Source organism: Nicotiana tabacum, unplaced genomic scaffold, assembly GCF_000715075.1.
Source record: "Nicotiana tabacum cultivar K326 unplaced genomic scaffold, ASM71507v2 Un00171, whole genome shotgun sequence".
Taxonomy (NCBI): Eukaryota; Viridiplantae; Streptophyta; class Magnoliopsida; order Solanales; family Solanaceae; genus Nicotiana; species Nicotiana tabacum.
Genome location: NW_027438409.1, coordinates 1 through 121,949, shown reverse-complemented (window position 1 = coordinate 121,949; position 121,949 = coordinate 1). Strand labels below are relative to the sequence as shown.

Here is a 121,949-nt window from a genome sequence, read left to right as displayed (position 1 = left end):
GCAGCAACAGAGGGACAAGAGGCCAATGTTGTTACAGATTATGTTCTTAAGGTAATAAAAATTATGTCCAATAATTTTCTCTTCATTTTCCATAATGAAAAGGTAGAAGAAATTTGATAACAAAGTGATTTGTGTATTCCATCTGTAGCTGTTGGGGCTGGATATTTGCGCAGATACAATGGTGGGAGATGAAATGATAAGGGGTATTTCAGGAGGACAAAAGAAGCGTGTGACAACAGGTGAAATGCTCGTTGGACCGTCAAAGGCACTTTTCATGGATGAAATCTCAACTGGATTGGACAGTTCTACCACTTACTCCATTGTGAACTCTCTAAGACAATCTGTGCAAATCTTGAATGGAACTGCTGTGATATCTCTCCTGCAGCCAGCACCCGAGACCTACAACTTGTTTGATGAGATTATTCTGTTATCAGATGGGCAAATTGTTTATCAGGGTCCGCGAGAGGACGTCCTTGGCTTCTTCGAGTCCATGGGTTTCAAATGCCCAGATAGAAAAGGCGTGGCCGACTTCTTGCAAGAAGTATGTCTTACAATGGCCTACGACTAATAAGGTTGAGAAGCCTAGATCCAGTTTCCCTTCTGATGGTGCAAATTTGAACTCTTTGCAGGTGACATCAAAGATGGATCAGCAACAATATTGGGTGAGGAGGGATGAGACTTACAGGTATATCACATCAAAAGAATTTGCTGAGACATATCAATCATTCCATGTTGGGAGGAAACTTGCGAATGAGCTTGCAGCTTCATATGACAAGAGCAAAAGCCATCCTGCTGCTTTGACAACTCAAAAGTATGGTATAGGGAAGAAAGAACTCTTAAGGATCTGCACTGAAAGAGAATTCTTGCTAATGAAGAGGAACTCATTTGTTTACATCTTCAAGTTCACTCAGGTGGCAATTTTGTCTTATAAATTTGTGTTTTCCGGTCTCTATCTCATCATATTTACTTGCAAGTGCTAATGCCTCTTTGTTTTGATATGTTTTCAGCTTTCAATTATGGCGCTCGTGACAATGACCCTCTTTTTCCGAACTGAGATGTCTCGTGATAGTATGGATGATGGAGGAATATATGCTGGTGCCCTCTTTTTTGCGGTTGTTATGAATATGTTTAATGGAATGTCTGAGATAGCCATGACAATTTATAAACTTCCTGTCTTCTACAAGCAAAGGGACCTTCTCTTTTTCCCTTCATGGGCTTATGCAATTCCCTCATGGATGCTCAAAATCCCTATAACATTTGTTGAAGTTGGTCTATGGGTGTTCCTCACTTACTATGTCATTGGATTTGATCCGAATCCTGTAAGGTAAGGGAAGAAAAAGATGATGTAGGATAAAGATCAGGTTCCTTTTTCTCGTGATTACTAGACAATAGTATATTTTTGTAGATTGTTCAAACATTTCTTGCTACTCATATTAGGAAACCAGATGGCATCAGGATTGTTCCGCTTCATTGGGGCAGTTGGACGGACCATGGGAATAGCTAATACATTTGGAACATTTGCTCTCCTTTTACAATTTGCATTGGGTGGATTCGTTCTTTCGCAAGGTATATTTGGTGATTTTTATGTCTGTAGAAGCTTTTGACTTGCCTAAACCAACTAGTGTTAATAGTCTATGGCTAATGTTGTAGATAATGTTAAAAAATGGTGGATATGGGGTTACTGGTCTTCGCCATTGATGTATTCTACGAATTCAATTTTTGTGAATGAATTTGATGGGAAAGAGTGGAAACAAATTGCACCAAACGGAATTGAGCCACTTGGAGTTGCAGTTGTAAGATCTCGAGGGTTCTTTCCATATGCATACTGGTACTGGATAGGTATTGGTGCACTTATTGGATTCGCAATCCTCTTTAACATCTCCTACAGTCTTGCACTTGCTTATGTCAACCGTGAGTATCTCTCGAGTTTCTACATTTAATTTTCCCTAAGGCACAAAGAATGAATTTTTAGTATGATTTTCTACAGCAATTGGCAAGCTGCAAGCTATGATACCAAAAGACAGTGAAGATGCCAAAACAACTAGCAATGAGAAAGAACAGTACAATAGTGAGAGTCAGAGTAAGAAAAAGGGAACGGTTCTTCCATTTGAACCGCATTCCATCACCTTTGATGAAGTTATATACTCTGTTGACATGCCTCAGGTAACTAGCCAGGAATTTTTATTGATCAGTAACTACTGATGCTAATTCTGCATTTCAACAATATATTACTGAACTTTCCAATGATACTTGCAGGAAATGAGAGATCAGGGCGCCACTGAAGATAGATTGGTACTTCTGAAGGGTGTCAATGGAGCTTTCCGGCCCGGTGTTTTGACAGCTTTGATGGGAGTTAGTGGGGCTGGAAAAACAACATTAATGGATGTATTGGCTGGAAGAAAAACAGGAGGATATATTGAGGGTGGTATTAAGATCTCTGGCTATCCTAAGAAGCACGAAACATTCGCACGTATATCTGGATACTGTGAGCAGAATGATATCCATTCACCTTATGTTACAGTTCATGAGTCATTAGTATTCTCAGCTTGGCTGCGTTTACCTCATGATGTTGATGAAAAGACTAGAAAGGTTTGCAACTTTTGAAAATTTCCTTCCATAACATGAATCTCTCGCCCAAAAATCCGTTAAACACAACAAAGAAGGTAGAAATCATATCACATTTCCTATTTATTATCCTTCTGCAGATGTTTGTCGAGGAAGTTATGGAACTTTTGGAGCTTACAGTATTAAGATCAGCATTAGTTGGTTTGCCAGGAGTTAACGGTCTCTCAACTGAGCAACGCAAAAGGTTGACCATTGCAGTGGAACTAGTGGCGAACCCCTCTATCATTTTCATGGATGAACCAACTTCAGGTCTGGATGCAAGGGCTGCTGCGATTGTGATGAGAACTGTTAGGAACACTGTTGACACAGGACGAACCGTTGTTTGTACCATCCATCAACCTAGTATTGACATTTTTGAATCATTTGATGAGGTGAATTTAATACCTTTTTGAACTCTATCAATCTAATAATGTGTTCTTCTTTCTCGTTTGACATTGCATACTAATATAAACACCACTCTTTGCAGCTATTTCTAATGAAACGAGGAGGACAAGAGATATATGTTGGTCCATTGGGTCACCGTTCTTGCCATTTGATCAAATACTTTGAGGTAAATTGTCTATGTGATCAAGAGCTTTCCCTTTTTCGATTAAATACTAAACTAATATTTCTTACATTCAGTTAATGTCTGGGGTAAGTAAAATACAAGATGGTTACAATCCAGCCACTTGGATGTTAGAAGTCACAACCTCGGCTCAGGAAATGATGTTGGGAGTGGATTTTGCTGATTTGTACAAGAGATCAGATCTTTACAGGAGGAATAAAGTGTTGATTAGTGAACTCAACGCTCCTCGTCCAGGTACGAAAGACCTGCATTTTGACAGCCAATACGCACAGCCATTTTGGACCCAATGTATGGCTTGCCTTTCGAAGCAACACTGGTCATACTGGCGTAATCCTGCTTATACTGCAATCAGATTTCTCTTTACAATCTTCGTGGCCTTGGCCATAGGGACAATGTTCTGGGATCTTGGTACTAAAGTGTAAGTCAAAACCTATGAGACGAAACAAGTACTCATATAATCTGGAAATTACTAAATTCTTAATGCTAAAAGCTTCTTTTTTTTTTTTGTTACAGGGGTAGCAACCAAGATCTATTTAACGCTATGGGATCAATGTATGCTGTTGTTCTCTTTCTTGGTTTTCAAAATACAGCATCAGTGCTGCCCGTTGTAGCCGTTGAGCGTACAGTATTTTATAGAGAAAGAGCTGCTGGAATGTATTCTGCCTTCCCCTATGCCTTTGGACAAGTGAGTAGAGAATTTAACTTCTTATAAGCCAATTTCTAGTAAAATAGTCTAAATTACACATAATTTTATTTAATTATCTTGCAGGTTTTCATTGAAATGCCGTATGTCTTTGTGCAAGCTGTTGTCTATGGCGCCATTGTCTATGCTATGATTGGATTTGAATGGACAGTAACCAAGTTCTTTTGGTATTTGTTCATCACGTATTTCACTTTCTTGTACTTCACCTTTTATGGTATGATGAGCGTTGCTGTTACTCCAAATCAAAATATTGCGCAAATTGTCATTGTCTTCTTCATTGCCATGTGAAACGACCTGTAAGTTCTTAAAACACTTTCATTTTTATTACATGAACATCAATTTAGAGCTTGAAAATGACATGTTTTCTTCGTTGAAAAACAGCGTATGCCCATATGGTGGAGATGGTACTATTGGGCTTGTCCTGTTGCCTGGACTTTGTATGGTTTGGTTGCATCACAATTTGGAGACCTCCAAAACAAAATAACTGATGATGAAACAGTGGAACAATTCTTGAGACGTTACTTCGGGTTCAAGCATGATTTTCTTGGAGTAGTTGGAGTTGTGATTGTTGCATATCCTGTACTTTTTGCCTTCATATTTGCTTGGGCTATTAAAGTATTCAATTTCCAAAGAAAATAGAAGATGTTATACCTGCTAAAGATCTATATGAAGAAAACCGAGGAAGAGATTGACTATAAAACTACTGTATACATGTTACCGTTTGGACTAGCATTTCGATGTTTACGTCAAATTAAATAATTTAAGCTTAGCAGTTAAAAAATAAAGTAAATATATATATCTGTTAGGATTTTGCCCTGAATATTTAATATATTAGGACCCTATTTCTTGAAGGAAGGAAAAAGACTCCTAAAAGGAATAAATCTCTTTCATGACTTTTGTCCTTTTTTTGAAGGAGAAGTTTTGTACTTCTATAAAATTAGATCGATTAATCAAACCATATTAAACTATTATGATTAATTTAGTATATTTTTTTATAAAATACATAAACAAACACTTAAAATTGGTCTCGGTTGTTACTTAAATACTTCAACTTATCAAATGATCATCTAGACACTCTTGGACATCAGACACTGACATGGCAAAGTGTGGGAAGAGAGTGGTAATATGATCAGGAATAAGAATAAAAGAGAATAGAAGGGGAAGTAGACGAATCAGTCACAAGTTGTTGGCCTGGCCGTCCCGGGGGAAGGAACGGAGAAAGGGAAACTAGAAGGAGGAGGTTAGTGTCGGGAATGATCATTTGGTAAGTTGAACTGTTAAAGTGACCGTTGAGGCCAAATTTAAGCGTTTGTTAAAAACTCTTGTTGCTGTATCTTTATTGAAATAAAAACTCTTTTTTTAACTTATGTTTGGGCCACTTTTAATTAATGTCAGTTTTAAGTCATGCAAACTTGTAACACATCACATTAGCTCCAATGCTAGTTTTAACTCATGTTTTTTTTTAACACCCGAGCTCTTATTTAACCCATGTTTAATCTTAATGCGTGGGCTCCTTTTAACCCATTCTTGGGCTTCTATTAACCAATGCCAAAAATTTTCAACCTATACCTATTTTTAATCATGACAAGCAACAATGGTGAAGGTTATGTGAAGAAGACGAATAAGTTTTTTGATACGAATAAATTTTGGTTCCGCCGCTGCCCCGGTCGTCAATGTAAAAATGCATGTTTTACATATGATAAAGGCACGCTGATATTCTTCTTTAATTGCTTGTGTAGTTTCTACTTTTAGATTGAATGAACTGCCCTATCTATGAGGGTTTACAAGTGGATAGGAGAAAAGACTAGGGAGATATGCTATGTCAACAAGAGGTGAACCCACTAATTATAGACTCTTTAATTTATAGTCTGTTTGGACTGTTGCATATCATTAAAAGATGTAGTGTAGACTAAAAAAAACTTTTATAGATTGAATCAGGGTAGAGCTAGGGGTTTAGAAAAAAATATTGTATATACAAGATTAAAAAAATTATTTATCATATATATATATATTATTTATATACTAAAAGTGGGAACACTTTTAAGTAAAAAGTTAAATTACTAATTTACCCATATAAATTAAGTGACAATTTTAACCTTAGAAGCAAATACTATTCCAACAATATGATAAAGGCACGCTGATATTCTTCTTTGCTTGTGTAGCTTATACTTTTAGATTCAATGAACTCCCCCATCTATGAGGGTCTATAACTGGATAGGAGAAAAGACTAGGAATATAATGCTATGCAAACAAGAAGTAAACCCACTATTTAGAGACTAGGTATATCTTTAAAAGATGGAGTGTAGACTAAAAAAAACTTTTAGACTGAATCAGGGGTAGAGTTAGGGATTTAGAAATTTACATTGTGTATACAAGGTTAAAAAAATCGGATATATATATATATATATATATATATATATATATGTATGTATGTATGTATATGTTGAATTCCTTTTGACTTCTTCACAAATTTACTTTTTCTTATCCCTAATGAAAATTTTGTCTCCAAGATAAATATATAGGAGTAACCCAATTCATTTAGTTCCAAATGTCAAATCTTAAGCATATGAACTCTAAAAGAGAAATTTGACAGTTTTCTATTGTTGATAGACTACAATATAACCAGAATGACCAATAATACTGATTACTGGTCCATATCTGACCATGTATGACGTTCTTAACATTTTTATAACTAGTGGCTGATGATTTTAATGCAGTACTTTTTAATGTATCTATTCAACAATACCTAATTAGAGAAAGCATTTTTGCAAAATGAAATTTTCCTAAAACCAAAATAACTACTATTAAATAGCCCGGCTTCTTAATTTAGCTTCTTTTGCTGCTATATAATAACTCCTTTAGCTTCAAACTTTAATAACACTCTAACTTAGGCTTAGACAGTGGACACAAGAAGAAACTCAAGAAGTTTTCCTAAGAAATTCAATTAAGCATCAGTATATAAGAAGAAGAAAAAGAGCTAGAATTTCTTGCATTTTGATTAAGTGGTTATTGGTTCAAAATGGAGCCAGCAAATATAAGTGATTTGAGAGGGAGTAGTTTGAGAGGGAGCTTAAAGTTAAGTGTGAATAGTACTAACTCTATATGGAGGAACAATGGTGTGGAGATTTTTAGTCGTTCGTCGAGAGATGAAGATGATGAAGAGGCTCTTAAATGGGCAGCTCTTGAAAAACTTCCAACATTTAATCGTTTAAGAAAAGGTCTCTTATTTGGATCTCAAGGTGCTGCTGCTGAAGTTGATATACATGATCTTGGTTTTCAAGAAAGAAAGAACTTGCTTGAAAGGCTTGTGAAAATCGCCAATGAGGATAATGAGAAATTCTTGTTGAAACTCAGGCAAAGAATTGACAGGTAAGTGAATGCATCTTTTTGTCCTCTCTGTATGTGTGGTTTTTCCTTCTTTGGGCTATATTATATTGTTGGACAAAAAAGATCTATATAGATGATACCAAGTAATCGAGATTAAATTTCAGTAATATTAGTATATTTACTTTAGGTTCAACGTTTGTTAGGAGTCTTCGAGCCATGTTAGAGATTTATATGTTATTAGCGAGTCTAGAGATCTTGTAGTGTTAGAGGAAAAAGGTAGTTCAATGCACTAACTTCCGCTATGCGCAGTATCTAGGGAATGGTCGGACCACATTGAGCCTTATTTATGCATTCTTACCTTGCATTTCTCCAAGAGGTTGTTTTCACGGCTTGAACCCGTGACCTCCTGGTCACACAGCGCATATATTACCGTTGCGCCAAGGCTCTCTTCAACTTGAAAAAAACTAGTTTTTATAATTTTTAACTGAGGCGTGCTTAAATGGAGCGCCATGGACAATGATGATTCACATAGTCGGGGTCCGACTTGCTTAGAATAGAGACGCAATAGTTGTTATAGTGTGGTTTATCTATGAGTAGCTGTTCTTTTCCCCTTGCTTAGAATAGAGACGGCGTACAATAGACCCGTGTGGTCCGGCCCTTCCCCGGACCCCGCGCATAGCGGGAGCTTAGTGCACCGGGCTGCGCTTTTAGTTGTTCTTTTCCCCCTTAATTTAAGTGGTTTGACTTTGCTTCTTTTTTTTTTTCTTTTTACAGAGTTGGGATAGATTTGCCATCAATAGAAGTAAGATATGAGCATCTAAATATTGAGGCAGATGCATATATAGGAAGCAGAGCTTTGCCTACATTTACCAACTTCATGACTAATTTTCTTGAGGTAAAAATCTAAAAGAAATTCTTAATTTCAAATCTCACATTCTCTTTTACCAAAAGGGTGTTTGAAACTAACATTTTTTTCTTCTTTTGGGGTTCATAGACAATGTTGACCTCTTTCCATATCCTACCAAATCAAAAAAGGAAACTCACTATTCTTAATGATGTGAGTGGTATCATTAAGCCTTGCAGAATGACTTTGCTTTTAGGACCTCCAGGTTCTGGTAAAACTACTCTTTTATTAGCTTTGGCTGGAAAGCTTGACCCTGCCCTTAAGGTAAGATCATTAGTTCTACATATTAATCAGATTAAGTTATATGTACTGAGAATATAAAGATTAGTTACCATTTTTTGTGTAAATCAGGTTGCTGGGAAAGTGACCTACAATGGACATGAAATGAATGAATTTGTGCCACAAAGAACTGCTGCTTATATTAGCCAGCATGATTTACACATTGGAGAAATGACTGTGCGAGAAACGTTGGAATTCTCTGCCAGATGCCAGGGAGTTGGCTCTCGTTATGGTTAGCATTTTGTGTTGAGATTTAACTAACATAGATATATCAACTGATGTTTCTTGGAACAATTTTGCAGATATGTTGGTTGAACTGTCAAGAAGAGAGAAAGCAGCTAAAATTAAGCCAGATCCTGATATTGACATCTTCATGAAGGTAAAAGACTATTACTATATAATGTTTAGATGTTGTTGGACTAAAACTCCCAATGATACTTTTAACATTGTGTGATATTGTTAGCTTTGGACCAAGCTTGCACGATTTTCCCCAAAAGATCTCATACCATCAAGAGATCCTTATACCTTATATGTAGGCTCTCAATCTTTACAGCTACCGATGCGGGACTTTGTTTGTTCACCCAACAATCTCCCTTTAGAACGTGGCCCACTAACATGATACACAGGTCTCCCCCTTAAACCAAGTTCCACGTGGCCTATTACCACGATCCACGCGTCAATTTTCAAGATTCATTGTATGCCACCCAAATCATCAAAGTACCTATGACAACGAAGCCCGCAACTAGCTTTTTCTTGTATGCGCATCTCCAAGCTCGTAAGGGTAATCAAATCGAGCCCCCCAACATCACTCTATCATCACCATACTTGTCTTGTTGAACCTTAGCTCTGCTACCAATTGTTGGGCTAAAACGACCCAATGATACTCTTAACGTGGTGTGATATTATCCCATTTGGGCCAAGCCCGCACGGTTTTCCCCAAAAGGTCTCAGACCATTAAGAGATACTTACCCCTTATATGTAGGCTCCCAATCTTTTCAGCTACTAATCTCGCCACCTACCTTTACAGACAATCTCGCCACCTACCTTTACAGACCGGATACAAAATTACAAAGGAGAAACTGTTTGAAACAAATTGAAGAATAGTATAAACGGTAAAGGTTTTAGAAAAAAAAGAAAAAAGAAAACAAGTCTACTAATTCCTAAAAAGAGCACATAATACCTTTCCGAGGAAAGTAAAAGGAAAAGACAATACCAAAAATTAGCTGGTATCCGTAGCAATTTGTTAGTAATTGAACCAAGTTGAAAACTTGCTTTCCTGAAGGCAAATGCTTATAACCACAATTATTTTGTGACAACGTAGGCAGCAGCAACAGAGGGACAAGAGGCCAATGTTGTTACAGATTATGTTCTTAAGGTAATAAAAATTATGTCCAATAATTTTCTCTTCATTTTCCATAATGAAAAGGTAGAAGAAATTTGATAACAAAGTGATTTGTGTATTCCATCTGTAGCTGTTGGGGCTGGATATTTGCGCAGATACAATGGTGGGAGATGAAATGATAAGGGGTATTTCAGGAGGACAAAAGAAGCGTGTGACAACAGGTGAAATGCTCGTTGGACCGTCAAAGGCACTTTTCATGGATGAAATCTCAACTGGATTGGACAGTTCTACCACTTACTCCATTGTGAACTCTCTAAGACAATCTGTGCAAATCTTGAATGGAACTGCTGTGATATCTCTCCTGCAGCCAGCACCCGAGACCTACAACTTGTTTGATGAGATTATTCTGTTATCAGATGGGCAAATTGTTTATCAGGGTCCGCGAGAGGACGTCCTTGGCTTCTTCGAGTCCATGGGTTTCAAATGCCCAGATAGAAAAGGCGTGGCCGACTTCTTGCAAGAAGTATGTCTTACAATGGCCTACGACTAATAAGGTTGAGAAGCCTAGATCCAGTTTCCCTTCTGATGGTGCAAATTTGAACTCTTTGCAGGTGACATCAAAGATGGATCAGCAACAATATTGGGTGAGGAGGGATGAGACTTACAGGTATATCACATCAAAAGAATTTGCTGAGACATATCAATCATTCCATGTTGGGAGGAAACTTGCGAATGAGCTTGCAGCTTCATATGACAAGAGCAAAAGCCATCCTGCTGCTTTGACAACTCAAAAGTATGGTATAGGGAAGAAAGAACTCTTAAGGATCTGCACTGAAAGAGAATTCTTGCTAATGAAGAGGAACTCATTTGTTTACATCTTCAAGTTCACTCAGGTGGCAATTTTGTCTTATAAATTTGTGTTTTCCGGTCTCTATCTCATCATATTTACTTGCAAGTGCTAATGCCTCTTTGTTTTGATATGTTTTCAGCTTTCAATTATGGCGCTCGTGACAATGACCCTCTTTTTCCGAACTGAGATGTCTCGTGATAGTATGGATGATGGAGGAATATATGCTGGTGCCCTCTTTTTTGCGGTTGTTATGAATATGTTTAATGGAATGTCTGAGATAGCCATGACAATTTATAAACTTCCTGTCTTCTACAAGCAAAGGGACCTTCTCTTTTTCCCTTCATGGGCTTATGCAATTCCCTCATGGATGCTCAAAATCCCTATAACATTTGTTGAAGTTGGTCTATGGGTGTTCCTCACTTACTATGTCATTGGATTTGATCCGAATCCTGTAAGGTAAGGGAAGAAAAAGATGATGTAGGATAAAGATCAGGTTCCTTTTTCTCGTGATTACTAGACAATAGTATATTTTTGTAGATTGTTCAAACATTTCTTGCTACTCATATTAGGAAACCAGATGGCATCAGGATTGTTCCGCTTCATTGGGGCAGTTGGACGGACCATGGGAATAGCTAATACATTTGGAACATTTGCTCTCCTTTTACAATTTGCATTGGGTGGATTCGTTCTTTCGCAAGGTATATTTGGTGATTTTTATGTCTGTAGAAGCTTTTGACTTGCCTAAACCAACTAGTGTTAATAGTCTATGGCTAATGTTGTAGATAATGTTAAAAAATGGTGGATATGGGGTTACTGGTCTTCGCCATTGATGTATTCTACGAATTCAATTTTTGTGAATGAATTTGATGGGAAAGAGTGGAAACAAATTGCACCAAACGGAATTGAGCCACTTGGAGTTGCAGTTGTAAGATCTCGAGGGTTCTTTCCATATGCATACTGGTACTGGATAGGTATTGGTGCACTTATTGGATTCGCAATCCTCTTTAACATCTCCTACAGTCTTGCACTTGCTTATGTCAACCGTGAGTATCTCTCGAGTTTCTACATTTAATTTTCCCTAAGGCACAAAGAATGAATTTTTAGTATGATTTTCTACAGCAATTGGCAAGCTGCAAGCTATGATACCAAAAGACAGTGAAGATGCCAAAACAACTAGCAATGAGAAAGAACAGTACAATAGTGAGAGTCAGAGTAAGAAAAAGGGAACGGTTCTTCCATTTGAACCGCATTCCATCACCTTTGATGAAGTTATATACTCTGTTGACATGCCTCAGGTAACTAGCCAGGAATTTTTATTGATCAGTAACTACTGATGCTAATTCTGCATTTCAACAATATATTACTGAACTTTCCAATGATACTTGCAGGAAATGAGAGATCAGGGCGCCACTGAAGATAGATTGGTACTTCTGAAGGGTGTCAATGGAGCTTTCCGGCCCGGTGTTTTGACAGCTTTGATGGGAGTTAGTGGGGCTGGAAAAACAACATTAATGGATGTATTGGCTGGAAGAAAAACAGGAGGATATATTGAGGGTGGTATTAAGATCTCTGGCTATCCTAAGAAGCACGAAACATTCGCACGTATATCTGGATACTGTGAGCAGAATGATATCCATTCACCTTATGTTACAGTTCATGAGTCATTAGTATTCTCAGCTTGGCTGCGTTTACCTCATGATGTTGATGAAAAGACTAGAAAGGTTTGCAACTTTTGAAAATTTCCTTCCATAACATGAATCTCTCGCCCAAAAATCCGTTAAACACAACAAAGAAGGTAGAAATCATATCACATTTCCTATTTATTATCCTTCTGCAGATGTTTGTCGAGGAAGTTATGGAACTTTTGGAGCTTACAGTATTAAGATCAGCATTAGTTGGTTTGCCAGGAGTTAACGGTCTCTCAACTGAGCAACGCAAAAGGTTGACCATTGCAGTGGAACTAGTGGCGAACCCCTCTATCATTTTCATGGATGAACCAACTTCAGGTCTGGATGCAAGGGCTGCTGCGATTGTGATGAGAACTGTTAGGAACACTGTTGACACAGGACGAACCGTTGTTTGTACCATCCATCAACCTAGTATTGACATTTTTGAATCATTTGATGAGGTGAATTTAATACCTTTTTGAACTCTATCAATCTAATAATGTGTTCTTCTTTCTCGTTTGACATTGCATACTAATATAAACACCACTCTTTGCAGCTATTTCTAATGAAACGAGGAGGACAAGAGATATATGTTGGTCCATTGGGTCACCGTTCTTGCCATTTGATCAAATACTTTGAGGTAAATTGTCTATGTGATCAAGAGCTTTCCCTTTTTCGATTAAATACTAAACTAATATTTCTTACATTCAGTTAATGTCTGGGGTAAGTAAAATACAAGATGGTTACAATCCAGCCACTTGGATGTTAGAAGTCACAACCTCGGCTCAGGAAATGATGTTGGGAGTGGATTTTGCTGATTTGTACAAGAGATCAGATCTTTACAGGAGGAATAAAGTGTTGATTAGTGAACTCAACGCTCCTCGTCCAGGTACGAAAGACCTGCATTTTGACAGCCAATACGCACAGCCATTTTGGACCCAATGTATGGCTTGCCTTTCGAAGCAACACTGGTCATACTGGCGTAATCCTGCTTATACTGCAATCAGATTTCTCTTTACAATCTTCGTGGCCTTGGCCATAGGGACAATGTTCTGGGATCTTGGTACTAAAGTGTAAGTCAAAACCTATGAGACGAAACAAGTACTCATATAATCTGGAAATTACTAAATTCTTAATGCTAAAAGCTTCTTTTTTTTTTTTGTTACAGGGGTAGCAACCAAGATCTATTTAACGCTATGGGATCAATGTATGCTGTTGTTCTCTTTCTTGGTTTTCAAAATACAGCATCAGTGCTGCCCGTTGTAGCCGTTGAGCGTACAGTATTTTATAGAGAAAGAGCTGCTGGAATGTATTCTGCCTTCCCCTATGCCTTTGGACAAGTGAGTAGAGAATTTAACTTCTTATAAGCCAATTTCTAGTAAAATAGTCTAAATTACACATAATTTTATTTAATTATCTTGCAGGTTTTCATTGAAATGCCGTATGTCTTTGTGCAAGCTGTTGTCTATGGCGCCATTGTCTATGCTATGATTGGATTTGAATGGACAGTAACCAAGTTCTTTTGGTATTTGTTCATCACGTATTTCACTTTCTTGTACTTCACCTTTTATGGTATGATGAGCGTTGCTGTTACTCCAAATCAAAATATTGCGCAAATTGTCATTGTCTTCTTCATTGCCATGTGAAACGACCTGTAAGTTCTTAAAACACTTTCATTTTTATTACATGAACATCAATTTAGAGCTTGAAAATGACATGTTTTCTTCGTTGAAAAACAGCGTATGCCCATATGGTGGAGATGGTACTATTGGGCTTGTCCTGTTGCCTGGACTTTGTATGGTTTGGTTGCATCACAATTTGGAGACCTCCAAAACAAAATAACTGATGATGAAACAGTGGAACAATTCTTGAGACGTTACTTCGGGTTCAAGCATGATTTTCTTGGAGTAGTTGGAGTTGTGATTGTTGCATATCCTGTACTTTTTGCCTTCATATTTGCTTGGGCTATTAAAGTATTCAATTTCCAAAGAAAATAGAAGATGTTATACCTGCTAAAGATCTATATGAAGAAAACCGAGGAAGAGATTGACTATAAAACTACTGTATACATGTTACCGTTTGGACTAGCATTTCGATGTTTACGTCAAATTAAATAATTTAAGCTTAGCAGTTAAAAAATAAAGTAAATATATATATCTGTTAGGATTTTGCCCTGAATATTTAATATATTAGGACCCTATTTCTTGAAGGAAGGAAAAAGACTCCTAAAAGGAATAAATCTCTTTCATGACTTTTGTCCTTTTTTTGAAGGAGAAGTTTTGTACTTCTATAAAATTAGATCGATTAATCAAACCATATTAAACTATTATGATTAATTTAGTATATTTTTTTATAAAATACATAAACAAACACTTAAAATTGGTCTCGGTTGTTACTTAAATACTTCAACTTATCAAATGATCATCTAGACACTCTTGGACATCAGACACTGACATGGCAAAGTGTGGGAAGAGAGTGGTAATATGATCAGGAATAAGAATAAAAGAGAATAGAAGGGGAAGTAGACGAATCAGTCACAAGTTGTTGGCCTGGCCGTCCCGGGGGAAGGAACGGAGAAAGGGAAACTAGAAGGAGGAGGTTAGTGTCGGGAATGATCATTTGGTAAGTTGAACTGTTAAAGTGACCGTTGAGGCCAAATTTAAGCGTTTGTTAAAAACTCTTGTTGCTGTATCTTTATTGAAATAAAAACTCTTTTTTTAACTTATGTTTGGGCCACTTTTAATTAATGTCAGTTTTAAGTCATGCAAACTTGTAACACATCACATTAGCTCCAATGCTAGTTTTAACTCATGTTTTTTTTTAACACCCGAGCTCTTATTTAACCCATGTTTAATCTTAATGCGTGGGCTCCTTTTAACCCATTCTTGGGCTTCTATTAACCAATGCCAAAAATTTTCAACCTATACCTATTTTTAATCATGACAAGCAACAATGGTGAAGGTTATGTGAAGAAGACGAATAAGTTTTTTGATACGAATAAATTTTGGTTCCGCCGCTGCCCCGGTCGTCAATGTAAAAATGCATGTTTTACATATGATAAAGGCACGCTGATATTCTTCTTTAATTGCTTGTGTAGTTTCTACTTTTAGATTGAATGAACTGCCCTATCTATGAGGGTTTACAAGTGGATAGGAGAAAAGACTAGGGAGATATGCTATGTCAACAAGAGGTGAACCCACTAATTATAGACTCTTTAATTTATAGTCTGTTTGGACTGTTGCATATCATTAAAAGATGTAGTGTAGACTAAAAAAAACTTTTATAGATTGAATCAGGGTAGAGCTAGGGGTTTAGAAAAAAATATTGTATATACAAGATTAAAAAAATTATTTATCATATATATATATATTATTTATATACTAAAAGTGGGAACACTTTTAAGTAAAAAGTTAAATTACTAATTTACCCATATAAATTAAGTGACAATTTTAACCTTAGAAGCAAATACTATTCCAACAATATGATAAAGGCACGCTGATATTCTTCTTTGCTTGTGTAGCTTATACTTTTAGATTCAATGAACTCCCCCATCTATGAGGGTCTATAACTGGATAGGAGAAAAGACTAGGAATATAATGCTATGCAAACAAGAAGTAAACCCACTATTTAGAGACTAGGTATATCTTTAAAAGATGGAGTGTAGACTAAAAAAAACTTTTAGACTGAATCAGGGGTAGAGTTAGGGATTTAGAAATTTACATTGTGTATACAAGGTTAAAAAAATCGGGATATATATATATATATATATATATATATATATGTATGTATGTATGTATATGTTGAATTCCTTTTGACTTCTTCACAAATTTACTTTTTCTTATCCCTAATGAAAATTTTGTCTCCAAGATAAATATATAGGAGTAACCCAATTCATTTAGTTCCAAATGTCAAATCTTAAGCATATGAACTCTAAAAGAGAAATTTGACAGTTTTCTATTGTTGATAGACTACAATATAACCAGAATGACCAATAATACTGATTACTGGTCCATATCTGACCATGTATGACGTTCTTAACATTTTTATAACTAGTGGCTGATGATTTTAATGCAGTACTTTTTAATGTATCTATTCAACAATACCTAATTAGAGAAAGCATTTTTGCAAAATGAAATTTTCCTAAAACCAAAATAACTACTATTAAATAGCCCGGCTTCTTAATTTAGCTTCTTTTGCTGCTATATAATAACTCCTTTAGCTTCAAACTTTAATAACACTCTAACTTAGGCTTAGACAGTGGACACAAGAAGAAACTCAAGAAGTTTTCCTAAGAAATTCAATTAAGCATCAGTATATAAGAAGAAGAAAAAGAGCTAGAATTTCTTGCATTTTGATTAAGTGGTTATTGGTTCAAAATGGAGCCAGCAAATATAAGTGATTTGAGAGGGAGTAGTTTGAGAGGGAGCTTAAAGTTAAGTGTGAATAGTACTAACTCTATATGGAGGAACAATGGTGTGGAGATTTTTAGTCGTTCGTCGAGAGATGAAGATGATGAAGAGGCTCTTAAATGGGCAGCTCTTGAAAAACTTCCAACATTTAATCGTTTAAGAAAAGGTCTCTTATTTGGATCTCAAGGTGCTGCTGCTGAAGTTGATATACATGATCTTGGTTTTCAAGAAAGAAAGAACTTGCTTGAAAGGCTTGTGAAAATCGCCAATGAGGATAATGAGAAATTCTTGTTGAAACTCAGGCAAAGAATTGACAGGTAAGTGAATGCATCTTTTTGTCCTCTCTGTATGTGTGGTTTTTCCTTCTTTGGGCTATATTATATTGTTGGACAAAAAAGATCTATATAGATGATACCAAGTAATCGAGATTAAATTTCAGTAATATTAGTATATTTACTTTAGGTTCAACGTTTGTTAGGAGTCTTCGAGCCATGTTAGAGATTTATATGTTATTAGCGAGTCTAGAGATCTTGTAGTGTTAGAGGAAAAAGGTAGTTCAATGCACTAACTTCCGCTATGCGCAGTATCTAGGGAATGGTCGGACCACATTGAGCCTTATTTATGCATTCTTACCTTGCATTTCTCCAAGAGGTTGTTTTCACGGCTTGAACCCGTGACCTCCTGGTCACACAGCGCATATATTACCGTTGCGCCAAGGCTCTCTTCAACTTGAAAAAAACTAGTTTTTATAATTTTTAACTGAGGCGTGCTTAAATGGAGCGCCATGGACAATGATGATTCACATAGTCGGGGTCCGACTTGCTTAGAATAGAGACGCAATAGTTGTTATAGTGTGGTTTATCTATGAGTAGCTGTTCTTTTCCCCTTGCTTAGAATAGAGACGGCGTACAATAGACCCGTGTGGTCCGGCCCTTCCCCGGACCCCGCGCATAGCGGGAGCTTAGTGCACCGGGCTGCGCTTTTAGTTGTTCTTTTCCCCCTTAATTTAAGTGGTTTGACTTTGCTTCTTTTTTTTTTTCTTTTTACAGAGTTGGGATAGATTTGCCATCAATAGAAGTAAGATATGAGCATCTAAATATTGAGGCAGATGCATATATAGGAAGCAGAGCTTTGCCTACATTTACCAACTTCATGACTAATTTTCTTGAGGTAAAAATCTAAAAGAAATTCTTAATTTCAAATCTCACATTCTCTTTTACCAAAAGGGTGTTTGAAACTAACATTTTTTTCTTCTTTTGGGGTTCATAGACAATGTTGACCTCTTTCCATATCCTACCAAATCAAAAAAGGAAACTCACTATTCTTAATGATGTGAGTGGTATCATTAAGCCTTGCAGAATGACTTTGCTTTTAGGACCTCCAGGTTCTGGTAAAACTACTCTTTTATTAGCTTTGGCTGGAAAGCTTGACCCTGCCCTTAAGGTAAGATCATTAGTTCTACATATTAATCAGATTAAGTTATATGTACTGAGAATATAAAGATTAGTTACCATTTTTTGTGTAAATCAGGTTGCTGGGAAAGTGACCTACAATGGACATGAAATGAATGAATTTGTGCCACAAAGAACTGCTGCTTATATTAGCCAGCATGATTTACACATTGGAGAAATGACTGTGCGAGAAACGTTGGAATTCTCTGCCAGATGCCAGGGAGTTGGCTCTCGTTATGGTTAGCATTTTGTGTTGAGATTTAACTAACATAGATATATCAACTGATGTTTCTTGGAACAATTTTGCAGATATGTTGGTTGAACTGTCAAGAAGAGAGAAAGCAGCTAAAATTAAGCCAGATCCTGATATTGACATCTTCATGAAGGTAAAAGACTATTACTATATAATGTTTAGATGTTGTTGGACTAAAACTCCCAATGATACTTTTAACATTGTGTGATATTGTTAGCTTTGGACCAAGCTTGCACGATTTTCCCCAAAAGATCTCATACCATCAAGAGATCCTTATACCTTATATGTAGGCTCTCAATCTTTACAGCTACCGATGCGGGACTTTGTTTGTTCACCCAACAATCTCCCTTTAGAACGTGGCCCACTAACATGATACACAGGTCTCCCCCTTAAACCAAGTTCCACGTGGCCTATTACCACGATCCACGCGTCAATTTTCAAGATTCATTGTATGCCACCCAAATCATCAAAGTACCTATGACAACGAAGCCCGCAACTAGCTTTTTCTTGTATGCGCATCTCCAAGCTCGTAAGGGTAATCAAATCGAGCCCCCCAACATCACTCTATCATCACCATACTTGTCTTGTTGAACCTTAGCTCTGCTACCAATTGTTGGGCTAAAACGACCCAATGATACTCTTAACGTGGTGTGATATTATCCCATTTGGGCCAAGCCCGCACGGTTTTCCCCAAAAGGTCTCAGACCATTAAGAGATACTTACCCCTTATATGTAGGCTCCCAATCTTTTCAGCTACTAATCTCGCCACCTACCTTTACAGACAATCTCGCCACCTACCTTTACAGACCGGATACAAAATTACAAAGGAGAAACTGTTTGAAACAAATTGAAGAATAGTATAAACGGTAAAGGTTTTAGAAAAAAAAGAAAAAAGAAAACAAGTCTACTAATTCCTAAAAAGAGCACATAATACCTTTCCGAGGAAAGTAAAAGGAAAAGACAATACCAAAAATTAGCTGGTATCCGTAGCAATTTGTTAGTAATTGAACCAAGTTGAAAACTTGCTTTCCTGAAGGCAAATGCTTATAACCACAATTATTTTGTGACAACGTAGGCAGCAGCAACAGAGGGACAAGAGGCCAATGTTGTTACAGATTATGTTCTTAAGGTAATAAAAATTATGTCCAATAATTTTCTCTTCATTTTCCATAATGAAAAGGTAGAAGAAATTTGATAACAAAGTGATTTGTGTATTCCATCTGTAGCTGTTGGGGCTGGATATTTGCGCAGATACAATGGTGGGAGATGAAATGATAAGGGGTATTTCAGGAGGACAAAAGAAGCGTGTGACAACAGGTGAAATGCTCGTTGGACCGTCAAAGGCACTTTTCATGGATGAAATCTCAACTGGATTGGACAGTTCTACCACTTACTCCATTGTGAACTCTCTAAGACAATCTGTGCAAATCTTGAATGGAACTGCTGTGATATCTCTCCTGCAGCCAGCACCCGAGACCTACAACTTGTTTGATGAGATTATTCTGTTATCAGATGGGCAAATTGTTTATCAGGGTCCGCGAGAGGACGTCCTTGGCTTCTTCGAGTCCATGGGTTTCAAATGCCCAGATAGAAAAGGCGTGGCCGACTTCTTGCAAGAAGTATGTCTTACAATGGCCTACGACTAATAAGGTTGAGAAGCCTAGATCCAGTTTCCCTTCTGATGGTGCAAATTTGAACTCTTTGCAGGTGACATCAAAGATGGATCAGCAACAATATTGGGTGAGGAGGGATGAGACTTACAGGTATATCACATCAAAAGAATTTGCTGAGACATATCAATCATTCCATGTTGGGAGGAAACTTGCGAATGAGCTTGCAGCTTCATATGACAAGAGCAAAAGCCATCCTGCTGCTTTGACAACTCAAAAGTATGGTATAGGGAAGAAAGAACTCTTAAGGATCTGCACTGAAAGAGAATTCTTGCTAATGAAGAGGAACTCATTTGTTTACATCTTCAAGTTCACTCAGGTGGCAATTTTGTCTTATAAATTTGTGTTTTCCGGTCTCTATCTCATCATATTTACTTGCAAGTGCTAATGCCTCTTTGTTTTGATATGTTTTCAGCTTTCAATTATGGCGCTCGTGACAATGACCCTCTTTTTCCGAACTGAGATGTCTCGTGATAGTATGGATGATGGAGGAATATATGCTGGTGCCCTCTTTTTTGCGGTTGTTATGAATATGTTTAATGGAATGTCTGAGATAGCCATGACAATTTATAAACTTCCTGTCTTCTACAAGCAAAGGGACCTTCTCTTTTTCCCTTCATGGGCTTATGCAATTCCCTCATGGATGCTCAAAATCCCTATAACATTTGTTGAAGTTGGTCTATGGGTGTTCCTCACTTACTATGTCATTGGATTTGATCCGAATCCTGTAAGGTAAGGGAAGAAAAAGATGATGTAGGATAAAGATCAGGTTCCTTTTTCTCGTGATTACTAGACAATAGTATATTTTTGTAGATTGTTCAAACATTTCTTGCTACTCATATTAGGAAACCAGATGGCATCAGGATTGTTCCGCTTCATTGGGGCAGTTGGACGGACCATGGGAATAGCTAATACATTTGGAACATTTGCTCTCCTTTTACAATTTGCATTGGGTGGATTCGTTCTTTCGCAAGGTATATTTGGTGATTTTTATGTCTGTAGAAGCTTTTGACTTGCCTAAACCAACTAGTGTTAATAGTCTATGGCTAATGTTGTAGATAATGTTAAAAAATGGTGGATATGGGGTTACTGGTCTTCGCCATTGATGTATTCTACGAATTCAATTTTTGTGAATGAATTTGATGGGAAAGAGTGGAAACAAATTGCACCAAACGGAATTGAGCCACTTGGAGTTGCAGTTGTAAGATCTCGAGGGTTCTTTCCATATGCATACTGGTACTGGATAGGTATTGGTGCACTTATTGGATTCGCAATCCTCTTTAACATCTCCTACAGTCTTGCACTTGCTTATGTCAACCGTGAGTATCTCTCGAGTTTCTACATTTAATTTTCCCTAAGGCACAAAGAATGAATTTTTAGTATGATTTTCTACAGCAATTGGCAAGCTGCAAGCTATGATACCAAAAGACAGTGAAGATGCCAAAACAACTAGCAATGAGAAAGAACAGTACAATAGTGAGAGTCAGAGTAAGAAAAAGGGAACGGTTCTTCCATTTGAACCGCATTCCATCACCTTTGATGAAGTTATATACTCTGTTGACATGCCTCAGGTAACTAGCCAGGAATTTTTATTGATCAGTAACTACTGATGCTAATTCTGCATTTCAACAATATATTACTGAACTTTCCAATGATACTTGCAGGAAATGAGAGATCAGGGCGCCACTGAAGATAGATTGGTACTTCTGAAGGGTGTCAATGGAGCTTTCCGGCCCGGTGTTTTGACAGCTTTGATGGGAGTTAGTGGGGCTGGAAAAACAACATTAATGGATGTATTGGCTGGAAGAAAAACAGGAGGATATATTGAGGGTGGTATTAAGATCTCTGGCTATCCTAAGAAGCACGAAACATTCGCACGTATATCTGGATACTGTGAGCAGAATGATATCCATTCACCTTATGTTACAGTTCATGAGTCATTAGTATTCTCAGCTTGGCTGCGTTTACCTCATGATGTTGATGAAAAGACTAGAAAGGTTTGCAACTTTTGAAAATTTCCTTCCATAACATGAATCTCTCGCCCAAAAATCCGTTAAACACAACAAAGAAGGTAGAAATCATATCACATTTCCTATTTATTATCCTTCTGCAGATGTTTGTCGAGGAAGTTATGGAACTTTTGGAGCTTACAGTATTAAGATCAGCATTAGTTGGTTTGCCAGGAGTTAACGGTCTCTCAACTGAGCAACGCAAAAGGTTGACCATTGCAGTGGAACTAGTGGCGAACCCCTCTATCATTTTCATGGATGAACCAACTTCAGGTCTGGATGCAAGGGCTGCTGCGATTGTGATGAGAACTGTTAGGAACACTGTTGACACAGGACGAACCGTTGTTTGTACCATCCATCAACCTAGTATTGACATTTTTGAATCATTTGATGAGGTGAATTTAATACCTTTTTGAACTCTATCAATCTAATAATGTGTTCTTCTTTCTCGTTTGACATTGCATACTAATATAAACACCACTCTTTGCAGCTATTTCTAATGAAACGAGGAGGACAAGAGATATATGTTGGTCCATTGGGTCACCGTTCTTGCCATTTGATCAAATACTTTGAGGTAAATTGTCTATGTGATCAAGAGCTTTCCCTTTTTCGATTAAATACTAAACTAATATTTCTTACATTCAGTTAATGTCTGGGGTAAGTAAAATACAAGATGGTTACAATCCAGCCACTTGGATGTTAGAAGTCACAACCTCGGCTCAGGAAATGATGTTGGGAGTGGATTTTGCTGATTTGTACAAGAGATCAGATCTTTACAGGAGGAATAAAGTGTTGATTAGTGAACTCAACGCTCCTCGTCCAGGTACGAAAGACCTGCATTTTGACAGCCAATACGCACAGCCATTTTGGACCCAATGTATGGCTTGCCTTTCGAAGCAACACTGGTCATACTGGCGTAATCCTGCTTATACTGCAATCAGATTTCTCTTTACAATCTTCGTGGCCTTGGCCATAGGGACAATGTTCTGGGATCTTGGTACTAAAGTGTAAGTCAAAACCTATGAGACGAAACAAGTACTCATATAATCTGGAAATTACTAAATTCTTAATGCTAAAAGCTTCTTTTTTTTTTTTGTTACAGGGGTAGCAACCAAGATCTATTTAACGCTATGGGATCAATGTATGCTGTTGTTCTCTTTCTTGGTTTTCAAAATACAGCATCAGTGCTGCCCGTTGTAGCCGTTGAGCGTACAGTATTTTATAGAGAAAGAGCTGCTGGAATGTATTCTGCCTTCCCCTATGCCTTTGGACAAGTGAGTAGAGAATTTAACTTCTTATAAGCCAATTTCTAGTAAAATAGTCTAAATTACACATAATTTTATTTAATTATCTTGCAGGTTTTCATTGAAATGCCGTATGTCTTTGTGCAAGCTGTTGTCTATGGCGCCATTGTCTATGCTATGATTGGATTTGAATGGACAGTAACCAAGTTCTTTTGGTATTTGTTCATCACGTATTTCACTTTCTTGTACTTCACCTTTTATGGTATGATGAGCGTTGCTGTTACTCCAAATCAAAATATTGCGCAAATTGTCATTGTCTTCTTCATTGCCATGTGAAACGACCTGTAAGTTCTTAAAACACTTTCATTTTTATTACATGAACATCAATTTAGAGCTTGAAAATGACATGTTTTCTTCGTTGAAAAACAGCGTATGCCCATATGGTGGAGATGGTACTATTGGGCTTGTCCTGTTGCCTGGACTTTGTATGGTTTGGTTGCATCACAATTTGGAGACCTCCAAAACAAAATAACTGATGATGAAACAGTGGAACAATTCTTGAGACGTTACTTCGGGTTCAAGCATGATTTTCTTGGAGTAGTTGGAGTTGTGATTGTTGCATATCCTGTACTTTTTGCCTTCATATTTGCTTGGGCTATTAAAGTATTCAATTTCCAAAGAAAATAGAAGATGTTATACCTGCTAAAGATCTATATGAAGAAAACCGAGGAAGAGATTGACTATAAAACTACTGTATACATGTTACCGTTTGGACTAGCATTTCGATGTTTACGTCAAATTAAATAATTTAAGCTTAGCAGTTAAAAAATAAAGTAAATATATATATCTGTTAGGATTTTGCCCTGAATATTTAATATATTAGGACCCTATTTCTTGAAGGAAGGAAAAAGACTCCTAAAAGGAATAAATCTCTTTCATGACTTTTGTCCTTTTTTTGAAGGAGAAGTTTTGTACTTCTATAAAATTAGATCGATTAATCAAACCATATTAAACTATTATGATTAATTTAGTATATTTTTTTATAAAATACATAAACAAACACTTAAAATTGGTCTCGGTTGTTACTTAAATACTTCAACTTATCAAATGATCATCTAGACACTCTTGGACATCAGACACTGACATGGCAAAGTGTGGGAAGAGAGTGGTAATATGATCAGGAATAAGAATAAAAGAGAATAGAAGGGGAAGTAGACGAATCAGTCACAAGTTGTTGGCCTGGCCGTCCCGGGGGAAGGAACGGAGAAAGGGAAACTAGAAGGAGGAGGTTAGTGTCGGGAATGATCATTTGGTAAGTTGAACTGTTAAAGTGACCGTTGAGGCCAAATTTAAGCGTTTGTTAAAAACTCTTGTTGCTGTATCTTTATTGAAATAAAAACTCTTTTTTTAACTTATGTTTGGGCCACTTTTAATTAATGTCAGTTTTAAGTCATGCAAACTTGTAACACATCACATTAGCTCCAATGCTAGTTTTAACTCATGTTTTTTTTTAACACCCGAGCTCTTATTTAACCCATGTTTAATCTTAATGCGTGGGCTCCTTTTAACCCATTCTTGGGCTTCTATTAACCAATGCCAAAAATTTTCAACCTATACCTATTTTTAATCATGACAAGCAACAATGGTGAAGGTTATGTGAAGAAGACGAATAAGTTTTTTGATACGAATAAATTTTGGTTCCGCCGCTGCCCCGGTCGTCAATGTAAAAATGCATGTTTTACATATGATAAAGGCACGCTGATATTCTTCTTTAATTGCTTGTGTAGTTTCTACTTTTAGATTGAATGAACTGCCCTATCTATGAGGGTTTACAAGTGGATAGGAGAAAAGACTAGGGAGATATGCTATGTCAACAAGAGGTGAACCCACTAATTATAGACTCTTTAATTTATAGTCTGTTTGGACTGTTGCATATCATTAAAAGATGTAGTGTAGACTAAAAAAAACTTTTATAGATTGAATCAGGGTAGAGCTAGGGGTTTAGAAAAAAATATTGTATATACAAGATTAAAAAAATTATTTATCATATATATATATATTATTTATATACTAAAAGTGGGAACACTTTTAAGTAAAAAGTTAAATTACTAATTTACCCATATAAATTAAGTGACAATTTTAACCTTAGAAGCAAATACTATTCCAACAATATGATAAAGGCACGCTGATATTCTTCTTTGCTTGTGTAGCTTATACTTTTAGATTCAATGAACTCCCCCATCTATGAGGGTCTATAACTGGATAGGAGAAAAGACTAGGAATATAATGCTATGCAAACAAGAAGTAAACCCACTATTTAGAGACTAGGTATATCTTTAAAAGATGGAGTGTAGACTAAAAAAAACTTTTAGACTGAATCAGGGGTAGAGTTAGGGATTTAGAAATTTACATTGTGTATACAAGGTTAAAAAAATCGGATATATATATATATATATATATATATATATATATATATATATATATATATATATATATGTATGTATGTATGTATATGTTGAATTCCTTTTGACTTCTTCACAAATTTACTTTTTCTTATCCCTAATGAAAATTTTGTCTCCAAGATAAATATATAGGAGTAACCCAATTCATTTAGTTCCAAATGTCAAATCTTAAGCATATGAACTCTAAAAGAGAAATTTGACAGTTTTCTATTGTTGATAGACTACAATATAACCAGAATGACCAATAATACTGATTACTGGTCCATATCTGACCATGTATGACGTTCTTAACATTTTTATAACTAGTGGCTGATGATTTTAATGCAGTACTTTTTAATGTATCTATTCAACAATACCTAATTAGAGAAAGCATTTTTGCAAAATGAAATTTTCCTAAAACCAAAATAACTACTATTAAATAGCCCGGCTTCTTAATTTAGCTTCTTTTGCTGCTATATAATAACTCCTTTAGCTTCAAACTTTAATAACACTCTAACTTAGGCTTAGACAGTGGACACAAGAAGAAACTCAAGAAGTTTTCCTAAGAAATTCAATTAAGCATCAGTATATAAGAAGAAGAAAAAGAGCTAGAATTTCTTGCATTTTGATTAAGTGGTTATTGGTTCAAAATGGAGCCAGCAAATATAAGTGATTTGAGAGGGAGTAGTTTGAGAGGGAGCTTAAAGTTAAGTGTGAATAGTACTAACTCTATATGGAGGAACAATGGTGTGGAGATTTTTAGTCGTTCGTCGAGAGATGAAGATGATGAAGAGGCTCTTAAATGGGCAGCTCTTGAAAAACTTCCAACATTTAATCGTTTAAGAAAAGGTCTCTTATTTGGATCTCAAGGTGCTGCTGCTGAAGTTGATATACATGATCTTGGTTTTCAAGAAAGAAAGAACTTGCTTGAAAGGCTTGTGAAAATCGCCAATGAGGATAATGAGAAATTCTTGTTGAAACTCAGGCAAAGAATTGACAGGTAAGTGAATGCATCTTTTTGTCCTCTCTGTATGTGTGGTTTTTCCTTCTTTGGGCTATATTATATTGTTGGACAAAAAAGATCTATATAGATGATACCAAGTAATCGAGATTAAATTTCAGTAATATTAGTATATTTACTTTAGGTTCAACGTTTGTTAGGAGTCTTCGAGCCATGTTAGAGATTTATATGTTATTAGCGAGTCTAGAGATCTTGTAGTGTTAGAGGAAAAAGGTAGTTCAATGCACTAACTTCCGCTATGCGCAGTATCTAGGGAATGGTCGGACCACATTGAGCCTTATTTATGCATTCTTACCTTGCATTTCTCCAAGAGGTTGTTTTCACGGCTTGAACCCGTGACCTCCTGGTCACACAGCGCATATATTACCGTTGCGCCAAGGCTCTCTTCAACTTGAAAAAAACTAGTTTTTATAATTTTTAACTGAGGCGTGCTTAAATGGAGCGCCATGGACAATGATGATTCACATAGTCGGGGTCCGACTTGCTTAGAATAGAGACGCAATAGTTGTTATAGTGTGGTTTATCTATGAGTAGCTGTTCTTTTCCCCTTGCTTAGAATAGAGACGGCGTACAATAGACCCGTGTGGTCCGGCCCTTCCCCGGACCCCGCGCATAGCGGGAGCTTAGTGCACCGGGCTGCGCTTTTAGTTGTTCTTTTCCCCCTTAATTTAAGTGGTTTGACTTTGCTTCTTTTTTTTTTTCTTTTTACAGAGTTGGGATAGATTTGCCATCAATAGAAGTAAGATATGAGCATCTAAATATTGAGGCAGATGCATATATAGGAAGCAGAGCTTTGCCTACATTTACCAACTTCATGACTAATTTTCTTGAGGTAAAAATCTAAAAGAAATTCTTAATTTCAAATCTCACCTTCTCTTTTACCAAAAGGGTGTTTGAAACTAACATTTTTTTCTTCTTTTGGGGTTCATAGACAATGTTGACCTCTTTCCATATCCTACCAAATCAAAAAAGGAAACTCACTATTCTTAATGATGTGAGTGGTATCATTAAGCCTTGCAGAATGACTTTGCTTTTAGGACCTCCAGGTTCTGGTAAAACTACTCTTTTATTAGCTTTGGCTGGAAAGCTTGACCCTGCCCTTAAGGTAAGATCATTAGTTCTACATATTAATCAGATTAAGTTATATGTACTGAGAATATAAAGATTAGTTACCATTTTTTGTGTAAATCAGGTTGCTGGGAAAGTGACCTACAATGGACATGAAATGAATGAATTTGTGCCACAAAGAACTGCTGCTTATATTAGCCAGCATGATTTACACATTGGAGAAATGACTGTGCGAGAAACGTTGGAATTCTCTGCCAGATGCCAGGGAGTTGGCTCTCGTTATGGTTAGCATTTTGTGTTGAGATTTAACTAACATAGATATATCAACTGATGTTTCTTGGAACAATTTTGCAGATATGTTGGTTGAACTGTCAAGAAGAGAGAAAGCAGCTAAAATTAAGCCAGATCCTGATATTGACATCTTCATGAAGGTAAAAGACTATTACTATATAATGTTTAGATGTTGTTGGACTAAAACTCCCAATGATACTTTTAACATTGTGTGATATTGTTAGCTTTGGACCAAGCTTGCACGATTTTCCCCAAAAGATCTCATACCATCAAGAGATCCTTATACCTTATATGTAGGCTCTCAATCTTTACAGCTACCGATGCGGGACTTTGTTTGTTCACCCAACAATCTCCCTTTAGAACGTGGCCCACTAACATGATACACAGGTCTCCCCCTTAAACCAAGTTCCACGTGGCCTATTACCACGATCCACGCGTCAATTTTCAAGATTCATTGTATGCCACCCAAATCATCAAAGTACCTATGACAACGAAGCCCGCAACTAGCTTTTTCTTGTATGCGCATCTCCAAGCTCGTAAGGGTAATCAAATCGAGCCCCCCAACATCACTCTATCATCACCATACTTGTCTTGTTGAACCTTAGCTCTGCTACCAATTGTTGGGCTAAAACGACCCAATGATACTCTTAACGTGGTGTGATATTATCCCATTTGGGCCAAGCCCGCACGGTTTTCCCCAAAAGGTCTCAGACCATTAAGAGATACTTACCCCTTATATGTAGGCTCCCAATCTTTTCAGCTACTAATCTCGCCACCTACCTTTACAGACAATCTCGCCACCTACCTTTACAGACCGGATACAAAATTACAAAGGAGAAACTGTTTGAAACAAATTGAAGAATAGTATAAACGGTAAAGGTTTTAGAAAAAAAAGAAAAAAGAAAACAAGTCTACTAATTCCTAAAAAGAGCACATAATACCTTTCCGAGGAAAGTAAAAGGAAAAGACAATACCAAAAATTAGCTGGTATCCGTAGCAATTTGTTAGTAATTGAACCAAGTTGAAAACTTGCTTTCCTGAAGGCAAATGCTTATAACCACAATTATTTTGTGACAACGTAGGCAGCAGCAACAGAGGGACAAGAGGCCAATGTTGTTACAGATTATGTTCTTAAGGTAATAAAAATTATGTCCAATAATTTTCTCTTCATTTTCCATAATGAAAAGGTAGAAGAAATTTGATAACAAAGTGATTTGTGTATTCCATCTGTAGCTGTTGGGGCTGGATATTTGCGCAGATACAATGGTGGGAGATGAAATGATAAGGGGTATTTCAGGAGGACAAAAGAAGCGTGTGACAACAGGTGAAATGCTCGTTGGACCGTCAAAGGCACTTTTCATGGATGAAATCTCAACTGGATTGGACAGTTCTACCACTTACTCCATTGTGAACTCTCTAAGACAATCTGTGCAAATCTTGAATGGAACTGCTGTGATATCTCTCCTGCAGCCAGCACCCGAGACCTACAACTTGTTTGATGAGATTATTCTGTTATCAGATGGGCAAATTGTTTATCAGGGTCCGCGAGAGGACGTCCTTGGCTTCTTCGAGTCCATGGGTTTCAAATGCCCAGATAGAAAAGGCGTGGCCGACTTCTTGCAAGAAGTATGTCTTACAATGGCCTACGACTAATAAGGTTGAGAAGCCTAGATCCAGTTTCCCTTCTGATGGTGCAAATTTGAACTCTTTGCAGGTGACATCAAAGATGGATCAGCAACAATATTGGGTGAGGAGGGATGAGACTTACAGGTATATCACATCAAAAGAATTTGCTGAGACATATCAATCATTCCATGTTGGGAGGAAACTTGCGAATGAGCTTGCAGCTTCATATGACAAGAGCAAAAGCCATCCTGCTGCTTTGACAACTCAAAAGTATGGTATAGGGAAGAAAGAACTCTTAAGGATCTGCACTGAAAGAGAATTCTTGCTAATGAAGAGGAACTCATTTGTTTACATCTTCAAGTTCACTCAGGTGGCAATTTTGTCTTATAAATTTGTGTTTTCCGGTCTCTATCTCATCATATTTACTTGCAAGTGCTAATGCCTCTTTGTTTTGATATGTTTTCAGCTTTCAATTATGGCGCTCGTGACAATGACCCTCTTTTTCCGAACTGAGATGTCTCGTGATAGTATGGATGATGGAGGAATATATGCTGGTGCCCTCTTTTTTGCGGTTGTTATGAATATGTTTAATGGAATGTCTGAGATAGCCATGACAATTTATAAACTTCCTGTCTTCTACAAGCAAAGGGACCTTCTCTTTTTCCCTTCATGGGCTTATGCAATTCCCTCATGGATGCTCAAAATCCCTATAACATTTGTTGAAGTTGGTCTATGGGTGTTCCTCACTTACTATGTCATTGGATTTGATCCGAATCCTGTAAGGTATGGGAAGAAAAAGATGATGTAGAATAAAGATCAAGTTACCTTCAATAGTTCCCTTTTTCCCGTGATTACTAAACAGGAGTCTTTTTTTTTCAGATTTCTCAAACAATTCTTGCTACTCATATTAGTAAACCTGATGGCATCAGGATTGTTCCGCTTCATTGGGGCAGTTGGAAGGACCATGGGAGTTGCTAATACATTTGGAACATTTGCTCTCCTTTTACAATTTGCATTGGGTGGATTCGTTCTTTCACGAGGTATATTTGGTGATTTTATATCTGTAGAAGCTTTTGACTTGCTTAAACCGACTAGTGTTAATAGTCTATGGCTAATATTGTAGGTGATGTGAAGAAATGGTGGATATGGGGTTACTGGTCTTCACCATTGATGTATTCTATTAATTCAATTTTTGTGAATGAATTTGATGGGAAAAAGTGGAAACATATTGCACCAAATGGAACTGAGCCACTTGGAGTTGCAGTTGTAAGATCTCGAGGGTTCTTCCCGGATGCATACTGGTACTGGATAGGTATTGGTGCACTTGTTGGATTCACAATCCTCTTTAACATCTGCTTCAGTCTTGCACTTGCTTATCTCAACCGTGAGTATCTCTCGAGTTTCTACATTTAGTTTTCCCTAAGGCGAAAAGATTGAATGCTAGTGTGAATATCAACAGCATTTGGCAAGCCGCAAGCTATGATACCAAAAGACAGTGAAGATGCCAAAACAACTAGCAATGAGAAAGAACAGTCCAATAGTGAGGGTCAGAGTAAGAAAAAGGGAATGGTTCTTCCATTTGAACCGCATTCCATCACCTTTGATGAAGTTATATACTCTGTTGACATGCCTCAGGTAACTAACCAGGAATTGTTACTTATCAGTAACTACTGATGCTAATCCTGCATTTCAATAATATGTTACTAAGCTTTCCCATGATACAGGAAATGAAAGATCAGGGCGCCACTGAAGATAGATTGGTACTTCTGAAGGGAGTAAGCGGAGCTTTCAGGCCTGGTGTTTTGACAGCTTTGATGGGAGTTAGTGGGGCTGGAAAAACAACATTGATGGATGTATTGGCAGGAAGGAAAACAGGAGGATATATTGAGGGTGGTATTAAGATCTCTGGCTATCCTAAGAAGCAAGAAACATTCGCACGTATATCTGGATACTGTGAGCAGAATGATATCCATTCACCTTATGTTACAGTTCATGAGTCATTAGTATTCTCAGCTTGGCTGCGTTTACCTCATGATGTTGATGAAAAGACTAGAAAGGTTCACAACTTTTGAAAATTTCCTTCCATAACATGAATCTCTCGCCCAAAAATCCGTTAAACACAACAAAGAAGGTAGAAATCATATGACATTTCCTATTTACTATCCTTGTGCAGATGTTTGTTGACGAAATTATGGAACTTGTGGAGCTTACACCATTAAGATCAGCCTTAGTTGGTTTGCCAGGAGTCAACGGTCTCTCAACTGAGCAACGCAAAAGGTTGACCATTGCAGTGGAATTAGTAGCAAACCCCTCTATCATTTTCATGGATGAACCAACTTCAGGTCTGGATGCAAGGGCTGCTGCGATTGTGATGAGAACTGTTAGGAACACTGTTGACACAGGGAGAACCGTTGTTTGTACCATTCATCAGCCTAGTATCGACATTTTTGAAGCCTTTGATGAGGTGAATTTAATACCTTTTTGAACCCAATCAAGCTAATAAATGTCTTCTTCTTTCTCTTTTGACATTGCATACTAATATAAACACCACTCTTTGCAGCTATTTCTAATGAAACGAGGAGGACAAGAGATATATGTTGGTCCATTAGGTCACCGTTCCTGTCATTTGATCAAATACTTTGAGGTAAGTTGTCTAAGTGATACAGAGCTTTTCTTTTTTTGATTAAATACTAAACTAATTTTTCTTGCATTCAGTCAATGTCTGGGATAAGTAAAATACAAGATGGCTACAATCCAGCAACTTGGATGTTAGAAGTCACAACCTCGGCTCAAGAAATGATTTTGGGGGTTGATTTTACTGATTTATACAAGAGATCAGATCTTTACAGGAGGAATAAAGTGTTGATTAGTGAACTCAGCGTGCCTCGCCCTGGTACAAAAGACCTGTATTTCGATAGTCAATATTCACAGCCATTTCGGACCCAATGTATGGCTTGCCTTTGGAAGCAACACTGGTCATACTGGCGTAATCCTGCTTATACTGCAGTCAGATTTCTCTTTACAGTCCTCGTCGCCTTGGCCACAGGGACAATGTTCTGGGATCTTGGTACTAAAGTGTAAGTCAAAACATATGAGACGAAACAAGTACTCATATAATCTGGAAAATACTTTTAGTTCTTAATGCTAAAAGCTTAATTTTTTTTCACAGGGGTAAGACCCAAGATGTATTTAACTCTATGGGATCAATGTATGCTGCTGTTTTCTTTATTGGTTTTCAAAATACAGCATCAGTTCTGCCTGTTGTAGCCGTTGAGCGTACAGTATTTTACAGAGAAAGAGCTGCTGGAATGTATTCTGCCTTCCCCTATGCCTTTGGACAAGTGAGCAGAGAATTTAACTTCTTATAAGCCAATTTCTAGTAAAATAGTCAAAAATACACATAATATTTTTTAATTATCTTGCAGGTTTGCATTGAAATGCCGTATGTCTTTGTGCAAGCTGTTTTCTATGGCGTCATTGTCTATGCTATGATTGGATTTGAATGGACAGTAACCAAGTTCTTTTGGTACTTGTTCATCACGTATTTCACTCTCTTATACTTCACCTTTTATGGTTTGATGAGCGTTGCTGTTACTCCAAATCAACATATTGCACAAATTGTCGCTATCTTCTTCTTTGCCATGTGGAATCTTTTCTCAGGATTCATTGTTCCGCGACCTGTAAGTTGTTAAAACACTTCCATTGTTGTTACATGAAAATCAATTTAGAGCTCGAAAATGACATGTTTTCTTCATTGAAAAACAGCATATGGCCATATGGTGGAGATGGTACTATTGGGCTTGTCCTGTTGCCTGGACTTTGTATGGTTTGGTTGCATCACAATTTGGAGACCTCCAAAACAAAATAACTGATGATGAAACAGTGGAACAATTCTTGAGACGTTACTTCGGGTACAAGCATGATTTTCTTGGAGTAGTTGCAGTTGTGACTGTTGCATATGCTGTTGTTTTTGGCTTCACATTTGCTTTGGCTATTAAAGTATTCAACTTCCAGAAAAAATAGAAGATTTTATACCTGCTGAAGATCTATATGAGGAAATTGAAGAAGAGATCGATTATAAAACTCGTGTATACAGGTTACCACTTGAAGAAGTATACATATATATGTTCTGTTAGTATTGGATCTAGTTACTATCTTTCAGATACTTGGCCAATATATTTATTTAGCCATATACTGATTGATTCACTTTCTTTCTATTTCAAGACATCAGTTGTAGTAACAATTGTGAAGCACATTTGAGTAAAGAGAATTCTTCCTCAGATGATAAAGAAAAGGAATACAATACAACCTTTTTCTTACTATTATTATGCAAAGTAGAAGCATATTCTCATGTTTGTCCTAGAAAAATTAAAGAAACAAAAGTTGAGTATTTTAAGATTTTGCCCCCTAGAAAGTGAACCACCACCACCACCACACAAAAATATTCTTGAAGTTGCAGACAGAATTTAAAAGACATATTTTGGTAAAACAAATGAAATTCTACTCACTAAAACAAGAACTCACTCTCTTAGCAGCATTTGTGAGTTGATGAAAAGATATTCTAATAAGCTAGAAAGTGAAATTCTACTCTTAGTTATTCGAAAATCCCACTAATTAACAGAATCTTGTCTAACTCAAAAAAAATCAGAAATAAAAGGAAGCAAATATTTCTTGAAATTTAACCATCAGCTCCTTCGATCAGTATTTTCTGCATTTATAATTTTATAAGTATCAATTTTGCAACATGGTTGTTGGTGGTGCAATGGGAGACGCCGAGCAGGCTTTTCGTTTTCATCTTTATCTCATGTTTTTTTATGTGTGTGGAAGAGTTTAAGTTGTACGCACGGATGGTGTAAGAAATACTTACACCATCTAGCTAGCCCGGTGTTGTCATTGCACCACTAATAGCCATGAGTTTTTTTTTATTTATTTCATGTTCAAGAGAAGCTATGCATCAAGATGACGATGAGAATGTTATATAGAGAGTATATAGGGGTGTCAAACGGGCCGGTCGAGTCGGATATGAGCGGGTCAAAAACGGGTAATTTAAAAAACGGATAAATTATCCGACCCGACGGATAAAAAAGGTATTTGAGACGGATAAAAAAAGTGTTATCCGGCGGATAATATAAATATCCATATTATCCATGACTTCTTGAATATGATCACTTTTGGAAGAATTCCTAGTCTCCCAAACTTGAGGAACCCCCAATTTGAGGCTTTACAAATGTAAAAGTTAAACATATTAGTTATTCATTGGTTATCCATTTGGTTAACCATTTTCTAAATGGATAATATGGTTTTTATCCATATCCGACCCGTTTTTAAAAAGTTCATTATCCAACCCATTTTTTAATGGATAATATCGGTAAAAAACTATTTTTTTTTAACCATTTTGCCACCGGTAGGTAGTATATATTTACTGTAAGTTTCTGTTTCCTTTTACAGACTCTTAAATTTCAAATAGAATTCAAGTAGTTGGAGAAAAAGTTTTAGAAGGGGACAAATTACAATTTTGAAGGTTTTATTTAATTCCCTAATACAATTGTACAAGGTAAAGTAAAAAAATTCAATATTCTGTGGGGTATGAGGGGGGAGGTTTCGGGCACCTTAAACTTTTTGGATCTCTACTGTATAAGGTTTTATAATCAATCTTTTCTTCAACATTTCTCAACTTGATATTCAGCAGGTATAACATCTTCTATCTTCTCTGGAAATTGAATACCTTAATAGCCAAAGCAAATATGAAGGCAAAAACAACAGCATATGCAACAGTCACAACTGCAACTACTCCAAGAAAATCATGCTTGAACCCGAAGTAACGTCTCAAGAATTGTTTCACTGTTACATCATCATTAATTTTGTTTTGGAGGTTGTTAGTACCAAAACTGAGTCGCAGGAAATAGTTGCAAATCTCTAAGGAACCAAATGAAAAGAATAGCTCCTGAACAATCTCTATGATGTTTCTGGACAATCCTCCTATCCTTGATAGCTTCTGGCTCCAACAGTATATGGCCATTAGAGGATAAGGAAACGGGAAGATAAGGAAAAACTGGTCTATTCTCCACCTTTTTCTTCAACTGAGACACATGAAATGTGTTATGAATCTTAGCATTAGGTGGTAACTCCAACTGATATGCAACCTGGCCAATCTTCTTTACTACACGAAATGGTCCAAAATACTTAGGACTAAGCTTCGAGTAGTCACTCCCCTTCTAAAACTTTTTCTCCAACTACTTGAATTCTATTTGAAATTTAAGAGTCTGTAAAAGGAAACACAGAAGTTACAGTAAATATATACTACCTAGAGGTGGCAAAATGGTTTGAAAAAAAATATAGTTTTCCACCGATATTATCCATTAAAAAATGGGTTGGATAATGAACTTTTTAAAAACGGGTCGAATATGGATAAGAACCATATTATCCATTTAGAAAATGGTTAACCAAATGGATAACCAATGAATAACTAATATGTTTAACTTTTACATTTGTAAAGCCTCAAATTGGGGGTTCCTCAAGTTTGGGAGCCTAACAGAACATATATGTATACTTCTTCAAGTGGTAACCTGTATACACGAGTTTTATAATCGATCTCTTCTTCAATTTCCTCGTATAGATCTTCAGCAGGTATAAAATCTTCTATCTTTTCTGGAAGTTGAATACTTTAATAGCCAAAGCAAATGTGAAGCCAAAAACAACAGCATATGCAACAGTCACAACTGCAACTACTCCAAGAAAATCATGCTTGTACCCGAAGTAACGTCTAAAGAATTGTTCCACTGTTTCATCATCAGTTATTTTGTTTTGGAGGTCTCCAAATTGTGATGCAACCAAACCATACAAAGTCCAGGCAACAGGACAAGCCCAATAGTACCATCTCCACCATATGGCCATATGCTGTTTTTCAATGAAGAAAACATGTCATTTTCGAGCTCTAAATTGATTTTCATGTAACAACAATGGAAGTGTTTTAACAACTTACAGGTCGCGGAACAATGAATCCTGAGAAAAGATTCCACATGGCAAAGAAGAAGACAGCGACAATTTGCGCAATATGTTGATTTGGAGTAACTGCAACGCTCATCAAACCATAAAAGGTGAAGTATAAGAGAGTGAAATACGTGATGAACAAGTACCAAAAGTACTTGGTTACTGTCCATTCAAATCCAATCATAGCATAGACAATGACGCCATAGAAAACAGTTTGCACAAAGACATACGGCATTTCAATGCAAACCTGCAAGATAATTAAAAAATATTATGTGTATTTTAGACTATTTTACTAGAAATTGGCTTATAAGACGTTAAATTCTCTGCTCCCTTGTCCAAAGGCATATGGGAAGGAAGAATACATTCCAGCAGCTCTTTCTCTGTAAAATACTGTACGCTCAACGGCTACAACGGGCAGAACTGATGCTGTATTTTGAAAACCAATAAAGAAAACAGCAGCATACATTGATCCCATAGCGTTAAATACATCTTGGGTTTTACCCCTGTGAAAAAAAATTAAGCTTTTAGCATTAAGAACTAAAAGTATTTTCCAGATTATATGAGTACTTGTTTCGTCTCATATGTTTTGACTTACACTTTAGTACCAAGATCCCAGAACATTGTCCCTGTGGCCAAGGCGACGAGGACTGTAAAGAGAAATCTGACTGCAGTATAAGCAGGATTACGCCAGTATGACCAGTGTTGCTTCCAAAGGCAAGCCATACATTGGGTCCGAAATGGCTGTGAATATTGACTATCGAAATACAGGTCTTTTGTACCAGGGCGAGGCACGCTGAGTTCACTAATCAACACTTTATTCCTCCTGTAAAGATCTGATCTCTTGTATAAATCAGTAAAATCAACCCCCAAAATCATTTCTTGAGCCGAGGTTGTGACTTCTAACATCCAAGTTGCTGGATTGTAGCCATCTTGTATTTTACTTATCCCAGACATTGACTGAATGCAAGAAAAATTAGTTTAGTATTTAATCAAAAAAAGAAAAGCTCTGTATCACTTAGACAACTTACCTCAAAGTATTTGATCAAATGACAGGAACGGTGACCTAATGGACCAACATATATCTCTTGTCCTCCTCGTTTCATTAGAAATAGCTGCAAAGAGTGGTGTTTATATTAGTATGCAATGTCAAAAGAGAAAGAAGAAGACATTTATTAGCTTGATTGGGTTCAAAAAGGTATTAGATTCACCTCATCAAAGGCTTCAAAAATGTCGATACTAGGCTGATGAATGGTACAAACAACGGTTCTCCCTGTGTCAACAGTGTTCCTAACAGTTCTCATCACAATCGCAGCAGCCCTTGTTGCATCCAGTCCTGAAGTTGGTTCATCCATGAAAATGATAGAGGGGTTTGCTACTAATTCCACTGCAATGGTCAACCTTTTGCGTTGCTCAGTTGAGAGACCGTTGACTCCTGGCAAACCAACTAAGGCTGATCTTAATGGTGTAAGCTCCACAAGTTCCATAATTTCGTCAACAAACATCTGCACAAGTATAATAAATAGGAAATGTCATATGATTTCTACCTTCTTTGTTGTGTTTAACGGATTTTTGGGCGAGAGATTCATGTTATGGAAGGAAATTTTCAAAAGTTGCAAACCTTTCTAGTCTTTTCATCAACATCATGAGGTAAACGCAGCCAAGCTGAGAATACTAATGACTCATGAACTGTAACATAAGGTGAATGGATATCATTCTGCTCACAGTATCCAGATATACGTGCGAATGTTTCGTGCTTCTTAGGATAGCCAGAGATCTTAATACCACCCTCAATATATCCTCCTGTTTTTCTTCCAGCCAATACATCCATTAATGTTGTTTTTCCAGCCCCACTAACTCCCATCAAAGCTGTCAAAACACCGGGCCGGAAAGCTCCATTGACACCCTTCAGAAGTACCAATCTATCTTCAGTGGCGCCCTGATCTCTCATTTCCTGCAAGTATCATTGGAAAGTTCAGTAATATATTGTTGAAATGCAGAATTAGCATCAGTAGTTACTGATCAATAAAAATTCCTGGCTAGTTACCTGAGGCATGTCAACAGAGTATATAACTTCATCAAAGGTGATGGAATGCGGTTCAAATGGAAGAACCATTCCCTTTTTCTTACTCTGACTCTCACTATTGTACTGTTCTTTCTCATTGCTAGTTGTTTTGGCATCTTCACTGTCTTTTGGTATCATAGCTTGCAGCTTGCCAATTGCTGTAGAAAATCATACTAAAAATTCATTCTTTGTGCCTTAGGGAAAATTAAATGTAGAAACTCGAGAGATACTCACGGTTGACATAAGCAAGTGCAAGACTGTAGGAGATGTTAAAGAGGATTGCGAATCCAATAAGTGCACCAATACCTATCCAGTACCAGTATGCATATGGAAAGAACCCTCGAGATCTTACAACTGCAACTCCAAGTGGCTCAATTCCGTTTGGTGCAATTTGTTTCCACTCTTTCCCATCAAATTCATTCACAAAAATTGAATTCGTAGAATACATCAATGGCGAAGACCAGTAACCCCATACCCACCATTTATTAACATTATCTACAACATTAGCCATAGACTATTAACACTAGTTGGTTTAGGCAAGTCAAAAGCTTCTACAGACATAAAAATCACCAAATATACCTTGCGAAAGAACGAATCCACCCAATGCAAATTGTAAAAGGAGAGCAAATGTTCCAAATGTATTAGCTATTCCCATGGTCCGTCCAACTGCCCCAATGAAGCGGAACAATCCTGATGCCATCTGGTTTACTAATATGAGTAGCAAGAAATGTTTGAACAATCTACAAAAATATACTATTGTTTAGTAATCACGAGAAAAAGGAACCTGATCTTTATCCTACATCATCTTTTTCTTCCCTTACCTTACAGGATTCGGATCAAATCCAATGACATAGTAAGTGAGGAACACCCATAGACCAACTTCAACAAATGTTATAGGGATTTTGAGTATCCATGAGGGAATTGCATAAGCCCATGAAGGGAAAAAGAGAAGGTCCCTTTGCTTGTAGAAGACAGGAAGTTTATAAATTGTCATGGCGATCTTAGACATTCCATTAAACATAATCATAACAACCGCAAAAAAGAGGGCACCAGCATATATTCCTCCATCATCCATATTGTCACGAGGCATCTCAGTTCGGAAAAAGAGGGTCATTGTCACGAGCGCCACAATTGAAAGCTGAAAACATATCAAAACAAAGAGGCATTAGTACATGCAAGCAAATATAATGAGATAGAGATTTGAAAACACAGTAGATTTAATAGACTAAATTGCCACCTGAGTGAACTTGAAGATGTAAACGAATGAGTTCCTCTTCATTAGCAGGAGTTCTCTTTCAGTGCAGATCTTTAAGAGTTCTTTCTTCCCTATACCATACTTTTGAGTTGTCAAAGCAGCAGGATGGCTTTTGCTCTTGTCATATGAAGCTGCAAGCTCATTCCCAAGTTTCCTCCCAACATGGTATGATTGATATGCCTCAGCAAATTCTTTTGATGTGATATACCTGTAAGTCTCATCCCTCCTCACCCAATATTGCTGCTGATCCTTCTTTGATGTCACCTGCAAAGAGCTTAAATTTGCACCATCAGAAGGGAAAATGGATCAACCTTATTAGTCGTAGGCCATTGTAAGACATACTTCTTGCAAGAAGTCGGCCACGCCTTTTCTATCTGGGCATTTGAAACCCATGGACTCAAAGAAGCCAAGGACGTCCTCTCGAGGGCCCTGATAGACAATTTGCCCATCTGATAACAGAATAATGTCATCAAACAAGTCGTAGGTCTCGGGTGCTAGCTGCAAGAGAGATATAATAGCAGTTCCGTTCATGATTTGCACAAATTGCCTTAGAGAGTTAACAATGGAGTAAGTGGTGGAACTGTCCAATCCAGTTGAAATTTCATCCATGAAAAGTGCCTTTGACGGTCCAACAAGCATTTCACCTGTTGTCACACGCTTCTTTTGTCCTCCTGAAATACCCCTTATCATTTCATCTCCCACCAAAGTATCGGCACAAATATCCAACCCCAACAACTGCAGATGGAATATACAAATCACTTAGTTATCAAATTTCTTCTGTCTTTTTATTGTCAAAAATTTAGAGAAAATTATTGGACATAATTTTGTTACCTTAAGAACATAATCTGTAACAACATTGGCTTCTTGTCCATCTGTTGCTGCTGCCTATGTTGTCACAAAACAATTAAGGTTATAAGCATTGGCGTCGGTATTGCTGTTTCCTTAAATGCTAGTCTTTTACCTTCATAAAGATATCAATATCAGGATCTGGCTTGATTTTAGCTGCTTTCTCTCTTCTTGACAGTTCAGCCAACATATCTGCAAATTTTTTCCAAGAAACACAAAATGCTTTTTTATTGCAGAAGAGATTGGAAAAAGAAAAATCAAAATTTTAAAAATCAAATGCTAACCATAACGAGAGCCAACTCCCTGGCATCTGAGAATTTCAACGTTTCTCGCACAGTCATTTCTCCAATGTGTAAATCATGCTGGCTAATATAAGCAGCAGTTCTTTGTGGCACAAATTTATTCATTTCATGTCCATTATAGGTCACTTTCCCAGTAACCTGATTTCCACAACCAAAAAATATTCAGAAAATTAGAATTTGTTGTTTTATTACACACGTTTGGTTGTGAGTTTAAGTTCTATGCACTATAAGTCTATTGTAATAGAATTAATTGGTAGCCTAGTAAAATTAGTAACTGATCTTTACACTATCAGTATATATATAACGTAAATCCGTTTGATACATAAAGCTAATGGTCTTACCTTAGATTTTTACCTCAAGAAAATTTTCATGAAGTTGGTAAATGTAGGCAAACCTCTGCTTCCTATATATGCATCTGCCTCAATATTTAGATGCTCATATCTTACTTCTATTGATGGCAAATCTATCCCAACTCTGTAAAAAAAGAAGAAAAAAAGCAATGTCAAACCACTTAAATTAAGGGGGAAAAACAACTTGTCATGGATAATCAACAGTATAAATACTAGAGTTAATACTCTAGTGTAGTGCCACATGACACGTTTTTTAGATAATTAGGAGCGTGTACTAAACGCGCCTCTAAGAATGCAACGAGAGGGTTCTAATATGAAGGACAATATAAAGAAAGGGGTTTTTGGGGACGCCGATTAGTTTAAGTAGGAAACTGACAAAAACGTGATAGTTTATGAGGGTTTTAGGGTATTAACTCTAAATACGACTACGTCTCAATTCTAAGCAAGTCGGATCAACTATATGAATCATCATTGTCCATGCCGCTCCATTTAAGCCAGTCTAAGTTAAATGTTATAAAAACTAATTTCTCTAGCACTACAAGTTCTCTAGATTTCTAATAGCATATAAATCTATAACAAGTCGTGAAGACTCCTAACATGCATTGAACCTAAAGTAAACATCCAATTATTAATATGTATCGCCTACACAGATCTTTTTTTGTCTGTGGAAGACAACATATAGAGAGAGACAAAAAGATGCATTCACTTACCTGTCAATTCTGTGTCTGAGTTTCAACAAGAACTTCTCATTATCCTCATCGGCGATTTTCACAAGCCTTTCAAGCAAGTTCTTTCTTTCTTGAAAACCAAGATCATGTATATCAACTTCAGCAGCAGCACCTTGAGATCCAAACAAGAGACCTTTTCTTAAACGATTAAATGTTGGAAGTTTTTCAAGAGCTGCCCATTTAAGAGCCTCTTCATCATCTTCATCTCTCGACGAACGACTAAAAATCTCCACACCATTGTTCCTCCATATAGAGTTAGTACTATTCACACTTAACTTTAAGCTCCCTCTAAGTTAGAGTGTTACTACAGTTTAAAAACTAAGGGGCTATTATATAGTAGCAAGCATAGAAGAAGACGGCTATGAACTAGCATGGTTTTAAAAAAATTCTTCTTGTAAGAGACTATGCAAGCAGCGTAAAGTCAGAAATTTCATTAAGGGAGTTCAAACTTTAAAGAAATAACTATAAAAAAATCGATAAACATATACCAATTACAATAACAATAACAATAACATGCTCAGTGTGATCTCAGGTGGGGTGTATGCACACCTTATCCCTACCTTGTGTAAGGTATGCCCTCGGCTCAAAAAAAGTATTTTCAAATAGGGTTTGAAAAATATAGAGTAAAAAAACTATGATGAAAATACTATTAAAAAAATGTAATCGCAACAAAAATAGTAAAGATAACAAAATAAGAAAATAACAATAGTGATAAAATTGAAGAATAAGATAATAATAGAATAATAATACCGATACTAGTAAGGAGAAGAGGGAGATGTGCTCTAAACTAGAACCATGTTCTCCTACAAAGAAGAGAGAAGTTGCTCGGCTACCTGCTAACCTTCTATCATAATTAGGGCTCAAATTTGGCCCAAGCCCAAATGACCCGCCCAACCCACCCACGGTTGGACTGATTATTGATCCGCTCATTTATTGAACTCAATCCATCTTGACTCAAGATATCTCAACCCATTTAAAATTGGGTTGATTTTTAGCCCAAATTGATCAATGAGTAACTTTGCCAAAATATCTTAGAAATAACTTTTTTTTTGTTTGATATATTATATATGACCATAACAAAGGGAAAAAAAATATTTAGTAATTATACAATTCATAAGAAAATAACACATATTAAGTAAAGCTTAAAATGAGTTGGACGCGTTAGGCTATGACCCAAATTTTAGCCCATCTTGACCCAGCCCATCTTAGCTCAATTAACTTTTGGGAGGGCGGGTCAAATTGACCCGCCCAATTATTGCCTCAACCCATTTTGATCCGCCTAAAATCGGTCCAACCCACCTATTTGCCACCCCTAATTCATAATCTTCGACCTTCATGCTCTCATATTTAGGGCTATATCCTATAGTGATTAATTAGGTAACATATAGCTTAATTTTAAATCGGACCAAGTAAAATTTGTTATTTTTTGCTGATTTGTCGATATTTCTTCTCGATAAGGTTGGTTTTGATGGATGCCAAACTTGTTTTTGATACTTTTGGCAAATATTTCTTAATTGAAACTTCAACAAAGTTGTAAGGTATTTTAGTTAGAAGAACAATCACACAACACAAAATCAGAACCCCGCCAAAAAAAGCGGTTGATCGACAGATTATCTAACCTTCAAAAGAAACACAATTTTTAAAGTAAAATAATGCTACAAATCAGTAAAAGAAAAACAAACAAACGTAATATTAACCAAAAAATTAGGAGATATAACACTTAAATGGAGAAAACTTAAACTTCATCTTCTTTAATCATTTTTGCTAGAAAACACAAAGATAGGCGCAAGAAAAAGTTGGGGAAAATGATAATGAAGAAAATTAGGCCTCAATTTTAAGGCCAACATTCTCTCTAGTCTTTTCTCTTATCCACTTATAGATTTTTGTAAATATGCAATGTCATTTCTCCACCTCCTTAATATATTGTATATCTACTAACTCATCGACTTTGTTCTCGATGAAGTTCTTGTATTTTCTACTGACATATAAATTTTTATTTCCCAAGCTCGTCGTTTTCTTAGTAAATCTATGTTCAATTTTCATGAATTTGTTGATGTTATGGAATTCAACCACCTCTTTGAAAATTACAATTTCAAATTGTGCGACTCTCATTTACAAAGGTATAGTAAACTCGGGTAAACTATGAGTAGAGACGGATTTAGGATTTGAAGGTGGCGGGTGCCACAATTTTCTTCAATGTACACCTTAAAAATATCTTCAATGTGTATATATACACCAAAAGTAAATGCAAAATTAGACAAACTACAAGATCCCAAAAATTAAAATAAAAAATCTTATGTTTTTCTAAGCAATACTTGTGAAATATTCATCATAATTTAATAGTAAAGACAGTTAAATTGTATTTAACAATCATAGAATAACACAAAATTTTATGTTATAATAAAAAATAAATTATAAAAATTAAATTTGATCTCAATCCAAAATTTCTATCAAGACCCAAGTTTTTTGATTTTGAAAAAATAAAATAAAAGATTTGAATTAAGAGAAATTGTTATTTTGCGGTATTTTAAATATAGGAGGCTCTTTTTTGAGTGCCTTTGCTAAATATCATAGATAAAATAATAGAATAGAGGAAAAATATATAAAAAATAATAAACGACAAATAGGAAATTGGGAGTTAGCCAAAAAGGAAAATGACTGGGACAAAGGAAATAAAAAGCACAACAAAAAAGGAAAGTCAGACAAGGTTCAAGATAAATTCGAACTTGAATTTTGCACACGAGAAACACTTTCACAAAGGTCTACCAGCCATGACATTTTTGTCTAGTTTGCGATTGGGGGGTGGCAAGATCAAATATTTAACCTAGTTTAAGAAAATTTCTACATAAATATATGATAATTTTACCAATCTAGTGGGTGTCGTACCATCCCCACCCTACAGGGTGGATCCGCTCCTGAGTATGAGACCTGAAAGGCATATAACACGCACAATCCTATCCTATCCGAGTCCAAGTTTAATTTATCCTCTCTCTGCTCCTCTCGGCTACATGTACTATTTGAACCCTTTGCCCGCTTAGAAGTGGATTTGAGCCACTGATATGGGGATTTTCAATCATTTGCTCTAACCATTAATTGAGCTCCTGAACCACTTTCCTAAAAGTCTGTGCAAGGCGACGTCACCCCTATTTCGCTATCTAGAGAGATGTTGACTAATGACATAAAAAAATGCATGATGGGAAATGTATATATGTAGAACCAACATGCAATACTAGCGTCCGAGAAATTATACAATACTCATTAAGTAGATCAGTTGACGTTGTAAATTACTAGGTAACCATACAACACTCGGCCCAAGCAAGGTCCAAAAGCCCCATGCCTGCCTTGGTCGAATCAACCCAACAGACCATTTCCGACAAATCTTTCTGAATTGGCGGCCAATGCGGGATGAATTTGTTGTTATGATTTAAACTTATGGAAAAATTGTAGTTGAAGTTGTGTGTTTTCCTAATATTTCTCTTCTTTGAAGGACATGGAAAGATATATCACTCTTATATAGTGACATATTCGGTATCCCTATCACTATAATAGATCAATCACTACAATAAATTTGGCCTAAGACCACACTAATTTTAGACAACATTGGGAAAGTGTTGCCAATAGTGTCTATGGGAACGCTTTAAAAGTGTAGCCTTTATTTTGAGCTTTTGGCCACGGAAGTTTAAGTTACGTTTCTAAAGTGTACTTTCTAAACGTAAAGGCAACGTGTTTTAAGGGTTGCCAAATCATAAAATATTTGGCAACACTTATTCACCTATATACAACGTTTTTCACAAAAATAACACTTTACAAGTGTGCTCTAAAATAAAGAAAAAGATTTCATCAAAAATTTCCTTCCATTATTTCTTTGAGTAAAATTGTTCCCTATTTTGAAAGGGCAAAAGAAAGAACCATCGAAGTCTCCACCCTCTCTATAGACCCGTCAAAATCTCCATCTCCACCACTAAGCCGCTTGGTTCCACCGGTACCAAATCCAGCATCCCTGAAATTTTCTTCTCCATTGACCCAACATATGCGTCTAAGAAAGAGAAAATTTCAGCATTCAAAAGGTATAAATTATTTTATTTCTTTACATGTTCCTCTATAGCGTAAATCCCTTTGATTCTTCTAGGTTTTTGCCAAAATTCCTCTTTATTAGGCTCTGTGGCTTCGATTGTTCTTTGTATTAGGGTTTTCAAGTGGTAAATCAACTAATTATTCCATGAGTGGGATTTATTTTTAATTCACATTCCCCTAATTGAAGCCCAATTCACATCACCTAGAAGATTGAAGTATGTTACCCTTCCCTGTAATTTTAAGCTTCTTCAAGAAGCAAAAGGGAACCATCAAAATTCAGTTAATTTATAGTCCATTCACTCACTATCTCTTTTGTTCTAATTTCTTGCATTTTCTTCTTGGGTTGTATTGTTAAAGGTCACTTGGTTTAGAAAGGTTAGTGGGTTCCACTTATTTTGCATTTTTTTCTCAATTGGGTTTCTTAAAGTTTCTATCTTTTGACGTTCTTGATCCAAATTTGCATCCATGATAATTTGCTTCGCTTTTTGCTGCATTGTTTATACAGAAAGTGAGTTTCTTTCTCTTGTTATGTATTTTTCTCAATTGGGTTTCTTAATATTACTCGCAGTTTGTATCAATTGATCATTTGTTTCACTTATGGCTGCGTTGTTTATGCAATCTTCATTTTTTCCATTAGTTACAGAAAGTGGGTTATACCATTTTTCTCAATTGGGTTTCTTAAAGTTTGTACCTTTTTGAGATTTTGATCCAAATTTGCATCAATTGATTATTTGTTCGTTATCAAGGGAAAAATAGGTGAGATTTCGAGAAAATAAATTGGGCATAACCTTGTTTGATCAACTATTCTTCATTCTCTCTAGGAGGAGCAGGGACGGTGCAACAACACAATTGTTTGATAAAGTTGTAACTTATGTTATGTGTCTATTTAGGTTTTCTTCTTCAGAAAGTATCAAATTTTAAGCTAGTAGTTGTGTTCTGAGATTGTTCGACTAGTTATCTGCTAATTGAGTGCCTTTAATTCACTGAGCCAGGTAAATAAGATGCTCTTATATGAGCATTGAAAGGTTGTCATTGACATTTTGCAGTAAATTTAAACATATCTGATAAACAAATCTAACAAAGGAGTCTTGGACAAAAAACATGAATAATACCTAAAGATAGTACAAAATACTAATTTGGAGATGTCTATTTTTGAAATTGTCAATTGGTAATGAAGAGGAGTTATTAGCCCATGTTTTCCTCTACTTCCTTGATTTTTGTCTTCCATGGCGTCTCATCACGGTCTAATTACCGAAATGCAGTGCACTTATATTTCATCTTCTTGTGGACTAGCAAACATTGAGCAAGCATACAGATATTGAGCAGGTATTTCGGATTTCTGAAAAGCATATATGCATTTTTTGCATTTTTGCACTGTGTTTCAGCATTTCAGCACATCGTTTCTGTATTTCTGCAGTTTCGGCATTACTGCACTCCGTTTCTGCATTTTTTGCTCTTTGCACGGCGCTTTCTGCATTTTCTGCTCTTTGCACGGCGCTTTCTGTATTTTTTTCACAACATTTCGGCATTTTTTGAATTTTTGCAGTGTTTCAGCATTTCTGCACAGTGTTTCTGCGATTCTGCAGTGTTTCTGCATTTTCTGCATTTATCAAAGCGTTTCAGCATTTTTGTACAGTGTTTCTGCATTTCTGAAATTTTTGCACATTATTTTTGGGTTTCTGCACAGTTTCTGAAATTTCTGCATTTTTGGACAGTATTTTTGCATTTATGCAGAGTTTCTGCATTTTCTGCATTTCTGCACAGCGTTTCGGTAATTTTTGCATTTCTGCGCAGTATTTTTGCATTTTTGCACAGTTTTTCTGCATTTCTACACAATGTTTCAGAAATTTCTGCATATCTGGACAGTGTTTTTTGCGTTTCTGCGGAGTTTTTTATGTATTTTCTGCATTTTTGCACAGCGTTTCGGCAGTGTTTGCATTTCTGCAGTGTTTTTGCATTTCTGCACAGTTTTACTGTATTTTCTACATTTCTCCACAGCGTTTCGGCAATATCAGCGATTCTGCACAGTGTTTCTACATTTCCTACGCAGCATTTCGGTATTTCTGCATAGTATTTCTGCATTCTCTGAACAGTGTATTTTCTGCACATTTTTTCTGGGTTTCTGTACTGCATTTCAGAAATTTCTGCATTTCTGGACAGTGTTTTTTGCGTTTCTGCACAGTTTTTCTGCATTTTCTGTATTTCTGCACAATATTTCGGCAATTTCTGCGCGTGGCATTGGTAATATTTATTCGACACTTTGTTAAAAATATGACTTTCATTTCTTTACATCGGATGAAGCATTTAGTGCAGTGTTTGGAAAGGAGCAGCATGGTCAGCCTGGTCGAATACGATGGTATGGTAGATCAGTGACAGCAAGTACTCTGAAAAAAGATGAGGAAATCAGCAAGCTCCAATAAAAGCATAACAATGAAGTCTCTACTTTGAAAGAAGAAATGCAAGAAATGAGAGAAGAAATGCAAGAATTGAGGCAATTGCGTCATTGCTTTAATCTATTGGTGCAAAACAATCCTGGACTCAATGTTCAAGATATACCAGCATTTGTCGGATCTAACCAACCTTCTCCAGTTGATGCAAATAGCGCACAAGCTGTATATCACGACCCAAAATTCTCACCTTCGGACCGTGATGGCGCCTAACATTTCACTTGCTAGGCAAGCCAACGTTAGAATAATATTAACCAATTTTTAAATAATCTTTAAATTATTAATAATCAAAGAAACAAATGCGGAAACAAAGTTTGAAATATAGTGAAATAACCCATAAAAATAACGGTGTCTAAATACCATCCCAGAATTGGTGTCACAAGTGCACGAGCTTCTAGAATAAATATAAATAAAGGCCTGAATAAAATAAAGCTGTCTGGAAATAAACACACAGCTAAAGTAAAATAGACGGGGACTTCAGAACTGCGGACGCCATGCAGTTATACCTCAAGTCTCCTCTGGTAGCTGAAATCTGAACAAGTTTATGGTACGCTGCTGGGACCAACTCTGAAATCTGCACAAGAAGTGCAGAGTGTAGTATCAGTACAACCGACCCCATGTACTGGTAAGTGCTGAGCCTAACCTCAACGAAATAGTGACGAGGCTAAGGCGGTTCACTTACATTAGTCTGTACGCAAAATTAATAACAACAACAAATAATAGAAATAAATCAGGTAATTCATTTATAATAATTGAAGCCAACTCAGCAGTCATAATCCATTATTATTTCAACCAATTCTGTTGCAGCGTGCAACCCACTCTCACAATATATATTCACATTTAATTCTATTGCAGCGTGCAACCAGCTCTCCCAATATATTCTTTTTAATCAAGTTTGTCATATATATTTATTTCAATCAAGTATATATGTAGACTTTTAAATAAGTATGTTGTGGCGTGCAATCCGATCCCCCAATATATACACATACTTTCATTTTCGTTGCGGCGTGCAACCCGTTCCCCCAATATAATTTTAAACAACTCATAAATGTAATAAAACCTACTCCAATAAATACCACGTCCAATGAAAAATTATTAAGCATCAAGGCACACAATAATTATAATTTATTTATGAACCAAACAACAGCAAATAACAATTTATTATGAAAATCATAGAGAAAATAAGTAATTTAATATTTAATATGTTAAATGTCAAATAACAATTAAAACACATAATTCAAATAGCATGTAACAATTAATGCGGGAATTCAAGAATTAATATTTGACAAAGAATAGGAGAGAAATAATTATTATAATAATTAATTTATGATTTAAAATAATTTATGATTTTTCAAGTAAGCAGGCAAACAATTAATTTCACGACGTATAGACACTTGTCACCTCGCCTATACATCGTTCACATGCTTTTTACATAATAAATAATTTAAGGGTTCTATTCCCTCAAGTCAAGGTTAACCACGACACTTACCTCGCTTTGCAAATTCCAATCAATTATTCAACCACAGCTTTTCCTTTTAAATTTGTCTCTGAAAGCTTCAAATCTATTCATAAACAATTCAATATACTCAATACGAATCATAGGAATTAATTCCATATGAATTTATAAATTTTCCGGATAAAATCCGAAATTCATTAAAATATTCGGCAGTGGGACCCACGTCTCAAATCCTGGAAAACCTCGCGAAATCCGAACAGCCGTTCCGCTACGAGTTCAACCATACAAAATTTATCTAATTCCGATATCAAATGGACCTTCAAATCTTAAATTTTCGTTTTTGAAAGATTTTATAAAAAGTTCAATTTCTTCCATCTAAATCCGAAATAAATGATGAATATAGACATGGATTTGTGAAATATAATCACTTTTGGTTAAAGAACACTTACCCAATTCAAAGTCGTGACAATTCCCCTTGAAATCGCCCAAATCCGAGACTTGAAACTCAAAAATGAGTAAAAATGGCGACTTCCGAATTTATGGGCTCTGTCCGGTCATTTCGCATCTGCGGATAAAAGTTCTGTATTTGCGGACTCGTATTTGCGAGACAAAGCTCGCATTTGCGATGTCAGGCTGCCAGGTGAAGTTCCGCATCTGCGGACACTCCTGTTGCACCTGCGACATCCGCTTCTGCGCAAAAAGGCCGCACCTGTGAAGATCACAGGCCAGCCCAGGCCCGCATCTGCGATGGAAGTCTCGCTTCTGCGAGGTCGCACCTGTGGTCGAAAATTCGCAGATGCGATTACAATAGAAGGCAAAATTTCAGATTTTGCTTAAGTCCAATTCTTGATCCGATTTCTATTCGTAACACTCTCGGGGTACTCGGGACCCCGTACGAATATACCAATAAGTCCAATAACATAATACGGACTTACTCAGGGTCTCGCATCACGTCAAACAACGCTGGAATTACAATTCACACTCCGATTCAAACTTTGAGTTTTAAACTTTTTAATTTGCAAATCTCGTGCCAAAACATATTAAATGAATCCGGAATGACTTCAAATTTGGCACACAAGTCATAAATGACATAACGGAGCTGTTCAAATTTCTAGAATCAGATTCCGGCTCCGATATCAAAAAGTCAACCACGTGGTCAAACTTGGAATCTTTAGCCTTTAAATTGCTAGTTCCGTTAAATGGTCATAACTTGAGGTAGGGACCTTCAAATTAAATTTCGGGCATACGTCCAAGTCCCAAATCACGATACGGAGCTACCGAAACTGTCAAAATACTGATCCGGATCCGTTTGCTAAAAATGTTGACCAAAGTCAACTCACTTAAGTTTTAAAGCTTTATTTCACATTTTAATCTATTTTTCACATGAAAACTTTCCGAAATTTTTTTTGGACTGCGCACGTAAGTCAAGGAATAATAAATGGTACTTTTCGAGGTCTTAAAACACAGAATTACTTATTAATTTAAAGATGACATTTTGGGTCATCACACTGTAAAAAGCCAAAATCTTCCACACTCCTTTGTATCAACCCATCGTCCAATTCGTGAAAAGGTATTTAGACTCCACATTTTCACCAAACTTAAATGCTTTCTGCTTTGTATTGAGTTTATTGTCGAAATTTTTGGTCTTGAATTAGGTGATGTAAATCTTAGAATTATTTTAGCAACAATAGAAAGATTAGACACTAAATGTGGCGAGTTTCAACTTATTGTTGTCTTTGCTCTATTGTCCTTCGAGACGACCGTTATTGACCAGTTTGCAAGAAGGCCTGCAGATGAGAGTGGACTTTTGGTTGCCTGGTTCTTTCTTAACACCAGATCTAAGAAACTAAATTATTTACCCTCTATTGATTAGGACAAGAATAAGTTGAGTAGCAGTGTATCTTCTTTTGTCAATAAAATTGTGTTTCCACTGTTCTTACTTTGAAAATAGGATCTAAAGTTTAAGAAGTAATACTTCCGCATAACATGCAACTATGTGGATCAGCTTTTGAACACACTCATCAAAAGCCACATAAAGGATCAAAGTAAAATCAAATGTCGACTTCTTCTCTTCCTAAGCTTTTATATAGTGAACTGGTAATTATAAGTTTTCTTGTATTGCATGGTTACTCATTGTTTAATTTTTATTTATATGTGACTGAAAAATATGCAAAACATGGTGTTACTATATGTTATCCTAGTCTTTGTTCTTCTTAACGAACGATCAAAGTTCAGTTTTTATCTGATTATAGTTTCTTTTTATGTGTAGGAGAATGTGGGTGATGTAATTCAAAATGGTGGCGGAAAGTCAATTTGATCTTAATGTGAATGCAAAGAATTTTTGGATAATTAGGATGTCTAATATTCATGATACTATATGAATATATTCACTTTTGTAAAGTTTATTGTTAATGGGCATTTTGACTCATTGTTTTATTAGTATGTGTATTCATTTGCATTATTTTTTTTGGTACTTATTAGTAAATTTAGTTCTTTATATCATCAAAGTATGTGATAATAATGCATATGCTTGAAATAACTGTGATTACAGGATATATGCAATATGTAAATTTTTAAAAAATTAAAATATAAATTATATACTCTAGGCAAGATTGCCACGCTTTAAAAGTTTGATCATATATTTGTACGTCTACCATGTATATAAGCAGAGATTACGCTTTGTAAGTGTTACTTTAGAAGCCACGGTTAACAAGTGTAGCCTATAAGGTAACAAAGGCCACGCTTTCAGAGTGTAGCTGTAAGGTACAAAAGTGTAGCCATATGGGGTGTAGTAAGCATTGTCTTTGTTATCTAATAGGCCACGCTTTTAAGCGTAGCTTGTAAGGCAACAGTTGAAAAGCGTGCCCTAGGTCAAAGGTTACGCAAGTTTTGGCCACCCCCAATAAAGCGTTGCCTAAAGTCGAAAACTGTGGCATTTGATCAAAGGTCACATTTTTTACTAGTTTAGGCCACACTTTTTCGGGGTGGTCATACGCCTAAAATGTTGTAGTGAGTCCAAATTAAGTTGGTTATCGAATATAATTTTGTCAATCCTTAACCTAAGTCTAATAATATTCCTAAGTTTTAGCATAACTTCTCGAGTTATAGCTTGCTAAGCCACTTACACCATGCAAGGTTGAACTTGAACGAAATTAGACAGATAAAATATTTAACCAATATATAATAATAAAGCAACTACTCCATTATACTCGATGGAAAAAAGAAATTACATACGTGACATAGAAAAAAATGGTTCCATAAGAACAAAATCATATACTATAAAATGATCGTCTTTTAGAACACGAAAATACATAAGTTTCCACCTAAACTTATACGAGAATAGTTCTTTGACGTTTTTTCTTGTCGTGATCATCTCGGAGATTATTGACATATTGACATTCATCTAACCATTCGGAATATATGTCGATAGGCTCGGTCAAAGGTGTCGCGATGGTACAAAATCTTTCTTTGCAATTGTAGCAGATGGCCTCTCCAATCAAATTCTTCATATCAATGAGACATTCAACACTACTTCCATGGCAGTAGAATGGACAAGTGAAAACTGTATCAAGTTTTTTCATTGTCTTCTTTGGTACTGGCTTTGTTCTTGACTTCCTCTTTCCCATTTTTTTTCAACAAAAACTTTAGGATTTTGATTTCTAAAGTAAGAGCCACTCCTCTATTTATAATAAAAAAAATTGGTTTCCTATATTGATTAGGATTCGGATATATAGAAATTCCTTTTCTCTTTTTATTAGGTTTGTTTTCCTAATTAGTTTGGGTTTAGGAATCGATTTATTTATGGAAACATATAGTTTGAAGAACTAAAACACGTTTTCCTAAATTGAGTCAAATTAGGAAACTCCTTATGCTTTTAAGTTCTCTTTTCCAAGTTTATTTTCCTAAATTAAGTCAAATTAGGCACAAAACTTGGAGGAAAAGAAAAACAATTATTGACATATATACGAGTAAAATATCAAAAGTATAATTGTACCAAATAATTGTATAACTAATATCAATGACAAAATTCGATTGCAAACATTATATAGTTTCCAAAATAGTTTTTTTTTGTTACAAAACGGGGAACAATGCCAAATAATTTTTTTTGTGATAAACGAGTGAAAAAAAATGCAAATTGAAGGAATAATCATATTACCAATAAATGAGGTGAAAATTAGTTTGTCCCTCCAACTTTGTCTTAAAATTCAAATTCCTTTTCCACCTTAAAGTTTAAACTATTGACATTATTCCCTCCTATACCAAACAATGCTTATTTCACCCTTTTTTAGTTATCAAACCCCCTCGATGTACTTTGATATTTTTATCCTTATTGTTTCCACCATATTTAAAAGTTCTTTATATTTTCTACATATACATTTCTGCATCGGAAGCTCGCCGTATTCTATAAAACAAAAACAACAAAAAATAGTATAATCCCACAAGTGGGGTCTTGGGAGGTGTACGCAAACCTATGTTGCGCAAACTCTCTAAAATGTCGCCGCACCAGTGTCGAATCCTAAAAAATTCCATTACTTTTGGAGGATCTGACAAACCCGGCTACATTTTCGAAGAGTCCGAGCAACATAGACGCAAACCTTAGCCCTACCTTGAGAAGATCGAGAGGTTGTTTCAATAGGCTCAAATACAACCACCTCTACGAAGATTACAATTTCAAATTGTGTGACTCCCATTTTCTTTGGATTAACAAATTGTCATGTCATTACAGAATGAACCTAACTTCAAAATGGCTCTAAAATACAATAAAAACAAGGGAAGAAATAACAAAATGTACCATTACTTTTTCTTGCCTGCTTTACCCTCTTTCCTTCTAACTATTTCATCAGCATATTTCACACCTTTACCTTTGTAGGGCTCTGGAGGCCTCCATTTTCTGATTGAAGCTGCAAACTGACCGATTTCTGATTTATCGTAACCACTTACAGTGATTCTGGTGTTTTCTTCAACCTTAACCTGCAGTCCATCAGGTATTTCCATCTTTACTGGATGAGAAAATCCAAGATTAAGAACTATGTCTTTCCCTTCGACCGTTGCACGATATCCTACCCCTACCAATTGAAGTTTCTTCTCGAATCCTTTGGAGACACCGACAACCATGTTATCAGTAAGAGTCCTGGCGAATTCAATGCAGAAAAAAGAACATGTTCAGAGTAAACACAATAAAGATGCATTTACACTTATCACTGCATTTGTATTGTCACTAGAATTGACCATCAGCAAGTCATGCCAAATAAAGATTTCAACAAGCTAAAAGCACACAATCATCTAACGTGACAGCTCAATTAGCTAATACAGTTTACACTGAGATGAACTTTAAAGTTTAAAAGTGCAGTATATGCACTTGTGTCTATTCATGTGGTTTAAAAGTGCAGTATACTGCTGAGATGCATATAAATCCTTCTAGTGATTGATTTGATTTATTCTACGATATTCCTTAAAAAGTTTTGGTCCTCCAATTACTGCTCAACGGGTTTCAAACCAACCACTCGTACAAATTCCATTCGATACGAGTTATCGGGTCTTTCCAGCAAGACTATATTTCCTCCTTCCTAGCAACAAATACATATACCAAGAGCACTGTCATAGGCAGATCATGGGAACAATCGTACTGCAGCCATTGATCACAAATACTATGAATTTCAACATGACTGATGCCTTTTAACCTTAGAAAACTACCACAAGCACGGATACCTGTCCTCTGCTAGCAAGCCCTAGCGGTTTTTCTGTCTGTATTCCCCTCTTCTGCCCAATATTCACCTCTCAAGACCTTAGAATCATTACTGCTTCGAGAGCACTAAACATCTGCTACATTTGAATTTTTTGGCCTTTAACATGTTTAGATGAGAAATATGTGGAGTAGTAGCTTTTTCGCTACTTACTTTGAAGGATCTCTTATATTTTTGGGTCTCCTCAAAGCAAAAGAAGGAGCATTTGGTCATATCAATTTAAGAAGTAAGATACAACAATAGCTTTAACAAATCAATAACGTTTAAACTACAAGGATTGCTAAGATTATAACATGTTTACCATAAGTAAGAATGAAACCGAAGAAAAGATCAAGAAAACAGAGTGATCAAAACTGCAAGAATACCTGAATAAACCATGCATTTGATTTGCCCTTCTTGTCTCCATAGCTTTTCTGACCCTTAGAACACCTTCCTCTTCTCTTTCAAGCTTTACTTCTCGTGGATAAGTTATGGCCATCTCTCCTAGAGGTCCCTTAACTTTCAAATCTTGGCCTTCCATTGTGAGTGTCACATTAGAAGGTACTGTTATTGGTTGCTTACCAATTCTTGATTCTTTACATTCGACCACCTTCCTCACGAAACCAACACGACGAACAGCAACACTCGATACATGAAACCCATTCAAACTCCCGACGAAAGGATACCTTAAATTGCTGACATAAAATAAAAGAAGACTAAATATATATGTTTTTACAAGAAGCCTACACAAATAACATCCACACTCGACACATGAAGCCCATTGAAACCCGCCAATAAACAGAAAAACAGGAACAATGTTTAAGTATTTACAAGAAAACTTGCTAATCCCCGAGACCTCTCCACTGTCTAAGGGGGTGGGTGGCACAGCATATCTAAGCTCCAGGAGCTTAAGCCAATAAAACCATAAAGTGGTTTACAACCAATTATAAAGCGGGGTGACAATAGCATCCATGATAAATATGAAAACAACAAATTTCAAATATTACAATTAACCACTTTTTTATAAGTAAATATTGGAATAAACAACCCTAAAGTTCGTAGCATAGACTCATAATAAACCTGACCACCTCAGTTTGTGACTAATGCTCCTCCTTAAGTTAAATTAACTAAATGTCAAAAAGATTTTCTTTCCCAGCAGATAATTATCCATTAGGTAATTTTACAGCCAGAGAAAGAGAGGTACTCCCCTCCAGAATTGTGAATAAAATAAAATACCAATTGTGACATCCCTTCTCTCCCACTTCACAAAACTAAAATAAAAGCCAACCCGCAGAGAAGGGGTGGCATATCATTTCTAAGCTGCAATAACTTAGAAACAAATTGACCAGGAAATAAGAAATGCAGACTGCCCAATTCCAACTATTCAAAAAACTGAATGAAATTGTAAAAATATCAAAACTTTTCAGTTTCAACAACTAAATCAAGAATCCAACTTGTAATAAACACCTGGGACTAGCTTAATTTTCTGTAAAAGGCGCTGCAAAACTTAACAGAATAAACCCATTAGGAAATTTCACAACAAAAGCTGAGAGGGGAAGCAGAAAAACTAAGTTTTTTTATTCAACATACAAAAGCTACAATCATTGTTAGTAGATATAAGGAAAACCCATAAGCGAAAAGACACAAAATTGCATAAACTAGACACAAATTGACCGAAAAACTGGAAATGTGAAATACCCAATTTCAGTTATTCAAGAATCAAAATGAAAATGCATAAAAGAACAAACTTTCTAGTGCCAACAACTGAATTAAGTAGCTAAAGTTATCTGGTATGTAAAGAAGCTGTGACTGCGGAGCTAAATTAGGTTCTTATTTTTTCCCACAACACAAAGCTAAAAAAAATTATTCGTTAAAAACAAGAAGCTAAAAGACAGAAAATTTCTTAAATTAACACAAATTGGAACCAGAAACTAGAAATGTGCTATACCCAATATCAACAGTTCAAGAATCAAAATAAAAATACTACAAAGAACAAGCTTTATAGTGTCAAAAATTGAATCAAGTAGAGCTAAATTTACCTGGTATGTAAAGAAGCTGTGAGTGAAGAGCTACTCATTTTTGAATTTGCCAGCAGGCTACAGCTGCTATAGCTCTAAAGAATGAGCCTGAATTATCTGGTTTAGCTGCAAATAACGGATATTGGCAATTTCACCCCTTATCCTATTTCTGCTAAATGACAAATATTCCCCCCTCTTTATATAAATTTTCACTTTTGCCCTATTGATCTCCAATTTTTTTTCCTTTTTGATAATTATGATATTGAAGTATTAATTAGACTATCTATTATGTTAATGAAAGAAAAAAATTGAACGGATGCATTAGTTCAAGAATTTGAATGGTTGAAAGTTGTAAGAATTGTATAGAAAAACAATTGCCAAGTTGTAAGATAATTTTATGTTAAATCTACTTCTATTTTCGTAATATCGCTTTAAAGAGCGTTTTAAATACTTTAGTTCAATGATAAAAGCATATACAATGGAGATTGTGCATATCAATGATTTGAATCATGTGTAGACAAAAATTAATGCAATGTTTACATAGAGAAAACTTGAAAATCGGGCTCCCTATTTAGCGCATTTTAAATTATATGCAACTGATATGTGGGATTTGTGCTTATTAGAAAAATGACTATGGTTCATACCAAAATCATGTCACTAGTGACACATCATTTATTCATTTTTCTAGCTTATTGTATTACAAGAAATCACTAGAATATGTATATGAACATCTATGAAAATATAGATTCTTTTTTGTTTCTTATAATTTATGAAAAGTATAGATAAACTACCATATATTTTGAGCAATTTTCCAAAAGTTCACTGTTTAGTTTTCAATCTCATATCAGATCGTGTCTTGAAAGAGTGGCCAAGAAATTAAGCTTGATAAATCAAAAGTTGACTCACTCCATAGATTCATAATGGTAGTGAAAATAGCTTTTTAGAAATGTAACATTCTTTTAGATGTAAAATGTTATGGCAAATAATTATAGTCGTTTGATATTTTGATTTCTTGATAATACCAATATATAGCCAAAAATGGAGGTGAAGTAGAATTATTTTTAAAAAAAAATAAACATATTAACTATGGCAGAGAAGTTTAAAGTAGTGTCAGAGTGATGTACTTGTTAGGAATAAACCCCACAGAAATAATATTCACGGTAATAAAAGCGGAATAATAATGTAGTACCGAGATACGGTTATTAACAAGAATAAAAGAGTGATAACGACACCAAGATTTTTACGTGAAAAAAAACCTTTTGAATAAGGGAAAAAAATATGGTCCTGAGACGACCAATTGATATCACTATAGCAAAGAATTTTACACTTTGTAGGTACGAGTAAAATACTTCAAAGACCACTACAACACTCAAAAGGAATAACCCTCTTTTGATAATCTACCTTACTACAATATCGCTCACTCTCTATTTTTCTCACATACTATTTTCTTATACACTGTCTGTGAAACTTCACTCTTTCTTTCTATCTTTGTTGGTGTGTCTTCGACTGAATCAGGAGCTATCTATTTATAGACGTCCAAATCTCCTTACTTGCATCATGGATGACATCATCATAATATAAATGTCAAACTTTCACCTTGTGAAAGCAATGAAAAATCTGTCAACCCAAATCACATTTTCGGTAGATTTGGCAACATGGTACTCTATGTCAAAAGAAGTTTGTCTTCCTTTCACATTCATGGGATGGACCCCACAATCTCCCCTCCAGTTTCATGCATCTGAAGGAGGTATCTCCTGTTTTTCATATAGAATTCATGCCGACAAGTTCTTTGCATAGCTCGAACTTGTCTCTTGGTACCACCTTGGTGCAGCATATCCCAAGGTTTCTCGCTTGTATGGATCTTCTTGACCTGTATAGATCCATCATCTATTCTTTCTCTAATTCGGTGATATCTCACGTCGATATGCTTCGTCCATGCATGATACATGATGTTTTGCTTAGGTATATTGTACTTTGACTATCACAATAGACGACATACTCGTTTTGATGTAGTCCAAGCTCTCGAAGAAACCGCTTGAGCCATACCATCTCCTTGCCAGTTTTTGTAATGACAATGTACTCTGCTTTAGTTGTTGAAAGTGCAACACACTTCTGCAATTTAGACTGCCATGATATAGCTCCCCCTGAAAATATAAACAAATAACCAGTAGTGAATTTTCTATTATCAATGTCACCTGCCATATCTGCATCTGTATAGCCCTTCAAGATCGGATGAGATCCTCCAAAGCACAAACAATCTCTTGTGGTACCTCTCAGGTACCTGAGTATCCACTTGACTACTTCCCAGTGTTCCTTTCCATGATTTTTAAGGAATGTGCTAACTACACCAACTGCATGAGCAATATCAGTTCTGGTGCATACCATTGCATACATCAAGCTTCCGACTGCTGAAAAATAAGAATTTCTAGCCATGTTCTCTTTCTCCTCCACTGTTGTAGGACACATCTTCTTGCTCAACTTTATATGACTAGCAAGAGGTGTGATGGCTGGCTTAGCATTTTTCATGTTGAAGCGTTCTAGTACACGTTCAATGTAATTCTCCTGAGACAGCCACAACTTTCTGCTTGTTCGCTCTTGAACTATCTTCATACCCAAAATTTGTTGTGCTGGGCTCAAGTCCTTCATATCAAATGACTTGGACAAATCTCTCTTCAACTTTGCGATCAGCCCCTTATTTTTTCCTAAAATTAACATGTCATCCACATACAACAACAATATAATACAGTTATTTTCAAAAAATCTTTTGAAGTATACACATGGATCAGAATATGTCTTTGTATAAGTTTGACTTTTCATGAATGAGTCAAACTTCTTGTACCACTGCTTTGGTGCCTGCTTCAACCCATAAAGACTCTTATTCACTTTGCACACCATGTGTTTCCTTTCAGCTACTTCAAATCCTTCTTACTGCTCCATATAGATCTCTTCTTCCAAATATCCGTGAAGAAATACAGTTTTCACGTCCAACTGCTCCACTTCAAGATCTAGGCTAGTTGTTAAGCTCAAGATTGTTCGAATATAAGTCATTTTGACAACATGTGAGAAAATTTTGTCAAAATTAATACCTTTCTTCTGTTCGAAGCCTTTAACCACCAATCAAGCTTTGTATCTAACCAGCTTTCTATTTCCGTCTTTCTTGATTTTAAAGATCCACTTATATTTGAGTGGTCTTTTACCCTTTGTAAGTTCAACCAGCTTGTAAGTGCCATTTTTCTGTAAAGATTCCATCTCTTCTTGCATGGCTTTCATCCACTAGTTTTTTTCTGGATGGGACAACACCTCCTTAAGACTTTCTGGCTCCCCTTCATCACTAATGAGGGCATACTCTGTGGTAGGCTACCTGCATGACTCTACCCTTGGCCTTTATGATCTCCTCAAAAGTTGAGGTTCTTCTCCCTGAGTGGGGTGCTCCACTTGCTCGACATCATCATCAAGTTGCTCCCCATGTTCGGCAACCTCATTGGTCGTACTTTCTACACTTATGGGATAGTTAGAATAAGAAGGAATGGTAACAAGGTTAGGGATTATACCATTTTTTGCCTTCTCTGACTGGTCATCTACAGTTTTAACTTCACTTTCACGAAAGATTACATCTCTGCTTCTAATGACCTTCTTCTTTAGAGGATCCCACAATCTGTATTTGAACTCTTCATCTCCATATCCGATGAATATGCAAGGAACAGATTTATCATCCAGCTTTGTTCTCTACTCCTTTGGTACATGTGCAAAAGCTCTGCAACCGAACACCTTCAGATGCGAGTAGGACACCTCCTTGTTGGTCCAAACTCTCTCTGGGATGTCAAACGCCAACGAAACTGATGGACTCCTATTGATCAAGTAACATGTTGTTTGAACTGCTTCGCCCCGGAATGACTTAGGTAGTTTAGCCATTCTGAGCATGCTTCTCACCTTCTCCACAATGGTGTGGTTCATCCTTTCGGCAACACCATTGTGTTGTGGGATTCCAGGAATTATCTTTTCATGTCTGATCCCATGGCTCGAACAGTACTCTTCAAATTCCCTTGAAGTGTACTCGCCTCCATTGTCACTTCGGAAACGCTTTAGCTTTTGGCATGTCTCCCTTTCCAATAAAGCATGAAACTTCTGGAAAACTTGAAACACCTAATCTTTGGTTTTCAAAATATAAACCCATAATTTTCATGAAGCATCATCAATAAAAGTAACAAAATATTTGTTACCTCCCATCGATTCAATTTCCATTGGACCACAAATATCAGAATATACTAAATCAAGCATATTTAATTTTCTTTCAGACGATGTTTGAAATGAGACGTTATGCTACTTACCGAATAAACAGAAGTCACAAGGGTTTACCGTTGTACCTTTGGCATAAGAAATGAGTGATTTCCTGGCAAGAATCTGCAATCCCTTCTCGCTCATATGACCCATTCTTTTGTGCCACAAATCTGCAAAAATCTCATCTTGTGTCGCGTTCAATTCACCTTGGCATATTTATGCATTTGTGCTGTACAACGTGCCATGAGCAACTCCCTTTGCAATCACCAATGATCCCTTGGTGAGTCTCCACTTTTGATTTGCAAAATAGTTCTTGTATCCATCTCGGTCTAAAGCAAATTCCCGAGATCAAGTTCATCCGCAAATCAGGTACATGTCGCACGTACTTTAGAACCAATGTGCATCCGTCATTTGTCTTGATACAAATGTCATTGATCCCCGCAATCTATGAGTAACTTGTGTGTCACGACCCAAAATTCGCATGTCGTGATGGCGCCTATCTTAATACTAGGCAAGCCGACAACCTCAATAAGCCACAATTTCTTTTAAATTTGAAAATATAATATATAAATTTAATAGAAAAATCCCACACATACTGATATAAAATATACTCCCAAAACCCGATGTCACTGAGTACATGAGCATCTAAATAATAATAATAGTCTGACTGATAAGAACATTGTCTGAAAAATATAGAACAACACAATAACTGAAGGGAAGAGAGATAAGGTATGCGGACGCCAAGTAGCTACCTTAATAGTCTCCAACAGATAAATCACCAAGTCTAGCAACCGCCGTATCCGGGAGCACCTGGATCTGCACATGAGGTGCAGAGTATAGTATGAGTATAACCAACTCAATAAGTAACAATACTAACCTATGGGTTGAAAGTAGTGACGAGCTTAGCAGGTACAGTCCAGTATAGAAATAACGATACAGAAATGTAGGCATGCTTTCAAGTTCAACAGTTAAACTCAGTACATGTAAAAATAGATCAATTCTGAACAATATGAGGAATATTACATCTTTGTATCTACATGCCAATGTACATACTTTATGTGATGCACCTTAGTGAAAACTCCGTGCACTCACAATCTAAAAATACTCAATCACTCAGTACTGTATATAGCCAAACCATCCCATGGAAGATCCATCCCTCATATATATGTACACATCAACTGACAGTCAGTCACCCAATACTGTATAAGGCCAATCCATCTAAGGGGAAGATCCATCCCCAAATATCAATGATTCAGACAAGATCCATGTCCAAGAAAAATCCATCCCTCAATATAAATGCTTCGGGCAAGATCTATGCCTAGGGAAAATTCATGCCTCAATATAAATGCTTCGGGCAAGATCCATGCCCAGGGAAGATCCATCCCTCAATACATATATCTATGGCAAGATCCATGCCCAGGAAAGATCCATCCCATATATATATATATATCAATTGCGCTCACTGTGGGGGGTGCAGACTCCGGAGGGGCTCCTTCAGCCCAAGCTCTATAATAGCCAAATCCAGGCATAAATAAATAAACATAAATATCACTCAGAATCTCCAGTCTCTCGGGCTCTCAATGACACGAAAATCAGCCCGACATAATGATATGATGTATCAATAAATGACAACAGAGACTGAGATATGATATGCAAGTGACAGATGTGACTGAGTACACAATTATATTTTAAACAAAGAGTTCAACAGCAATACGACCCATGTGGGTCCTAAAATATATCGTCGTGTAGCCTAAACATGATCTTTAATATTAATCTCAACTCAATTTCTCGAACACGTGGAGGTTATGCGGATAATGATATTTATTTAATTATGCAACTCCACGGAATCAATTAAGTCACAATTCCTATGATGCATGCCCGTCACCTAGCACGTGTGTCATCTCCAAACAATTCATACAACACGTAATTCAGGGATTCATACCCTCAAAAACAAGTTTAGAAGTGTTACTTACCTCAATCCTAGCAATTCTTTATTCCAATAAACCTTTCCCTCTCTATTCGGCCTCCGAACGCCTCGAATCTTAGTCAAAATAATTCGATACAATCAACACGAGGTATATGAATCAATTCCATATGAAAATGCTAAATTTCACAATAAAATCTGAAATTAACTCAAAAATTAACAGTGGGGCCCACATCTCGAAACCCGATAAAAGTTACAAAATATGAACGTTCATTCAACCACGAGTCCAACCATACAAAAATTACTAAATTCTGACTCTGATTCGGCCTTCAAACCCTCAAATCAATTTTTAAAAAATTCCTATTATAATCCCTCAAATCACAAAATAGGTGCTGGAAATAGTATTATATTCATGAATAACGGACCAAATCAAGTTAAGATTACTTGCCCCAGTCCAATTTGTGAAGTTTGCCTCTGAAAATCGCCCAAACTGAACTCCCCAACTCTTTTTTTGTCAAAAATGGCAAAACCCCCCGTTTATAGAGCCTCTGCTGTTTTCGAGCGCTACAGGTAATGTGGGGCGCTGCCTGTGGTGCAGTTTCCAGAACCCCAACAATTCCTAGCGCCAGGTCTAGCGCCCCACGCTACCCTGGGCGCTGGCGGCGACGGAAAATCTTTTCCGATACGGAAATGGGCATAACTTTCTCATACGATGTCCGAATTCGACGATTATTTTTGCTATGGTTCCAAAATTGTAATACAGATCTAATGCTTCAATCAAAACAGGAATTTGGAGATTATTTGCTTAATGTGATACCACTTAATCTTGAAGAAACGACGTCGGAACATTCTACATTCGATGTCGAAACCTAGCAAATCAAGTCCGATTGACCTCAAATTTTGCACACAAGTCATAAATGACATAACAGACCTATTCTAATTTCCAAAATCGAATTCCGACCCCGATATAAAAAAGTCAACTCCCCGATCAAACTTCTAGCTTAAATTTCTATTTTAGCCATTTCAAGCATAATTTAACTACAGACTTCCAAATACTTTTTCGGACACCCTCCTAAGTCCAAAATCACCATACGGAGTTGTTGGAATCATCAAAACTTTATTTTGGGGTCGTTTACACATAAGTCAATCATCCGGTCAACATTTTCAACTTAAGCTTTCATCTTTGAGACTAAGTGTCTCAATTCATTCTGAAACCTTACCGGACCCGAACTAATTATCCCGACAAGTCACATAACAACTGTAAAGCAAAACTTGAGTAGTAAATGGGAAAACGGGACTGTAATACTCAAAACGACCGGTCGGCAGAGGCAGATGTAGCTTAGTGGCTACGGGTTCAACTGAACCCATAACTTTCGACGCGGAGTAAAAATTTATATGTAAAAATTAATTAAAATTAAAAAATAGTAGATATGAACCCATAACTTTTAAAATAGAATGGGTTCAATGTTAAAAATCTTAAAATTGAACCCATAGGATTTAAATTCTGGATCCGCCTCTGTCGGTCGGGTCGTTACATTGTGTTACCCATTCTCACAAGGCCAAAATCACCTGCTACATATCTGTAAAAAAGATATCTTACCGGTGTGGCATGGTAAGATGCTGCTGTATCAACCACGTATTCTGACTCTGGACCTGACAAGTGCATACATTCCTCTTCCTCATTTATAAAGAGGACAACATTATCATTGTTTTGCACCATGGCAGTTGTGTTGTCATTCTTCTGGCCACTAGTTTCACATTTTCCCTTCCTTGGATTTGGGAAATCTCTTTTGAAGTGACCTGGTTGATCACAATTGTAGCAATTTCTGGCTCTTGATTTGGATCGGTTCTTAGACTTCTCACGAGCTCCGGATCTACCATAGTTGCTCGAACTCCTTTGATAACTCTTGCCTCTACCTTCTGTGATGAGAGCATGTCCTTGATTTTCAGGCTTCTTTCTTATCTTCTCATTGAGTAGAAGAGCTGATGTGACATCTTTCAACTCAACGGTAGTCTTACCGTGCATGATGATTGTTGTGAGATTATCGTACGAAGATGGAAACGAGTTCAATAACAAGATGACTTTATCTTCTTCCTAGATTTTCACTCCGAGGTTGGCGAGTTGTGTGATTAGTCTGTTAAATATATTTAAATGCGACAAAAATTTCGTACATTTACCCATGTGTTGGGCGTATAGCTTCTTCTTCAAGTATAATGTATTTGTCAACGTTTTGGACATGTATAGACTTTCCAACCTTGTCCAAATGTCACATGCGGTGTCTTCATCAATGATGTTATTTACCACATCATTTGATAAGTGCAACCTGATTGCACTAGCAGCCCTTTCATCCAAGTCAGCTCAATCCTCAACTTTCATGGTATCAGAATTTTTGGCATCAGCATCTAGTACCTTGTGTAATCTTTGTTGGATGAGCAGATCCCTCATCCTTCTTTGCCATGTTGAGAAACTGCTATCTCCATTAAATTTTGCTACCTCGTACTTTACTCCGGATATTTTTTTTCACCGAGTATAGTACGACAGACAGTGAATAATACTTCTGTGAACGAGCGAAACATGTGCTATGATATTAGTTGTTGGGAATAAACTCCCACAGAAATAATATTCACGGTAATAAAAACGGAATAATAACGTAGCACCGAGATACGGTAATTAACAAGAATAAAAGAGTGACAACGACACCAAGATTTTTATGTGGAAAACCCTTTTGAATAAGGAAATAAACCATGGCCCTGATACGAGCAACTGATATCACTATAGCAAGGAATTATATACTTTGTAGGTCCGAGTAAAATACTCCAAAGACCACTACAACACTCAAAAGAAATAACCCTCTTTTGATATTCCACCTTACTACAATATCGCTCACTCTCTATTTTTCTCACAGACTATTTTCTTATACCCTGTATGTGAAACCTCACTGTTTCTTTTTCTCTTTGTTGGTATGTCTTCAACTGAATCAGGAGCTATCTATTTATAGATGTCCAATTCTCCTTGCTTGCATTATGGATGATATCATCATAATATAAATGTCAAACGTTCACCTTGTGAAAGCAATGAAAAATCTGCCAACCCAAATCACATTTCCTTTAGATTTGGCAGCATGGTACTCTATGTCAAAGTAAGTTTGTCTTCCTTTCACATTCATGGAATGGACCCCACAGTACAATCATTCAACTTCAAGCATGGATTGAAAAATTTATAAAGTCGTTCTATGGTACTACCCTACAATGCAAAAGTAGGAACCATTAGCAGAACTTAATTAATTAAGAAGTAGTCAAATTAGTTCATGATTACATGTTTCGGCATTTACAACATCCTTGGGCTTAACCAGCTTGAAAATATGTTTAACATAATGCGATATTGTTCGCTCCTAACTCGCACAATTTATCCAAAAAGGTTCGCGTCATTAAAAGTATTTCTACACCTTATATATAATTTCTCAATCTCTTCGACTACCTATATGGGAACTTATTCACACATTCAACAAAAAATGACCATCATTTCTTGGATGTAAGGTAGGGATATGGTATAATTATCAATACGAAAAACGGTTAAAACTTCTCTTGTACTATATGAAATAGGACAACTATACCGTGTGTTTAAAGTTGGTAGCATAATTACTTATTATAATAGCTCATAATTACATGTTTCGGCATTCACAACATCATTGGGTTCAACCCGCTCGAAAATACGTTTAACATGATGCGATATTGTTCTCTCCTAACTCGCACAATTTACCGAAAAAGTCTCACATCATTAAGAGTATTTCTACATCTTATATATAATTCCTCCATCTTTTCGGCTACCAATATAAAAATTTATTCACGCACTCAACAAAAAAAATGACCATCATTTCTTGGATGTAAGGTAGGGATATGGCATAATTATCAATACGGAAAAGGGTCAAAATTGCTCCTATACTCTACGAAATACGATAACTATACACTTTGTGTAAAGTTGGTAGCATGATTGCCCTCGCCGTGACCAAATGGGCGCATTCTTATCCTTTTCCACTAACAGATCTAATTCTTTTTTTTTAATTAATATTTTCTTTCCTCAAATAATATGTCATGTGTCCTAACCAAATCAAAGTGGATCAGATTTACTCTTACACAATTTGTATGGTTCAACTTTGGATTGAAGTCAACAGTCTGTGGCCTAATCTAAATTAGAGCCTAAGCCCAATATATAGAGTGAGCCCACTTTTGTTTTAAGATTAGGGCCCATATTTGTGAAGAGGCAGTAATAGAGACAACAGTTCCTTGGACTTTTCTTATTTCTTTTTCTTTCCTAAAGTCCTCCCTTTGGAAGTGAACCCCACTGCATTTGATTACTTTGTTTTTTGTGTGTCCTTCTGCCTGTCTTTTTTTTAAGATGTTTGTCCAAATCAATTTGAAACCACTTTCATGAGTACTTACTATCTCATTAGTCCAAGCAGATCGAAGAAATCACTTAATGTTGTGTTAGATTTAAAACCCGATTTCTAAGATTTGTAATCCGATAAACATTGGGCCATACTCTTATGTGCTTCTAAATGTCATCTTATTATTTGAAGAGATTTTATATAATCTGATAATTGCCACAAATCTAAAAACATGACCATGGATAGGAAGGGATGAATGTTGAGAATAAAGGTTAAAGGTTAGGTAATCGAGTGTTATCCTTATTTGTAACAGTAACTTTAATACACCACTTGGTGTTTTCGTGTTTTTTCGTATCTCTAGACTTCTGTTACTACTTGTTGTCTTTTGTTTCGATTTTCTGATTGCATTATCTATTGTTAGTTTTATATTTTCGCTTCGGTTGTCAGATCGGTTTACTTGTTATTGCCCCTCCCCTTTCCCTTCCTGAGCTAAGGATCTACCGGAACCCTTCACGGAGCTCACTTGTGGATTACACTCACTGTTAGTTGTTGGTGGTGGTGATAATTGCCACATATACCTTTGCTTTTCTATGGTTGAGAAAATACCAGCATCAAGTTCTCTCTATCTTAAAAGGAGTAGGGGCCTGAAAAGGTAAAGTAGGTCCCCACACAAAATATTGCCCCCTGCCCTTAGTCCCAACCCACATCACAAAATGTATAAAGATGGTCATTCTGGTTTTGTGCTAACTAACCAAGCCCCTGAAATAGTAGAAACTAGGAAATTGCTGTCCAGTTCTTTTTTGAGGTTAAAAATGGTTGGAGGATGAGATCATCCATGACATGGCTCTCACTTTCTAACTACTTTGGACCACTTCCACCATATTCTAATATTGGATCTAACAAAGTAAAAATTACGGCCACCCCGGTTCACTGAGTTTCGCACGATATCTACTATTTCCCATCAACATAGGGATCAGATAATTTTGTCTGTCAAAATTTTGATATATGAGAAGAAATCACCTAGTATTTTTACCTCTGCTAGAATTTGAACATGAGATCCCATGAAATACACTTCATTAACTATTACTCGACACAGTTGGTGAAGCTAAGAATGTCTAATTGTATACCATAGCCCCAAACTAATATCCTTTTTAAAGTGAAGTCCAACATTAAATTTCTTGATTCTTATATATACTTTTTATACGGAGGCAGACCTACATCGTAGGCACAGAAGTCACCGGCATCCGAAAATTTCGGCAAAAATTTTATATATACTTGCTAATTTTTTCAAGAAATAGTCAGATATTAACATAGGTCCTCGTACCAATTTTTATGAGCAGTAATAAATTTATATTGAATGTAGCGGTGTCCCGTAACTGTCGAATCTTGGGTCCGGCTCTTCTTTTATATATTCAAAACTAAATCAACCAAGTTCTTAATTTGAAAAGGATGAAAAGTAACTTGTTAGAATTAACGGATCAATAAGACTACACTGATTGGTAAAAGCTTCTCACCTTCTGCAATATAAGCTGAATTAATTTGAAAACAGATTTTAGGAACATGTCACTTTCTTAGAAAAGAAAGGAGACACCACAATTAATACTTCAAATATTTGCATACTCTAGGCAATTACTAAGAGCCCGATTGGACATAAGAATTTTTTTCCTTTTTTCAATTTTTATTTTATTTTAAAATTAGCGTTTGTTCATAAAATTTTCAATTTTCACTTGAAGATACATTTTGAAAATTTTCGAAAGTTTGAAAAACTCCAAAAAACTATTTTTCAAATTTTTCACTCACAAAACTTCAAAAATAACCCAAAATTATATTCATGTCCAAACACAACTCTAAATTTCAAATATCATTTTCACTTGAAAAATTTTCACCCTTTTTTGGAATTTTACAATTCTTATGTCCAAACGCCCACTAACATTAACTACATGTAGCAACCCCTTCTGAATACTTCTCAAAACTTCAAATTTCCTTTGAACATTTAATGAAATAGCATGGAGACACTACTTATTAGCCACCTAATCATTAATATGGCTTACTATTATATATATAAAAAATTACAAATAAAAATATCTTTAAAATGTTTAGAGAACTCGAATAGTAATAGTGTCGTATAAAACGGAACAGATAGAGAGCCTGTTTGGATGGGCTTAAAAGCTGGTCAAATTAGCTTTTAAGCAGTTTTTAACTGGAAAACCCAACTTTTTCTAAATTGGCTTAAAAGCCATATTGCTTTGACCAAGAATATTACATTATTATCCCTTATAATTTTTCTTAAAAACCGAAATTACCCCCAAGTTAAAACCCTACAACATACTATTTTTTTTTTCTCCATTCTACAATATTTGTCAATTTATTGAAGTTCTTAACGTGAGGCAAACAATATTCATTCAATTGGTATAATTATATTCTAAAATCAAATCATTCAATCAATTTACGTGTTACCCATGAATTTGAAGCTATGAACGGAAAATATAATATTATAGTCATCATATTCTTTATAATGTTAATAACTTTAAGGATATTTCAGTCATTTTAACAAGAAAAAGTGTTTACCAGCACTTGTTTACCAAACACTTCATCAGCTTGTTTTAAGTTTCAGCACTTTTATCCAAACGCTTAACTGCTTATTTATAAAACAAGTTCCAGCACTTATAAAGTGCGTGCTTTTAAGCACTTAACTTAAAAAAGCCAATTTTTTTTTAAGTCAATCCAAACGGCCATAGTATGGACAGTTCGTTAGTCAGGTATACAAAAACTGCAAAGATAACAAAAGGGGTCTACTAAGTTTAAAGATGTTGTGCCTCCTTTTTATCTAAAAAGAGTTATTGGACTTCTGAATGGAAACACACTTACTTACACATCATAACAAAAAAGATCTAACAACCTTTTACCTAAAATAGTCCACAAAAGCGGTTGATTAAGTCCTATCATTCTATTCCTTTCACAGAAACACAACAGATCAAGAAAATTTGACAATGGAAATTTATGTAGAGTTAGGTTATTATGTTACAACAGATGAATATGCTTCTATCTTTTTACACACCAAAAAATGACAGCCTATTCTCTTCTTTTTCAAGTGCCAAAAGAGAATCTACCTATCTGCTTGCTATTTCCATTGTCAATCTTTTTTATCCCACTAGAATGTGCACAACAATGCCCTACCTTATCATTTTTGAATGTGATCTTCTATTTTATTCGAGCATGTACACTTCGAACGCCTTTCGGATAGTGCCTGAAAATAATTCAAGAAAATGCAGTCATTGCACATTGAATTAAAGTGGAAAATGTGAATGGAAGGGATCCCTTGGTATTGCTCATTGTTATTCCTTTTTGGGATGTACCTTGACTTGTGTCTCTAGTTCTTTAATGTAGTCAGCTGCAAAGTCCAACATATCTGCTGTGTTTGTTTGCTGCAAAGAAACGAAAAAAGAAAAAAGAAAGAATAAGAGAAGCTAAATTTCGACTGCACCATATTTTTGGGCAATTTGTAAGTTAAGATTACCTTGTCCATATTGGGAACAAGATCTTGCAGCTTCCTCATTCTGTCGCTAATTCGCGTTCTTCTTACCTAAGATTTGTTACAATTAAATCACTAAATGCTTAGCCTATCTTTGAAGGATAAAACAACTTGATTTAACTCCAAAGGTTATGTACCCTTTCAGCGATGCTACGAGGATGAGTGGCACAACCTCTTTTTGCTCTGACTTTACAAGGTACTGAATCTTGCAAGAGCTTCTCCATGGCGGATAACTCCGCTGAGGTTTGAGGCAAACTTAGATGAGACAACAGAGTGGGAGGGCGAGCTCGACCTTCACTACTCTGATTATCAAAACCATGTATGCATGAGATTAATCAGGCGTAAAAACAACGTTAACAATAATAATTACTGTTATCACTACTCAATCCCAAACTAACTAGGTAGGCCATGTGAATCCGCAATATTTCGAGCTGTTTCATTTCAACAGGTGGTAAAAGAACGACGAATGTGATTAAGAAAGTACCTGATTATCAGATGCATTTACATTGGAGAACGGCTCGGCCTCATTATCTTCTGGTACTTGAAGGAAATCATCAGTCAACATTTGTGAATCATCCCAAGAAGGCATGGGGAAAACTGTCATGTAACTCTCATCATTTTTATGGCCTTTACCAAAACTTTCATCGCCTGCTCGGCCCTCTTCTATGCTTTTAGCTCCAAATACAGAGATTGGAGCTAATAGCCCCGAAGAAGGCGGTTGTCCGGATTGGAGAGCCGTTTGACTACTAAACCTGTTTGGAGTGGGAAATGATGCTTCGGCAGCAGCATTACCACCAGCTCCATAACCCCCTATGCCTCTCATTGCACCATATTCTGTCAATTGCTGAAATAGTTTTAGTAACAAACTCAAACTCTAATGTCAGATCAAAACATTGGAAATGACCACAAACTTCTATTTAGATTCATTACTTACTTTTGCCCCCTTTGTGGAAAGAACTTTTAAAATCTCAGAAAACCTACTTTTTCTTTCTTCCCTTACCAAAGTATAATAGTTAAAAGAACATCTCAGCAAACTAATAGTCTGTACCAAACAGTTCATGAGTATTTAGTGGCAAAAATTGTTGACTCGCCTCTTTTCTCTTCTAAAACTAATTTAGCTATCTTCAATAACTATGATAAGTATGCATATGCATGCAACTTTATTTTCTAGGAAGATTTGAATTACAGCTGAGAAGCATAGCTTAATAAAGATAGAGTCTTGGCTCAGTCCACGCAATGCAAGATTTCAAAATAAACATTTAGACGAATAAATGAACTTATAAAATGAATCTCCACATAAATTTAAAAACATTTCTTCATCTGAATTTATACCACTAGTCATGATATATAATAAAAATCACTACCAAAAATGTTGAAGCAAGACAATGCATACCATTTTCAATATCAAATTGTGCAAAGAATCCAGCAGGCGAACTGTTATAACGAGTAAGATTTGAATTACTACTACCAGCACCAAATCCACCATCCATTTTCGTCTGGTTCAAACGATTTGAATCTGCCGCACCCAAAAATCTGGCAAAATTATCCATGGCCGACGTAAGGTCCGAATTGTCATTTTGTTGAGCTTGAGTTTGATAATTCATTTGTGAAGCCAAAGAATAATCACTATTTTGCTGAGTTTCTTGTTTCACTGCTGCAATAAACTGCGAATTCTGACTCTGTCGCGCTTGGCTTTGCTCATGTTCTTGTTTCGTAGGAGCTACACCCTCTGATCTAACATTCATATTACTCATGTGATTTTGCTGAATTTGCTGAGTATCACCAATTAGGCCATTATTCGGATTCAAATCTTGGGGATCAATATTAGCCACAAATCTATCGAAAACTTGCTTTACATCATCAGTATTCGAAGCACGAGAATTGAGCAACTGATCAAAATCATCTCTTGCATAACCACAATTACCACCTCCACTAACAACAGCAGTAGGATTATTACTACTCAAAAGACTGGAAAAATAAGAACTCGGAGCGGATCGATATCGAGTTAAGCCAGAAGTCATCTGTTGCTGCTGATGACTTCTATGATCCATACTTTTCTCCTATTTCCTTAGTTTCTCCCTTCAAATACCCAAAATAATTCTCCTTTATTAGGAAAAACAACAACCACTACCTCAAGCGGAAGCAAATTGAGATCGGCTATATGAATCTTCATTGACCATGTTGCTCCATTAAAGATTTCTCCCTTCAAATACCCAAAAGATTTCTCTATTATTAGGAAAAAGCAAAGAAAATTAAAGAAAAATAACAAGATAATAATGTATGCAGCTCAGTACAAGCAACAATAGGCAGATCCAAATTATAGAAAATATAAAGAAATTATTTTAAAATATGTGCATGTAATTAAGTGGCACCTACCAACTTTAAATCCTGAATCCAAGAACTAAAGCTTCAAATTGAAATGCTTTTGCAGACCTTTTTTCAAACAAAAAGTAGAGTTTTTGAGGGGTACCTCAACCCTCTAAATTCACAAATAAAATCATGAATAGAAACCCCACAAGCTCAAAATTTTCAATATAGAAAGTTCTACTACTGAACCAGAGAAAAATAATATTTATATGGCTAGATTTCAAGATACTTTAGAAAAGTTGAAAAGTTAACTAAAAGAGACCCACTAAAGGTAAGAATCAAGAACATAAATACATATGCATAAACGTAATAGAACTATAGCTAACACTTGAAATTGAGCTAAAAAGAAACAACAGAAACAGAAAAATGTTAAGTCATGAGAAGGGGATAAGAATAACAGTGATATACACCACTACATATAAGAGAATATTGGGACAAGAAGATGACAAATAGCAAACAAACAGAGTACACTAAAAGCTATGGTGAAAAAAGTTCCCTTTTTTGCTTTTAATTTTTTAGCCAAAAAAGAAGGTATCTAGAAAATGGATATGGTGATGGTGAAGGGGTGGCAGTAGGAGGAAGAAGAAGAAGTATACCCGGGGTGATTTTGTGGGGTGGGTGGGGGGAGTGGGAAAAAAGTGCAGAGCCAATGAGAACTTCAGCAACAGAGAGATCTCGGTTGTTATTTTTGATATATTCTATTTTTAGCACTAAATGATGAGTATTTATTATATCTGCTTTTTGTCATATTAATAATCTTATGCAATTAATTAAGGGGGCGTTTGTTAAAAGAGAAAATGTTGTCCAAAATTCCTCTCTGTTTTTGCATAAATGTTTCTGGAAAAATTGACCGAAAAAGAATTTTTTATTTTTTTATTTTTGAAAGAAGCTGAAAAACAAGGTTAGTTGAAAAAGAAATTTCTTTTTTGTTCTTTTCTTTTTACATATTTGAAACAACGGCCAAATAATATTCTCTTTTATCTCAATAAAAGTTAGTGTATTCAAATTATAAGGTTCAATCTTACTGGAAAAAAGTCAACAGTATTTTTGTTTTGTTTTATATATTTAGTGGGTAGTACCACAATTGAGTGAGAAAAAGAAAATAATCCTTTTAATTTCAATATAAACTAACAACCATTTTAACTTTTTATAATAAATTCTACATAGTTAGAGTGAGTATTATAAATCACAATTTTGTATAGCTAAAAATCGTGATTGAAGAAAAACTTATTTAATTCTTTAAATAATAATAGTACTATGTAAATGAGGTAGGAAGAGTAGTTAATTTATCAATTTTGATTTCGATGATATTTGGAGGATATACTCATGATTAAATTGACACTTTTGTCTATACATAAGTTTTTAATTTTGGAAAATTTGTTTTGGTTGATTGAAGATTTGAAGTTGAAGGAATTGACAAATCAAGATATTTCAACAGAAAAGCTGTGAAAATGACAAATAAAATTTGGGAGAAATTCATTAAAAAATTTAAAATGTACCAAACAAAAAGGTTTAATATTTATTCACTGACTATATAATCTTTTTTTTAATAATAAAGGTTCTCTTTTTTCAATTTTAGTGTCACTCAAAATGAACCTGGATATAATAATTAAATTTTAGTACGAATTCAAGTAAATTATCCCAATGAAACTAAGTTTTCTTTAGGGCTTAAGTTGTTGGGACACGTGGACTAAGCAGTTTAATTTGTAAATAATAATACTAATACTTTTTATTTTAAAAAGTGATTTATTTAGGCCACCAAGTACACAGGTGTACACTCAGTAATAGAGCTTGATATAATAATCCTATTTACTTAATATTTAATCAATCTGCGTTTGAATAAATTAGACACTTCTTAGTTAATTAATTACAAGGTAGATTTCGCAATCTATTAAATTATGAATTAACTCCCTTTATTATCGGAGATTAGAGTTGGATGTAAGCTAGTGTATTTTTTAAATCCTTATGGTGTTGTCTTTATTTGGCATGTTACTTATTCTATTACGTGGACGATTGTTACGTATGGTTTCATAATATATTATATTTTATTATAATTATTTGAATATATTATATTATTTTGATGTCGTTTCATGATGTAATTCACTCGCTATGAAAAATAAACTTACAATATTACAATAAAAAAGTATGATACGAGATAGAATTATTATATAAAAAAATAGAATAAAAGATAAAATGAGATTATTTAATAACAGAAAATGGGCAAGATGAAAGAAAAAAGTAAGGTAAAGACGCAACCACACCAAATCGGTCGTTACATAAAGTGACATTTTTCGTCGTTATGTAACAACGAATTTAACAATACATACAATAAAATTTAAGTAACAATCAAAAAAATATTGTATTTAAAGTGACAATAGAATACAATAAATACTCCCTCCGGTCCATTTTTATTGATTTTTTGGCTCTTTTCACACATATTAAAGAATTCACCTTTTAGCATTAATTAACAATGAAATTGACCATATTAACCTTAATTTGTTCATTGTAAATATAACAACTCATGCTCTTTACTCCAAGAACAACTTTGAAAAAAGGAAGTTAATTCTTTCTTGATATCTAAAAATATCAAATATTGTGGACAAAAAAAAATGGTCGAAAATCAATTAAACTGGACCGAAGAGAATAACCATCCAAACAAGTTGTTAGTGTTTGGAACCAAAGGGTTATCTTCTTTTTTTTTCGATTTCTTGAACAATATCTGGTACTCATATTGAGGCCCGACGAGGACCGAATTCAAGCGAAGGCGAAGCAACTGTAATGGTTGTTTTAGACCCCAAAAATATTTAGGCTCCAAAATTTATAATATATATAAAAATTACTGCTAGTTAATAATAAATCCGAAATTGGATTAACCACAATCTTCCAACTTCAAATCATATAACTATTGCCCATTGCCCGCTAAAGAGTAAAAATTGTATGGGGCGCCCTATTTGGTCGCCCCCATTTAACCTATACTCATATTTTTAAAATTATTTAACCTATACCCTAATTTTGACAACTTCAGATCCTGCGACCTATGCGCTCATTTCTTCCTCCTCTTCTTTTCCTCTTCTTCTTCTTTTCTCTCTCAAACATGTTATCATGTAAGTTACACATGTTATCATTTCTGGAAATTGGACAAAGCGACAAATCAAGAAGAAAGAAAGACTCGCCACTGCCTCTCAAATATTAATACATCCCAACACAAAATACGTAAATAATAAAATAAGAGTTTATTGTCAAAACTCGAAAAAGCATCAACTGAAGTTTGGGACTGCAGGGACAAACTTCAGACATTACCAAGTTAAATTTTGTCTAAAGTTTGCAACTATTATGCCAGAAAAAATAATCTGAAGTTCAAATATAATAAGTTGATTTTGTCTGAAGTTTGCACTATAAACTGAAGAATTTCAGACTAATTAGTCTGAAGTTTGCACCCCAACACAAAGTACATAAATAATAAAACAAGAGTTTATTGTCAAAACTCGAAGAAGCATCAATTGAAGTTTGGGACTGCAGGGCCAAACTTCAGACATTACCAAGTTAAATTTTGTCTGAAGTTTGCAACTATCATGCGAGGAAAAATTATCTGAAGTTCAAATATAACAAGCTGATTTTGTCTGACGTTTGCACTACAAACTGAAGAACTTCAAACTAATTTGTATGCAGTTTGCACTATGAATAAAGTTTTTTTTTTTATTGCTTTTGCAAGTTAAGCCAAACTTCAGACGAAAATATCTGAAGTTTTACTTTGATAAGGTCACACTTCAGACAAAAAATTCTGAAGTTCAAACTTCAGGCATAAATTCTTGCTACTTCAGGCCCCGTATGTCTGAAGTTACTCGAAAAGTGGGTACGCTTGCAATTTTTTTATAAAACGAATATAAGTTAAATTGTGACCCAAAAACTTGGTATAGATGCAATTAGTTGCGAAGGTCATTTAAATCTATTTTTGAACATACTACTCTGCATGCATATTAATTATATATGTATTACGGTGGAGATTCTCAGAAAAATATTAAAGAAATAGGACAATTTACATTCTTTATAAGTTTTTCTAAGATTTTTGTTCAACTACTCTTTATTTAGTTGCTATCCTTTATAACACACATAAGACACTTACACCCTCCAGAGAGCTTGACCTTTGCTTTAAAAGGAAAAGAAAAATTCAAAGATTGTGGCGGGACATATAAAATTTCTTCATTCTTATTCAGAGATCTCGGTTCGAGTTTTGAGATGAAAAAAATTATGGTATAGAGTGTTTCCCCTTTTATCGAGCCTTACACAATGCGAGTTCAAGTTAATCTAGTCACGCTTTGGATATCGAATGATTATTTAAAAAAAGAAGGAAAAAAAGAAGGTTTTGACTATTTTGCCCAACATCTTGGAGGATAGGAACTAAATGCTTAATAAATGTTTAAATAACTAACATGAGAATTGAGATTGGAATTAGCCAATCAAGTCAAAGGGCCAATAATAAAATACTACTTTTTTACCCATAAATTATGCATTATACATCAGTTTGTCTGCTAAAAATTCAGTCTTACAGTTCATTCATTTGACCTCATGTAAATTTTTGTCTTTTTCAGTCTATTTTTCTTGAACTAGAGTAGGAGAATCTTCAAAAAACATTATAAAAATAATAAAGATCAAACTTCATTTTTTTTTTTTGATAATTATGGTATTCAGACTAATAGTATGATTGATGTTAAACAAAGAGAAATAAGAGAGCATTGATCATGGGCATGACAATCATATATATGTAGGGTATACGTTGAAATTAATTCATATTTTGGGCAAATTAATAGCTGTGCCTTTTGTTTTGTTAGGAATGTCATTAAATTAGATAACGATCTGATATTTTCTAAATCCTTAGGTAAGAAATTACAAAAAAAAAAAAGTTCTTTGAAAAAACCGTGAATTAGAAAGGATTGGTCAAAGAAGTATGAAATGAGGACTTTTAATATACCTCCTATTGCATTTTAATTTGTTCGATATTTTTTGCTTAAATAAGTGTATTTAGTATGATAAAAAATATTTTCCGAAAATATTTTGCTTGAGCACGTGAGATGAAATTTTTTGTTCTAAAAGACATGTCATGAAATAAGAGTGAGATGGAGGTTTAAAGACATCACGACTGCGTAATTCTCAAAACTAAATAAAATGTTCCAAATTATTACTATTTTGTATTATAAAAAAAAGTGTTTCAAATTATAATGTGTTGGGAAAATGGGAGACATAATTAGCTTATGTTGTATGCAATTTTAAGACTTTCTTTGTTAACTTTTTGGTGATAACACTTGGTTAATAGCCTGTTTGGCCAAGTATTTTTTTGGCATTTTTTTTTAATATTAGAGTTAACTCGTTTGGCCAAACTTTTAGAAGGAAAAATAATATTTTTAAGTAGAAGCAAAAGCAATTTTTGAGAAACAGAAAAATATAGCTTCTCCACAAAAATACTTTTTAAAAGATTGATCAAACACTAATTGTTACTCAAAAGTGCTTTTTCAAATTGAGTGGCCAAACACAAATTGCTTCACGCCAAAAATACTTTTTTTGAAAAGTACTTTTTAGAAAAGCAACAACAACAAGTGAAAACTGGGAGGGTAGTGTTTACCAGCCTTATCCCCACCTTGTGAAGGTAGAGAAGTTGTTTTTGATAGACCCTCAGCTCAGGTGAAGCATAGTCAACACATTAGTTGAAAAGAAAACAATAGTGTATAACCCATGAAAGAAAACAGTAACACGAAACAATACCAACAATAACAGAATAACAAAAAACTGAAGCAAATATAAAAATAAATGGTAATAATATAATTTTACATATAAAAAAATATGATAATACTATTGATCCTACAAGTAAGAAAAGGATACACTTACGACTACCTACTAGCCTTCTATACTTGTTCTCGATCTCCATACTTTCTTGTAAACACTTTTCAAAATAAGTTGATTTTAGAAGGACGACCAAACATGCTATAAGTAACAACATTTCACTTAGAATCGACCACCACGTCAACTTCATTATTCAAAAGGAGAAGACAAAATTTTTTTGCTACCAAAATTCGAAGATCAACCTGTCGAAAAACTATCAGGTAGGTGAGGGTAGCTTGTCGGCAAGTTTATGATAGTCTTTTGTTTGACGATAACAAGAAAGATAATTGATTGCAACATTTTCCGCCCTATTTGTTATTGGGTGGGGGTAATCGGAGGAAGATAGCACGGGGCAAAGCAAAGGGCAGAGCTTCTGGTGATTTATTAGGGCTGTCGAAAAGCAAAGAAAAAAATAAGTGTGGTATAATAATCAAAGTTCCTCTACCCTTAGAAATCTCGAATTGGAATTCTTGGAATGAACTTTTCTTTGCTAGAGCACTAATCTCCTATAATAAGTATGAGCATTACAATCTATTTGGCCAAGTTTCTTCAAATTCAAATGTTTGGCCAAGATTTTAGAAGAAAAAAAAGTGATTTTGAACAAGAGCAGAAGCAATTTTAGAGAAGCAGAAAAAAGTAGTTTCTCTCCAAAAACATATTTTTGAAAAATACTTTTGAGAAAAGTACATTTAGAAGCGGTTTTTAAAAGTTTGGCCAAATACTAAGAGCCCATTTGGATTAGCTGAATGTAAATAGCTAATAAGCTTGAAGTGCTGAAAAGTATTTTTAAGTGCTGGAACTGATTTTTAAATAAGTATTTACATGTTTGGATAGATGTGCTGAAACTGTTAATAAGCAATTGATGTGTTTAGTAGAAACGTGATAAACTGTTCTTTTATTAAAATGATTAAAATATCCTTAAAAACTTTACAAAAAATTATGAATTAAAAAGTTTCTTTGTAATGAAAAGGATGAACAACCAATATGGAATGAAGAGAAAGTTAGGAAATTTATTTTGTGAATTAAAAATATTATTAAGAATAAACTAATAAAAGCCTGGGTCAAACTAAAAGTGTTTATAAGTTGAAAAGTCATAAATTGGTGTGACCAACTTATGACTTATGACTGCTTTTAGCTTATAAGCACGTTGGGTGTTTACCAAACGCGTAGATAAGCCAAAAGGTATTTGTAAGTCAGTTTGACCAACTTATAAACTTACAGACACCCTCTAATTGCTGCTCAGAAATGCTTTTCAAATTAATTAGACAGACACAAAAAGTACTTGTGAGAAAAAATACTTCTCATTTGGCCAAACATATTATTAATTGGATCAATAATTCCGGACACCAAATAATTAAAAAAAAAGGACAAGAGGAAAGGCATTACAGCAACGAGCATTAAAGTACGTTATGTGCAGTCCCCATCAACATTACAATCCTCCAAACGAAGTGATGGAACATCACATATTTCTGTGTAGGAATGAGGATTTTAGGAGTGATATTTTTTGAATAAGATCTTAAGGTTAACGTATATTTTGACGTTTCAAAAAAGTTGAAAATAACACTTTTGTTTTTAACGATAAAGTTAACTTTTTAAGCTAAAATATCTTTCAAGAATAAATTACAATACAAAACATTTTTCACCTGAACACAAGGAAAAAAACCAACAAATTTTCGTGGATTTCATTTTTTTTATTATCATTTTCATCCAAAATATATATATATTCACTAGTTTCTTATTCTGATTTTTGAAATTGTTATGGGACAAAACATTGCTAGTATATTATTGCATATTGTTTGAGTCAAAATTCTAATGTAATTAATGGCCACCAATTAAAGAGACAAATATCTTTCCAAATTTGTGTCAAATAAGTAATGCAAATATCTTTCCACTTTTGGAATTTATCCCCCACCAAATCAATTGCTTTCTACTTATAGCAAAAGCAATAGTGTAGGCTAATCAATCTTGATCCTTTCCTATGTAGTAATAATAGGAGGTTCTTTTGGAAAATGTGTGGAAAAAAGATATGGTAACCAAAATATGTATAAGGGCGGTATACCTATAACGGCCGTTTGCCCGTTAAAGGTATAGCGCCCTTTAAAAGAGCGTTATACATATTTTGGTTACCATCTTTTTTTCCCACACATTTCGGTAGTTTGAGTCCAAAAGAACCACATTTTGGTTTCGGACTGGTAATAATAGTGCAGGCTAGCCACTTTTCAGTCATGTAATTGAAAACTAGCCACTGACATGAAGTTTCAAATTCCACGTATGAAACTTCAGGACAATATCATGGAATTTCACCTGACGTAAAGTAGGACGGCGTAGCATTTTCCATAAGGTCATTGAGATTTAAACTCGTGTACTAAAGTTCACATCGCGATATCTTTGTCACTGAGTTGTTCCTTTGGGCACAACCATATCAATATTAGAAGGTAGTTCCTCTCGCACCTGGTCTAGTATCTCTTAGGTCGATATCCAGTAGCAGCTGAGGGAGAAGATCGGGAGTAGAAGGTAACGAACTAGAGGCTCAGAGAGAGATCAGAAGCAAAACTCGGCAAGGCAAGGAGAAGGCGGAACACAGGTGCTACACTAAACTAGGCGTTACCTGGGGCCACACGACTCAGGCAGACTCTACCCGTGCGCGTGCCTATTTCGCTTAGTGCAAAACTTAGACACGCAAATGAAAAAGAAGAGAAAATGTAGTTCAAGAAGGGAAAATTACACTTTTGCAAAGTACAGAACCAGAGTTCTGTGTCAAAAAGGAGTTCAATTCATTAACAATTGATACAAATCTAATATTACAGTTCACAGAACCAAAATGGAAGTACCTGACCATTTTATTTTGGCAACTATGATACATGAAATACTTTCTGATATTCGCATCGCCTGACAAAAATAGGATGAGCATTATATTTATTAAGATATAAAAGAAGTTGAAGTATGCACCCTTTAACACCATAAAGAAATCTAATATGCTGTTAACTTGTTGAACTACCACAAATAACCAATATATGTAAAATCAGCTCAGTAAAAAACCACAGCTTGAAAATATTGAAGAATCAGTCGATTAAGCTGGCAAATGTATGCAGATAGAACCTTATGAATTAATCTTCAGCAATCAGCAGACTTCAAAGAACTCAGGTTAAAATGTAAGAATAACCTCAATAGAGCTACTTACTATTTCCGACAGCCTTCGAGTTTGAACTGCAAATCCTAGACTATGTATACTTCCTCCTTGAACTGCTTCTTCCAAGAATAAGAAAGATAAACCGCAATATACATGCAGAAAGCCTTAGTCGAAAATTCTCTCCCCTGTTGACAGTGCTAGAAAAACAAAAGAACTAAAAATGCAGAGCAACCCCGGAATGGAAAACACTGCTGTCCAGCTTTCTGGATTTGTCAGATCCAACTGGGCGTCTTTAGCAGCTTCCAGTAGTCGACCAGTGAGATCAACTCCAACGATACCAGCTAATGTACCAGCTGTATTTGAAACTCCCATAATAATTCCAGCATATCTTGGAGCTATATCCATGTGATTAACTGCAAAACCGGCTCTTCCTAGCGCCAAGAAACCAAGAGCCACAGAGGAACAAAACAGAGCGCCGCCAGATGTTCTAAAATAAGGAAGAGCCATTAACGCAAGAGAAGCTACAATGAAACCCACTGTGTTTAACAGTTTTCTGGTTTTAGTTATAGACAAGATTCTCCTCGTGACTAAGTGATCCGCAATCACTCCACCAATATTTGAGAATATAAACATGTTAAGGTAGGGCATCATCTTGGAAGAACCCATTTCTTGAAGGCTGATCTCGAGACCCAATTCAAAGTACGTAGGAAGCCAGTTCATGAGCACATAAAGAGCATAATGAAATGTGAAATTATTCACGACGATTGCCCAAACTGGTAAGCTCATGACGATTCGTTTCCATGGGATAGTTGGACTTTTGGTGGAATGTACTCCATTCTCTACTTTCATCTTTGAACTCCCTTTCATGGGCAGCAGGGATTCCCCAAAGCCCGACGCAGTTGCTTTTGGGTGCTCAGAACGAGGTGGATCAACTGCATAACTGAACCAGAGTAGAGACCACATTGCACCTAAAGCCGCTTCAGCAAGAAACACTGACTGAGGGCCCCTATACTTCACCAGAGTAGGAAGCATAAGCATCCCCGTAGCTGCACCTAAGTACATTCCAGAAGTTGTAAAGGAAACAGATCTAGATCTTTCATGTGGTGGTACCCACTGTGCAAGGACAGTGTGTATGGATGGAAAAATGAAACCTTGGGCCACACCAACAAGCAAGCGGGCTATTACCAGGACCATTGTTCGGTTTGGGTCAAGTGGTACAAAAGCACATGTCAAAGACCATAAAAGAAAAGAAAGGAGGAGTACACGCCGTCCACCGATTTTTTGAGCTGCCCAACCACCAGGTACTTGTGAACATGCGTATCCATAATAAAAGGTTGACAGAATTACACCTTTGCTAGTCTGATTTACTCCTGCAGCATCAGCAGCAGCAGTATACGCAATAGAGAAGCCCACCCGCTCTATGTAGCAGACAGAAGTGCAGATGAAGGTCAAAAATACAATTAAATAGCGCTTTGGAAATCGACTGCTGCCCATTATTTGCTAGTTTGTAAATGCAAGCCATACACTAGACGGCTTGAATTTCTGTTGAGGTGATCCACTAAACCGTGATGTGCAGCAGGCTTGAAAATAATAGAAAGAAAGAAATTATCAGATCAAAACATTTAGCTGATTTAGTAAATTTAATGATATAGAAATCAAACATTAATGGCAAATCACAGAAAGGCAACTCAAAGAGTTTCCTAAAGGGGAATACTGGAAACAAGGGAGAAAGAGCACGGAATGCAGGGAAAACGCAACTGAAACAAATGGTAAAACCCATATCTTGCATTTCGATCCAACAATATCACTTCACGGAAATAACTTTTAACTTCTCGATTGGTGCATGTCATCCTTGCGCAGGGGTCATGCTAATTAGTAAGAAGATATTGTTCAGATATTACTAACAGTTAAGAGGGTTCTGAATGATGCTATTTATATAAGAGCTAGCCTTTCTCTTGAAGCTTTAGAATTCTAAAAAAATTTCCCCAGATAAATAATGGACAAAAGCAGATTTGATCATTACATAGTAGCACATCACTGAAAGATGGCCGCCAAAAGAAGTTAACTACCAAAAGAAGTCACAACTGATAATCTAAAATTATTTAACCATATCTTTAGCAATGTCAGAGAACACTTCGATATTCACCAAATTAGTCCTAGTGTTGTCAAAAGCTCATTTAAGGCGCACTTATGCCCTGAAGCTCATAAAAGCTTAGGGAGGGCGCTTCGCCTCGCTTAAGCTGCGGTTCAGTGTAAGGCAAGGCACTAAGACATGCGCCTCATTGCCCATGAGTTCTATCGGGAATCAAGAGGCACTAAACAAATTAGAAAATATATGTATTAGCTGTAAAGGAAAACATTATAAATGAATTTGTTACTTTGTTCTTGAATTACAAATATATTATATTTTTTCCCGTAGCTGCTCCTTTTTTTACTAAAGCCCACACTTTAAGTACGCTTTGCGCTTAAAGCCCTAATAAACCTACAACGCTTTTTAGAGATTTTCGCCTTTGATAACACTGATTAATCCCCTAAGTTTCTCCAAATTTGAATTTTCCTACTCAAAACTTCAAACCATTCTAATTCCATTCCCAACTAAACACATACGTAGTAGTTTTTAAACCCAACCTGCAAAAAATTGTTAAGAACAATGGACCACGGAATGCCATTATGGTTGCACGGAAACCACAGAATGCAAGCAGTTTTCATCTAATCACTGGCGTGTGGAAGACTCGGCTCCAAAATTTAGCTCATGAGGTAAGAATTATCTAAGATTATATAAGGAGATAACAACATATTTCTTCAACAAATGTGGAACACTCTAACAAGAACCAAACCCACATTCCCATTTCCAGCATCATACAAGAAACAAGTCTACATTTTTTCTTCCCAAGTCTTATCAATATCAATCAGTTCTGCTATATGAATCCTCTGAGCTATTTCATTTCAATACTAAACAATTTATCTTTTAAGCAAATAAAAATGTTATAAACAAGAAAAGGAAGTTATTATTAAGAAAAAAAAGTGAAACAATGAGAAAGATCTATTTTGGGCACCAACTTTTCAACAGGTCAACCACAGTCCACAACCCGATCTTACCCAACAACCTTTAAAAATCTATGGAAAAGAAACCCCATTAATCAAATTAACAGAATTCACAATACCCACAAGCTTAAAAATACAGAAAAATTACTTCAAAATATACAGTACCGTCAAGATTAAGATAAATTACCACAAATCAGAAGAACTTGATACTGACACTTCACTGGAGATCAACAAAACACTGTTGCTTCAATGGGCAAGATCTTTAATTGATTAATTTAAGCAGCATTCTGATGAGGGGGTGGGGCTATGATGGTGAGGATAAGGAGAGGTCTGTAGCAGGGGGAGGTGTAAGGGTGGTGGTATAGGTCGGGGTTTTTTTTTTTTTTTTGGGGGGGGGGGGGGGAGTAAGTCGTAGGTTGTAGCGTTAACAATCTTAGTGGTAGATTTCAAGAGACAAATAAAATACAAAGTTTACTGATTTGAAGAGTTTTAGTAAGAAATTAGTGCTCCCTCCTTTCCAAGGACACAAAATTCAAGAAAAAATGAATAATTTTGAAATTTTTGATCCTAAACAAATAAAAAAGGGGTTCAGAGTATTTGTGTGGTTATAAAAGTTTCTTATTAAGGGTAGAATTGGAAGTTTAAGCTACACTGTTTCCAAATCTAGAAATGGATCATTCTTTTTGAAACAGACCAAAAAGAAAATAGGTTCAAATAAACTAGAACGAGTAGTAAATAGTACACTTTTTAGGTCGGCTATTAAAGCTTAGTCATATTTTAAATTGTCATGGCAAATTAGCTACTTATTAATATAAAAATACAAGTTTGGATACCTCTATCTAAATACGGAACAACTCCAGGAACGATTAATGACCTGAAGAAGTAGCTCTCAATTGCTGAATTTAATGTGAATTCAAAAACCATAAATCGTTCTTGGATTTTGCACTAGCAAAGGTTTAAAAACCAGTAATTTTTTCTGAATTTTGTACTTAAAGGTTAAAAATTACTGAAATAAAATGTGAATTCAAAAATCATGAATTGATCCTGGATTTTGCACTAATAAAGGTTCAAAAATCAATAATTTTTTTGGAATTTTGTATTTAAAGGTTAAAATTGTTGAAGTATAATGTGATTATCTATATACTAATTATCCTACTTGTGTATAAATATAAACTCATCAAAAATGGCACTTTTTTGGGCGAAGCATGTCAAATCAAGGAGTTAAACAGGAACTCAAACAACAATTGGAAATATCCAAGCAATGGTTTCTTTAGTTTGAAGGAACTAGGTGCAGTTAATAAATGATGTGTGGCTATAATTTCATAGTTTAACACATTATTAGCCTTGCATTATATATGCTTTAATGATAAATTATACTTTATTTGCGCGTAATGGAGTCTATTTTATGTGTAGGTAAATTGGATATGAAAGTAGAGCAAAAGAAATAAGTAAAGTCTAAAGCGTGCTCGAAAACAATTGAAAAGAAGAAAGAAAGAAATGAGCAGCCGACAAATAAAAAGATGGCAAAGTCAGGCCTAGAGCAGGCGGGGCGAGCCTTCCACCTCGCATTAAGGCTGGCGACGCCAGGCCTGGGGCGGGCTCCACCGGGCGTTGAAGCTGGCGACGCCAGGTCTTATAACGACCCGGCCGGTCATTTTGAGAATTTAAGCTCCGTTCGGTGGTATAAGGTCTTGAACAGCTTCATATTATGTGTATTTGACTTGCGTACGTGGTTGAATTCAGTTACCGGATGATCCAAAGTGATTTGGGATACTTAGTCCCTAAAACGGAAGCTTAAGTCTTAGGATTTGGACCGTAGTCAGAACTGTGTGAAGACGACTCCGGAATGGAGTTTCATCGGTTCCGTTAGCTCCTTTTGGTAATTTTGGACTTAGAAGCGTGTCTGTACTGTGAATTTGAGGTCTGTAGTTGATTTAGGCTTAAAATGACAAAAGTTAAATTTTTGGAGATTTTGACCGGAAGTAGACTTTTTGATATCAGGGTCGGAATGCGATTCCGAGAGTTGGAACAGTTCCGTTATGTTATTTGGGACTTTCCTGCAAAATTTGACGTCATTCCGGGTTGGTTAGATTGGTTTCGGCATGAGTTTTCAAAGTTGGAAGTTTTGAAAGTTCATAAGTTCGATTCGTGGTGCGATTTATATTTTCGTCATTGTCTGATGTGATTTGAGACCTCGAGCGAGTCCGTGTTAGGTTATCGAACTTGTTGGTATGTTTAGACGGGGTCCCGGGGGCCTCGGGTGAGTTTCGGATGGGCTACGGGTCATTTCCCCCTATTTTGAACTGTTGTTATTTGTTATCTGGTTTCCTTCATCGCGTTCGCGTCCTTGCCTTCGCGTTCGCGTAGTGTTATTTTTGAGGGTGAAATATTTCCTCTTCGCATTCGTAGTCACCCTCTCGCGTTCGTGAAGTTCTGTCACCCTCTTCTTCGCGCTCGCATTCCCTATCTCGCGTTTGCGAAGTGCAAACCAGGCCCTGGACACTGGTGATCATTTTTCTCTTTGCGCTCGCATGTCGCTTACGCGTTCGCGTAGCTATTCTATTACACTCTTCGTGTTCGCGTACTACTTCACGCGTTCGCGAAGAGCAGTCGTTGGGCCATCATATTTTTCCTCTCCGCATTCGCGGACATGTTGTCGCGTTCGCGAAGAACAACTGGGCAACTTTTGTTTTTCTTCTTCGCGAACGCGTTCCTTTCTCCGCGTTCGCGATGCACAAAACACCTAGGCAAAATATAAAGTCCTCTATTCCGAGGGTTTGCCATTTTCACCATTTTTGGAGTTCTACAGCTCGGTTTTGAGCGATTCTTTGTGGGTTTTTCAAGCAAATCGATTGGATAAGTGTTCTTCACCTAGAATTTATTATATTTCGTGATTTTATCTTTATTTTTATCATTTAATTTGTGTTTTGAGTTGAGAAAAATGTTGGTTTTTGAAGAAAATTTCCAAAATGAAAAAAAATCATGATTTGAGGGACGAAATGGTATCGGAATTTGATAATTTTTGTATGGTTGGACTCATATCGGAATGGGTGTTCGGGTTTTATAAAATTTGATGGGTTCCGAGGTGTGGGCCCGGGGTCGATTTTTGTATGAGTTTTATTTGTGCTTTGAAATAATTTTTTTTAGATTTGAGCCGTCCGGAGGTCATTTCACCCGAGAAGTTTATTTTTGAGTATCGGTCTGTCTTCTTTGAGGTAAGTATCTTGCCTAACCTTGTGAGGGGAATTTTTTCTTAGGATTATAGTCTTCTATGTTGATTGTAGTCCGTGTACACGAGGTAACGAGTGCGTGGACGGACTTATTTGTGAAAAGTTGGCCTTTTGGATTCTTAGGTCCTTGTATTCGTTGAATATGCAGTTGTTCTTGTTATGATTATATATCTAATTTACTAGATTTACACCTACCTGCTTAATTAGAATCAATTGCTTCATGATCCACTATTATTGTTGCTTGATTCATATGTGCCTTAATTGAAGTTGTTATCTCATTTATAGCCATGCTATCTTTTCATAACTGCTTATCTTTATTTGGAATTAATATTATTTCATCCTATAATTGTTCAGTCTTAATTGAGGTTATGATTATTTTTTCGCTGCTTAACCTTAATTGAATTGTCTAATATCCTTTGTAATTTCCTCAACCTTTAAAGAAGTTTAGATATCCTATATCTTAGACGACTTGTTTTATTTGGAATTATTTGATTTGTATTAGCTTCCCTGTTGTTGAAGTGTATATTGTGGGATCGTTGCTACGCATTAGTTTTCCCTTTGTTGAGCTGTTCTCTTTACGCCTAGCATTTTTATTGTGGTTATTCCTTGTGAATTGGTTCTACCATTTCGTTGTGAATTAAAGTTCTTGTGTTTATTTACTTGTCGTACTTTGTATTATTGTCATTGTTGCTGTTGTACTTGTTGTGGTGATGCACGAGGTTTCTGCCGTGCAGTTGTTATTATTATGATGCACGAGGTTTCTGCCGTGCGGTTGTTATTATGGGGTTGCACGAGGTTTCTGCCATGCTATTGTTACCATTGATATTTGCACATGCGGCGTGACAAGGCGGGATATGTGTATATATATATATATATATATGTGTGTGTGTGTGTGTGTGTGTGTATATATATATATGTGTGTGTGGGTTGCGCATGTGGCGAGACAAGGTGAAAACATTATTATGCAGGTGTGGCGAGATAAGGCGGGCATTTATGTTACTACTGCACATGTAGCGAGATAAGGTGGGTTGTGTGAGGGATTGATTTGTGATGATTTGTGGCCTGGGGGCATTCTTGTTGTTGATATTTGTGTAGTGGTATACGTACATGTGTGAGCTTTATCTTGTAAAAGCTGTGAGACAATATTTTACGTGATGTCCGTTCTTTTTCCTTATGCTTATTTGCTGATATAGACTATAGTAAGACACTTGCACAAGCATACACGTAGTTAAGCACTCTTATCGGATAAGAGGTGTTCTTGATATTGTTGAGCATAGATGCTCACCCTTGTTTACTTGCCTTCTATGTGAGAATGGCTCTATTGGCACGTGAGTCGTCAGTGCGGTTATGAGGTGTTATGAGGGCACAGGATGCCAAGTGTTAGGGTTCAGGTATTGAGACCCGTGAGTTGTGATTTGTCCGAGGTTCGGTACCTCGTGGAGTTGTTGACTAAAACCTAATGTAAAAGCGGTTGTAGTTGCTGAGTTATTACTTGTCCTTGCTGTATTTGTGATTTCGGATTTAGGTTGTGTGCCATTCACTTTTCTATGTCATTTTTATGGTATTCCACTGATACTTGTTGTTTTCTTTCTTATTGCCACTACGGTATTGTGAGCCATATTGCATAGTCTTTATGTAGACATCATATTTCTGATGTTCATATACTTATACATGTTTAGTTTATTAGACCAGTGGGTGTCTTGACTGTTACTCGTCACTACTCCACCGAGGTTAATCTTGATACTTACTGGGCACCGCCGTGATGTGCTTATTCTACACTTCTGTACATTTTTTGTGTAGATCCAGGTATTTGTTCGTTAGCTAGTTGTGTGGACTGTTGCTGCAGAGACTCAAGGTAAACCTGCGGCTGTGTTCGCAGGCTTCGGAGTCACCTTCAAGTTTTCGTTTTGCACTGTTTATTCTTATTTCTGGACAATTGTATTTAGTAATTTTCTAGCAAACACTCTATAGAGCTTATGACTTGTACCGGTTTTTGGAAATTTTAAGATATTCTGTTTAAATAATGTTGTTGTTTCAATTATTGTTAGGCTTACCTAGTCCCTAAGACTAGGTGCCATCATGATACCCAAACGGAGGGGAAATTGGGTCGTGACAGGTCTGGGGCGAGCTTCAGCTCGCGTGAAGCCTCGCGAGGCCAGGTCTGAGACGCGCACATTTCGAACTTTGAAGGCTTATTTCGTCTTCTGGTTTGACTAGGACTTGGCCTATGCATTTAGGTCTTTTCCTACACATATCAATAGACCTAAAATGCCACTTTTGAAGGAGTTTTTTGGCAATTGGAGGCAAGGATAGCTTGTGGAACAACCGTTGAAAGCTAGACTCATCGATTTCTATATCCCTTTAACCTTACTTTGTAATTTAATTATGCAAAATATTGTGGATATTGTTACTATGAGCATGAGTAGTTAAACTCCTAATCTAGGGTTTTGATGGAACCTATTGAAAGATGATTTTCCTGTTATGTTAATATAGATTTGCCGTAGTATTTTTTCTATTTGTTCAACTATAATATTATTGTGGTTAATTGAAGGGCTTTCAATTGGCTGTGCCTATTTAGTATGTATTACTCGGAAGAGAGTGAATATTTAGATAGTTGTTGAACAACATCATTTCTAACGTATATGAGGGATCAATACGAAGGGTTTAAAGGTGAGATTAGAGATAACGAAACCTTGGTGCGATCCGAGTGAGCCATACTTAATGCCAGCTAGCTTAATTCGGGAAAATATATCTAGTAAATTATGGTAATTACTCGGGAGAGAGTTACGACAGTCAGAGTGCTCATAATCGATAGAGAAGACTTAGGCGAATTTATAGAAAATGTTACGCAAAAGATTCCGACAATAGGGAAAATCACAACCTTAGATCATTCCAATTCTTGTCTACAACCCGTTAGTAGTTAGTTATTAATTGTTGCACTTTCATTAAGTAATATTTAGTTAGTAAACATCCAAATTGTTACTTAAATATTTCTGAAGATTGATTGCGTGAGTTCGTGCGAGTCTAGTAGCTAGTTTGATAGGTTAATTCCCTGTGGGATTCGACTTCGGACTTATTAGCCGGAATATATTTGCAACGACCGCTTAGTCCTTTTTATAAGGCATAGTTGGGTATGATCAAATTTTGGCGTTGTTATTGGGGAATTGACGGTGTATTAATTGTAGCTAAAAGAAGTGCTAGAATTCTTAGTGTAGTCAATTTTCTTCATTTTAAACCAAATACATTGAAATTTTAACGTTTGTAGTCTTGGGTGTTACAAGTGCATGCCTAGGAACTCCTCGAGAACTAATGAATTGCTTGAAGCATTATCAGATCCTGAGAAAGTTTTCAAGGCACTAAATCATGCAAACAAGAAAGGCAAACAACAACAAAACTCGACAGACCAAATCGAACCAGACATGGATGACGTAATAGAAAATCCAATCAACAACATAAACAATGCGAATAAACCAAACAATCAGGGTGTGATGCCTCTTGTGTCAGTAGCAGCCTTGTATGATTGGGCACAACCCACCGCCGAAAATCTGGCAACCATAATTGCAGTCCCTCAAATCCAAGCGGAATCATTTCAAATCACAAATAACATGCTATATTTGTTGCAGAACAAGGGACTGTTTTTAGGGTCGTACATTGAAGATCCTCAGCAGCATCTGAAAAAGGCAACGACCGCTTAATGTGACACCGAAAGCAATAATACACACAAAGGCAAACTAATGTGACACCGGAAGCAATAAAGCTATTATTGTTTCCATTATCGGTGACGGGAGAGGCTCAGACTTGGCTTAATTCACTCCCCATAAACTCCATCACTACTTGGGAGGAATTAGACAAGCAATTTGTAAACAAGTTCTGCCCACGCAATAAGTCTGCAAAACAAATTGATGAGATATTGAGCTTCAGGCAAAGACCAACAGAAACACTACAAGAAACGTGGGAGAGGTTCAAAGGTATGCTAGTTAAGTGTCTGCATCATGGCATTCCAGAGCAAATGTTGGGGCAGAGGTTTTACATAAGATTGGTAGACAACTTAAAGGCCAATGTTGATGTTTCAGCGGGTGGGGCATTTTTTAGCAAATCATTCAGAGAATGCAAGATCCTACTCGATAAAATGGCTCAAAACTCAAGATGGATGACAAGAGACTCTACGATCACTCCTGTAGTTCACTTTATGGCTTTGGACCCAAACAACTCTATAGCCGAAAGTATGGCCACTCTGATAACACAAATGAGTATCCTCACCAAGAAGATCGATGAATCAGGCCAGAAGTAACAAGTACACATAGTTGATGTGACTAATGAGGGCTTATGTACACCATGCATTAACCAATCATATGCATGCTCCTGGAGTGCGGAAGGTGAGAACCAGCACTATCAGGAAGATATGAACTATGTGGCCAACTATGGGGGACAGAAACAAGGTGGTCAGAATTGGGGACAACTTAATCAACAATATAGACCAGCACAGCAGCAGTACAATAACAGCAACAATCCTGGAGCTATACGACCACAGGGTCAAGTGGTGCCTTACCAAAGGCAACAAGCTTACAACCAGCAAAATCAGCAGCTAGCTTATCAACAACCTCAACAACAACAGACTGTGAGACAAGATGATGAGTTCGCTGAACTTAAGGGAATGCTGGACAGCAACAACAAAATGTTACAACAACTGATTGGGTCCACTGGAAAAATGCAAGAGAGAGTGGACTCACATGAATCAGCGATAAAGGGTACTGAGATTCAATTAGGACAGATTTGTGTGGCTCTAAACAATCATACCCAAAGGACATTACCTGCAGACACACAAGTCAATCCAAAAGATCAGGGCCCGAAATAGCTTATGGCAGTGAGTCTACGAAATGGTAGAGACCTAGATCTGGAGCAAGAGATTGCTCGCGAAAGCCGACCCACTGAAACACTTGTGCCAGTACCCATTGAGATAGATGATTCAACATGGTTAACTGAGGTGACGGTACAACATGCACAAGAGAGCACAAGCAAAGAAAAAGAGGTCGCGAAGGAGACTGAGGTAGCACAAGAAACGATAGTAGAAGCAGTGCCTGAGCAAGATAAAACTCAAATCACAGGAAAGAAGTGACCTCCAACACCATTCCCGCAGAGATTGGCAAAATATCAGAAGGACATGCAATATAAGAAATTCATGGAGATGTTGAAATAAATACAGGTGAATATTCCACTGATTGATGCGTTGCGGGAGATGCCTAAGTATGCCAAAATGATGAAAGATTTAATGTCTCGCAAATTCGACTTATATAATGTCTCGTAACTCTCTCTCTCGGGTAATTACCATAAGCTATCCTTTTAGTTTTTAGGTACTAACAAGTTTGCAGGTGATTTTGGGCAAGTCGAGGAGAATTTTCAGCATCACATGAAGGAAACCAGGCGGGGGACCTCACCTCGCGAGGGCTGAGGCGAGGTATAGCTGGCGAAGGAGCTCGCCTCGCCTGGGGTAAGGCCCAGGTACACCAGGCGCTAAGCCTCGCGTCGCATGGGTTGAGTCCAGGTACTTCCCGCGTTAAGCCGCGCGCCTCAAGCTCCCAGGCTCGCGTTAGAGCAGACGAGGCGAGGGATTACGCGAGGTACATAGGCAAGTGCTGCCAGGTAAGGAAATTCGGACTTGTTTTTAATATTTTTTGGTTCCCTTATATTACTCTAACCCCCCACTTACATGCCCAACCTAAACTAAACAAAATAAAACCCTAAGGCAAACACTCAAACTTCTCCTAGTTCCTCAAACACTCAAGCAAATTCATCTAAGGCAAATCACTGCTCAAAAGAAAAATTCCTCCCTCTCACACACTCACATCAGTTACCACTGCTAAACCCCTTCCCTTCACAACCCCCATTGAAGACAAGCAATATTAGGTAATTCAAAGGCAATTCCTTCTTCTTAAAGCATACAAGGTATGGTTTTTGTCTCTATCCTTTGCAATTTTGAGTTGGATGCAGGTATGAAATTAGACACAAAACAAAATGGGGTTGTTCTTCATTGTAATAATGTGTTTGTGTGTACCAACCCCATGAACCCCATAGGAATGGTGTTGCTATTGTATGAACACATACTCACCCCTACAAGCACTTCCATGGCACTAGTGCATGCTAAGTGTTTGCTATAATGCCTCAATGGCATTCCTTGTCCCCATTGGAGCCCGAGTCTCCGGGATTAATAGACTAGTGTTATGTAGTCGCGCATCACGTTAAAATCGCAAGTGTAGGGTGCCTCATTGGTAGATCGATGCTTCGAAATTGGAGGAAGCACCCATGTGTTGCGGTTTGATTCTCATGTTAAGAAAATACGAGGTGAAGTCTGAGTAACCTCGAAAATTTGGGCAAGACTATGTATGTTATATCGTAATGCAGTTTTAACTGATTGATGATTACTTGTGTAGGAACGAATATGCCTCCGAGAAAAGACACCGACAAAGGAAAGGCTACTTCCACTGCTCCGGCTAAAGCAAAGGCGACCTCCGCACCTCCCCCAAAGAAGAGAAAATGGGGAGAAGCTACCTCCAGTCGAGGTGAATGAGCACAAGTTGTGGCAGCTATAGCAGCCCCACAAACCCCAAGGCCAATGGGAGTTTGGCATCAGAAGCATACCCCCGCATACTAAGGATTGGTACAGGCGCTATAGGCCTAAACAGGTACATCTAGAGGCCGCTATCCATGAACGCCGACTGCAAGCAAAGTACCAAGCTATTTGGAGGGGCATCCATGATTTGGGTTTGAGCTGTGTCTTTAAGAACACATGGGATATTAATCTCAATCTAGTGAGGGAATTCTATGCAGGGTTTGATCCATAGGATACCGAACAACTGGTGTCGATTCGTGGACGGTTGATAAACTTTTCAGCCACAACCATATGTAACTTTTTAGGTGCTCCGGATGTTCCTGTGGAGCCATTGGACTACTTTATTCGCCGTCCTACATATAGAGAGCTGAGACACACGTTATGTGGTGTCAATTCTATGACAGTGTGGATCCATGATAAGAAAACAAATCGGCACAAGAAGTTCCCCAAAAAGAAGATGAGGACGGAGGCTTAAATTTGGTTGAAACTGATTAATGCACGACTCCTACCGTGCAATAATGACACGCTCATTAGCCGAGAGAGGACTTGTGCGATCTATTTCCTCATGACGGGTCAAAGGGTGAATGTGGGTCATCTAATTCGCTACCAAATATCTTTGGTAAGAACGAGTAAGATGGTTGATCGAATGCCATTTGCCAATTTTTTGACTCAGTTCTTAAGACACGAGGAGGTTGAGGAGGAGACAGAGTTTAACCACATCATCGATCAGCCCATACGACAGACAGACATCACTAGTATCCGGGTGAAGGAAGAGACTACCATGCCATCATTGACAGGTGCCAAACACAATGCTCGTGATGATAGTTTTATGGCCCATTTTGATGATGGATTTGCAGCTGATGATAGGGGGTCGGCCAACTACTATAGCAGAGAGGTACATATTGGAGGAGTGGTTCCCGCTCAATGCTCATGCTCAGCAACTGGTTGGGCTAGGTGATGGATACAGACTCCCAGATGATGAGGATGTCAAAACATCTGAGCAGTCCGAGGCCGAGCCAGAGCAGTCAGATGATGAGGATGATGATGATGATGAGGAGGAAGCACAAGATTAAGAGTGGGAAGCCTCAGAGGATGAGGGCGACGATGCAGCATGACCATGGAGTTTTTCCTTACAATCTACTCAGTTTTCTTGTTTTGTCATTTTGTGCATGCATTGAGGATAATGCATGATCTAAGTGTGGGGTGGAGACTTGTAAATATTAGTGTTGCTTAGTTATTTGTGTTATTTTAGTAAGTACCGTAGTTGTTTTAGTTGATTGTTTTACGATGGATCTCTTAGACAGTTTTCTTGAGGGAAGTAAGTCTAAAGAAAAACAAGCCAAAAAGATTTTCTTGTAGGTAGTGTATAATTCCCCCTTGATTTTTCTTTGGGCCGCGGTTCTTTTCCAAGGGCTTTTAGTTGAACCGGGTGTAGTTAGTTTTAATTTTTAGGAGTAGGAACCACGGGGCTATGCATTTAATTGCAACAATAACTCTTAGCTTTGTTATGCCTTGAGAATAGTTAGTACTATAGTTGTGACGCTTAGGCTCGGTTTTTGACTCTAGTATAAGTACCTTAAATCAAAGATTCTTAATTTTGCTTAACTGCTTGTATTAGAGTGTCGCGATGAAACCAATCCTGAGTGAGTTATGTGCCATATCTGTGTGAGGTTCTGTAGGTATTCTGTGCATTGCGTTTGATGTCTAAAACTTGCCCCGTGTGTGTGCAAAATGAAAAAGTAGTCTTGTTCAGTCTAGGAAGTGATATAGGCATTTCTTTGTTAAGACAGATATATATAGTTTACCCACCTAAATGTTATGTATCATAGTTAACCCCTTTGAGCCTATAATCTTGTTTTTTTGGTAACCACATTACAAGCCGTACCCTTTTGTTTGAATTGACCATAAATTTGAACCTTGTCACCTCTCATGAGCACTTGAATGGTGATAAATTATGTAAAAGTTAAAGTGTGGGGTGGTAGGTTGGCTTTTGAGTGGAACAATTGAAATGAGGAGAAAGGTGCATTGTCTTGAAAAAACAAAGATGTCAATAAAAGCCACTTGAAGAGAAAAAAGAGAGAAAAATAATAATAGTGTATTGTATGAAAAATAATTCTTGATAATAGTGGCTAGTGATATACTTGTGCTTAAAGAAGTATGAGGTAATATAATTTGAAGTGAAGGTGGAATGTTGGGTTTGACATAAGTATGAGCTATTGTATTAAGGTATATGTATTAAAGTACTTAAGGGAGGTGTAGTCACTCATATTCAAATATATCCTACCCGACCCGCAGCCTACATTACAACTAATAAAAGTCCTACTTGATCTTAGACTGAATGAACTCGATTAGTAGGGTATTACACTACGGACAAGCCTATGGTGCATCATGTGTGGCATATGAATGTTATTTCTGAGAGCGAGTGAATTTTTCCTATCTTGAGTTCCTACATTCTTAAAATTCATGGTGTGTAGAACTAAGCTCTTTGATTGGGTGAGGGCACATGATTCATAAGGGAAATGTAATGTCATTGACCTCCATGTTGGAGTAAGTGAGTGAATTATAAATAAGGCATGGTATTTGTGAGTCAAAATCTTGAGGCGAGGATGTTACACCTTTGGGCTTAGACTATTTTAAATATTCTTGGTGTAATGAGTTAAGGGAATTGTTTAGAAAGGTTGTGTCTATAAGTGTAGTTTGATTGCTCGAGGATGATCAATGTTTAAGTGTGGGGTATTGATGTGTGGCTATAATTTCATAGTTTAGCACATTATTCGCCTTGCATTTTATATGCTTTAATGATAAATTACACTTTATTTGCGCGTAATGGACTCTATTTTATGTATAGATGAATTGGAGATGAAAATAGAGCAAAAGGAATAAGTAAAGTCTAAAGCGTGCTCGAAAATAATTGAAAAGAAGAAAGAAAGAAGTGAGCAGTCGACAAATGAAAAGATGGCGAAGCTAGGCCTAGAGCAGGTGTTAGAGCAGGCGGGGCAAGCCTTCCACCTCGCGTTAAGGTTGGCGACGCCAGGCCTGGGGCGAGCTCCACCAGACGTTGAAGCTGGCGACGCCAGGTCTGGGGCGAGCTTCAGCTCGCATGAAGCCTGGCGAGGCTAGGTCTAAGGCGCACACATTCCGTACTTTGAAGGCTTATTTCGTCTCCTGGTTTGACTAGGACTTGGCCTACGCGTTTAGGTCTTTTCCTACACATATAAATAGACCTAAAACGTCACTTTTGAAGGAGTTGTTTTGGCAATTAGAGGCAAAGATAGCTTATGGAACAACCGTTGGAAGCTAGACTCATCGATTTCTACATCTCTTTATCCTTACTTTATAATTTAATTATGTAAAATATTGTGGATATTGTTACTATGAGCATGAGTAGCTAAACTCCTAATCTAGGGTTTTGATGGAACCTATTGGAGGATGATTTTTCTGTTACGTTAATATAGATTTGCCGTAGTATTTTCTCTATTTGTTCAACTATAATATTATTGTGGTTGATTGAAGGGCCATCAATTGGCTGTGCCTATTTAGTATGTATTACTCGGGAGAGAGTGCATATTTAGGTAGTTGTTGAACAACATCACTCCTAACGTATATGAGGGATCAATACGAAGGGTTTAAAGGTGGGATTAGGGATAACGAAACCTTGGTGCGATCCGAGTGAGTCGTACTTAATGCCAGCTAGCGTAATTCGGGAGAATATGTCTAGTAAATTATGGTAGTTACTCGCGAGAGATTTACAACAGTCAGAGTGCTCATGATCGATAGAGAAGACTTAGGCGAATTTATAGAAAACGTAGCGGAAAAGATTCCGACAATAGGGGAAATCACAACCTTAGATCATTCTAATTCTTGTCTACAACCCGTTAGTAGTTAGTTATTAATTGTTGCAATAAACTTTAGAAGCAATATCAAACAGGTTAATTCTTCAATAATTAATAATAAAGTGATATTTTTTATAAAAACAGAATCTTGTGAGAGTTTGAGACTCATATGCACATGACTAATTTACTTTAACTTCAACCACAATTTTAATTTCTAGGGTGTATATCGTATAGTGTGGCGTTTTTCGCAATAAAAAAATGACAAAATTGGTCCTTTATGTTTGAAAATAGGTTCAAAATAGTTCCTTAAGTAATATACTGAGCATTTTTGGTCCTTTAAATTTGAAAAAAGGTTAATATTTTTAGTCTCTATTAAGAGCCCGTTTGGATTAGCTGATTTAAAGTAGCTGATAAGCATTAGGTGCTGAAAAACACTTTTAAGTGCTGAAACTGATTTAATAAATAAGCAGTTACGTGTTTGGATACAAGTGCTGAAATTGATAATAAGCTGTTGCAGTATTTGATAAAAAAGTGCTGATAAAATCTTTTTCTGTTAAAATGAATTAAATAACCTTAGAAGTGTTTACACTTATAAGAAAGTAATTTCTTCAAAATTTTAGATTCCAAATCGATCCAAATACAAAGTATTCTATTTGTCATTTTATTTTAAATACAACTGTGCTTAGATAAGATAACTTTTATGATAAATATAATTTATTTTATGATAAGCATATAATCATAAGTTATAATAATTAATAAATTGATAAAAATTTCTCAGTAAAAAATAAACCTAAATATGACAAAATATTTAAAGAGAACCAAACACTGTCTTTATTACCACAACACTTAGAAAGCAATATACCAAAAATTTGATATGTTCTCATTTATTACATACAGTTCAAAGATTAATACACAATCACATAGATATAAATATGCAAAAGAATAGAGAATTTGCTTATTAAATAATCAATGAGCATTGCAGACTTGGGAGGGGGGGGGGGGTTAGGTTGAAATAGTACTTGAGGCAGTGAGTATCGATGCAAAAGTTTTGTTCAAAAAAGAATATTTTAAGAATAAAATAGTAAAAATTTTGGTCAAACTTAAAGTACTTATAAGCTAAAAATTTATAAGCTGGGGGTGACCAGCTTATGGTTTTTGACTTATTTTTGACTTATAAGCACTTAGCTTATAAACACTTTTAACTTTACCAAACGCGTAGATAAGCCGAAAAGTGCTTATAAGCTAGTTTGACCAGCTTACAATCTCAGCCAAACACCCTCTAAGTATTTAATGAACTCTTTGTGTTATATTTGTCGGAACTATAAAAACAAAACAAAAAATTGGTGAGAACTCTGTATATACTAATGGGCTACTTTGAACCTAACCTCAAACATAGGGGGTTATTTTTATCATTTTCACTACACCTCCCCCAGTACAGACCTCCCCAACCACCTCCTTCAGAATGCTTGAATTAACAAATTAAAGATTTTTGGCCATTGAAGTGACACTGTTTTCTTGATCTCCAGTGAACTGTTCATAATCTTGCAAATACCCACTACCAGGTTCTTCTGATTTCTGGTAATTAATCTTAAGCTTAATGGTGCTGTTGAAGTAATTCTTTTGTATCTTTTAGCTTGTGGGTATTATGAAATTCTCTTAATTTGATTAATGGGGTTTCCCTTTCATAGATTTTAAGGTTGTGGTAAGATGGGGTTTGGGGAAATGTAGTTGACCTGTTGAAAAGTTGGTGTCAAAGATAAGATCTTTTTCATTGTTTCACTTTCTGTTTTTATTTTAAAGAGCTTCTTTTTCTTGTTTATACTAACATTTTTATTTGAATGACTTGCTTCTTATATAATGCTGGAAGAGGGAATTGGGGTTCGATTCTTGTTAGTGTGTCTCGTATTAGTTGAAGGAATATGCTGTTGTCTCGTTACGTGGTATTGGACAATGCTGACCTCATGAGCTAATTTTCGAGGTTGAGTTAGGTCCAAGCTCCAGAACCATGTCCATCCTTGTTGTTGTATTTCATAATGTTGGGCCCCGTATCCGGTCTTGAGCATGTGTGGTTGTTAGAATATCTCACATTGGTTGAAGGAATGCGATTTTGTCTCATTATATGGTCTTGCGCAGTCCTTAGCTCATAAGCTAGTCTTTAAGATTGAGTTAAGCTCAAGGTCCGTCTTTCTTAACCATTTTGCGCTGGTTGGCTTTAGAAACTATGTGTTTAATTGGGGATGGAATAAGATTTTTTTGAAGTTTTAAGTAGGAAAGTTCAAATTTTGAGAAACTTAGGGGACTAATTTGGTGGTATATTGAACTGATCTCTAACAATGCTAAAGATATGGTTAGATGAATTTTAGATTAGAAGATGTGACCTTTTGTAGTGGTTAGCTTCTTATGATGGCCAATCCTTTGAACGTTATTTCTTTGGAAGTGTTATTGTTGAGTTCAAATGCAAGATATGAGTTGTACCATTTGTTTCAGTTGTGTTTTCCCTTGTTTCCGGTATTCCCCTGTTTGGAATCTCTTTGAGCTGCTTTTGCATGATTTACCATTAATGTTTGGTTTCTATATTGTTAAATTTAGTAAATCAGCTAAATGTTTTGATCTGATTCTTTCTTTCTGTCTATTATTTCAAGCCTGCTGCACATTACGGTTTAGTGGATCACCTCAACAGAAATTCAAGCCGTCTAGTGTATGGCTTGCATTTACAAATTAGCAAATTATGGGCAGCAGTCGATTTCCAAAGCGCTTTTTAATTGTAGTTTTGACCTTCATCTGCACTTCTGTCTGCTACATAGAGCGAGTGGGCTTCTCTATTGCGTATACTGCTGCTGCTGATGCTGCAGGGGTAAGTCAGACTAGCAAAGGTGTAATTCTATCAACCTTCTTCTATGGATATGCATGCTCACAAGTACCTGGTGGTTGGGCAGCTCAAAAAATTGGTGGACGGCGTGTCCTCCTCCTTTCTTTTCTCTTATGGTCTTTGACATGCGCTTTTGTACCACTTGACCCAAACCGAACGATGGTCTTGGTAATAGCCCGCTTGCTCGTTGGTGTGGCCCAAGGTTTCATTTTCCCGTCCATCCACACTGTCCTCGCACAGTGGGTACCACCGCATGAAAGATCAAGATCTGTTTCCTTCACAACTTCTGGAATGTACTTAGGTGCAGCTACGGGAATGCTTATGCTTCCTAGTCTGGTGAAGTATAGGGGTCCTCAATCTGTGTTTCTTGCTGAAGCCGCTTTAGGTGCAATGTGGTCACTACTCTGGTTCAGTTATGCAGTTGATCCACCTCGTGCTGAGCATCCAAAAGCAACTGCTTCGGGCTTTGGGGAATCCCAGTTGCCCACGAAAGGGAGTTCAAAGATGAAAGTAGAGAATGGAGTACATTCTACCAAAAGTCCAACTATCCCATGGAAACGAATTGTCATGAGCTTACCAGTTTGGGCAATTGTTGTGAATTATTTCACCTTTGACTATGCTCTTTATATGCTCATGAACTGGCTTCCTACGTACTTTGAATTGGGTCTCGAGATCAGCCTTCAAGAAATGGGCTTTTCCAAGATGATGCCCTACTTTAACATGTTTATATTCTCAAACATTGGTGGAGTGATCGCGGATCACTTGGTCACAAGGAGAATCTTGTCTATAACTAAAACCAGAAAACTTTTAAACACAGTGGGTTTTGTTGTAGCTTCTCTTGCATTGATGGCTCTTCCTTACTTTAGAACATCTGGCGGGGCTCTATTTTGTTCCTCCGTGGCTCTTGGTTTCTTGGCGTTAGGAAGATCTGGGTTCGCAGTTAATTACATGGATATTGCTCCAAGGTATGCTGGAATTATTATGGGAATTTCAAATACAGCTGGTACATTAGCTGGCATCGTTGGAGTTGATCTCACTGGTCGACTACTTGAAGCTGCTAAAGACGCTCAGTTGGATCTCACAAGTCCAGAAAGCTGGACAGCAGTGTTTTGCATTCCGGGGTTGCTCTGCATTTTTAGTTCTTTCGTTTTTCTAGCACTGTCAACAGGGGAGAGAATTTTCGACTAAGGCTTTCTGCATGTATATTGCAGTCTATCTTTCTTATTCTTTGAAGAAGCAGTTCAAGGAGGAAATATACATAGTCTAGGATTTGCAGTTCAAATTCGAAGGTTGTCGGAAATAGTAGCTATTGAGGTTATTCTTACATTTTAACTTGAGTTCTTTGAAGGCTGCTGATTGCTGAAGATTAATTCATAAGGTTCTATCTGCATATATTTGCAGCTTAATCGACTGACTCTTAAATTATTTTCGAGCTGTGGTTCTTGGATGAGCTGTTCGTATTACATATGTTGGTTATTTCTGGTAGTTCACACAAGTTAACAGTAAATTTCAAATTTCTGTATGGAAGAAGAAAAGCCTCGTTTGTCCATAGATTTTTTTCTCCTTTTTTCCGGAATTTGTTTTTTCAAAATCATGTTTGTCCATGAAAATTTGTAAGTTTTTTTGGAGATTTTCGGAAAAAAAAAAAAAAAACTTTTTTCCCCAGTCACAAAATTACAATATTTTTTTTAAGGGAAATGCATGTCCAAATATAATTTCAAATTACAAATGCTATTTTTCAACTTAATTTCAAATACTATTTTTTTTAAAAAAAATCATATTTTTTATGTCCAAACGCCTACAAAGTATAGTCCTAATTCCAAAATGCCTATTTGACATGTTTTCATCACATCAATCAATCAATTGATCAACTACACGTCAATCCTAAACAAGTTTGGTTCATCTGTGTGAAATACTCTGTATTCATTTCTGTTCAAATATTCAAAAATCTTCTTTCAAGAGAAATTAAGGATTCTCAAACTGAAGACTAAAATAAATACTAGACAAGCAATTTTAATGATTATAGGCTAGATACATAGCAGCTTCTCCTATCTAAACATAATATTGGAAGTTGAACATATATGATTTTATTGTCATCTGGAACAAACAGTAACTTCCCTGGCTACCACTCTCTCTATGATTGAATGTTAAAATACACAGTATAAGATTCATCTCTCAAGCTAAGTAATGGTGCCAAAACAAAGTTTCTCTTTGCCCCTTTTGCCACAAAACTAATAGGATGATATTCACTAATGCCATTTCCCAATTTAAAGCTTGCTGCCTGTTTGAAACCAGCATCCGAGGACTCTGAATTGCAGCTAAGCTTGACAGTTGAACTGGATTTGTAACCCACACCAGTATAAATGAAACAACCTTTCTGTGATTCAGACTCAAGAGAAACTGTATCGTCTTTCCCGTCCAATCCAACAGTCAAACGGAACAAAGAACCACCCTCATCCGAGGAGGCAGCGATCCCAAGACTTTGTTCTTGCCCTTGATGAGATATAAACATTCCAGGGAAATCAAAGGGCTCTAACATGACTTGATTTCCGATGAAATCTTTTCGTTCTGAAAGCTTAACAGATGACATGTTAAGTGAAATGAGTCTGAATGTAGCACTAACAGCAGCATCTGTTCCAGCTTCAGGGAACTTTTCCATTTGAATTGACTGATTGGAGTTTGTAAGAACATATGTTGCATTACCAGATTCTTGCATAAGAGATATTAACTGAGAATTATAATCGGCTGGAATGGGAGTTATCACGTCCGAAAGAACAGTGGTTGACTTTGTTTCAATATCCCAATCACCACTAGAATGGCCAGCTAGAAGGTATGGACCGTAGAGAATTGCCTGAACGGATGCATACTCAGGCCGATCATCTGAAACATCACACAAGAATTCGTTAGCTGTTACAAAATCGAGAGATCTCTTCTCCACGCGAAGCAGGTACATAGAAACTGATAGAACATCAGAAACAGTTAAAGAAGTACCTTTAATGGCCTCGGTTCTAAGACTCATGGGTAGCTCGAGAGTGATTTTATCGCCTTGGCCCCACTTTTTGGTGATTGATAGGAAGTTACCTGCATCGACGAGTAGACATAGAATACCTTAAAACTTTTCCTTAAAAGATACTCTCTCCGTTTCACTTTGTCTGTCATAGTTTAACTCAAAAAGTTTAAGAAAGAAATGAAGACATTTAAAACTTGTGGTCTTAAATAAGCCATAGCATCTGTGTGGCTATATAAAGTTCCCATTAAGGAAATATTGAAATGTGTCATTCTTTTTTGGAACGGACTAATAAGGAAATAGTACCAAACAAAGTGGAACGGCAGGAGTACCAACTATACAAAAGACTGATAACTAAGTAAAGAAAATGACTTGGTGATAATGCAACAGCATCAGATGAAAGAAAATGTCACACCTGGTGTTGGTAGAGACAAATCCTTTCCATTTAAAGTTGCCTTTGCGCCACTTGAATGTGTCCAGCTTGGTATTCTCAAGTTCAGTGTTGAAGATGCACCAGTTGCCTGCTGAAAGAAACAATTATACAGGATATAATCTATTGACTATTCCAAAAGACTTATGTTGCTCGGACTCTGCAAAAAATGTTACTGGGTGCGTATCGGATCCTCCAGAAGTAGTGCATTTTTGGAGGATCCGACATGGGTGCAACAACATTTTTGGAGATACCGCACAACATAGCAAAAGACAGTACTCAAGGTAAAAAGCATGATAGATACATGCTATTTAGTCAGCAAGTAGAAAAGTTAAAAACATAAATGCAATAATCTGAAGATATAGCATGATAAAATGAACGCTTACCCCGTTTGAAGATATGGTAATTGTCACTTGGAGGCGATTATCCCACGAAACAACAGGCTCGATTTTCTGACTCACCAATATCTGCCCAGACTTCCAATCAAGAGAGCTAGGTATATACTGGATAATGTAGAGGCTCGGCGAACTCCCTTTCTCTTCGAAATATATAGAATCTCCCAACTTGGAGAATGATTCAATTCCTACAGAGGGAAACAAGGTAAACCAACCATTATAGTTTGAGAACATAACTTCTTTGCCAGAAAAAAAGGGGAAGGATTAAAAGTTGAGGATTGATTCCAACACCTGTTCCATAGCAACACCAAAAGGAATCGAACTGTGTTCCCCATCCGTGGTAGCTCCGAGCCTTGGAACCACCACGAAGAAGAGGAAGCATATATATCATTACACCAGGATCTCTTCCCCTTTGTATGCTGAGTACACCATTTGTTAATGCGCGTTCATAATAATCAGCATATGCCATTTCTTTTGTCCATCTGAACAGGTGTCGGGACACCTACAAAGATATTAAAAAAAGAAAAGAAATACACTTACAGAATTGCCTATGAACAAATATAAACTGCAATAGTAGTACTTTAGTTCCTTCCTCTCTCATTTCTCCGAGAAAGGAAGCAATGAAAGTTTTCATAACTAAACTTTTCTCGAAAGCAAACGAGACTAGAAAGAATATATCACTCTGGAGGGCATTTTTATTGGTTGTAGTGCGGATGTTGGAGCAGCCCCTCTATGCTGTCGGTTTTTGGGGGGGGGGGAGGGACTGTCGCCACCTGATAGAGGCAGAAGCGGGGGTGTATCCTCTTTCCCCCCTAGGTAGAAAAAGAGAGAAAAACAAAGGCACAAAATCTTATAGCGCACCTTCAGCATGTTGTAGGTTGTACAAGATTCCTCATTCTCAGTTTGTAATGTGCTTGCCAACCGCTTTGGATCTGACCTGTTCAGGATTGTACGAGAGAAGAAAGATATCAGCGAAAATGCTAAAGATGAGCTAATTTTGAGCTTATAACAAGTGTACTTGAACAAACATGAAATAAAACTGATTCATCAATAAAGTTAAATTTCTAATATTGGCACTTACCAAAACTCACCAACTGATGTCCCACCAGTTGCATAGCTGTGGGAAGTATTAACGATATCCATAAAATACGTTCCAATTTCCTGTCAAACGAAGTTCAATAACTTAAAAAGATCGATATTCCTGTCAAACAACTTGAAAAGCAAATCAATGTACCTTATATAGGGGATCTCCAGTAATTTCATAACGAAGTTGAGATCCAATAACAACTGGGATGTGTGTATTGGCATGAAAACCAGATATATCATCAGCCTGTTTCAACAGAAGACATCAAAAATGGTAAAGAAAAGAATCATACATTATAATTTCCTGTTGCCATGATCAGTTGAGTGTAACACGTTCTATTACAGATAAAGCAATGAGGATAAATACAAGAAACGACATTTTAGTATGAACAAATGAATCAGAATTTGAGCAGAAGTGTGATTTCCACCTTTAAAGCTAATAGCCCTAGAAAGCAAGGTTTGTCAAATAGGTGAGCCAGCACTAAATGCTTTGAATTGCCCTGCAAAACCATTAAAAGAAAGAGTTAAATCAGGATAAGCAATCAGTTCTGTTGTGCTCATTTGGACTTGAAATTATACAACAGAAAGTAGAAGGATAAAGAAAAGGTAAGACAGTTCATTCGACATATTATACATACCGTTACACTATACAACTTATAAAGAACATCATTCATGCCACCAGTTTCTTCATTTAAAGATCGCCAGTGTCGTTCAATGGTATACTTTGATATCACATTCTGCACTCGGTTGTAGAAGTATTCGGCCATCCACGTAGTCATTTTTAAAGCTTGATCGTTACCAGCTAACATATACTGGTCTAAGAGACCTGCCAATATCTGTCAAGTCCAATGGAATAAGTCACTTATTTAAGAACAAAAACAGATGTAGAGACAAAAACTTTTAGCAATTTAGTCTAGTTTACCTTGTGTATTGTATAGTATGGCGCCCATACTGGTTTTATAGCTTCAACACGGTCGAAAAGTTCAGAAGGGAAAGCAGATAGATAACCTGATCCCATTTTCTCTTGACAAACCGAAAGTGCAGAAACAACAGCAGACATTTTCTGTTTGAGGCTGTCATTATGAGTGCTAGCCCACATCTGTGCCGAGGCGCTAAGGTAATGCCCTTTTCAAGTTAACATTTAACATCAGTACAATAAGTACATCATATCGCCGATACAAGCACATAATTGAATGAAGTACAACTGCCGAAACCTTATCTTAAATGATCAGAAAATAAACATACTGAAAAACAAAAACATTGATAGTTTTTTCATACTGCAGTATTCTGGTCACTAATCCAGTACTAAACATTGATAGTTTTTCATATTTGTTTTCAAAATCCGCAATCAAAAGGTCAGTAAGAGTGATTCTTTAACATGTTGAAAAAAGATTCTTGTAAGTCATTCTACAAAATCTTGCTTTCAGGATATTTTGCCCTGACTCTCCGAAAATGTCACTGGGTGTGTGTCGGATCCTCCAAAAGTAGTGCACTTTTGATGAAAGTCCGACACGGGTGCGATGGCATTTTGGAGAGTCCGCGCAACATAGTTTTAGGACATTGACAGAAAATAGTGACATTAACTTGAACTAATAAGTATCTGATCACATGATCAGTTGTTGAGAATAAGTAATACAACTATGCCTCAATCACAAGCAAGTATGAGTCAACTATATGAATAAAAATTACTGAATATAAAACAGGACTAACCAACAAAATGACCGCGAAGCTCAACATTTGGACCTTCCCAACCTCCATATGGTTGACCAGGAGTCTCCAAACCAGCTGTTTTCCTAAAACTCCATACCAAACTATCAACATCCAACAGCAACAAATACTCCAAATTAGTCTGCTGAGCTATTCCATGTATTGAATTTGGTTCCAATCTCACATCATTAAGTGAAACCTCATTCAATAAACCATCAATCCCTTTAACACCACCAGAATTCTTTATCTTTCTATACATCATTACCCAGTCAAATTCTTCCTCCTCCTTTAACATTTTCCTTGGAAGCAAATTAGACCAGGCCGAATCATCGGTAGGAGTCAAATGGTAATGAGAATACATCTCTTCTTTCCAAGATTCATTCTTTGATGATAATAACTCATATCTTAGTGTATGTGATGATAATTGAGTAGGAATATTAGTACACTCCTTACACATCACACCACCAAATAACATAGAAAAAAACACCAACCCCAACATTTTCAAGAACACTAAAGACTTCATCTTGATCAAAATAATGAACCCCTATGAACTAAAACTGATAGAAAACTCTCAAGAAAAACTCATTCTAAGCTCAAAATATAATAAAAATTGCACTTTTCAAAGAACATTAGAAGGAAGGAAAAAACATATCTTTATGTAGAATAATAAGAGAGCAAAACCAACCCCACCAATTTATAGCAATCAATCAATAAAGAATGTTGACAATTGAACCAACCAAAATACCAAAGTCCCGTGAAAGGCAAGAATTGTTTTTCTTGTATAACAAAAATTATCCACAGCTAGATATTTTTTGCCACAAGTGAAAGCAAAAGGAACCAAAACACAGTGAGCAGAAAAAACCAAGAAAATCAAAACCCCATTAAAATAAGAAAGCATAAGTACAAATAATATGTTAACACCATAGTTTGGAACTACTTAGAAGTAAAATAAAGATTCAAGAAAAAGACAAAAAAAGAAGAAGAAAGAATGGAGTTTAAGTTAAGAATGAATGATTTGTCTTTCACTACAAATCAAAATATTCATACCTATGACATAAACAAGAGATATTTATATACGTAAATACACAACACACACACACACACACATGTATATATATATATACACACACACACAAATGTAGGATAAGGTATTATTTTTAAAAAAATGGAGATAAGGAGATATGATTATTTTTTTAAAAATGGAGATAAGGAGATATAGACAGAAGAGAATCACGGATGTGTTATTTATCTTTGGAAGGTTGTTCAAAGTTAATAACTCAGAAAATGGTGCCAAGATTTTCTCACAAAGTTGTTTTCAAATATGGACATGCACAGCACAAAGAGATAAAACAGAATGGATTATTTATGATAACTAAAAGCTCGTAATTACTAATTTACTATATATATTTATCCCAAGATGGATTCACTATTCACAAATTGTTACCAAAATAGCTAATACAGTGTAATTTCCCACTCAATAACTTAACATTGAGTTTAATTTTTGTGTACTATTCGCGGTATATAGCTTCATTTAACGGGTATTATTTTATAACAAACCTAATATGATAACTTGTGAAATAGAATACTAATTTGCTATTGCTAGTAAATTATACTAATAGCGTAAAAATCTTTTTTCATTATAGACAGATGCAACATAAACTCGATAATTCAACTGAAAAATATTATGATCTCATAATTTTAATAAGTACAATAGGTTTGGCGGGAAAATTTAAAGATTAAATTTATTTAATTTAAATTTTGAATCACATTAGTGTATAGCTTAATTCCGTATCCTGTGGTAGTTGCCTATATATAAAAGGCCGGAAAAAACAAGAGATGTTCGACGTTTATCTTTTGCTTCGTTTTGAATTATAGTTTATTTTTTAGTGGAGTAATTATAGGAGATGTATATTTTTTCCCCCTCTGTTGGAGCTATGGTGGGTGGGATTTTTGGCATTATTTTGATTTTTTTTATTTTATTTTATTATATGGTATCTTGTGATTTCTGAATTGGACTAAAGTGATCACCCGTGATTTTGCATATTCTAATTTCGAGGCAGCTTCGTTGCGCCCCCCAACCCCCCAAGGGTTATGGGCGAAGAAAATGTTTCCTAAAAGTAAGGTAACTTTTAATAAATTCTAAAATTAAAAATTACTGTAATAAATCGAGGCAAATCCAAATGACGATCCGATACACAAAGTATTTCACCTTCACGTGAGGTCCGGGGAAGTGTCGCACCCCAAAAGACGTGATATAGACAACCTATTATAATTCAAGTATTAGTGATTATTTCACGGCTCGAACCCGTGACTTATAGGTCATAGAGAGAAAAATTTTAAATTAAAAATTATTGAAAAATTGAGACAAATTCGGATTTTTAATAATGAATGAATACTACGTTAACATATTAATATTTTGTGTCACAAAGGTAGGGGAGATGAGCAAAGAAAAAAGAGTTCTTAAAAGCGAGGTAACAAATAGACAAATCCGGAATTTTAAATCAGTAGGTGAATGATATTACTTCATAAATTATTATTTTGTATCACTAAGGTGTAGATTTAGTGTTTATTTATTTTTTTTAATACAAAACCGTTCAACTAATTGTATTGTTGACTTGATACATGATGTTGGTGGAATGATCACTAGTTTAGAGAGTTATTAAATTCGTGAGAGTACAACATCTCTTCTAAAAATGTGGTTACATGTCTTTTCATAATGTATCGTATTATATTGTACTGCATTATATTGTATTGTTTGATGAATACAATATTTGGATGGATTGTATCGTTTGACATCGCTTCATTTGCTACACACCAACAATATGAAGAATAAACTTATAACATTACTAAGAAAAAATAGAATACATAGCAGAATTATTATATAAAAAAAGTAGGGTAAAAGATAAAATATGATTATTAAATAATAAGGAAAGGTAAGATGAGAGAAAAAAAACAAGAAAACGCCGCCACCATACGAAATCCATCGTTTCATAAAGTGACACTTTTCGTTGTTACGTAACGATGAATATTACGATACAATATAATAAAATTTAAGTAACAATCAAAACAAACATTGTATTTTAAAGTAAGGGAAAACGCATAAGTATTCCCTTGACCTAAAGCCGAAGTTTCAACTACACACCTTATTTTTGCGGGTGTCCTATCACCCCATGAGCTTTTTTAAAACGGAATAAATATCACCCTGAAACTGGATAACCAAATTCTTGGCAGGCAGTGAAATACACGCGCTGCCGTGTGTCTATTTCGTAATTTTTGAATTTTGTTACTCTTTCTTTTCCTTTTTTTCTCTTTCTTTTTATCCTATTACACTTTTTTAATTTCTTTTTCATTCTTTCTTCACGTTCAAAATTTTCAACTGTTTATAAAGATCATTCTTTGATCCAATCCTAATTTGATTAGAGTCTGTGTATGTGGGTCTATTGCTTGTTTCATGTTGAAATACTAGGAACTCCATTTTTATCGGCGGGGAATTTATTGTTACCGATTGTGAGTTCCGATTTTGATTTTATTTTTTCGGTGACTTCTATGTTCCGGTGGGAAGCTGGAGAGATAAGATCCGGGTTTGGGTAATGATGATGGTACTGAGGTGGTGGTGCCGAGGTGAAGATCAAATGAGTGAAGAATAAAAATGTGGGCCTTATCACCTGGTGGGGGAAGGTGAAGGTGGTGGTTACAGCGTGGATGTGGTGTTGAGAGTGAGAGGAAGAAGATTAGAAGGAAAATAAAAGAAAGGAAAAATAGTTGCCCCGAGAAGGTTAACGGCGTTCATGGTCTTCGGCGGAAAAGAATAAAAGAAAAACAAAAAGAGTTATTTTTTTTATTGTAAAAGAAAATTACAAAAATAATTTTTTTCCCCACTTTTTTTGCTTCTCACTCTCTCAAAGAGAGTAAAACACACTATATATGCCACCTCAACATTTAGGGGTTAATAATTCTACTATTAAATAGTTCAAGGGGTAATAGGACCACAACAAAAGATAAAGTGTGTAGTTAGAACTCCAGCCTTAATTCAAGAGGTTACTTATGCATTTCACATAAAGTAACATACAAATATACAATACAATAAATAACAATCATCCAAATAAACTATCCCCCTTAATTTATCATCATATCGTTTTCTTCTTCTTTCTTCTAATTCTTCTATTTTTTCAGATTTAGAAAATTAAAATCTTCGTGAGACTACAATACTTTCATTTTGTAGGATCAATGTATATATTTTGTGGGTTGCTCTAGTGGTGAGCACCCTCCACTTCCAACCAAGAGATTATGAGGTCGAGTCACCCCAAGAGCAAGGTGGGGAGTTCTTGGAGGTAGGGAGCCGAGGGTCTATCGGAAACAGCCTCTCTACCCCAGAATAGGGGTAAAGTCTGCATACACACTATCCTTTCCAGACCCCACTAATAAAATTATACTTTGTTGTTTGTTGTTGTTGTAATATATATATTTAAATTGAAACCATACCTACTGTTCAAATAATATGACCACCCTCAACAATAGAGGTGGACATCAAGTCATTTGTTCCCCATATTGTCTCCTTTTTTTCTTTTCTCTTTATGATTCCAAACTGTCTTGTTAGTTGACATCAACTCTATTCATTGATTGCTTCCACGAATATTTTGTCCCGCGTATGTTTACCTTAAGGTATAAAATAGTACAATTGAGAGTTAAATTCCTACGTGACTTTTAGGTTATGTTGCCCATAATAAGAAATTTTAACTCTCTTTACCTAACTTAAGAAACTTTGTTGAATTCAAAACACTGAAAATGGAAGAAATAAAAATGAAATTTGCCTTGGAAAGGTATAAACTTTGCGATTGCTAATTTTTATTCTTGAGATTGATTAAGATATTGCATAGTTTTTTGCCTTGGAATAGGAATAAATTAAAGAAATAAAATGGATTGTTTTAATTAGTTATTAACGTGCTCCTAGGCTAATGATATCAATTTCAAATACTTTTGGAAGATTGGGCTTTTAGTCCTTGAAATATTAACAAACTTCAATATTTTCCCTTGTGATGTTTCGCTAAGTATACTTAAGTTTCAATTAATTGAAAGATTAGTGTAAAAATGATACCACATAACCATTCTACATGGTTGTTATTTAGAAATTAGCCAACATGTTCTGAATTTCAGTTTTTTCAGTTTAATTTTTCAGGACAAAATAAGTACCGACTAAATCATAAATAACAATCGTAAAAATGACTGTTTGTGTATTTCCCCAAATTTAGTTGATTATATATTATATCCGCCTTGAATGAAGTCCATTATGTGATGTCATAATCAGTTGAGTTGGAATGTTGGGTCCATTATACAAAATGCTTTCATCACTAAAAGAATAACAACTTATGTGGGGTTACTTCTGTTCTATAAAAACTAACAGAATTGGAAGGTATCTTTAACTAATGGATATATATAGTTTTGGAATTGTTAATTAATGCCCTCAAGTGTTAGTTTTATGACATTTAATTCCAACTACATATCTCTATATTTAGAGTACGTAACAGAAATATATATAAAGTTTGTGTGTTTGCATACATTGAAGTCACAGGTACTCTAACTACTAAAAAAAAATGAAAAATCGATCTATAATATCGACCGAAAAAATTGACATAAATCTTTTGTACTCAATGTTTGAAAAGGCAAAATTCTTGGTGCTCGCCTTGAGCCTAGACAAAAGTCGCTCTAATTAATTAGATTTTATCTTATTGCCATTTTATCTGTTATTTGTGATCCAAAAGTAACATTTTTCTTTCTTGGGTACCTCCCAACAATATAAATTAATCTGGATCTCGATGTTCATGATGGTCTTTTTATTGATTTTGACGATTGAATTCCAATGACTGAAAAATAATTACTTTGGTCGAGAGTAACCACTAGTGATAACCCGCATTATCATGGGAATTAAATTAGAGATCCTTAATATCAAAATATCTATGTTGTCTTATGAGTAATAACTTCATCTTCCAAAATTTTCATCAAAATAAGTTGAATATTTAATAAAAAGAAAACTTAAACAAATAGAACAATACTTGAATTTAAGAGATAGAAAAGGAGATCCTTAATTAAGAGATTGTCTAATGGAGAAATTAAATAATACAAGGCTTTAGATGTTGAGTGCACGTTGATATATCGCCGTTAACGTTAAAAAAAGTTGGGTATTAATACGAAAAGGAAAAAGGCAATTCGAAAAATATAATCAAAAGAAAAGGAGAAGAATTTGGAGGGTCGAATTTTATCAAAAGAAAAGGAAAAGAATTCGAAAACCAAGCATATCAAATTGGGGTATTATCACTTTTAGCCAGCGTCAGAAACTATTTACAATTTGTAGCCGAAAAAGTATATCAAATTTGTATATAATTTTTGTATATAACATACAATATATATATATATATATATATATATATATATATATATATATATATACAAAAATTATACACTTTTTCGGCTATTATTTTTAGAGTGACTATACAATTTCATTTTTCTTATAAAATTTTATTGGCTAATGGACTTTGCAGGCCTAAAGCTTAAAAGTGCCAGCAAAGATACAAAGATGAAAAAGAAAAATTGTTAACCTACTAATTTTCAAAAAAAAGAAAGAAAAGGTAATAAAGATCAGACAGTGAAATGAAAATTATTGGACTGATATATGATATGATGTACTAGTACATGAACTTTCACTTTCAATAAAAGAACTTGTGAATTGTGATCAATTTATCAAACAATTCTGTGGAAACATTCAAAGGACAACTTAAATGACAAAACAATTGCAATAATAAAAGGATTAAGGAAAACAACAAATAAAGAATTACAAATTTTGATATCATGCCTTAAACTCAATAGAGATATCCCTTAAGATTATGTTATGTTGGAGAATGGCTATCTGAAAACATGATGAACATGAAAGATGAAGCTTTAATAATATGGAGGAGGTGGTGGTGGAGAAGGGGTTGAAGATGATTGATAATAGTATGGAGATGGCGGTGATGGTGAAGGAGGAGGGGGAGAATTATAGTAATACGGTGGTGGAGGAGACGGTGAAGGTTTCTTGTAGTAGTCATTCTTTGGCAAAGAGGGCACGTTGTATTCCGGTTTAGGCACTGAGGGTACCTTGTAGTAATTATCTTTTGGAACAAATGGCACCTTATAGTTATCTTTTGGAGTTGAAGGTTTCTTGTAGTAGTCATTTTTTGGCAAAGAGGGCACCTTGTATTCCGGTTTAGGCACTGAAAGTACCTTGTAGTAGTTATCCTTTGGAAGAGATGGCACCTTGTAGTTATCTTTTGGAACTGATGTCTTTTTGGAGTAATCATTTTTTGGCAAAGATGGTGCCTTGTATTCTTGTTTAGACACTGAGGGTACCTTGTAGTAGTTATCCTTTGGAACAGATGGCACATTGTAATTATCTTTTGGAACTAATGGCTTTTTGTAGTAGTCACTCTTTGGTACTGATGGCATCTTATATTCCGGTTTAGGCGTTGATGGTGCCTTGTAATAGTTATCTTTTGGAAGAGATGACACCTTCTTGTACGTATCTTTTGGAACTGATGGTTTCTTGTAGTAGTCTTTGGCAATGATGGCACCTTGTAATCCTGTTTAGGCACCGAAGGTGCCTTATAGTAGTTATTTTTGGGAAGAGATGGTATCTTCTTGTAGTTATATTCCGGAACAAATGGTTTTTTGTAGTAGTCATTCTTTGGCAAAGATGGCGCCTTATATTCCGGTTTAGGCACTATGGGTGCCTTGTAGTAATTATCTTTTGGAACAGATGACACTTTCTTGTAGTTATCTTTTGGAACTGATGGCTTCATGTAGTAGTTATCCTTTGGCAAAGATGGTGCTTTGTATTCTTGTTTAGACACTGAGGGTACCTTGTAATCGTTCTTGGACACTTGTGGCACTTCGTAATTGCCTTTTGACACTGGTACTTGGCTTGGTACTTGATTATATGATGGAACTGGTGATTTATAAGAATCAGCTGAATATGCCATAGTGGAAGTGGCAATCAAGAAAAATGCCAAAGCACAAACAAATTGATGGCATTGCTTCTTCATTTGGCTCCCCATTGAGAGGATTTGGGTTCTAAGGCTGATTGGATTGTTAGTTTGTTTCTTTTTTGTGTGTAACTATGAGTTTATATAGCCTAAACTAAGAAGGTGACTTGATAATCTGGATGAGTATAATAATCCAAACTCATATGAGATTTATCCATTTTTTTGTTAATGTTGTTCCACTAAGGTCTTGAGATAATGGAGAGCCATGAATAAGTCACAACTTTGCTTGACTGACTTAAATTTAAAATAAGATCCAGAATTTATTGAATTTAAAAAAAATGTTTCCATGTCTACATACATTTCTAAACTAGTGGCAATAAAGGAAAATAGAGAAACTGTTTTGTTTTTCTATATTTTCCCGAGCTTATAATACATTTCAGTTCATTCTAATTAAGCTTTTGTAATACCTTACGACTTCTTAGCGCTAATTATTTTAGTATTAAAAAGTTTATTCTCATAACTTCTGATACATAATATGAATTTATATGTAAACACCTACTAAAATCTCAATAATTATTAGATTTGAACCCATAATTTTAATAGTACAATGAGTTTAATACTAAAGATTTTAATAACTGAACCCATTAAATTTAATCCTGGATCGGCCTCTGTCTATCATGTAAGCATCAAAGTTGGAAGGTTGGGTCCATCATATATGAACTTGATGCTGTAAGAAATAAGAATATACGATACACCACTAAAAGATACACTAGAATGAATATGATCCCTTTATTTTTAATTAGAGGATATGGATTTAAGCTTTAGGAGTAAAAAATTCCTGATAGGAAATGTTTTTCTCTTTTGTGGGCTCTATGCGAATCTAAATTAGTCGGGCAAATAGGTATCAAATATAGATGGTTATACAAAAAATAATATTATATTGTATTATTTTGGATTTAGTCCAATGATATTCTAATTCTAATGTCATACATTTATATTTAGAAAGCCATGAAAGATAGAGTTAGAACTTTCTCTACTTAACTGACCTGGTCTTTTTTTAGTATACTGAATTAGTAAAAGGAAGCAGATGAAGGTAGATGTAATAAACGTCACATTATTTTTTCCCTATTAAAGTCACAAAACTTTGTTTTGTCACATAAAAATCACAAGACTCTTGAAACAAAAACTAATCACAATATTCAGAAACCCAACCCTTCTGATGCACTAAAATAATTGTTACTAATTTAAACTCTCACATCAACACATACGACATTTTAACCAATTTTTTTTCTTCAATCTAATGGATACCCGACCCAATTGAAAAAGAATCCGACCATACAAAATCCAAAACCAGGAAGAAATTAAAGTATATTCAAGCAATCGAGTATTTCAAAAATTAAGTGGTTATTGAGTATCTAAAAAATTAAATTCATTCTTTTTATCTAAATTTTTTTGCTATTCGATAGAGCTTTTCTACAGGTAAAAATAACACAGGCTAACCAGTTTTCGGACTGTTAATTAAAAAATAGCAAGTGTTTGCAAAGTCATTGAAAATAGCCACTATTTTGCTGCAACACGGAAAGTTCCAGCATAATATACTGGAGATTGGTGTACATGTATATGAACTTCCAGCATATTATGCTGGAACTCTAACACGCGAAAAGTTCCAGCATAATATACTGAAGATTGGAGTACCTGTGTATGAACTTCCAGCATATTATGCTAGACCGGTATATTATACTGGAACTCCAGTATATTATGCTGGAAGTCCATTATATTATACTTGAACTCCAGTATATTATACTGGAGTTCCAGTATATTATGCTGGAATATTTTTCGGATTTTGAACAGTATTTTCGTTCAGATATATCTTTATATGAAAAGTGGCTAAATTCGATTACTTTTGAAACTGTGACTATTTTTCAACGACCATTTATAAATCTGGCTATTTTTGAATTTCTCCCTTTCTACGTACGTTGGCCCTAATTATAGTGGAAACCGGAAAGAGTAATATTTTGCGGAAAACTGAAATACTATTGCATTCTTATAACTTATGAAATATTATTTCATTCTTATAACTTAATGAATTATTATTTTGGGGTGAATAAAGTGAGATTTGACTATATGCTATGGATTTGATCAATAAATTTATGTGAAGAAATTGGGGATTGCTGGAAGAATAGGTGAAAATACATAAACTAGATCAATAAAAGGAACTTGTATTCAACTGAAATAATTCTCTGGAAACATTCAAGATACAATTTAAATGACAAAACAATTGCCAACCGAATAAGGAAAAGAAAGAAACAACAAATTAAGAATTAAATTCTTTGATATCATGCCTTCAACTCAAGACCCTTGAGATTATGTTGTGTTTGAAGTTTAATAATATGGAGGAGGTGGTGATGGAGAAGGAGTTGAAGATGATTGATAAGAGTAAGGAGGTGGTGGTGATGGTGAAGGGGGAGGGGGTGAATTATAGTAGTATGGCGGTGGAGGTGAAGCTGAAGGTTTCTTGTAGTAGTCATTCTTCGGTAAAGATGGCACTTTGTATTCTTGTTTAGGCATTGAGGGTACCTTGTAATAGTCAGTTTTTGAAACTGATGGCTTTTTATAGTAGTCATTCTTTGGAACTGATGGCTTTTTGTAGTAGTCATTCTTTGGTACAGATGGAATCTGGTATTCCGATTTAGGCACCGAGGGTGCCTTATAGTAGTTATCCTTTGGAACAGAAGGCACCTTGTAGTTATTCTTTGGAGCTGATGGCTTTTTGTAATAGACATTCTTTGGTACAGACGGCACCTGGTATTCCGGTTTAGGCACTGAGGGTACCTTATAGTAGTTATCCTTTAGAATAGAAGGCACCTTGTAGTTATTCTTTGGCACTGATGGCTTTTTGTAGTATTCATTCCCGGGTACAGATGGCACCTTGTATTCCTGTTTAGGCGTTGAGGGTGCCTTGTAATAGTTATCTTTTGGAACTGATGGTTTCTTGTAGTAGTCGTTCTTTGGCAAAGATGGCGCCTTGTATTCCTGTTTAGGCACTGAAGGTACTTTGTAGTAGTTATCTTTTGGAAGAGATGGCACCTTCTTGTAGTTATATTCTGGAACATATGGTTTCTTGTAGTAGTCATTCTTTGGCAAAGATGGCGCGTTGTACTCCGGCTTAGGCATTGTAGGTGCCTTGTAGTAATTATCTTTCGGAACAGATGGCACCTTCTTGTAGTTATCTTTTGGAACCGATGGCTTCGTGTAGTAGTTATCCTTTGGCAAAGATGGTGCCTTGTATTCTTGTTTAGGCACTGAGGGTACCTTGTAATTGTTCTTCGATACTTGTGGCACTTCGTAATTGTCTTTTGACACTGGTACTTGATTATATGACGGAACTGGTGATTTATAAGAATCGGGTGAATATGCCATAGTGCAAGTTGCAATAAAGAAAAATGCTAAAGCACAAGCTAATTGATGCCATTGCTTCTTCATTTGGCTCCCCATTGAGAAGATTTAGGTTCTAAGGCTGATTGGATTGTTGTTTTTCTTTTTTGTGTATTTGAGAATGGTGTAACTAGGAATTTATATAGCCTAAAGTCCTAAACTAAGAAAGTGACTAGATGATTTGGATGCTTAAAATAATCCAAACTCATCCGAGTTTTTACCCATGTTTTGGTTAATGCTGTTCCACTAAGTTGTTGAGATAATGGAGAGCCATGAACAAATCACAACTTTGCTTGACTAACTGATATGAAAAAAATTAAAAATTCAAAGTTTTATTGACTTTCCAGAAAATGGTTTCATGTCTACATACATTTCTAAACTAGTGGCAATCAAGCTGGAATAACAATTCCTTATTACATTTCTGGTACAATTTTTCAGTTAGTGTTTAATTCTCTTAACAAATTGGAAAGGGAAAAGATATAATAAAAAGCGCTTCAAAAAGCGCAACTTAGTTATCAGTTTTGTGAAAGAGTCCACTACTGGATTACCTAATTAATTCACGTAGTACTCGTGTCTAATAGGTCTAACGTGAATATTTTATGTGAATTCTTCAAAATTTATACATTAAAAGTTGATAAAAATGTATACATGTATCGATCTATATTAGATATTTACACAAAAGCGTATCGAATATGTATGTATCTGCCTAACAAATGTTCATTATTTGATGTCAGAATCAATTGAGTTGGAATATTGTGTCCATTATATGTACTTGATGCTGCAGATACCTTAAGCACGACTTATAATTCA

The 121,949-nt window shown here is 36.0% G+C and overlaps 10 protein-coding genes, 1 long non-coding RNA gene, 1 other non-coding gene and 3 pseudogenes across 17 annotated transcripts; 6 read left to right on the top strand and 9 right to left on the bottom strand.

Moving 5' to 3' along the window:
• The first annotated feature begins 6 nt into the window (after positions 1-6).
• LOC142179017 (pleiotropic drug resistance protein 1-like) lies at positions 7-4,678 on the top strand. The gene is given in 14 exon segments (XM_075248823.1): positions 7-51; positions 149-541; positions 630-911; positions 1,008-1,324; positions 1,406-1,566; positions 1,651-1,911; positions 1,988-2,163; positions 2,257-2,589; positions 2,706-2,996; positions 3,092-3,175; positions 3,247-3,608; positions 3,704-3,875; positions 3,960-4,177; positions 4,238-4,678. Coding segments are annotated over 13 exon segments (3,315 nt in total). The 5' UTR covers positions 7-51; positions 149-178; the 3' UTR covers positions 4,533-4,678.
• A 2,088-nt stretch (positions 4,679-6,766) lies between these two features.
• LOC142179014 (pleiotropic drug resistance protein 1-like) lies at positions 6,767-14,349 on the top strand (annotated as a pseudogene).
• A 2,143-nt stretch (positions 14,350-16,492) lies between these two features.
• Positions 16,493-24,075, top strand: LOC142179015 (pleiotropic drug resistance protein 1-like; annotated as a pseudogene).
• Positions 24,076-26,155: 2,080 nt separating this feature from the next.
• On the top strand, positions 26,156-34,079 carry LOC107772599 (pleiotropic drug resistance protein 1-like). The gene is made up of 19 exons (XM_075248822.1): positions 26,156-26,739; positions 27,472-27,592; positions 27,692-27,865; positions 27,953-28,112; positions 28,183-28,259; positions 29,202-29,255; positions 29,353-29,745; positions 29,834-30,115; positions 30,212-30,528; positions 30,625-30,785; positions 30,869-31,129; positions 31,205-31,380; positions 31,470-31,802; positions 31,919-32,209; positions 32,306-32,389; positions 32,461-32,822; positions 32,915-33,086; positions 33,171-33,425; positions 33,511-34,079. Exons 1-19 carry the CDS (start codon positions 26,390-26,392, stop codon positions 33,766-33,768), a joined length of 4,281 nt encoding a protein of 1,426 aa, XP_075104923.1. The 5' UTR covers positions 26,156-26,389; the 3' UTR covers positions 33,769-34,079.
• Positions 34,080-36,246: 2,167 nt separating this feature from the next.
• Positions 36,247-36,970, bottom strand: LOC107762376 (pleiotropic drug resistance protein 1-like). Its single transcript, XM_016580735.2, has 2 exons — positions 36,728-36,970; positions 36,247-36,642 (listed from the first exon to the last, which is right to left on the bottom strand). Exons 1-2 carry the CDS (start codon positions 36,968-36,970, stop codon positions 36,385-36,387), a joined length of 501 nt encoding a protein of 166 aa, XP_016436221.2. The 3' UTR covers positions 36,247-36,384.
• Positions 36,971-37,039: 69 nt separating this feature from the next.
• Positions 37,040-40,994, bottom strand: LOC107803876 (pleiotropic drug resistance protein 1-like). Its single transcript, XM_075248826.1, has 12 exons — positions 40,884-40,994; positions 40,395-40,787; positions 40,035-40,316; positions 39,619-39,935; positions 39,377-39,537; positions 39,032-39,292; positions 38,780-38,955; positions 38,354-38,686; positions 37,944-38,237; positions 37,764-37,847; positions 37,331-37,692; positions 37,040-37,238 (listed from the first exon to the last, which is right to left on the bottom strand). The coding sequence occupies exons 2-12, from the start codon at positions 40,740-40,742 to the stop codon at positions 37,040-37,042; spliced, it is 2,817 nt and encodes a 938-aa protein (XP_075104927.1). The 5' UTR covers positions 40,743-40,787; positions 40,884-40,994.
• A 5,080-nt stretch (positions 40,995-46,074) lies between these two features.
• Positions 46,075-49,922, top strand: LOC107760050 (uncharacterized). The gene is made up of 3 exons (XR_001642337.2): positions 46,075-46,345; positions 47,615-47,678; positions 48,654-49,922. It is a non-coding gene; the product is annotated as an uncharacterized LOC107760050 (long non-coding RNA).
• Positions 49,923-54,924: 5,002 nt separating this feature from the next.
• LOC107760041 (large ribosomal subunit protein uL6c-like) lies at positions 54,925-59,497 on the bottom strand. The gene is made up of 3 exons (XM_016578067.2): positions 58,018-59,497; positions 56,365-56,673; positions 54,925-55,386 (listed from the first exon to the last, which is right to left on the bottom strand). The coding sequence occupies exons 1-3, from the start codon at positions 58,053-58,055 to the stop codon at positions 55,050-55,052; spliced, it is 684 nt and encodes a 227-aa protein (XP_016433553.1). The 5' UTR covers positions 58,056-59,497; the 3' UTR covers positions 54,925-55,049.
• Positions 59,498-71,557: 12,060 nt separating this feature from the next.
• Positions 71,558-75,183, bottom strand: LOC107760028 (uncharacterized). 3 transcript variants are annotated; one of them, XM_016578059.2, is made up of 7 exons: positions 75,079-75,183; positions 73,509-74,318; positions 72,600-72,949; positions 72,253-72,417; positions 72,101-72,166; positions 71,940-72,008; positions 71,558-71,830 (listed from the first exon to the last, which is right to left on the bottom strand). In XM_016578059.2, exons 2-7 carry the CDS (start codon positions 74,164-74,166, stop codon positions 71,765-71,767), a joined length of 1,374 nt encoding a protein of 457 aa, XP_016433545.1. In that variant the 5' UTR covers positions 74,167-74,318; positions 75,079-75,183; the 3' UTR covers positions 71,558-71,764. The 3 variants fall into 3 exon arrangements, with proteins under 3 accessions (XP_016433545.1, XP_075104926.1, XP_016433537.1); XM_075248825.1 differs by having other exon boundaries at positions 73,509-74,341; positions 74,492-75,142; XM_016578051.2 differs by lacking the exon at positions 75,079-75,183 and adding an exon at positions 74,492-75,038.
• Positions 75,184-83,061: 7,878 nt separating this feature from the next.
• LOC107760023 (putative anion transporter 5) lies at positions 83,062-86,966 on the bottom strand. 2 transcript variants are annotated; one of them, XR_012707171.1, is made up of 3 exons: positions 86,719-86,902; positions 83,538-85,066; positions 83,062-83,245 (listed from the first exon to the last, which is right to left on the bottom strand). XR_012707171.1 is itself a non-coding variant. In XM_016578043.2 (2 exons), exon 2 carries the CDS (start codon positions 84,978-84,980, stop codon positions 83,652-83,654), a length of 1,329 nt encoding a protein of 442 aa, XP_016433529.1. In that variant the 5' UTR covers positions 84,981-85,066; positions 86,719-86,966; the 3' UTR covers positions 83,062-83,651. The 2 variants fall into 2 exon arrangements, 1 of the variants encoding a protein (XP_016433529.1); XM_016578043.2 differs by having other exon boundaries at positions 83,062-85,066; positions 86,719-86,966.
• A 6,687-nt stretch (positions 86,967-93,653) lies between these two features.
• On the bottom strand, positions 93,654-93,760 carry LOC142179018 (small nucleolar RNA R71). The gene has a single exon (XR_012707172.1). It is a non-coding gene; the product is annotated as a small nucleolar RNA R71 (small nucleolar RNA).
• A 7,800-nt stretch (positions 93,761-101,560) lies between these two features.
• On the top strand, positions 101,561-104,544 carry LOC107764937 (putative anion transporter 5). Of its 2 annotated transcripts, none has more exons than XM_016583516.2 (2): positions 101,561-101,779; positions 102,844-104,544. In XM_016583516.2, exon 2 carries the CDS (start codon positions 102,930-102,932, stop codon positions 104,256-104,258), a length of 1,329 nt encoding a protein of 442 aa, XP_016439002.1. In that variant the 5' UTR covers positions 101,561-101,779; positions 102,844-102,929; the 3' UTR covers positions 104,259-104,544. The 2 variants fall into 2 exon arrangements, with proteins under 2 accessions (XP_016439002.1, XP_075104922.1); XM_075248821.1 differs by having other exon boundaries at positions 101,584-101,763.
• A 479-nt stretch (positions 104,545-105,023) lies between these two features.
• Positions 105,024-110,745, bottom strand: LOC107764936 (uncharacterized). Of its 2 annotated transcripts, none has more exons than XM_016583515.2 (12): positions 109,696-110,745; positions 108,908-109,110; positions 108,624-108,821; positions 108,414-108,485; positions 108,137-108,232; positions 107,984-108,063; positions 107,764-107,839; positions 107,194-107,404; positions 106,894-107,090; positions 106,493-106,598; positions 106,062-106,151; positions 105,024-105,950 (listed from the first exon to the last, which is right to left on the bottom strand). In XM_016583515.2, exons 1-12 carry the CDS (start codon positions 110,213-110,215, stop codon positions 105,205-105,207), a joined length of 2,595 nt encoding a protein of 864 aa, XP_016439001.1. In that variant the 5' UTR covers positions 110,216-110,745; the 3' UTR covers positions 105,024-105,204. The 2 variants fall into 2 exon arrangements, with proteins under 2 accessions (XP_016439001.1, XP_016439000.1); XM_016583514.2 differs by having other exon boundaries at positions 106,493-106,601; positions 109,696-110,521.
• Positions 110,746-116,564: 5,819 nt separating this feature from the next.
• LOC107796496 (uncharacterized) lies at positions 116,565-117,776 on the bottom strand (annotated as a pseudogene).
• A 2,131-nt stretch (positions 117,777-119,907) lies between these two features.
• Positions 119,908-121,233, bottom strand: LOC107796493 (uncharacterized). Its single transcript, XM_016619280.2, has one exon. The coding sequence runs from the start codon at positions 121,197-121,199 to the stop codon at positions 120,087-120,089; it is 1,113 nt and encodes a 370-aa protein (XP_016474766.1). The 5' UTR covers positions 121,200-121,233; the 3' UTR covers positions 119,908-120,086.
• Between the last annotated feature and the right edge of the window lie 716 nt (positions 121,234-121,949).

Bases quoted from the DNA above. Each gene is read 5' to 3' on its own strand.
- LOC107764937 (XM_016583516.2), top strand. From the start codon at position 102,930: ATGGGCAGCAGTCGATTTCCAAAGCGCTTTTTAATTGTAGTTTTGACC.
- LOC107760041 (XM_016578067.2), bottom strand. From the start codon at position 58,055: ATGAGTAGCTCTTCACTCACAGCTTCTTTACATACCAG. The intron at 56,674-58,017 runs GTAAATTTAGCT...ATTTTATGTCAG, and splicing joins ACAGCTTCTTTACATACCAG to CAATTTAAGGTATCCTTTCG. The intron at 55,387-56,364 runs GTATTCTTGCAG...TGAATTCGCCAG, and splicing joins CAAATGCATGGTTTATTCAG to GACTCTTACTGATAACATGG.
- LOC107796493 (XM_016619280.2), bottom strand. From the start codon at position 121,199: ATGGGGAGCCAAATGAAGAAGCAATGGCATCAATTAGCTTGTGCTTTA.
- LOC107772599 (XM_075248822.1), top strand. From the start codon at position 26,390: ATGGAGCCAGCAAATATAAGTGATTTGAGAGGGAGTAGTTTGAGAGGG. The intron at 26,740-27,471 runs GTAAGTGAATGC...TTCTTTTTACAG, and splicing joins CTCAGGCAAAGAATTGACAG to AGTTGGGATAGATTTGCCAT. The intron at 30,529-30,624 runs GTATGGGAAGAA...TTTTTTTTTCAG, and splicing joins TTTGATCCGAATCCTGTAAG to ATTTCTCAAACAATTCTTGC.
- LOC107803876 (XM_075248826.1), bottom strand. From the start codon at position 40,742: ATGATAAGGGGTATTTCAGGAGGACAAAAGAAGCGTGTGACAACAGGT. The intron at 39,936-40,034 runs GTGGCAATTTAG...ATATGTTTTCAG, and splicing joins ACATCTTCAAGTTCACTCAG to CTTTCAATTGTGGCGCTCGT. The intron at 38,687-38,779 runs GTAACTAGCCAG...TGATACTTGCAG, and splicing joins ACTCTGTTGACATGCCTCAG to GAAATGAGAGATCAGGGCGC.
- LOC107764936 (XM_016583514.2), bottom strand. From the start codon at position 110,215: ATGAAGTCTTTAGTGTTCTTGAAAATGTTGGGGTTGGTGTTTTTTTCT. The intron at 108,822-108,907 runs GTAAACTAGACT...TGGACTTGACAG, and splicing joins CATACTATACAATACACAAG to ATATTGGCAGGTCTCTTAGA. The intron at 108,233-108,413 runs GTGGAAATCACA...CTGTTGAAACAG, and splicing joins TAGGGCTATTAGCTTTAAAG to GCTGATGATATATCTGGTTT.
- LOC107760028 (XM_016578059.2), bottom strand. From the start codon at position 74,166: ATGGATCATAGAAGTCATCAGCAGCAACAGATGACTTCTGGCTTAACT. The intron at 72,167-72,252 runs GTACATAACCTT...AACAAATCTTAG, and splicing joins CTCGTAGCATCGCTGAAAGG to GTAAGAAGAACGCGAATTAG. The intron at 71,831-71,939 runs GTACATCCCAAA...AATTATTTTCAG, and splicing joins AACTAGAGACACAAGTCAAG to GCACTATCCGAAAGGCGTTC.
- LOC107760023 (XM_016578043.2), bottom strand. From the start codon at position 84,980: ATGGGCAGCAGTCGATTTCCAAAGCGCTATTTAATTGTATTTTTGACC.
- LOC107762376 (XM_016580735.2), bottom strand. From the start codon at position 36,970: ATGCCGTATGTCTTTGTGCAAACTGTTTTCTATGGCGTCATTGTCTAT. The intron at 36,643-36,727 runs GTAAGTTGTTAA...ATTGAAAAACAG, and splicing joins GATTCATTGTTCCGCGACCT to CATATGGCCATATGGTGGAG.